The sequence below is a fragment of the Rhinolophus sinicus genome, chromosome 4 (genome assembly GCF_057876585.1).
Source record: "Rhinolophus sinicus isolate RSI-liver-muscle chromosome 4, RSI-T2T, whole genome shotgun sequence".
NCBI lineage: Eukaryota > Metazoa > Chordata > Mammalia > Chiroptera > Rhinolophidae > Rhinolophus > Rhinolophus sinicus.
In genome coordinates this window covers 110,589,527-110,733,705 of record NC_142504.1, presented here as the reverse complement: position 1 = coordinate 110,733,705, position 144,179 = coordinate 110,589,527, and the positions used below count along the sequence as shown (strand labels likewise).

Here is a 144,179-nt window from a genome sequence, read left to right as displayed (position 1 = left end):
TAAATATTCTAGTTTCACAGAAGAGTGGGGCCATCCTTACTACTGAAGAAAACACATTGCTGAAATGAGTGAAGTATGATTGCACATCACTCCACATCTAACAGTACATTCATGTATTTCATCCTTATCACCTGCTAGGGACAGTATTTTAGGCACTGGCCATATGAAGCTAACCACAATAAATTGCATTTTAATTAGGGAAACAAAAAATGTGCATGTACGTTTTTAGACACAGACATGGATATAAAGACATAGTGATAGATACAGAAATAAGTTTCAGAATAGATACAGAAATAGACATAAAATAGAGATATGACTATAGGTAATGTTGAGTATAAAGAGCAATATATCAGTCTGGGAGTCCGGAGAAACGTGGGAGCTAGTTCTATTATATTGCTAATTTTCCTTTTCCTAGAAATCTTTTCTTTATTATTAAGTTAGGTGTTATCAAGGTGAATTACTAAAGATAATTCCTTAAAAAATTATAAAATCTTAAAGAATAAATGAATTATTCATATATACATTTGTCATCTTTTCTCAAATTGTGCAAAGAAGATATATCCCTGCTTTCTACAAGTAGTTATGTGTACTTTTGCCTTTCAATTATTTAGGCTTTATTATACATTGTATTTCTTATGTCTTCTGCCTGCCCCCAAGCCATAGGGATTTGTTTTTTGGTTTTGGAGGTGCAATTGACGTCTAACATTACATTAGTGATAGGAACTTTTTGACGTTTAGATTTCACTTGATTTTAATCCTATCTTACACCTAGTTTAGCACTGACCATGAGTTTTATACTCAAGAAATATCTGATATTCAGTCTAAATGATTTTAATTACATGCAAAAATCTCATTACTTGAAATAATGAGGAAAACACACTAAACTTGGAAAATGCCGCATATAAAATTGAAGATTTTTTTTTTAGTCAGTTATGTAAAATACTACTTTATGGAAGTATTAAGGGGGCTGTAAATTAAGAATGAATTTTAAGCTATCAATTCATTGAAGCCCCCAAATTTATTTCTGTAACGATGCAGACAGATTAGGCAGTGTCCTGGCCATTCTACAAGTAATTGGAGAAGTTTGCCCTTTAACTGCGTGTTTATCAATTTGGGACACACAGCCTGGATCTCTCAGCAGGAAGAGAGTTGGGTTCCTTCTTGGTTAGTCTTTACGATGTGCTGGCACTGCTGTGGCAAACCAGAGAGGTCAACAAAGTGAGGAACCATGAAATATTAGCGACAATCATGTCATTGAAGGTGAAAACAATGGAATCGTATGTTGTTGATGTGTTTACTATTCAGGATTTAAACAGTAGTGCACAGTACTTTACATAACACCCATCAAAGACTGGCAATGGAGAGTTAGAATGTCCAGAAAATAAAAACCTGTTTATTACTGGAAATCAAAAAGAGTGAACAACATCCATCAAAAGCAGAGAGAAGCAGGATAAACCAGAGTTGTCAGAAACAAATAGCTGCACAGATTGTTAATATGGGTTCTATAATATGTTAGCACCACTATTTATTTTGCTTAATGTGTATTTTTCATGTATTTGAGAACAGCAGATATAAACAGATAGAAATGTTCATTGAAACTTTATAATTTAAATATTCTTTTTTGAAGAATAAATTGTTTATAATACGTGTCTTGGCCACAAAAAGGAAGAAAATGTGTGCCATTAAATAGATACTGCTATTTCAGAAAATCATGGAAGAGATAACTGTCTCTTTTTCATTTTCAAAAATTGATCTTTCTTTTACTAGACTTAAATTTATACTTAGTGTTGCTTTTATTTTGAGAACTATGACAATAGTATTGATACAACATCTTGCTCAAGAGGTCAGCATTCCCCCGTAAGAGGAGGTGATAGAGCAAAGTGGACTGTAGTAATTTAAAACTAGGGAGTTTGGGAAGAAGGACGGAAAAGTTTGCAAATTGGAAGATGAAGGACTTGAGAAAGCTGAACATACACCACAGCTGGTCACTTTCACTTTTATTTTCATCATAGATTTTGCCTTTCATGTCTCTAAAGTCAGTTGAGTAATGCATTCTAAAATAAAAATCCTAATTTTAAAAAATGAGCAAAAAAATTGAAACAAAACCTCCACACATCTTTAATTTGCCTAACAGAAATCCTGCTTTTCTTTAGGAAGTTTATAAGTTGCCACTAAGCTCTAAAAGGCAGAATTTACACAGATGGATCCATAAATTACAAATTTGACCTAACCATGATTTTCATATAAATAAGTTGCTAATGCGCTACTGATAGTTTTTGAAGTATGTCTTACATATGAACAAGTTTATAACATGATTGTATGAACATATAAATGATTCTATAGCAGAATTATAAGTGGCATCAATAGACCTTCGTATCTATCACTGACCTGTATATTGCACTGTTTAAAATTGTTTCAAAATGTTTGCCATGTAGTTGGGAACATGAAGCATAAGGCAGATCTCCAGTAAGAAAAAAACAAATCTGTAATAGAAAACAAACAAACAAACAAACAAACAAACAGTATTTTGAAAGATCCCTTTGAAGGAAAATTGCAGGTGTTCGGTTGAAAGACAATTAAAGCATTTATCTAGGGTGATCTCTCTGCATAGGACAGATAAGGTATCCCCTTTTAGGAAGTAATTCAATGTCAACATCGAGTACTAAATCACAATCATTTCCATGCATATACTGAATACTTCACACAATTATTTAAGGTAATAGGATAAGCAGCAGCATTATTTCCGATTAATTATTTGAAGTGGAATGTGGAAGATAAATAATACTTTCCAAATAGCTGGGAAAGAATACTATACTCTCTGACTGAAAAATTTTGCAAACTACCTACATTGCTTGATGCGTACTGGAAGCTTAACAAGTGTTATTCCCTTCATATTGCTTGCTCAATTTAGCATGAAGCTCAAACTTGATAATGTGTCTCCTTCAGACTTATTCCCTTATGCTTCATTCCCCTAGTCCTAAACACTGAGCGTCTCTCATCTATTCCTTCATGCATTGATTCAATAAAAATCATGGACAAATGCATGTGTCTGCAACCATACAAGGTTCAGAATGTAATAGACAATAAGCTGACCTCTTTGTCTTTAAGCTCTCAGATCTGATAAAAATCGGAGGCAAATATGTCAGTAGTGTTAAATTATTGATTTTGTTTGTTATTATCATTTTATTATTTAAAAATGGAGAAGCCTGGATAGTACGTGGTAATTAGAGAGGCAGCAGTTGAATGCGAGCACTGAGAGTGATGAAAGTGTGTAGTGGTATTTGTAAGGAGTGGGATGGACTCAAACATAAACATGTAAAACCAATGAGAAAGGACAAAATACAGTTTCATCAATGTAGTAATTTGCATTAATTGGATTCCTAGTGTCAGATTGGTATGAATCAATTAGTTTACATGTGATTGGTAAATATGGAATTATATCAGAATAGCAATGCAGCATGTTGATTTTCCAATGATTGTCCCCAGACAGAATTAGCCAGCCTTGGGCAATAGAATTATAATGTTCAGCAGGACAGAACCTACACAGGCAGCAAACACACTTTTAGAACTATTTTATCAAAAATAATACCAAGTACCTGCCAATGAACTTGCTTCCCAAAATCGGGCAGCCAAGTCGTGTAGGTCTAGTGGGTGCTTCCTTCAGTATCCTACTTAAATTAGAGCTTTATTGGATTTGCCTGTTTCAGGGCTCTAAGAAAGTGTTGCCTAGTTTTCCATTTTATTGTTTTGTTTGGGAATATCTGCTCTAGTATTTGGCAGGAAGTACCGGTTACTTCCCCACATACCAATTGTTTTGGGTAGTGTTTTTGTATACAATTTTCTTAATTGTTGAGAGTTGCAGGTTTTCCACTCCAATTCCATTTCCTCCATAAGCTTTGTGGCCTCATAACAAATAGCACTGTGTGTGTGACATGCCACTGAGTTGGCTCCAACTCCTGGTGACCCTCTGAGTGAGTGACACCCACAGTGTTCTGTCCCCAACAGCCCTGCTTAACTCCTGTAGACTCATGCCTGTGGCCTCTTTTCTGGAATCAATCTGTCTCATATTTGGTCTTCCTTTTTCCTGGATACCTTCGAAGGTTCCCGGCTTTACTGTCTTTCCCAAAGAACCGTGCCTTCTCGCGATGGGCCAACATCCGACAGCTTCAGTTTTGTCAGTTTTGCCTCCAGCAGATTTTCAAGCTTAATTTGCTCTAAGACCTTCTTGTTCATCTTTCTGGCCATGCAAAATATTCATAGTGCTCTCCTCCAGCAGCATATTTCAAGTAAATCCAGTTTTTCCCTCAGAGTTTCTCACTGTCCAGCTTTCTCCTCCATATATTGTAACTGGGAATATGATGGTGTGGACCATCTTAGCCTTGGCCTCTAATGACATGTCCTTGCTGTTGGTGATTTTCCTAATTTTTCCATTGCTGCCCTTCCGAGTCTCAGCCTTGTTTGGATTTCTTTGCTGTAGCCTCCATTTGAATTGCTGACTGAACCAAGGTTAGCAAACTCTGTAACAATTTGAATTGCATACAGTGGTGACTCAGTCAATGCATGTGGGCTTTTTCATTCACACCCAAACATGATTTGGAAGTATTTGCAGCTCGTACTTATGCAGATTCGAGCTTATGACAAAAGCCCCACGAGTGTCACCACTCAGTGGAGATACTTCGGATTTCAGAACAGGAAATGTCCAGGCCCAGTGGGATGGTCCAGGCCATTTGAGAGGCGGTTATTAAACTGCTGCTCATCATTAATTTGAAACTGTTCCTATGACTGAAAGACCTGAAATAATTTTGAAACCTGAAGTATGTATAGAATCTTGGGTAATGTTACAGAAACACTCTAATAAAGAAGCTGGTGCCCAGAGAGCTCTAGAATGAGGTGGAAATGGTGGGTGCCCGATTGTGCTAAGGGGGGCAGGCGTGAGGTGCAAACTGTCTGTCAGCAGGCAGAGGGGTGGCAACCACCCTAGAAGCTGCCTGATCCTATTGCCACAGTGGTTTTTAGTTCTCAATTTTTCACTCTGAGAGGTTATTTTTTTTGTTTTGTTTTTCCGTTTTCAGGAATTTATTTAACAACAGAAATGCCAACATCCTTAATGTGGAATTTTTTAAAAAAATAGATAAAAATCTTTTAAAAAATAATCGCACTGACTTGACATGATATTGTTCTTTATTGTATTTCAGAAATATGCTTCTCTAAAAACCATCTCTCTTATTATCTTTATCATCTCCATGTTAGCTCTCATGTCCTTTATTATGGTCACAGTTACATTTCTCTTTAATTATTAATACTGATGAGATGCTGGATGGAGAGAGACATTAAGTTTAGTGTATCCCAATGGAGCTTATAATACTGCTGGCAGCAGTTGATATTCACTGGAAACATATTTTGTTCCATCTCCAATAGCCCAGTACACTCATTGTACTTGGAATCTGCTCCACTGTGTCACGATTCTCCACCCACCATACTCGCCAGTCGATAAATTGTTTCATGTGCATTTAGGGCTCTCAGATACGTGAAAGATCAAGCCATCTATTAAGTCCTTTATTCGCTAAACCATTCCTGTGTTAAGCATCAGGGATACTAAGATGGAGGAGGAAGAGGAGGAGGAGGAGGAATGTGAATTTTAGGCAGAAAATATCAGTTTCACCTGCTTTTGTCATCTAGATTTCTATGAGATGAACAAGCTTATAAATAAGCCATTTATTTTCCTCAAGCTGCCACAGGCACACTATTTGCTATTTGCTAAATATGCTATTCATATCTCCTAAGATTCTTTCTTTCACTTTTTAAAAATTTCTTGGCACACAAGATGTCAAAAGAGAAAATAAAGAGATCGTTCACCAAGAGATCGTTTTTTTTTTCTTTCTTTCAAAAGGCTAAGACAAAGTAAATGAAGGTGTTTTTTTTTTTTTTTTTTTTTTTTTTTTTTTTTTTTTATAGCTAATGTAATTATAGCTCTAACTGCTTTGATATAGAATTGGGCAGAGTAACAATGATCAGACCAGAATCGTAAGAACGTTAAAAAGGATGTTGTATCGCAGTGGTAGTCCAATATATCCTGCCCACGGAAGAGAGGTGCATTTGGCGGAATTCTTCAACTCTTAGATAAACTCATTTAGTTGGCAAAAAATAAACTCATTCTTTTATATAACATTCATGAGCTTTTCCATTAAAGTTAATGAAATGCATCAATATGTTTTCCATTTTGACTCAAATTTTTAAAAATTGATAATTTTACCTGCAAAAGAAGTATATATCCTTTGTTAGGATTCATTTGGCATAGGAATCTTCCAAACGTGGTGCCGTTTGAAAGTCACTTTATGCGGAGACCTAGATTTCAGGACACTAGCCTAGTCCCTCACCTGCATGCTGTTCACGGCACCTGGGAGGTGATCTGTGAGACGTTCTGTTTTTATGATATATGAAAATGTTGCATCAAAACATGCATCTTTAAATCAACCACAATTTGTCCCCCTGTTCACTGCTCTTTTATTGGAGTATGTCTAATATATTTCAGGAAGTATAATCAATAAAATGGAAAAGAGCATTTTAATGAATTGTCCAAAATATTGTGCTCATATTACACAGAATTTATAGAAGATAGCTAACACACCTAGTTAAGTCCTGTAACTCATAAAAATAAATAAATAAATAAAAATAATGTTCTTTACACACTGAATCAGCCACACAAATGTAATAGAATTTAATATTGTGCTAACTCTTCTTCAGAGCCCTCTTCCTTTGTAAGAAGGTAAACAAACACTTTGCTCATTCTAAATTAACTGTAAGATGTTTGAAAGCTAGAGCAATATTTTATAATCAGTATCATTCATAACATATCAATAAAAGCAAAGAGATTATTGAGAGGTTAGTTTGACTGAAATCTGACATTCTCTCTATCAAAACAATCACTATTGTTACTTTGCCCAATGAGGACATATATTGTATGTCTCCCTGTGTGTTGATATTAGATGTATTGATACGTTAATTTGAAGATTGACATATTGTTACAACATGGCGTATCCTTGTATCTATATTAGATATGTAAACATATACCTTACCATACATACATATCTAAAGAGATTAAATCATTATAGTTTATATGTTAGCAAGTAGAAAATATATATAGTTATTTGTATTTTTTGTGATAGTAAGAGATATCACACTTGGAAAAGGATAGTAATGCCTCCTTAATCTAGGCCAAATTTTTATTTATTTAATTATTTTAATCTAAGTCTATCTTAGTACTAAATTGTATCACTTCTCAACCATCACAAGTCACATGAGAGTGACAGAAATACCTAGAGCATGCTACAACAGACAAAGTGAAAGAAGAGATTAAAGATATTAAAGGGTCAAAAGGGTTTCCCCCTAAAATAAATAAACAAACAAACAAACTAACTAACTAAAAACCCTAAACTCCTATACTGTGTGTTGTCATACTATGTTCACATTTAGTGCTACATATGTCTTAAGCATAGTTGAAAAATAGATTGTAACACATCAAATTATACCAATTCTCAAACTGTATGGATGGCTACTGAACAACTGACTCTATATTTTTTGTTGTTTTCATCAATAACTTTCCTTTGACTATCTAGTCTTTTTTTTTTTTTTTTTTTCCCCTGTGTTCGGACTGGTAGAGATTTATCAGCATTTCAAAATGAAAATTGTACTGAAACTTTAATTAAAGCCATCTGCTACTAGCAAGGAAAAGACAGATGGAAGGTTGAGACAAAGTGGCCCTGAAAAACACTATTATATAGAAAAATTTCGTTTGACAAAAAGGGGTAAAATAAAATTATTAAGATAATGAAGGGTTATTCAATAAACAGGGTTTTGATGTTTGGTTGAAATTAGGGAAATGATACATTTAGTGCATACCCTTAATCATATTACAAAATAAAATACAGACTAATTAATTAAAGTAAAAACTAAGCATCTTATACCATAAAATGATAAAATGGCCAAATATGCTGAACGTAAGTACTAAGGAAAAAAAAATGATCACTTTGTAATCTTAAATACAAGAAATTTAAAGACAGTGGATTCAAAATGTCTGTGTTCAGAAAAACAACCATTCTATTCTTTCTTTAAATATTCCATAACAATAGCAATGACAAAACAGGAAATATTTATTTCAAATGTACTCATTTTTCAATGAGCTAACAATAAGAGAAGGAAAATAAAGTAAGACTAGTTAACAGATGTGACAAAAACAAAATTATTTGGTTCACAAAAGGAAATTTGGAAATGAAAATAAGTATTTAAAATAATTTTGACTAGAAAATATTTCAAGAAATGGAAATGTAATCAGATGAAATTCCATGCCTTTGTTTTCTTAACTAAGCAATTATATACAATATAGTAAAATAATAATTATTATGCCCAGTACTAATAGTCTCTTTTACAGTATTATAAAATTACGGAATATTTTACAATACAAATACAGGGACATGCATCAAGATTTATTAAAAAACAACAACACATTTTATAGAGGAATTGATAGCATGAAAAGAACTCAAAAGAAGGAAATTCTTCTGAATGTTATCATTGCAATCTTCAATAATGAAAAAAGCAATCATAAAATAAGCATCCAGACATTCAAACGAAAATTCTGAATACCTACTAATCATATAATGACAATGAAAATGATGATTAAATACTGGCATTAAAAAATATAAAAACCTAAAAAAGAAATAAATGAAAGTGTGGGTCTTGGAAATATTTTTAAAATACCTGTTAAATATAGTGGGTCTTGAAAATCTTATTACGTTTAGCAAGTCAAATCCATAAAATATTAAAATATAGTATTATAATATATCGTGATCTAATGTGGTATACATTAAATAGTAAAATAACAAAGTAAAGTTAGGTGCATTTCTTTTTCAAAGATTGGTTTCAATATACAAATGTTAACATTTATCTACTATAAGTTGATAAATTCTACAGTAAATTTAGATAAAATCTACTTAAATTGTCTTAACTGGATAAAATAATCTAAATTTCACATAATGATAAAACATTAAATGGGGAGGCCGGATGGCTCAATTGGTTAGAGTGCAAGCTCTTCGCAATAAGGTTGCCGGTTCAATTCCTGCATGGGATGGTGGGCTGCGCCCCCTGCAACTAAGATTGAAAACAGCCACTGGACTTGGAGCTGAGCTGCGCCCTCCACAAGTAGATTGAAGGACAACGACTTGGAGCTGATGGGTCCTGGGAAAACACACTGTCCCCCAGTATTCCCCAATAAAAAACATTAAAAAAATTGTATGAAATATTTGAAAAATTGATGGAAAGATAGGATCATTTTTACAATGTAAAGCATGATTTTTTTTCCCTACATAACTGAATATATTTCTTTTTCTGGGGCAGTAACTTTTCATTATATTTGTGGACTATGTGGAGCAATTATAAAAGGATACATGAGGAATTTTCCATCTTCCTGCTATCTTAGACCCAACTAGTCAAGCATTTTATAGACAGACACAAACAACCAAAGGAGACAAAATGATCCTTTAAAACCATCAGAAACAAATGGACTCTGGGAAGACAGTCAAAGCCTTCAATCACTGTGCACACATCTCAGCACTGTCCAATACAGTCACCCATGAGAGTCACAATAAATGTAGTAACCGGACTATTTATCATTTATCTACACTGTAGAAATCATTCTGCATTAAGCTAAGAAATCGGCCATGTGACATTAAAAGTGTATAAAGTAAAATTTTAAAAAATAATGAACAAAAATTGGTAAGGCATTCAACCCTCTCTACCTTTAGTGTCATGAGGCTTTTCCTTAGGCATACGAATAGTGTCAGTATTGAAATTCCTACTTACAAATTTAAAAAGAGTATCTTAATAGTCCCTGGATATACCATGGAGTTTGTATTAAGTAAGCATAGCTGATCATAGCATTTGAGTAGACAAGACAGATAATTTGTCATTTAATATTTAATGAATTCCCATCTTACATAGAATAGAAATATGAAAAATATGATGTCAAAAGTTTATATAAATAACATAAATCAATATGTAATGAAGAACAGAGGGAAGAAAAAAGCTGCATAGGAAAGAAGTGGAAATTGTAATAAGTGAGGAATATGTATATGGGTTTATGTATGTCTATATATCAATATGTATAAATGTATCTTGTATATGCAAAATCAATAATGAAAAAATAAAGTTCTGAGAATACATTTTATTCTGTCCACTGAATAGTTCAAAATTCATTCTTATGGTTTAAAATATAATTTAAAAATACTCAACTATTATTATTACCTTAAATATTTTAAAAATAAATCATAAAATCATTTTATGAGACATTACTCCATCTTAAGCCACTATGTAGTGCCTCAGAATTTTGATTTGCATATTCAATATCAAGAGATTTGAGATGAAAACCTAGCCTGGTCACTTGAGTGAGTTACCCAGAAGTTTAATTTCCATATTCTGTTTAAACAGTGTTGCCATCTTCTTTCCTGTGTGTAACACTGTAGAAGAGTTAGGGTTTTGTTGTTGTTGTTGTTGTTGTTTTAATAAATACAATTTTTAAAAGGATGCTAAATATTATTATCAACAGGGAAAAACAAATATTAATAGAGTTGAACTTCTTCCAGTGAGATTTCTAGGCATGAAAAATCCAAAGGATACATTTGGGAACACAGCCAAAATATGTGATTAAAATAAAAAAAAATAAGAATAATTGTATAGAAGAAAGACCTAGTGAATCGATGAGGTTTATGAATGACCTGCAGGATTCCATTGTAGCATTCTAACAGCATGAGTTAAATTGTTGGGTTTTATAATATTTCTGATGACTGATTGTCTTCTCTCATGATAAACAAAACAAAACAAACAAAAGCTTGATTATGCAATTATGTTTCACATTACAGTAAGATGAAAACTTAACGCAAACTAATCGGTATAATTGTGACTCTGATAGAATCCATCTTCTCCTTAATTACACTTCCCACAGGCTATGCTGTAAGTCTGCAAAGCAAGTGTCACAGATCTGTTTCTATGGCTGCCTTGTTTTCAGCCTGAGTTCCTGTGTTCGCGTGGATGAGTGTGCTGTGTGAGAACAGGAAGTTCTTCCCCGCAGCCTCTGCTTGGAATAGCTCTCATTTGTTCTGCTAATGGGTGCCAGATGTCAGAGTACAAGAGGAAGCTGGACCCGGCAAAAAGATTGCCATGCTGACCTTCTATTGAATTCCAGAGCTCTTCTCCTGTTTGTCTTCTGTGAAAATCACATATTCACAAACATACCGAACAAAGTGGGACAAGCAGATTCCCTCCTGTGGAAGCCAAGCCACACAGCAGAAAGACGTGGCTGCTTGTCACTACCCTGGAAAGGTCACATATGCCACAGTTATCTAAAATGTCTTTTTTTTTGGGGGGGAGACAGAAAGAAAAATAAATCATATAGATAGATAGATAGATAGATATGATCTCTATATGTCTATATCTATCTATCTATCTATCTATATCTATATCTATATCTATATCTATATCTATATCTATATCTATATCTATATCTATATCTATATCTATATCACATATATAGAGATTATTCTCCCCAGCTTGGTCTTTGGTATCCGCCTCTTAGTAAAGATGAAGAATAGGTCTGAGGTTTTGTTTTCCTTTGCCTTTGATTTTTTTTCAGTAACTATAGGGCTAAAATGCCTTTGCTTGTATAATGCATACCTAATATATTACATTTCTCACTCCATCTGTCTTGGCAAAATAGGTTTAAATCTGAAAAAGTCTCCACAGAGTAAATCGGAGTGATTATACTCTGATGCTCTCTGCCATTGATTGATAAGAGTGCAAACTGGTGATAAGGTTGATCACCTAGTACGGGATTTACATGTCTGAGCAGTTACATCTCATTTTCCTTAACTGATTTCCTACAGGTTCACAGGGTTCCATGCAACTCATTTTCTATTTGTAATGACGTTTATATTCCGGACATTTCCAAATGGCTATTTTCTTGGTGTAAAAGGGAGATTTCTGTTTTTCAGTATTGTCTCTACAGCAGGTACCTTTGTTTTCTTTTGTAAAAGTTTAGTTGGAGGATAGAAATACTCTTTTAGAGATATCTAAAAAGATATCGCTAAAAAGAGATAGACATTTATTTTACTGAGGGCAAAAATGGATTTTGTTCTTCTCAGAAAAAAAATATGGAATGATAGAAACTAAAAATCAACTACTTATTCTGTTTATCAACTGTGTCATCCAAAAGCATTTAATAAAGTTTGAAAATTCAGGTAAAGATCTAAAATTATTTTTTAAAATTGCCATTATACACTATTTGCTCAACAATGAATGCTGGGAATGGTAGAATTTGACATTAGTAGAATGTGAGGCTTATTCAAGCATTGTTGTCTGTATAAAATACTAGCACTACACGCTTCCTTATAATTAACCTCATCACAGTTTCTATTTTTTTCCACCTTTTCCATCCCCAAATGTCCTAAGATTTAAGTATATCTTCGTTTTTCTTGAGCTATTCAACAATTGTATAATATGATTTTACCTTTTTTCTATAGTAATCTGTTCTATTTAGGATGTCTTTGAGAATGCTAAATACTCAAGAAATAAGCTGTTGATTAAGTTACTAAAAGCCTCTAGAAAACCCAATTACCCTTGCTGGAATCCCTAATTCTATTCATTGACAATGTGCAGGTAAATGTTCACTTCTGTAGTCAGTGTGCCCCATGGTATCGAACGGTACCTTCTTCAGTTTGTTCAGCAGTATTTTTGTAAGAATGTGGCCCGTGTACATACAGGACGGCATGGCAGAGGGACAGCACCCTGGTAGGACAGGACAGAAACAGAAATGGTTCCCAACGCTGGTGGCTCTTCCTGGGCCAGCGTAGCTTTCTGGACCTCTTTGACAGGCAGGTCTTCTCATTTGTAAAACTGGATTAATATTTCCTGTATTGTAAATAGTCACTATGATAGTTTTAAGAGAGTATTCAGAGTCGAGGAGACATTCTAATCAATTTTATGGGAAAATATATTGTTGCATTTCACTGCATTAGATGAGCAATCTCAGACCGTTATCTGGATTTATACTATTAATTTTGCAACCTTTATAAATGTTTTACTGGCTGTAAATGTGATGAGTACAATTACTTATTAATAATTACATAGTGTTATACCATTTTTTCAGGTCTCTTAAGGCATGTTTAATAGACTGCATTTCAATGTCCACACCCAGAGGCCACATTGCCTCCTTGGAGTGCAATCGGGGAATAACTGTGATAGTCCTTCAAATGTAATAGCAGACAGAAGCTTTTCAGATGCAGATATTTTGAGTCATTCTAGCAATAAGGGAAAACCATCTGGAATAGAGTAACCCTATAGCATATATTTAGACTCTCATTTGGACTGTTTCTCTCTCCCTGACTCACCCACATACCACACACCTTTCCTTTCTAACACCACAGCAAAAATGGGACTGACCATTCTCCGTCCCGTGGTTTTCAGTCATTGACAGTACTGGCTACCGATAGCAAAAGTGGTGCTTCATCATGCTGTATTTTAGATTCATTTTTTAACTTTACTCTCAGATAATGATTACTGTAATCACCCTGCCCCGTGAGAGGCCTGGATGTTCTAGGGTTCTCCAACAACAACAGATAAGCCACCGTCAAGTGGCCTTAATGTTTCTTTTTATAAAGAGAATATCCATATATTGGATATGCTGTTACTGTTTCTTTCATGTTTTCTTCCCATTAATATTGACTTCTGCTGGGAACTAGAGTCAAGAGGAAAAGAACCGAGTCAATGAAATGAGTTTATTAGAAATTAATAAATATATATGGAGAGAAGCCGTGGCTCTTTAGGGCTGGCATAAACATAATACAATGTATAGATTTACATAAATGCCAAAGATAGGAATTTAATTTGATAGTATCTTGGGTAAGCTTTAAAATGGCATAAGGTCATTATGCTAAGGAAGCACTTGGGAGATGGCAACACGTCTTTCATTTAGAAAAGAGTACATTTATTTATTGCCTGCCTTTCGCTCCAGGTACTATTTAGCTTAAACAGCAATCATGAAATGAAAATTTTGACTTAAAAATATTAACCGTTCTTTCTCTTTCCTGTCTCCTAACTAGTCCTTTCCTCTGTTAATTGAAAAACAGACCAAATACGGAACATGATTAGTGAAAAAGGCTGATATGTGGAATTACATCTGTACAACACTGACAAAACACAGCAATTTCTTCTGCTTTACCTTCCTCTGGTTAACCACAGAAAGATCAACCATTGATTCCTGGGATCTGAAAAATGATGAGAATACTTCTAAAAATATAACGCCTCATTAAAATGGAAAAACACACCCTATTTTATGTCTAGGAGCAGTCTGATTCAGGAATTTTCTCTTATAAATAATGTACCTACCGGAACACATTGGTACAGATAAACAATGCGATTGAAATTAACAGTGTGTACACAAAATCCTGAGTAGTGGCCTGAGCAGTGAGCTGTGGATCGTGAGTTCGACTAAAAACCACTAAGTATAGGCTCGTGAACACATTACTTGAAATCTCTGGTGAAAGTTTTTTCATATGAAAATTGAGACTGCTAATAAAAATGCCACCTTTTTCACAGAATTTGTTAGTATTAATTACATAATTTATGCTGAAGCTTAAGAATATTTTTTATACATTGTTTGGTTCCTATAGCAATACTAGTTTTATATAAGAGGATATTTTATTAGTAGATGAGATTGAGATAATGCAGCTAATTATCAACTAATATACAATTTTAAGTGTCAGAGGGAAAACATGTCAGATGATCCGTAGATAATGAAAATAGTTTTCATTATTTTCAGTAGCAAAATTGTTGCCCATGTAACCTGCACTTAGCAGTTACATAGAATTTTTTACATAATTCTTTGTAAAAACCTTGTTTCCCATTGTCCTTGAATGTGTTTCTTCCATCTTTTCTTTTCTGAAAGCAGAAGTAGCTTTGTTATGTGAGGGCTTTCTCCAAACAAACACACGTACAGAACTCTCTTCCACCGCAGCGTGATGATGAAGGAAATTACCACCACTGAATGAGCCCCCCGTCTCAGAAGGCTTCCTTATAATGCATTTTTATCATAGGAAGAGTTTCAATCATCTGTGAACATTTTACTAATAATAGTTTTATAGACAACTTGGATAAGACAGCGTACACAATCGGAAATAATTTAGTACTGCATTTTGGCAACATTTTGACTAAAACAAATGCATAGTTTTGTTGGGAGATGCAAATCATAGACTTATATGTATTACCACAAGGTAGACACGTGACACAGGGTAGGCTAACAATAATTGCTCTCCCACACATCACCACGGAAGTCAGTCCAGGAGTGGGTATGTAAGCGTTGCATTCCCTTTTCAGGATTTTCTGGCTTGAGTTCCCTGAAAAGAAGTCATTTTAACTTGCTTGTAAGGTTAACATCAAAATTGTTTGTGGCAAGATTTACTATCTCATACACCCCTATGCATAGAAGTTGACATAAGTGTACTTGCAGCAAAAGAAAATGGGGCCACTGTCCCCAGAAACAGAGATAAAATAGAGTTCTAACTTTGTTTTGCAAAATAAAGTTACCGTTACCTCTGTCCTTTCCTTATACACAAATTACTTAATCTTGCCTAGGCGGCTTTCAGTTATGAGCAAAGGAAGTCCTAATAGTACATTTCTATATAAGGAACTCTCTTGAATGCGTGGATAAAAAAATATATAAACAAATGTAAAATATAAGGTCTGACTTCTAGGTATTATGTGCTAATTAATGACATTGTTTTACAACGATTGATTGTGAGCATGTATGTCCTCTTGTAAGAGATAAAAGGGATAATTTCTATGGTAGTTCAGGAGCCTCCATAGAAGAAGTGGAGTTTGACTTAAGCTGAGATGATGGGAAATTAGTGAGATTGCATAAACAGTAGAGAATAATACATATGTTAGTTGTGTAAATATTTATACAACATCTGGGAGTCTTTATAAAAATATTAAAATTATGTGTGCTGGGATTATGGGTTATTAGCACTGTATTCTCCGTACAGTAGTTCCCTCTTATCCGAAATTTTGCTTTCTCTAATTTCAGTTACCTTCAGTCAATCACAATCTAAAAATATTAAATGGAAATAAACAATTCATACATTTTTAATTGTGCGCCTTTCTGAGTAGCATGATGAAATCTTGTGCTGTTCCACCTGTGCCATGAACCATTCATTTGTCCAGCATCTCCACACTGGACGTTAGTCACTTAGTAGCCTTAGTTATCAGATCAACTGTCCTGGTATCTCAGTGATTGTGTGCAGATCACCCTTATTTTACTGAATAATGGCCCCCAAAGCACAGGAGTAGTGATGCTGGCAGTTCAGCTATGCCAAAGAGAAGCCTTGAAGTTCTTCATTTAAGCGAAAAGGTGAAAGCTCTCCAATAAATAAGGAAAGGAAAAAATCGTATGCTGAGGTTAGTAAGATCTACAGTAAGAAGGAAACTTCTATCTCTGAAATTATGAAAAAGGAAACAGAAATTCATGCTAGTTTTCATCCTTCTTTGGACGTATCTCAGAAAGTCAGTAGTAGCCTAACACTATGTCACAATGCCCACGTCATTCACCTCATTTCATCTTGTTGCACAGGCACTGCATCATCTCATATCATCACAAGGAAAAGGATCAATTCTGTGCAATCAGATGTTTTGAGAGAGACCAGGCATATAACTTTTACTACAGTGTATTTTTATAATTGTTCTACTTTATTATTAGTTATTGTTAATTTCTCATTGTGCCTAATTCATAAAGTATATTTATCACTGGTGTATATGCGTAGGAAAAAATGTAGTATATATAGGATTCAGTAGTATTTACAATTTTCAGGCATCCATTGGGGGTCTTAGAATGTATTCCCTACAGATAAAGGGTAAATACCATATTTTTCTGTATAAGGTAAGTGTTTATTGTTAATATATATACCATGCTTATAATCAGAAAATATGTTTTCCCCAAATCTAGAAACAAAATTAACCTTTTGATCAATGTAACTATAACTGGTGCTGTGCACTTGGCCATCCTGGCTTTGCATTTATCCATAGCTGTTTCTTCCCACATGTTTAGAGTGGGGCTCTCCAGCAACTCACAATAACAATATACCTAAAACTCTAGGGTGTTTTCTAGTACTTAGTAGGTTCTCAATAAAAGTTGAATGTAATTCCAAATCAAACTATATTTTCAGTTATATCAAGTTGCTTTTTTCCCAACTTCAGGTCCACAGATTGAAATTGCAAAATCAAAATTGGTATGTCCAAAATACATGGAATTCATTTGTCTTTCTATGTTACTTCACACAAAATTATCACTCCCAGTCTTCTCTGCAGCAGTGACTAACATCTGGAACAGGCTTTCTGTATCTTTCTGCGTTATTGAAGCTGCCATTTCAAATCCCATCTAAAACCATGTCTTTTTCTTTCTACTTCTATTATTGCATTTCATAATTGCATTATTTAACTTGGTCAAATGTACCGGGATACAGTTTTCTATGAAAATGACTTACACATGAATACAATGCAGTAGCATACTATTTTGAAATTAATTTCCTAGAAATGACTGCCTCCAGGTTAGAAATAGTCTTGCATTTATTGGATTTCAGCACATCAGCTATATACAAGAAAGCAAAATATTTCAAAAGATGGACAGATCTTGAAAATGCTGAAAGGTTGAAAACAAAAGAGACTTTCCATAATTCTTAAGTGCTCTTAATATAGTATTATGTTGATATATCTGTTCTCTCTCTGGTCACATACATAAAAAAATATATTTCACACTTAAAGATAGATAAAATAAATTTTGACTGAGAGCTCTTCATTTTGAGAGAAAAGGAGAATAATAGAATCTCCTTGTAATTCTCTTATTATTATTTGTACCACATCATATGAATTTCACCCAAGATAAAGAAATTATTTTTCAAATCATTAAGTTAGTAATGTGGAAATAAACACAAATGATCCAAATGAGAATAAAGAAAAACAAAGGCTGTTTATTCAGCACTTGCAAGAAGTCAGCGACCATTACTTGCTTTTGGCAGAGACTCAAAGGCAGACAGGTCAATGGATAAGCTTTACGAGAATAAAGAGCAGGTTCTAGGTGCACCCTGATTGGCAGTTGCAGAGGGAGCTGTAGGTGATCTAACTAGAAGCAGGATGTATTCTGTGATTTTTTGGGGAAAAGCATAACTGGCTTTCTCTGGTTGGTCCTGAGTTGGGAGCAGCGAGAAACATTAGCAAGCTGTCAGTGACTGATGAAATGCTGACCTTCTGGGCCAATTGCTGCTAAAGTGGTTTGGCTTCCCCACTGATTGCTGCAGAGATTGTGGGCAAAGTTTTATCATCATGCATGATCTGGATATTGTCCCCTAGTATATTCAGTTTCTCATTTAAAAAATAATATCATTTAGGATCATATCAACTTTTAAAATAAAAATGTCAAGTGATAAATGATGTTTAAAGAAGTTTCTCTTGAAGAAGATATATTTGAGTTCACATTTGAAGGAAAAATAAGAACTAGCAAAATTAAGGAACTTGGGTCAGGGGATGGAAAAGCACTGGCGAGATGAAGGGAACAGAACTTACAATACTATGAAGTAAGAAATAGCATGGTAGGTGGATAAACAGAAAAGCCTCAATGTCATTATTCACAGCAATTCAGATTTGCCGACAATGAGTTGGCTGTGGTGTGCTGGGACGGGGTCGCGTGGGGCCTCTGGGTAAGAGAAAAGGTCATGTACAGTTAGGGTTGTGAGGGTTTTCCTAAGAGTACTAATATGCCATCGAAGGGATCAAGCAAATTAGATTGTTTTCTTTTAAACAGATAATTATTTCTACTTTTTGAAGGAGTGGGTTGAAGGGTAGCAGGAACAGAAAGCACTTAAACTCTTGCAGAACCCTTAATAAAACATACAGGACTAAACCATCAGCAGCAGAAAAGGAGGCAAATAGATGGATTAAAATAGTGTTTCTCAAATACCAATGTGAATATGAACGCATTGCAGATATTAACATTCAGACTCTAATTGGACAGGTCGGGGGAGGGTCTGGAGAGTACGAACTTCTAACAAGATCCCAAATTATGCTGTTTCTGTTGGTCCAACAACTGAACATTGACATTTGAGCAGCAAAGGATAAGAGAAATACTTCTCTCTGTGATGCTCAATCATTGAAACAAAAGTTTGCAATACCATTTTGTATCCTGAAACAAAATGTATTGATATAATAATCTATCAAAATGTGTAAAAAAAAAACTGAAATGAGTCAGCAAAGCATGCTAATAGTAATTACTAAAAGGAGAAATAAAAGGGAAGTTAATTATAATGCAATAATATTTTCAATATGAAAGTATTCAGATATGACCGTACTGGAAGACACAATCATTTTGTACTAGTATTTAAACTCCATGTGACTATCAGCTACAAATTCAGACAGAAATATGCATGCTGTTTTGCAATAATATAACATGCAGTTGTCATTGTTAACATCTCAGCAAAATGTTTTTGAAAATGAAAATGTTCTACATAGAATAACTTATCATCTTCCCTCAGTTTACACAGGATTGGGATTTCTGAAATATACACGTGTATAGTCAGCGTCTTGAAACCATGGAAAAATGTAGTTGTTTTTATATGCAAAATTGAGTAATCTGCAAGATTCAAAAATTATAAATGCATGTGTCTTGTGGGACATTGTATACATTCACAAAGAATTCTTCATGTGGTGCATTGCAAAAAAAGGGAATATCCATGGTCCTAGCTAACTATTCCATTATTTCATATTCCATCCATGGCTTAATTTGTGGATACTCAGAGTTTTTCTTTTTCTTTTCCCCTAACAAAAAGAATGCTTCAAGGAAAATTGTAAGCACATATTTGCTTGTAGCAAAAATTGCTCTGTGTGTGTGTTTGTGTGTGTGTGAGTATGTGTGTGTGTGTGTGTGTGACAGAAATTGGCAAATTACACCGCAAAATGGTACCAATTTACAATTCCATTATCAAGTACTTTATATTTCAGGGAAAGCCTTTATTGTGGCTTCTGCTATGCTTCCTGCTCCTGTAGCAACCATGATGATCAGGCAAGTGGACTGAGGAAAGACTTGGGACAGCTGAGAGACTGAACTATGTGAATATCCAGAGAAAAAACATTGCAACAGTTTTGTCAAAAGCAAAGGCTCTAAGGCAGACACGTTTGTCTTCTCTTGAGGAGGCAAGGAGTGGGGCTAGCGTGATGAGACAAGTGGGAGGGAGCTTGGTAGGGACAGCGGTGTAAATGAGGCAGGGGCCAGCTGTCTAAGGTCTTTGTGGGGTTCGAAAAGGACTTTGGAGTATATTCTTCCTGTAACGGGAACTCATTGAAGGCTTGAGGATTCACTTTGAATTTATTGTCAAGCCTCAGTATCTGAGTGTATCTGCTTGAGCTCACAGGCCAAAAAGAAACACACAAGCAGGAGTTTGCAGTGAAGAAAGGAGGTATTTTATTATATGATAGGCCAATCCAGAGTGAGGGTTTGCTCTTGCTCTAAAAGATCCAACACCCTGAGAGCATGGAGGTTACTGATTCTACACAGATTCTACAGGGCAAAATCACAAGACACCGTGGATTAGGTGTTTGGTGTTATACTAGGAGGTGGTTGGTTGGAAGTGAGGTAAGGGTAATCGTTTCTTCAGTCCTGAGGACAGCTCTGAGGTCTGCTCCAGAGTCTCTCTGCCGGTTTCATAGAAGAGTCACCAGGGGGTCCTTCCACCTTAGGACTCGGGAGCTGACACCTAACTTAGGACAAGACGTATCTTTATCTGCCAGAGGTCCAGACCATGAGACCATTAGTCGTGTCTGTGCTACTGTCTTCTGCTGCCACAGGGGTTGACAGTTATCAAGGTGAAAGGCTATGCGTATGAGGTGTGTAAAGAGAGAGGAATGAAATGATTTCTAAAGCTATAATCACAAATCAAATGAAAATCATGGGAACCCTCAGTTTCAAATTGTCATCACTGATCGAAAAACCTAGTAACACTCTTATTTTTTTCCTAAAGTTATAGAGTCTCTTCAGAATTTTTTCCTCCAATTATAAGTTATGTATCTTTTCAAATTAATTGTTCCTTTATACTTACAAAATCTCTTAAGTGTATTAATAAAACTAAATACATCTTGAGGAAAAGTATAGTCAACTACAGATAACCTATATTTCACCCAGAAAATGTTAAAATGCCTTTTGATGATTTTTTAAAAGATTTTTGTTAAAAATATAGCTAGCATACAATATTATATTAGTTTCAGCAGTACATCATAATTATTCAACATTTATATACCTAAGAAGTGATCACCATAAATCCAGCAACCATCTGACACCATCCCACGCTATCACAATATTATTAACTATATTTTGTATGCTGTACCTTACATCCCCATAACTTATTTGTTTTATACCTGGAAATTTGGACCTCCCATTCCTCTTCACCTTCCCCTCCCCTTTAAAGTTTTTCAATTACACTTGATATTTACTATTATTTTATATTAATTTCAGGTGTACACCACAGTGATTAGACATTTATATAATTTAAGAAGTGAGCCCCTTGACTAGTCTAGTACCCACCTGGCACTATACATAGTTATTATCAATTATTCACTATATTCCCTAGACTTTATATTACAATAGTCACATTACCTGTGACTATTTTGTAGCTACCAATTTGTACTTCTTAATCTTTTAACCATTTTTACCCTGCCCCCCCCCAAATGCCTCCCATCTATCACACCAACAAATCTAGTACCTATCTGACACCATACATAGCTGTAACAATACTATTGACTATATTCCTTATGCTATACCCTATATCCCCATAACTACTTTGTAACAACCAATATATACTTCTTAATTCTTTCCTCTTTTTTCACCCACCCCCCCAACCCAACTCCCATGAGTCAGTGATAAAAATGTTCTCTGTATCTATGAGTTTCTTTCTGTTTTTATTGTTGTTGTTTATTTTGTTCTTTAGTTTCCACATGTAAGAGAAATCACATTGCATTTGTCTTTCTCTGTCTGACATACTCCACTCAGCACAATACCCTCCAGGTCCATCCATGCTGCCACAGATGGCGAGAAGCCATTCCCTTCCCTGACTGAGGAATATTCCATTGTGTATATGTACCACCTCCTCTTTATCCATTCTTCCATCAGTGGACGCCCAGGCTGCCTCCATGTCTTGGCCATTGTAAACAATGGATGCAGATATCCCCTCGAAGAAGTGTTTTGGGTTTCTTCAGATAAATACCCAGAATTGGGATTATTGGGTCCTTCTTTGTCTCTTATTATAGCCTTTGTTTTAAAGTCTATTTTGTCTGGTATAAGCATTGCTACCCAAGTTTTTGTTTGTTTGTTTGTTTCCATTTTCATGTAACAGCTTTTTCCATCCTTTTACTTTCCATCTGTGTGTGTCTTTCAATCTGAAGTGATTCTCTTGTAGGCATCATATGTAAGTGTTTTGTTTTCATATCCATTCAGCCCTGCTATGTCATTTGATTGGAACATTTAAGCCATTTAAATTTAAAGTAATTGTTGATAAATATGTAGCTATTGCCGTTTTATTATTCATGATTTTTATCTTTTTCTTTTTTTCATCTTAAAGAAGTCCCTCTAACATTCCTTGTAATACTGGTTTGGTGGTGATGAACTCCTTTAGCTTTTTCTTGTCTGGGAAGTGCTTTATTTCTCCTTCAATTTTAAATGACAGCCTTGCTGGATAGAGTACCTTGGTTGTAGGAACTTGCTTTTTATCACGTTGAATATCTTGTGCCAATCCCTTCTGACCTGCAAAATATCTGTTGACAATCATATGGAAGTCCTCTTGTAAGGTACTAATTTCTTTTCTTTTGCTTCTTTTAGGATGCTCTCTTTGTCCTTAAACTTTGCATGTCTAATTATAATGTGTATTATTGTGGGCCTGTTTAGTTTCATCTTGGTTGGGACTCTCTGTGCTTGCTGGACTTGTATGTCTATTTCTTTTACCAGATTAGGAAACTTTTCAGTAATTATTTCTTCAAATAGATTTTCAATCCCTTGTTTTCTCTCGTCTCCTTCTGGTAGTCCTATGACATGAATGTTGTTATGCTTGATGCTGTCCCAGAGGTCTTTTAAAATAGCCTTTCTTTTGGATTCGTTTTTTCTTCTTGCTATTCTGACTGGATGTTTTCAGCTACCTTGTCTCCCAAATCATTGATTTGACCCACTGCTTCATCTACTCTGCTGGTGATTCCTTCTAGTGCATTCTTCATTTCAGTTATTGTATTCTTCACTTTTGACTGGTTATTTTTAATGGTTTCTATGTCCTTTTTTATGCTTGCTATCTCTGTGTTAAAATTCTCACTAAGTTCCTTGAGCATCTTTATAAACATTGTTTTGAACTCTGTCCATGGTAGGTTGCTTGCCTCCATTTCGTTTAATTATTTTTCTGGAGTTTTCTCCTGTTTTTATTTGTGACATATGTCTGTTTCCTCATTTTGGCTGCCTCTCTGTGCTTGTTCCTATTTATTAGTTAGTTCTGCTGTATCTCCCAGTCTTCACTGGGTGGCCTTATGTACTAGGTTCCCTGTGGGGCTCGAGAACAGTCTCCTTGGACACTTGATGCAGGTGCTCCAGGAGTGTCCCTTGTGTGGATGTGTGCATTCCTGTTATAGCTGAGCCTTGATCACTACTAGCATGTCACCGGGTGGAATTGCCCCTTAGGCTTATGGGATGTGGGGTTTGGCAATGTGTATGGGGGGCTTACACCACTGAATGGGATTCGCCCCAGTGGGCTCTAGTGCCTGTTGAGACAGCCCTTTGTGTGTGACGCTTGTGAGGCTAATTGGGCAGTGCTCTGCTATGGTCTGAGTCAAACCTCCAAGTATGTTGGTTCTGCAGACTCTTGGTAGGGGCTCCGGTGTAGGCCCAGGACACCCACTGCCTGTAATTGGCTGGGGACTACCTGGTAGGAGCTGCAAAGCAATTCATGGTTGTTCTCTGCCTGTGCTAAACCTGGAGGCATGTGGGAGAGACCATGCTTGTGAATTAACGACATCTGCCACCAGTATCAGGCTTGGGGTAGCTCTGCAAATAGCCTGGACAACCTAAGATCTGCTGCCACCTGCCAGCTTCCTTAAGGTTCAGCCACTGATAAAGGCTCATGCAGCACCCAAGTTGGCAGTCTCGGGGAGTCACTAGAGTAGGAAGAGTTGTGGTCACCAGGTTAATGTAGACTCTGGTTTTCTGCAAGTGCTGAGTCTGGAGCTGCTCAGCAAAAGTCTCAGAGCACACAGAGTTTAGTTCCCACCCACCTGGAGCCCCGTGAACTCCCATAGTTTTCCAAGAAAGAGTGCCATGTGGGCGGAGCTGGCTGCTGGTAGAGAAAGTACATCTGGTATTGGGGGAGGTGGGTGCGTCTGGGTTCCTTTAAGTCAGCAGGGTAGAGCAATGGAGCTCACCAGACCAATTTAGATTCAGACTTGGCCATGGGAATTGGGGGAGGTTTCAACACAAGAAAGTGTTTTATTTACAATAAATATACATCTTATTACATAGTTATATTGATCTTTTTGGATATGTTATCATACTGCATCTTGCCTTTTCAATTAAATATTAAAAATCTAAGATTCAGTAAACTTAATATGGATTAGCAATGAATCTGTGGACTCAGTACAGTAAATTGCCCTCCCCATTGTGGTGGGCATAATCCAATTCCCTGAGGGGCTAACTAGAACAAAAGGCAGAAGAAGTGAGAATTCACCCCTATTTCATTCTATCTGCCTGTTACCCCTTTTTCGTTCTATCTGCCTGTAGAACCAGGACATTGGTCTTCCCCTGCCCTTGTCCTGGGATTTATACCATTGTCTCCTCTGGTTCCCAGGCCTTTGCACTCTGACTGAATCACACCACCGGATATCCCGAGTTTCTAGCTTGCAGATGGTGGATTATGGAACTCCTCAGCCTAAATATCAACAGGTGGGTAAATGGATGGATAGATAGATAGATAATAGATGACAGATAGATATCTATCTCTATAGATACGGATATAGATATAAAGTTTAAGGTGTGTGTCTCTGGAGAATCCTGACTAATTGTCTTTAATTTTAAAAACAAAAACAAACAAACAAAAACAAGTGGAGAGCATACTTATTTAACAATAATAATGATAAAGCATCAGTGTGAGCAAGACAGCTAAGGAGCTGTGAGCATTCCCTACACCACACAGGCTTCATTGCCAAAGGAGAATCTTCTTCCCACCTCCCCCTCTAGGAGTCCATTTAAATTCATGACAAATATTTTCCATCCTGACCTACCTATTTCACACTTGTTTTTTTTTTTTTTTTTTTAATTTCCCACCCTGTTTGCTGTCCATGCTTGAAAGTCTATATTTTCTTCCTCACACATTGATATTTTTCTTCTGCTGTGACAAATCCATTTTTGTCCATCTAAGTTCTCAACTTCAATTATTGTATTTTCCTATTACATAAAGTTTAATTGATTCTTTTATATATGTGTGTGTGTCTGTGTGTGTATGTGTGTGTGTGTGTTCCAGTTTTTGTTGAAATTCTGCAACCAGCCATAAATTTTATTCAATTTATTGACACAACTTTTTAAAGTCTATGTCTGATAAATGCATATGTTAGTTCTGGGTTTGTTTCTGTTGCATTTTTTTTTAAATCTTGCTTATGTATTTATGGAGTATTGTATTTAATGTGAGACTTATAGGAAAAAAATTGTAAAGTATCTAGATGCAGTTTTCTATCTTCCTTTAGGGTAGATTGGACTGACAGGGAACTAGAGTGGGGATGTGATATTGTGATTTATAACAAGAAATGTATATTAGATCTTTGTCCCATTTCTGGCACAAAGCTCCAAATTCCCTTGGAATTTCCTAAGTGAGGAGAGCTAAAATGTTGTCCTTTGTTATGTAATAAGGTGGCTTTTGGACTGTTCCTAAGGATGGAGGCTTGTTGCCAGTGGAGCCAACCATGTGATTACAGGTTGGAACTTTCAGTCCCACCCCTCTCCCACCCCTGGCCTGCAGGGAGGGGAGAGGGGTGTGAGATTCAGTTCAATAACCAGTAGCCAACAATTCAGTCAATTATGTCTATGTAATGAAGTCTCCATAAACCCCCAAAGGACAGGCAGGCATTCAAATAGCTTCTGGGTTGGTGACAAAGTAGAGAGAGTAATGTGCTCAGAAAAGCATGGAAACTCTGTGCCTTTTCACATTACCTTGCATCCCTTCCATCGAGCTGTTCCTAAATTCTATCCTTTTGTAATAAATTGGTAAACATAAGTATACTGTTTACCTGAGTTCTGTGAGCCATCTAGCAATTTAATCAAACCCGAAGAAGGGGTCTTGGAAACCTGTGAGTTATAGCCAGTCAGCCGGATGTATGAGGTGACAACCTGTAGTTGACTGGCATTTGAAGTCTAAGAAGGAGGTCATGGGATCCTCCAATTTGCAGTTGGTACATCACAAGTTCAGGTGAGAACATGGACTTACCACTGGTGTCTAAGTGGAGAATAGTGTTGTAAACTAAACCCTTAACACGTGGGATCTATTGTGATCTCCCTGGGTAGATCTTGTCAGACTTGAGTTGAATTGTAGGGCACCCAGCTCATCTCCTGAGAACTGCTTGGTGGTGGAATTTGAACACCCCCACCCCTCAATTCACACAGGTTAGAATTGGGTCCTGAATCCAAATAGAGACAAGTTTTCTCAATCCGCTTGTGGTTTGAATTTATTCCAGGACAGTATGAAGTTTTTGAATATTTAAACATGCCTCTGATTCATATTCACTCCAAAGGAAAAAGCCCTTTCAGAGTATTCACTGAGACTCTAGAATAATTATTAGTGTCCATCTTCCCTAGAAGGTTCTGGATTCAAGTGTGATTTATTTTCCTGCACTGTGGCATTAAGGACACTTCTCCATTGCTTCTCAGTTGTTCCTTTTCCACTTGACATCTTAGTCTCTCCCTACACAACTTAACAATTCCAAATGCCTCAAGGATGCTAAACGTCCAGATCAATTTTCTGAGCCTCTCTCTTCTCCACATTCTTGCACTTTCAAGCCCTACTTGTCTCGGGATCCAGCATTTATCACTACGTATTGCCAAGAGCTCTGCTGGTTTCTCCTTTGCATGGAAATCACCATCTAACTGACTTTGCAAACTCTCTCCCTATGCCTAGTATTAGAAAATGCTTCAAGGAGGAAGAGGTGGACAGAGCGCTGGGCTCACCTCAGGAAGCTTAGCTTCTCCCCAGAATCTTGATCCTTCATGTTCTAGATACCTTTTCATCCCATTCATTTTTATTTCATGTATTTTTCTAGTTTCTATAATGGTTATCAGAGGAGCATGAGTAGGGGACAAGCTACTCCATCATAACTATTGTTACATTAAACAAAAGAATTATTGCCTGTGGTTTTATTAAGTGAGGTAGTAGCAACATTCCTATCCTTCAATTGCATTTCCAAGCAAAATTATGTAGAAATACAAAATCAAATGATAGGAATTGAAAATGCTCTTTAACATTAACTAACATCCATATGTGAACACATTATCAATACCTGATTCTCAGAATTTTTAGGATTGATAGATTTTTTTTTTTAAATGCAGGCTGTTTGCATCCTTCCCAACAAAGTTTACAAACAAATGATATGCAGTTCGTTGACACATTGTCAGTTTGGTTTCCACCAATACAAAAAGTTCTGTATGTGCATCAGTGAATATAACTTATGAAAAGTTAGTCAGACCACTTTCAATAAGTTTTCTGCAACTTTTGTCTGGTTTAGATGGTCCATAAATACCAAACACTTATCAATGAGAAAGCTCCTTTGTAATGCATTCTTAAAATGAAAGAAGCCACATTGACATATGTAGGGGGTGGGGGTGCAATTTTAACTTTCATTCGGTGTCAATTTACTTTCAATATTCATCCCATACCCAGTTTATGGTTTGTACAAATTGCAGCATTGATGTGTTTTCTAGGGTAATGGTGATGATATGTCATTAATTCCCCGGAGCGTATCATATTTTCTGAACACATGGTGTAAGGAAGGTGACATTGAATTCATCCATTTTACACAAAAAATAATCCATCACCACTAAGCTACTGGGATCAAGGAAGGACTCAGAGGATAATTGTGAACATACTGTCATGATGAATGTAGTCAGCATGGTCTTCTATAACATCTCAATTAGTTTGCACTTAGATGATATGTTAATGAAATGTGGTTCTATTACATTTTGGGAGATAAGAAAGTGGGAGATAGAACAAAGAATATTGACTAATTTTTTTTTTTTCTCAGTGTGTGGGGTTATCTCTATACTTTGGTAAGAAAAAGTTGTAGTGACTACTTTTCATGTGGGGTTTCAGTCCTAACAGTAACAGGCTTCCTGTTATTTCCCTGGGACTGCTGAGATTCCCTACTGGTCTGAGTCCAAATGGCATATGCATTAGAAATATCTGATATATTGCAACTCAGGAATTTAGGAGGTCCTTGTTAGATTAAATGTACATGTGGTATAAGCTTAATAGAGATAATTTTTAATGGAATATTTACCGTAAGATGTCCTAAGGACATCGGTCAACGTACTTTTTGCTAGGGGTCATAAATGTACCCCTGCTTCCCTAGAGATTAAGTAGTACAACCCTTGTTTGGATTCTCTGCTCAGGAATGATGTGTGTGACTTTGGAATTATACTGTTTCTCACATCAGAAATGTCAGTCTTGGCCTCCAAGTTACTCCTTATTCACTCAACCTCAGACTTCAAGGGTTGTTGTTGTTGTTGTTGTTTTTTCTTAAGTGACAATTAATTCCAGCCCCAATTATTGAGAAAATAGAGCTTATAAGATGGAAGCTGGAAGCAAATGAGCATACAGCAGGGACCTATTTTAGGTATGAGTGATGTTGCTTAAAGCTATATTTCTCCATGGCAGTGCTGTGAAGAAGTTGGTGTCAGTGTGGTGGTAGTGGCCACCAGTATTCTTGGTGAAGTTGTACATCTTCACTCATTATTATTTGTTCTGGTCTTCCTTAATAAGAGAACACAGATAGTTAAATCAATTCAGCCCTCTTCTGCTGTTATCCATTCAGTGTCACCATTGTACTGGTTTTTGAGGGTGTTAAGGCTTTTGCTGGGTCGTGCGTGCAGCAGACATGAATGATCCTCAGGCTTCTGTTTTGTGGAGGGCAAATTTTACTTTTGTCCTTAGGTTGCCCTGTCTGGGCATCACTATTTGTTTTGATGCTCAACCAAGGAAAGCCTCCCCCTTACAGATAGAGAGGCCTGTGCTGATGTCTCTTTCAGCACCAAGGAGAGCTCCAAAGTGACTCGGAATGAAAGTGGTAAGTTGAACCACATAAGCCATCAGGGACCGGGTAGGAAAAAAAGGAGAAGGAAAAGGAGAAAAAACAAGATTGAAATGGTGCCTGGTGTTTTGGGGAGAAAATAGAGTGATTCAGGTAGAAATACGGTTTATCGCAGAAGAGGTAAGGTTATTTGTCCCCTCGGTCCTAGTTTTGAGTCTGTGGTCAGGTACGGAGGATCAAGCTCAAGAGAGCATGGTTAGAGTAAGTCATGCTTGTTTTCTGTATACATATCATCAAAGGAGCCCTTAGTAAAGAGCTAAGTACAAAAAATGAGGGTATTCCTTTCTGGGTACTCTATAGTTGAAAGGGAACAAATCCTTGAATAACACAAACTACAAAAGTCACCTAAAAAGGAATAATTGAAATAGTTCTATATATATTGATTCAATCTTTAGTTAAACTACTTCCAAGAATGAAAATTCTAGTACCATGTAATCTCACAGGCAAATTCTGATAATCAATTAACACAGAAGTAAGCTCATACTATGCGATCTTTTGCTGAATTTTAAAAAGGTAGAGGACACTTCTCTACTCATTTAATTTGATATTCTACCATTACTATAATTCAGTTGCATTTTTTGACATTTTATCCACATTTTTAAAAATTCACCTTTGAATTTATTTTTTAAGTAGAGAGCAGTCTCAATCTTTTAAAAAAATATGTGGCTCCTACTTAATCATTGGAAAATGTCTAGGTACAAGTTTTCAGTGAATCAAATAATATTACCTGCCAAGCTTAAACTCACAATTTAATCAACCTAAAATAATATCATAAAACTAAACATATTTAAGTGAATATGTTTTATATAATCAATATTTTTACCACATTTATTCTCATGTGTTTATGTATATGGTATAGTTTCAGCATCTGGCTTAATTTGCACTATAATTCTTGTGAGAAAAACATGGTAAAAATTGCTCTACCGCTCCGATTTTTATAATAATTGGCAGCAATAATGTTAAAGATAAAACACTGAAATACAGAACTATAAATCACTTGTTTCAGATCAAATAGCTAATGGAAGAAAATTCAATACTAGAGACTTATTTCCTTGCATAACCTGAAACAAAAAATCTTGACGATATTAATAAAATACAAACAAGATCAACACTTCAGTGTTTCTAGTCGGAGAACATTTTCATATTCTTGGCTACATTTGGAAAAATCTAAGTAATCTTCAGACTATTGTATTGTTTTTTGATAATAGAGAAAGTCTGCTCTTAACTGCCCGTTTATATAAAGTGATTTGATGTCATCCAATGCAACTATTTCCATATACATTCAATTTTAATCATTGTCTGAAAAAAATATTTTTAGAATTCTGCCTACCACGTACCCCATCATGGTTGGTGTGGGAATGAGAAAATACAGTATATAGCAAATACAGGAAGTAGATTTAAGAAAGAACATGAATACATCTTGGCATGTGGATCTGACTAGAATCAAACAGAGCAGAGGCCAAATCATTTCAGAGAGGTATAATGCCAGAACATCCATCACCACTGCTCCCAGACCAACATAAACTGTGACCATTTAAGACTTACAATGTTCCTTTGGTCCAGGTGACTAGCGGCAGGAAATAAGCTGAGAAACTTGCTTAAACCCCATTAAGGTATAGTTTCCAATCCAACTGAGACATGGTCGGTGAGAACAATGGGTAAAAAGAAACGCCAGAATATGACACCAACATCTACAGAGAAAGCTTGATTAGGGAACCTCTCCTAAAGAGCAGAATTAAGGCCTAACCCTGGAGCGATTTCCACCTCTAAAGTACGGGCCCTGGCCTTGCTTGCAGGAAGGAGTTCAGAGTTGCTACATGTCTGGGACTGCTTTGTGTACTTAGTATTCCTTCCAAATGCAAGAGTTTATTGTGGACTATATACCTGTTTTGTCATTGCATGCTGTTTGAGTTTTGAGAAAACATGTTTTCCTAATCTGTAGGTCTCTAGATCAGAAGGACTTACATCTGGGCATGAAAAAAAAAAGATATCACTAGAGTTCATGGAATTTGAGTTGGAACACAGTGACTGCATGCAAATTTTGCATTATTCTCTAGAGGAAAGAGTATGTCTGCTTATAGTAAGGAGAGGAACCTGTTCTCCGAGGTACCGTTAGCCTGTGGTATCATTAGGGCCGCCTCTCCTGTGTTACTGGACCCCTTCTGAGAATCTAATATGATTTCACTGCCCTGCCCCATTGAACACCCGTAAAATGTGAGCAGAAGTGACATTTGTCAGGTCCAGTTGTAAAATTAAAGAACCAGTACACAACCCATCAGTCTTTCTTTACAGGACTCTGACACCCAGCATCAATTCCGTGTCTGCCCTGATAATGTGAGTTCTGGAGAGAGGAGACACAAGCAGAGTCCCAGCTAACCTTTATAAAATGTAGTTTGAGGAGAAAGAATCATTTGTTTTTATGCCACTAAGGTTTACTTTTTTTTTTTTTTAACTGCAGCATGATTTAGTCTGTCTTGATAGATAAAACCGTTTATTGAACATTACTCAAAACTTGGGAAAATATGCCGACATATTTTAAACATATTTTTATCCAGCATTGTTTTCCATGTTAATTAATTTTTGCATTAGTCATAGTCTAATATGTTTTAACCCACACATATCTCTTTAATTATCATTACATGGAGAAGACACTATTAACATAGGCCCATTTTTGGGGGGGAAGGCGGGGTTTGCCCACATTAAGGAAAATAAAGGGAAAGGAAAATTTTGTTACAAAAACACAAAGCACGTTGTACTTGAACGCAAGTGTAAACCAGCAGCCATAATCTCCAGGATGACAACACAACTTTACAAAAATGTTGAATACATTTTGTGTACTTTTTCTCCCAGAGACAATGTTGTTTTTGGCCACAGAAACATAGATAGTGCCTTTTCCATTTAAGTCTGTTTCCAATGAGAAGTGATCAGTGAAGCAATTGTTATCTTGTTGCAAAAATACCTACCAAGACAGTATTGAACAGACAAATATAGCTTTGTTGTAGCTATCGATTTTATTGGTGAAAAAAACTATTATTTATTGGTTAAGGTTAGAAATACATTTGCTACAGACTTTCTTATTAGGAAAATGTTCTTGTGATTTACTAAAAAATGTATTGAAATGGAAAAAAGTAAGAGCTTGGACATAAATTAGTCTCCATAAGTAAGTTTCTTCCTAGGAACTTACTTTATTATTTATAATATTTAGTGAAAGCAAAAATATACTAAGATCAAAATAGTTTTGAGCTGTGAAGTTAAATTTAGTTAATCAAGTGACTACCATATTTTTAATTAGAATGGTGTTTTGTTTCTCCAGGAAAATCATATGCCAAATAATATTTGAATTAACTAGATATTTAAAATTAAAAACTCTTTAAATGCCCTTTGATTTATTCTGTATTTATAATAGTTACATGTAAATGAGGTTGAGATTCAGTAGCATTACATAAATCCCCTCATATGAATGGAATTGTATCTGAAATTTCAGTTTTTGCATGAACTAAACATCAATTTTATTTGAACATGAATGAAAAATGTACTTCAGTACGTTTTTGTCCACATTATTGAAATAATTTTCTGGGAAATAATTTTATTTTTGATCTTGCCAATTTACACTGGATATAATTTTAATATGGAAAATACTTGAAAACAAACCCAGAATGTTATAAAGCCTCAGAGTTCATTATCTTGTATGATCCTACGGTTTCCCGTAGGTGAGGCTCTCTTAGCCAACCTTTTAAAGAGGAGTGTCATAGCTTATTATACAGAACTGTCTTTATCATGTCTTATAAGCTTTCATGTTTTTGATACTTTAGTGAATATTCTGGATGCCATTAGCGCAATTTAATTCTTTGTGCCATCCAACTCAGTCAAGTGCCTCTTATTTAGTTGTAGAGTTCAAGTGCAAACATCCAAACGAATGAAAGAAGACATTTATTCTCAATACAGAAACTGGTTTGTACACCTTTGTGAAGTGCACTGTAATCATTTTAATATGACGTGCAAGTTAAATTGATAAAAGTGTTATTGGCTGTAGAAATAGTGCTTCACAATACTCACTCTTAAACAAAATTACAATAAATATACAATTGCAACATAGGCAAAAACTTGGAAATTGAAAGAGTTAGATCTCAAGTGGAAGAAGCAGAGGAGGGACGATTTAGGAAAAACTAAGTGCTCGTCTTCATAAAGTTCAAAGGAAATTCCAAATGGTTTAGATCTTTAAGTTTATCACTCCCAAATGTTAATCCCACAGTACAATTTCCCTTTAAATAAGACATACTCTTAGTTTATGCATCTTTTGTTTTAGTCTTAAAGCAGGCTTAAGAGGAAACAGCCTTTACTGCTTATTCCCCTTATGCTTCTGTAGAAAAGGCTTGTTACCTCCATTGATTCACTAGAGTTTGGGATGGGAATTATTGATCAGCAATGGCTGAGGGTCAAGACCACAATTTTCGGAAGACTCAGTCTCTTGGCAGAGCTTTTAGGTGAAGATATATGCAAGAGAGACAATGATGAGAATACATTCCGATTACCCTTTCTTCATTCATGAGGCTCATATGATAAGTCAAATTATGATCAAGTAAATACCTTGACATTATAATGTCTACCAAAAATAGTACTTGATATTTAATATTTAATTTATAAGTCTCTATGTGATTTTGATAAGCAAACTCTACATATGGTCATGATGGTGGCCACAGGAACCCCCATATGATTTCCCTCTGTGGTGAACCAGGCGATTGGCAATCCCCACGATTACCGCTCTGGAGTCTGGGTCCACCACCACACCCCCTCGTTGGTGCCAAATTCCTGATGCCTGAGGTTGCTCCCAGCCAACGATTGACCATGGTGGAGATGCTGAAGAGTTATTATGTGGCTTCAAAAGGGGGAAGGCACTCTGTGATTATGAAACAGCAAATTCACATACTCTGAGGAGCAGAGTGCCTGCCTTTGGGATGAACAGCAAGACTGTAGTGGGGTCGGAGTGGCGAGAACAAACAAGAGTGTCGTGGATGAAGGGAAAATCTGTGTTTAAGGAATCATGGGTCCCTCTGTGGTCAATGACTGTTGTAATCAGGTGATGGAGAGTTGTGAGATGAAAACATACACTGTGAAGCTTGGGTGATGTAAAGTTTGAAAAGAAGGTCGTTAAATAGGTAACAGTTATTGGTAATGGCAAATCCTAGGGTATGGTAAAAGGCTGACATGTAGCAGAGAAGACGATTTCAAACTACTGAGTTTGTCTACTGTGTTTCCCCGAAAATAACACCTAGCTGGACCATCAGATTTAATGCGTCTTTTGGAGCAAAATTTAATATAAAACCCGGTCTTATTTTAATATAATATCAGACCAGGTATAATATAATATAATATAATATAATATAATATAATATAATATAATATAATATAATGTAGTGTAGTGTAGTGTAGTGTAGTGTAGTGTAGTGTAGTGTAATATAATATAATATAATATAATATAATATAATATAATATAATATAATACTGATGTAATATAATATAACATAATACCGGGTCTTATATTAATTTTTGCTCCAAAAGACACATTACAGCTGATGGTCCAGCTAGGTCTTATTTTCGGGGAAACGCCGTCTGTAGAGATTATTACGAATTATGACAAGAGTCTTTTTGGAGAAACCTGGGAAATCTATTAGAGAGTATAATGAGTTAAAATCTTCAAACTATGAGAAAAATGTGATTCCGGTTCTGTCGATGAGTGTATCGAGAAGCATTGTGCATGTGATAGCTGAGATCCTGCCCATCTCTACAGGAGGCTGTCACTTTTAGAGGGGTAAGAGGAAAAAGAAACTTCAAAGGTGCTTAGGAAGCAGGGTGCTCAGGCAGAGCTAAGTTTGATTAGAGAAGACTCGGAATGCAATGCTTATAAATAATATTTGGAAGAATTTTGCTGATGATTACCATTTCCATGGAGAACAATGGATGGGTACAGCTTTATGGTGATGAAAGTCAGGGGATAGGAAGGTCTGGGAGTCAGGGTGCTTGCGCTATAGACAGTGTTAAATAGCAGTCAGGATTAGACCCTGTGACCCCCAGGCAGATATGGTGCTGAGGCTTTCAGTGTGCTGGAAGGAAAATGCAGGGTTGAGGTCTTTCCAGGCCATGCAGATATCTGGAATGCCCTCTTCTCTCCTGCCAGGGGTGCTGTGGAGTTGGAAGGGAGGGAAGCTCATTCAGAACATGAGGTGTTCCGGGCTTTCTCCTCAGGTCTGTTATATAGAGTCCAGGGTGGGAGTGGTCTCACCCATGCAGCCCATCTTCCTCCTCTCATTGAAGGATGCCTCAAAGAAAAGAACCTCACAAAGTTTCTAAGCTGACTGGTTTGAATCAATGTGCAGCACTATCTAATCTTCCTTAGTATTAACAGGCAAAATATTTGCTTTTAGAAGAGGAAAATGGTACAACCTGTAAGCATGAGCAAGGTTCCTATAACAACTTTATTTATATTATGTATTTGAATATTCATGACACTCCTATCCATTTTACAGGTACCATAAGCAATGAGTTGCCCTTAATCACATACCTTACGTGTGGAAGAGTCAGAGTTGAAATCTATAACAATGTTTTTGCCTGCATACATTTCTGAGATTGGTTAACCTACCATTAGTCAATTCTTTTGCTGTAGTTCTGTATACTGACTTAGTCTCTAAATAGGCAAAGAGCTGGTTTCATGAGCTCCATTGTCAAAAAAAAGGCATGAAAATATGCTGGAGGTCCTTCACCTATGTTAGCTACTTGATGGCAGCGGCTGCTATATATGAAAACTGTTACTGACCCTCTTCCTTCACAAATATGGCAGTGATAAATGACTTGATGTTTTTTAAACTAGAAAATATTTTAAAGAGAATGATCAAAAGGAGAAAATGATAGGAGGTCATAATGAGGTTTCCTGAAACACTTTAATATGTGATCAACTTTTACAGAATGACCAAAAATGATACCTAGGAAATATTTGTTGTAGGAAGCATTGATTTGTCAACTGCTATTCGGTGCCCTGAGGACAGAAAGGTCCTTTGGCAAGTTATCTTGCATAGTTGTCTTTGAAGATTTACATTTTACAATATCATGGGAAAGTTAAAGTTTTAACTTTAAAACTGAACTTAAATGTTTCAACTAAAATAACCTTTGTTGCACTTAACATTTTCCTTTAGAACCTAAACCCTGATTCCACTCTCTCCATTTTTTTTCTTTAGTGTTTTTTTTTTTTTGAGAAGCACTATGAAAATTTCAAATTAAGAACTACTTTAAAGCACAATCTTGCCTCCAAAACACTCTCAGATATTTTAATGTCTGACCTTTAGCACAGACTCTTTCAGTTCCCATCACTGACTCACCGTTAACCATGGCACTATGACTTAGTCACAGGATAGGGAACCAAGAGACAAAAGACTTCAGGAAGAGGAACAATATGCATTAAAAATACAGTTTTAATCAGTGTTTAAAACCAAAACAATATATAGGACCACTGACATTTACAATGTTAACTCAAGGTTTGAATAATCGGTAGAATAAGGATACATTTGAGATGAATTAGGAATGCATTTTTTCACAGGTTTATCTTATATGCTTTAGTAGCAGTGTAGATAATACATCTGTAAATGGCACAGGTGCAGCAAATTCTGTGTATTAAACTTAATGTTTCATGTGCTCTCTTGATAAAGCAGGAGATACGGGATTCCTAGATTGTGATTGCCTTGGTTGTCTTTACTGCACAATGCATTACACCAAAATTTGATGGCTTAAAATACCCCCCAAACATTATCTCACATTTCTGTGGGTTGGGAATCCAAATGTGATTTAGCTGGATGCCCTACTTTAGAATCTCTCACAAGGCTGAGATTGAGGTGTTGGCTGGAGCTGTGGTCTAATCTGAAGGCTTGATTAGGGAAGAGGCCTCTTCCAAGATGACTCATGTGATGTGTTTAGGTGGCATTGCAACTAAAGGTAATGCATATCAATACAAACTACTCACAATTCTCAGAGAAAGAACAGTATTTGTTGGTAAGAAATTCTTTGATAAGTCACTAGGCATAAAAGATGTGTCCATCAAAGCCAGTGTCTAACATGAATGTTTACAACTGGTGCAAAAAGGATTTCTGGTTCACACATGCATGTCCTCCCTAAAGTGGGGGGAATCCATGGCTTTCATATAAGGAAAGAAAGAAAACACATATCACTGTGTTTTGACTTGGCATTGAATTACTCATTGATAAACTGACTACTGAAATTCATTTCACTACTGGTTCCCATGACTGTATCAACTGTGTTCTAGTTAACTGGACATTCTATAGCATTTGTAAGCAGGTCAAAATTGGTGAGAAGAGTTAGTTTGATATTCTGAGATGTCCTAAAGGTAATCCTTTGAGGCTTACCTCAAAGGATTAATGGATAAAAGCTTCCATTATTATCCCAGTGGGGATGTATCAGTGGGGCTAGTCTTCCTAGCAGAAAAAAATTTACCTCCACAAAGAAAACAAAGTATTGAGACATTAATATACATATCTTTAAGAGTTTCTTTTGTGCTTTACACGAGAATACTTTATGCATTGTTTCTTTTGATATTATTATGCCAAATTGTATTATGTGTGACTAATGCAAGATCATAAAAATATAACTTGAGGTAAAGTAAACATAGAGTTCCTCCGTATGTCCTCAATCAATCACAAAACTAATATAAGGTTGATTATATAAATTGTTAAATGAACAAGTCAGTTCAGAGGAAACAAGTTTGGGGCAGAGAAAATCATTGTAAATATTAACGTTGGTTATTGCCATATTGAAAAGTCTTATGTTTACATATGGTCTCTTCTTACATTTTAATGCAAAATATACTTACAGTAATTTTTGTGTTTGGCTGTTATGACATATTTCATTTCTGTCTCAATCACTGATACCTCTCCTCCTTTGAAAGTGTCATGACAGAATGCAGATTAAAAAAAAAAAAATACAGAAGCTGAAGGGCAAAATGATTTCCCTGTTTTTTTCCCCAATACAACATTTTATGACATGTATAAATTAATGCCCCAGAAGCCTTTAATATTATTAGAATAGATTTGAAGGAACAGCAGTGACATTTTTTTCCCTAGCATCTTGCAACATTTCTAAGTATAACTTGATAAAATTGCCATAATAGACAAAATGGTAGCATTTTTAGTCTTTTTATTCTTAAATGCAAGTTGACTTACATGCAAAAGCACTTCTAGTGATAGAGGGTTATCTGCACTCCCACAACCTCAGACACAGCACACTTATGACGTCAAGATGAGCGGCCTAGTGTAATGTCTGGTCATTGATGTTGAGACTTGTTTGCTTTCTTCTCCTTCCCTTTCGTCTTCTCCCCCTGCTTTTCTTCATCCTCCTCCTTCTTCTCCTTCTTTCTCCTTCTTCTTCCTTCCTGTTCCTTCCTGTTCCTTCCTCTCCTTTCCTCTTCCTTCTTCCTGATTCTGATTCTGCCTTTAACTCTGTTTTTAGAGCAGTATTAGGTTCACGGCAAAATTGGGAGGAAGGTACAGAGATTTCCACTGTCCTCCCTGCTCCTAGTCATAGATCGAGTTCCTCATTATGACTGTCCCGCCAGTGGTACATTGGGCACAGTGACCTACACTGACACATCGTAATCCCCCAGGGCCCACAGATTACACCAGGGTTCACTTGGTGGTGCACGTTGTATGGGTTTGTGCAAATGTATAATTATGTATATCTGTCGTTGCAGTGTTACACTGAGCGTTTCCACGTCCTTAAAAGTTTGTTTGCTTTCTTAATGTGAATTAGAAGAAATTCTGAGAGATCTATTTCTTCCTTTTTGAGGGATTTCATTTCTTTTATATTTATGAGAATATTCAGTATAATGCTTTCAAAGTTATTAGGAAAAAAACAGATGTTGGTTTGTGTTCATCCTCCACTCGGCTTTATATTTAAACTTTTAGGACATTGTTTTCTCACTTTTTTTTTAACCGATATTTGCAATTATTTACAGCAGTATGTTATCTTTTGCTCTATACAAATATCCTGTCTTATTTGGAAGAAACGAGTGCACTCTTAAATCAGTATAGCCTCTCCACTTTTAGTGTCCTATTTTTTGTAGTTTAGTGTAAAGATACAGATGTGCCAGAGGGTTTAATAAAAAGTGAATGAGTTTATCCATTTTAAAAAAAAAGAACTTTTTGTTCTCTTTGAAAGAAGAGAATATACAAATATCAACTGAGCTGGGTGAGGTACTTTACATTAAAACCCAAGGAAATACTCCAAAAGGAAATTAGAAAGAGGACCAATGTCACCTGCTAACTGGACAAAGCTTGGGCCAGATGGTATGCTCACAATCTAAGTCAGATAGATCTAAGATTTACATTGTCAGAGTATAAAAACCCATCCACACTTAGAGCAGAAGAGACTTTATTCAGAAGTAAGACTGCTGTTATAAGGAGCATGCTCTGATTTTAGGAATATGCCACTGTCTCAGAATCAAACAGAAAAGGGCCTTTCAAAGCAAAACAAAATGAGTAAGAAGGAATAAGCCTATATTAACAGATATTTTTCAGCGGAAGCAAGCCAGCCAGCGGGTGACGATCAGTGACCTCTGACAGGAAATGCGTCTTCCTGTGGTCAGCTGGTATTCAGGAGAAGCTGACCAGTGGGTGGGCTCCACATTTTAGGTTTAGAGGCAGGTAGAGTCAGGGACCCTGAGGTAGGAGAGAAATCCTGCTAAAGTTTGGTCAAGACCAGGTGAGGGCAAGGAATAGACAATTGTGAGCAAATTCTTGGTCAATGCTGTTTCATTATTTTAACAGAATCATTGATTTTGAGAAGGGAAGATAAAAATAATATGAGTTGAAGAGCTGTCACTGCACTGGCACCGTCACACCGTCCCTACCCTTAGCCATCTGCCTAGGCCTTTTCATGTCTAGGCCCCAGAAAGGAGACTGTGGTTCTGAGTCTCTTTGGAAATATTTTACATACTATGATTATGGTGTGTTCATCTACTCGTCTTTCTTTTCTGATTGTGGTTTGGTACATAATCTAATCTTCAAAAATAACCACACATGAAGTGTTTTTTAGAGGAAAGTATTAAAAAATAATTTGAGCCATGTTTTGATATTTATAATAAGGGCTGGCAGTGGAATTCGACAGCACAGTGCTACGCAGAGCCACAGAGCTACTGTGACACACAGCTCAGGGGACACATTAATATGAAAGTGCCCCAAAGTATTGCTTACGCACCCTTAGCTCTAACCATAGTAACATTAGACAGAGCCTGTGTTTAAAGCAACAAAAGTAGTTTCAGGTCTAGGTAAATGGAGCTTAAATGGTAGTTAGTATCATTACTGATACACTTATTTCACAATTTACATAGATTATTGGTATCTGTATCCAGATTTATTTTCTATCCGATAATTTAGTAAAGAGGATCATTTGAAAGCAAACCACCTGAGTCTTTTCCGGTCACTCTTGCCTACTCATGCACATTTCCAACTCTTTAATTGCCCTCTACAAAATCTCCAAAGGTGGTAGATTAAGATGACAAGTACTGGTCTCAGACTTCCTTAAGCTTGAGTTTAGAGTCTGTCATTCACGTTCTGTGAACTTTGAGGCGATTACTTGACCTCTCTAACCTGCAGTCTTCTCATGCCAAACATGGGAAATATATCTACCGAATGGGGCTTTTGTGAGGATTAATTAAAATAATTACAGAGAAAGAATGTATACGAGTAGCTGAGGTGAAATTATTATTTGTTTATATCTTCTCTATCCGTAGGTTTATATCATTAATACAAAGATATAAGCAGGTTTCAAGTGTCGGGCTTCTAATCTAAGGTTAATTTAATCCAAGATTAAATGGTTGGGCAAAATATCCTGCAAATAACAATTATAAATTCTAAAATTAGAATATACATAGAATATAAAACTATAATAAATGTATATGTCTAATTTGTTGTCATTTATGCATTAGCTATTTAAATCATATGAGTGTGAGTGTGTATGTGTATATTGATTTAAAGCTTTAAACATTATTAAGACATTGCATACAACATGTTAGAAAATATTTTAGAAGAATGGTAATGAAAACTCATCCAAATGTGTGTGAAACACCTAAAGCGGAGCTTACAGAAAATTTATATAGCTTTGAATGTTCATTCATGATAAAAACTCTCAGCACACTAGGAACTGAAGGGAACATTTTCCAGGTAATCATGAAAACTGAATGTTTTCCCCTTAGACAGTAACATGACAAGAATACCCAGTTTCAAAATTTGTATTACACATTGTACTGAATGTCTGACCCAGCACAATAAGGTATATAAAGGAAATAAAGTATTCAAAGATTTGAAAGGAAAAAAAATCAAAATTCTCTTTACTTACAAATTAATCATTTACATAGAAAATCCTAAGAAACCTACAAAAAAAGCTACTATGTCTAATAAGTGAACTTAAAAGGTTCCAAGATAAAATGTCAAGACTATGTAACCATTATAGATACATTTAACGTAGTATAATCAAGACCAAATTACAAAACATTGCTGATATAAATTAGAAAGAAGTACAAACAAATGGAGACTGTATCGTGTTCCCAGGCTGGAAGAATCAATGGTGTTTTATTTTCAATTACTCCCACATTGATTGTAAATTCAATGACATCAATTCCTTAAACATTATTCCCTTCCCTCCCTGTCTCTTCCATTCTTTTTTTTTTTTTTTCTCTCCATGCCCAAACCAAATTACCCCTAACTCCTCCACATCATTCCATTTCCTTCGTTTCTTCTCACATTTGGCAATCTAGAAACCTGTAGAAAAAATATTCTACTTCTCCCTCTCATTTACCTACAATTAGCAAGTCTTGAAGAGCCTAAATAATAATATCCTGACAAGTCATTTTCTTCTCATTTTCATCACCTTTACGTATTATTCATTTTGTGTGAGATTTACTATAATAGACTCATTTGTGTATCTTGCGTTCGCTGTTGAACATCACTCTTTCTTACCATTGCCAAAATTCCTTTCCAAAACTTCAGCTCTAGTCAAATTATCCTTTCCCCAGATATTGCAATGTATTCAGAACTAGGTCAGACACCTCCATATGTATTCTTGTTCTGCTGACATTGTCAGCTTAACTCCTAACATTTCCTTACATCCACCTAAAATCCAACAGTGCCAATTTGGGGCATTGCATTAAGATGGCCTTCTTGATCGTGGTACTGAACATATGCTTACCTTTCTTGACGTAAGTGGACCTGCTATTCAGCAAGCACAACGTGAGAGCCATCTCTTTTGGGACTGGTTTCCGGACTGTCTTTTACACTTTCCATGTGCAAAACATCGATAGATGCAGCCACATCCTCCTGTGTTCTTGTAGGACCTTGTGCCAAATATACCATAGCACTTATCAGAGTATAAAAAGAGCAGGAACCTTTAACTAATAGCAGGCTTCATTCTTGTGGGGAAAGGCCACTGCGGAATTATTTGATTTGTTTGTTTTTTTTAATCTACTTACAGCACAGGACACCGCACAGAACCACACTCAATAAACACTCTTTGAATAAATGAATATTGTACATTCCCTTGCACTCCTAAACATAACACAGCCTGATAAGTGGAAACTGTATCATTCCTGGCATCATATTGACAGAAACTTGAAATCTGGCTGCAGAAAATCCGAACTGCATGACATTCTCTGAGTTTTAGTTCCCCTGTGCCTTCTATGAGGATGAAAATAATTGCAACCAACATATATCCTGATGCCTGACATTGTGGTATCACTTAAAAGGGTCACAGCATCCTTCATCCTACTGCTGCTGGAAGGGATGCCCTGGGGAATTACCACTTACTGCATACACTGCCCTCTACTCCCTTTGCTACGGAAAATTGGACAAGAGATGTGATTCCAAAAGCTAGTGATTGTAGGATCATTGCTTATGTACATAAATGTGTTGTCCCTTTAAAAATTTTAACAGGAAAATAAGAAGAGAATAAGCATTGCTTAGTAGAAGTTGAAAATCTGTGACAAAGAATTTATAGGTGTCACAATCAGCCATAAATAAGGTAAATTATACATAAGCAAAAACTCTGAGGGAAAGAAACGCCATACAGAGAAAAAGAAAAGAAATGACAAAATTTTGTATTAAGTGGAAAAGGAGGAGAGAGAGAGAGAGAGAGAGAGAGAGAGAGAGAGAGAGAGAGAGAGAGAGAGGCCAAATCACTTCTGGAAACCTAAAGTGAAAACTGTGAACCCCCACCGCAGACATCACTATTCTAACCCTGCATGGCTCTTCCTTTATTTCCACGAAACTCTGCTTAAGCGTAACTACAATGAAAGCTCTTGGATTTCTGTGTAACCCAAATTACCTGATGGATCAATACCTGCTTCATAAATTTGCTGAAATCAAAAAGATGGATGTTGATTTTTACAGGAGCTGTTACCATGTTTTAACCCTTTTGCCATCATGGCCACTGGCATTCTAATCTTAAGACACAAGCTTGGTCGGTTGTTTATAATGTAAGTTAGTTCGCATCCACCTTTGTTTAAAACTCTCCAACAGCTTTCCACGTCACTCCCTATAAAGGCCAAATGACCTCCAGCAAGGCCTGATAAAATGTGTCCCGGTGTGCATAAGTGAGTACACACACACAGGCATGCACACGCCCACCCCTCGTCTGGCTCTCTCCACCCCGGTCATAGAGGCCTCCTTGATGTTTCTTGAACGTTTTCTGCTAATGGTTTCATGTGCCCTGAGCTGTTCTTCGGCTAGAGAACTTCAAAGCACGTGCCCTCATCTCATGAATGTTTCTACTCACTATCTCTTCAGTGGAACCTTTCCATACAAAATTCTGTGCTTCCTACCCCATGGCAATACTAACTACCCGTCTCTAATGTGTTATTTTTTCTCTAATGGGTTATTTTGTTTATCTAGTATACTGTGTATTTAACTAATTTGTCTCACCCTTTGCCTGTGCCCCTTCACTAGAACATGCGCTCTGTTTAGATGGGGCTTTCGTCGGTAGTACCCAGGAGTGTACCTCCAGCGCGAAGACAGGTGCCTGGAAAATAGTAGATGCTCAAGAATTTCTTGGGAAGGACAAAAAAGGAAACCAGGGAAGGAAGGAAAGGCTTTAGTGTAAGGGCTTTCATACTTGGTTTTATTGCTCTACGAGTGGTGATTACTATAATGCTACTACATTAAATTGGTGATTACGTTTTTTAAAGATGTGTTTCTTTGACAAATTGTAAGTTTTATTCAGTAAAGAGGGAGGATGTTAGAAAGAGTACAACATGGATTTTGGCATAACAATGTCCCACTGATTATTCAAGAACTGCTGTGCTATTTGTCTCTTATTTACTCAAATGTAAAGTGGGTGTCAACAGTTGTTGGAAGAAATGTTGCAGGATTAAATAAGAGTATGTAGGTATAACTTATGTCCTAATCCAGTCGTTCCATATGTACTATAAAAAAGAGTAACTGAAGATTTCCTTTTTTTTTCTTTCTTGCTAAACAAACCACTCTTAACCTGCCACAACACTCTATAGTTCACGACCACACATTTGCTGTAAACCATGCAAATATATGCCTCCCAAGGGCAAGCTATGCTGCAACACCACCTATGCCAGGATTCCTTATTATTGAAAACATGGATTTACACAATATAACAAATGAAATAATTCTGAAAGGATAAGCTGTTATTATTATTTTTTTAACAAAACCAAGATTAATTTTCTAGAAATGCTTATTGAAAGCAAGGAGTTTAAACGCTGTTGGAGAGTACGAATGAAAACACTTTAAAAAATAGATATTAAAAAAATCCTTAAAACCAAATAGGAAAAGTTTGTGTCCACACAAAAACCTGAACCACTTTATTCATAATTGCTAAAGCTACTGCAGTAAGAATTTAAATGATAAATCTTCCAAGACTATACAAACTGTTGGCATATTCAGTAGAATGTTTCTTTGCAGGGAACCAAGTTTGACAAAATAGGACTTGGCATTGTTTGAAGTATATGGATTAGCTAGTGTTTTATTGTTGTTTTTGTTATCAGTATTCATTTTATTTTCTCCTCTTTATCGTTGTGAAACAGGCTCACTCTTAAAGAAATAAAAGAAACTACCACAAATTGGACTAATAGAAAAGAAAAACATCTAAAGATTATCCATTGAGAAAATCATTTCTATCTATTTTCAGCTTTTTTAAAAGCTATTTTATACATGTTGTTAGTAAATACTGTTGGGTGACAAGTTGATACAGCTACCTCACCCTGATTTAAAGAAATTAGTCTGTTTTCTCACCAAGTAGTTCATACTCCCAGGTGCAGGAATAGCTTAATGGTTCTTAGTTTTTCTCTTTGGTATAATTCGTTCATATGTGTAATTCTGGCTTGAAGGCTTCTGACTCTTCAAGTTTTCTTTCTTAGCCTGTTGGCAGATGACATTTGCAGAATTCCCCCAGATTGCATGTGAAAGCCAACATTTGTTTACCAGAATGTTTCTGTGTAGTTATGAAACAGCATCTGTGTCTCAGTAACTGTCCGCCCTCCCACACATCAATCTATGGTGTGGTGACTCTCGTGTAGATAGTGGTGTACTTCATTCTGAGATTCTCCATTCACGTACAGTCATGTTCCACACACTATTCCAAATTTCTTTCTCCTCCTATACTTGGAAAAGACTTCATGGACTTTTCATCCGATAGGAGGACGATGCAATAAAAGTAATCCCTAAGCTTATTTGCTGCCTAGACCCATCAGTGCCGTGAAGTCTATGTTTTTGGCTGTGGCTTAGGTGGAGAGACGTGCTGGCATCCAGGCCTCCCGTGGTGAGTCACCTCTCATCCTCCAGGGAAGAGAAACATGTTTTAAGTTATGAAGTACTTTGTGCCTAAGTTAAAATCACACCTAGTCAGTCACTTTACGTAGGTGTTTTATAACAGACCTTCCATGAAATGAAATCACAAATTGCTGTTAAAGGTATTCTACATAAAGTTCCCAACTGTACATTATTTAGAAAATGTAATCCTGTCTCACTGTAGTTTTTACAATCCTGATTATCTCTTTAGTAGTATTATAACAGTCAGCATAGCAAACGCTGACCCACGCTTGCTCCGTTAGGCCCTAAAATAAACCCTCAGGACATCAGGTTAAACACACACTCTCAGGGTGGAAAAGTGTGATTCCCATCCGAAGTGGGCTGCACAGTATGTCTCAGCAGGAAACAATTTCCCATAAAATGTTAGATTCTTACATGAACACCAGAACATGGATGCATCTTGAGGGCATTGTGCTAAGTGAAATAAATCAGTCACAGAAGAACAAATACTACATGATTCCACTTATCTGAGGCATCGCAAGTAGTCAATTTCATAGAAGCAGAGAGTGGAATGGTGGGTCCAGGACTGGGGGCAGGGGACAGACGGGGAGTCACTTTTCAATGGGTATAAAGTTTCAGTTACGCAAGATGAGTAAGTCCTAGATATCTGCTGTACAACATTGTACCTATAATTAACAATTCTGTAGTATACATTTTAAAATTTGTGAAGAGGGTAGATAGCATGTTTAGTGTTCTGAACAAAATTTAAAAAAATGAAAAAGCTTATAGGACAAAACTTATTTTTGTTCGGGTTGCCGCATGTTCCAGAAACATCTAACATTTATTTAGCAAATGGTAACTAGTAAAATTTGTTTTTTATGAATTAAAAGATGAAGTAAGCATCACTCAGGCATCACATGATCTATTTAGTTCTCACAGCATTAGTTATAATCTTTTTTCTACTCTCCTTCCCTTGCTATGATAGAAAAGCAATGACCATGCATATAGACCATGCGATATTGAAGGACTTAAGTATGTTTCTGAAATTTGAGGGTGTCTCCTTATAATAATTACATATGTAACCCTTAACAGATTAAGTTTTATAGACATCAATTATAGTTTTAAACATTGTTCATATTTGTCAACATCTCTCTGATTTGCTTCAAAATTTATTTTTAATGAAAAGTAGCTTAAAAAAAGCATAGAACTTAATATTGTGTATTTCACAGTAAATAACAAGTATTTATAATAAAATCTAATTATAAAGTTAATAAAATAAGTATATTTAGGTAGCAAATAAATCCAGGGAAAGAGGAGGATTCTAATTTAGACCTTGCCTTTTCTTTCTGTCATTGCCTTGACTCCTGAACAGAAAGACTAAATTGAAGCAGCCAGAAGGCATAGACACACCACGGAAAAGCTCTTCTCTTTTTAGTAACTTTTGTGCCTACTTTAAATTGATCATTTGTTTCATCAGCTAATCCCCAAGCAGAGGGCATGTCCTTGCCACTTGTAGAATTCTCTTACATAAGTTGAATTCCCTCCTTATCACCTCAAGCCAATAAGTACTTTATTTTCTTTTTGCTTGTTGTTAGGAAAAAGGGGGAAAAAACAAAAAAAGATAATCAGCTCATGCTGTTTGCTGGTGCTGTGTGCATTTTAATCCCAGACTATGCGCGGACATCAGAGTGACCTTATGATATTTTGCACAAAAGGCTCAGTGTTCATAGCTTTACTCAGAGAACCCAAAATAGCATTCAGTAAGCAGTGACATACTGAGTGTCCTGGTACTGAGAGCAGAAGCGTCTGTGACTGAGAGGCGTGTGGCTCCTGGAGGTCTGAGGAGAAGCCGGTGAAGAAAAATAGGAACACTCTCTCCTACTATCTACTGTCCCTCAGGTGTTTAGTGCAAATTTTGAATTTCAGAACTAGAACTTGAAGATCCACAGGTAAGAATGTGAGAATCAGGCATATGTTAAATGAGATAAATGATCTTTCAATGAATATAGGGCCAACAAATACTTGAGGAGCTCTTTGCTAGTTCATAAGGACAAAAAAAAAATCCTAAAAGTTTTATAGCGATGACATGTATATTGAATTTTTTCTAAAACAAATATTCGTGAGAACAAATCGCCATCTCTACAATTCAGGTTGAGGAAAACAAAAGTTGCTCATAACTAGCCATTTAAAATGTTAAGTTTCTTGGGAGGATTTTATCACTACTGCATCTTTTTCTTTCTCCAGAATTTTGTTTTTTGATTTACTATGCATTTACTTTGGTATTATCAGATGCTAGGAACAATAAAGTCATCAACTTTAAAGATATGAGAAAATTGTTTATTTATAGGGTAAATATTTTCATATAACAAATAATTTATTTTTTAGAAAATGATATTCAGTGTGGAGCTTTCCGCACATCTGGATAAAACTAAATGTTTCTTTGAGGGACAATATATTATCAAAGCTGATATATAATTACTTTATTTTCTATCTCTTTTGTCTATCAAATTTTCTATCGATATTCAAAAATTTTTCAAACAAAAAAGTTTAATTCAGGATGTTATAATAATAACAAATAAAAGTAAAATATTGAACATGTTATGAACACAAACACATTCATATTCAAACACGTACACACATGAATTTACAATATATTATATCTATTACATGTAATAAAAAGGCTAATTCATCAAGTCTGAAAGACATAAAAGTGTAAGTTAAGAAAATGCAAAATGTGAAAGACATTTAATATTGTTTCAATTTAAATTCATTACAAGTAATTTAGGTTACTAATTTCAATGAAATATTTCAATGTAATTTTGCCATAGGAATTTAGTAAATCTGTAACTACCATATAAAAAATGCATACACATGAAGATGTGAACAAAAATTTCTAAATTGATGGCAAATGTTTTCTTTAGATTATGTAAATTTATACTTAGCTCTACTAATGCATTTTTTGAATTACTATATCTATAAAGAAGACATTATTTATATAGACATTTGCAAATTTAGTAATGTATATTTTGAATGTATTTGCAATAGTAAATAATAAAACAATATACATCCATATAATATATTTTATTAAAAATTCTAAGTACTTCAGATGTTTAAGTGTTGTAAGTATGCAAATATACATGCTTAAAAATGTTTATTTGAAAAAGCTGAAAGGAATTAAGAAGTACAAACTTTCACAAACAACATGTCACAAGGATGTAATGTACAGCACAGAGAATATAGTCAATAATATAGTAACTTAGTAATATATATCAACTATAATTTTAAAAATAAATTGAAAAAAGATTTAAATAAATAAAATATTAAATTTCAATGTAATGTGAATATTTCTGATTCCCAAATTTTGCAACTAATAAAAATATTTTGAAAAATAAATAAATATCACAGAATTCAGTCTAGAATTATTCCATTTTAAAAATAACCAACTTATGAAATCTAGAAATTATCAGATCTGTGATTCTTTAAATGTGTTTCCTACTTTACTAAGTCTTTAACAATGGCTGAAATGTATCAGTTTATTATTTAAATTATATCTGTGTTTTATAGTTTCAATTTTAGTAAAGTCATTTACTTGTGCCTTAATGAAATATTGATACTTTTCACTCTGTCTCTCTGTCTCTCTATCTCTCTGTCTCTCTCTCTCAGACACACACACACACACACACACACACACACACACACACACACACATCACACACAATTTGTAAGTCTTAAAACATATATTATCTATTTATATTCTTTGTTTTGTTTTGCTTTCCCCTTTGGAATGTTTCCAAAGTCCTTGTCTCCAGGGTATATCTTTTTTATTAATTCAATTAAATCACTGTAAATTGAAGATGCTTTAAAATGCTGTGCACAAATGCATTCTTAAGAATTGTTAATATTATTTTAGAAATTTGTCATAATATATCTACATATAATTTGATAATGGCATACTATGATTATTTATAAATGGATATTGAATTTTTTGCCACTCATGGTCTTAACTTGTGCCACTTAAATATTACGTTATATTTCAAATATAATAGAGTAGCACTTAACATGTTATTGAGCAGTAATACAATAATAATACGTGTGTTTTTATATAGTTTATAAGGACCTATTGTTTTTTCCACATAACTTTCTTTAGATTGCTGCTGACAGCTCACAGATTTGAGAAATGATTTACTTTTATCAAAGTGACCTGAAAGATGTTTGACACATTTTTAAAAAAATCAAAACCGTAAGAGTTTGTTACCAACTCACATCAAGACTCAATAAAAAAAATCCAGCTGAAATCTAAAGCCTGACTTTTCACAACTCAGAACAAATCAATTTCTTTTTCAAACGATGCATGCCCTCTTGCAGATTCTGATATGATCCAGTAAGAGAATTCTTAACTCACTTTCAAAACTGCTCTAGATTAGTAAAACAAATGTTTTGTCAGAAATTTGTTGAATTAGTTAATGACATTCAGAATCATCAAAGAATGACGTAATATTAATTAAATCAAAATGTATCCGTTTTTATAGACTCTGCTTTGGCATGCAAAGTCAAACAAAAACAAACCCACAGAGGCAGACAACTAGTTGGGGGTTACCAGAGAGGGAGATGGGCGGGAGGTGGACAAAACAGGCCATGGGGCTCCACTGTATGGTGATGGATGAAAACTGCACTTTCGGTTTTGAGCACAATGTAGTGTATACAGATATTGCATTAGAATGCTGCACACCTCAAACTTACATAATGTTATAAACCAACATTACTTCAATAAAATCAAAATTAGAAATGTTATTTAGGACAGTGACTTATCAACATATAGGATCAGTACATCCACACTTTTTCTATTCATTCTAAGAACTTACATGGTAAATGAACTTTGATAATTTGCAGGGTAGTATATTAAAGTGGAAATAATTTTGGCACATCAGTTATGGCTTAAAATAACCTAGGTAATTTTCTGTAAGTGCAAAATTTAGAACTGTCATTCCTATGGAAATGAGCAAATTATACATAAATCATAGGAAAGAGAAGCACCACCATTTTTTCTTTAAATTGGGTTATAGCTAAATTGTATCCAAGAGTTTGCCATCTATTTTATTCTTAAAAATCTCTGGCGGAGAGTCTAAGAGTCCTTTGATAAAGAGATAGTAGAACCAAATTCAGAGACAAACATGAAATGATACTAGAACATTAAAATACATAGAAAATAATATAGACACATCTTTTTTAAATTTTTAATGGTATTGTTTTTTGTCATTCAGCACATTTTTCTTGATGGTGCTTGAAACTGCTCTTGAATTAGTAAAGCAAAATATAACCCATTTCCCATAGGGTTAGAAAAAACATACAGAGGCCATAACATCACTTTTCAGTTGGGCATAAATCCACCTCTTGTAAATAAGATGTTTTTTCTTAGGGGTTGTATGAGATTTTGGTTTCTCTTTGCTTATGTATTTTCTCTCTTTCATCAAATGTCTATAGGATATGCCAGTTCTATAGGCATTTCAGAATTTGATTACAAATGTATTGGTTATTAATAAATAAGCAAATGCCTTTGCATAAACAATACATGCATACACATATTTGTGTCTATATATTTTGTCTATTGACAAATTACAAATTTATATATATGCTCATTTGATAATTTTATGACAACACAAATTATTTGTTAAAATGCTGTGCCATTTTATCACGTGTGTATTTAATGAAGTCATTTATATGAAATTTAATGTAAACTATTTTAAAGAAATGAAGTAATATTGTCATTTTGTGTGTGTGTGTTTAAACTAATGCTTAAAACACACAGCTCTTAACTCATGAGTTTAATTTTTGTGAGATTATGTGAAATTTCATTCTAAAGGTGCCATTGAGACTTTGTTTTATAGGGAAAAAAAGAATAAGCAGAACATGTTTAAGGCTGTACCAGTATATGTATGTAATAGTTAAATATTACAAATCATAGTAAGATATTAATTAACTGATTTCTGCATATTATGGGGGGGAAATGGTGATAGGGTTGCCAGATTTAAAAAGACAAAATGTTATGTGAGGAATTACTTCATAGAGGACATGATTCCTTTGTACAGAATATAGTAATTCTCCCCTATCCTTCAACAAATTGAAGTTGTTCATAGTCCATATAACTAAAATTTTTAAGAAAAAAGAGATACATTTATTTGCTCAATGATTCATTCATTCATGCATCCAGATTATACTGAATACTGCTACATTTAAGCACTTAAAAAAAGGCATATTTACCCTCTCTGGCATCAATTACAAAGGAATCAAAAACTTATAGGAGATAACCTATCTCTTAAAATCCATTTTGTATCTCAAGTTAACTATATTCATGATAGTTTTCCTTCCTTCAATTTGCATGTATTTTTAACCCACCCTGTCTCTTGGACATATGCTTTTACTGTTTTCTAGATTTAAAAACATACCTGTTTTAATTTTTTTTCTATATGCATTTTATTTGGAATTTTAATGATACTCAAAATTCTTAGTTTGGGAATTATAGTATAGGAATTTATTTACTATAAAAGCATGCCATTCATCTTAAAGGGATTTAAAGTGTTCATATATTTGTGCAGTTAATATACTTTATTCAGACTATTAGACCTGCTACTAATACGTTATTCTGTGTGAATGTAGACTCATTGTCAGTTGTAGATCTCTCTTTGTATTTACTGTTCTTAACTGCCTTTCATCTTTATAATCACATATAAAATAAAACACTTTTTATTTACTCTAAAAATTTAACATCTGCTTTTCTTGTTTTTAAATATTAACTGCTATTATTGTTAATTAATGTCACAAACTAAAAACAGCTAATAAAAAAAATTATATGTTGCCTGCCATTTCATAGGAATGCTACTTGAACTAATGTCTGTACATCTATATCTATCTATCTATCTATCTATCTATCTATCTATCTATCTAGTACAAGTCCAAAATAATATAATAATAATAATAATACCTCTACTAATTACTTAAGAAAGAAAACCGATAAGCTGTGCACCTCAAGGAAAAAAAATCTAAAATTGGTTATTTTGCAGAAAATGTATTTTCCTTATATCTAACAAATCTTGATTTAAAAGTTGTACATCATAACTCTAAAGATGTGAAGATTTTTTTCAAGTTTTAGTTTTTTTTAAATGGCATACCCAAAATTGATTTCAATATTTCATATATTGTGGGCATACATGTAAATTATGCTGGTATTAAATGCTTAAGGAATGCCTCTGAATCTGTATGCTCCAGACACATGGTGAAATCGCACAAAAAATACAACTCAAGATAAAAAATTGTGCGCGTTTACTTTAAACATAGTGAAGAAATGGCAGTATAATTCCTTTGCTACCTAAAATTGAAGATAAAAATATCCTTGGAAAAAACAGGACTCAGTTGAACTAGAGAAACCAAGACTTGACATGTACACAAGAAGGACTTAGCTGAATTTTCCAGGCTATGGAGATTTGTAGTCTATTTAGCTACCCTTAATGTCTTACCTTGGAAATGGCTTAACTTGGGCTGCTGTCTGATCATGTTTTTGAAATTAATATGCAAATGTACCTGTCCCTGGGCATGGAATATTTCTTCCTTACTCTGACCCTATTCACCTTCTCACATTCTTTCAGGTTAGGCATTTTTATCTCTTCTATTAGTTTGACAACTCTTTATTCCAGCTATTATCTGTAGCTGGCCTCTGTGACTCCCTTTCTCTCATGAGTTTATATAAGCTCACTTTGATCTTCTTTCTTATCTCTTTAAATGGAGGTTAATAATTAATAGCTCATTGAGTTACAAGAAAGATTAACATGAGAATGTATGAAGTACCTATTTTGGTGTCAGGTATATAGTTGGTGATTTTAATAGGGTGCCAAGCTATGTAATCAAGTAGCTGCCATATTCTCATCAATGACATACTACAACAATTTACTCAGAGTCAGTGAGAGTGCAGCGCTCAGCTCCACACAGTGACTCAGTGACCCAAGCTTGATTGAGGCTCCACCATCTCATAAGTACAGCCTCTGGCTGCCAAGGAAGGGAGAGATAAGACAAAAGAATTATTCAACTGTAAGGTGATAGATATCACTCTTATAATTCATTAGCAAAACTAGTTATACAAGTCAGCCCAATGTAAAAGCGGTGTTGATAAACAATAGTATGTCTACCACAGTTACAAAAATATATTATTTTATTTTTTTATTATTTTTTAATTCTCTTATTTCATATCCTAGTTTCATTCATTTATGCTTACTAATCATCCAAAGTTTAGGGATAGCTTATGAAATCATACAGAATTAAAGCCAAGCTTTCCTTAGAGCATTGGGGTGGAAAGGTATAATTGTGGTAACAATTACAGATCTCTCTGAATTTGGAATGACAAAAATGCCCACTTAGAATCTTTGCCTATAATTTTTACAGGTATCTTAACCTCAGTATTTCTAAACCTACTTTGATACTCCCTACACAGGCAATCTCACTTGAAATCCAATTGGTCATAGAGTTTTGTGAATTCTGTTTCCATGTTATTCATTGAGTTTCTTACTTGCATTACCCTTTCTGGGGGCCATGATTAGCTGAGTGTTGGGATGCATTTGCACTTTCAAGTAGATGATAAACTGCCATGGATCCAGAATCATAGATGGTAGAAATGGAATGACAATTCCAACATCCTGGAATCACAGATGCTTTTAAGCACAGATTAGAAGATCCAGATCATTTCACTGAAAACTAAACCATATTGCAACTAATGATTAAAATTAAAATAAATATAAATGAAATATAAAGGTAGACATTGAGATGGGAAATAAGACAATAGGTGATATGGATTCCCTAAGATATTTCTGCTGAAACAGTTCAAATACCTAACATTTTTCCATTATTAATACCCTTTCTTCTCTGTTTTAGTTAAGATTTTAAATTGAATCACACAAGAAAAAGTACCTTCTTTGAAATAAATATTGAGGCAGTATCTATAACATTAAAAATAAAGGAAAGACTTCTAGGTATACTGTATAACTTGCCACTAAACATCCATTTTCCTGCTCTATAAGGAATTATAAAGAAGCTTATGTAATAAAGAGGGATTGTTAAAAGACATTTGCAGGCCTTCTTTTTTATTTTTATTTATTTATTTTTTTGCTTTATAAATAATCCCTCAAATTAAAATAGAAGAAGAGTCTCTAACTACTTTCTCTGTAATAATATTACCACTTACAGTCGCAAGAGCCACATTCTACTATTTGTTTCACACTGAATTTGCTTTCTTCAGACCCTGATATAAGACGTTAGACAAGAAGTATTTTTAAGTAACATTTTAGAAACCATGAATTTAAGAGTTTTCCTTTTTCTTTTTAAGCTTTGGAACTTTCTGACCATCACAAAGTATAAATCTTTTGAAATATTAGTTTGGTCAGCCCACTAAATTGTTTTCTAAAGATGGAGACATTATATTAATTGCCATCTGCTTTTCTTTATGAGAAGCTGGCTTAGTTGAACTTCGTTCAGCTTGCACAAGCCTTCCAGAATACATTATATTTTTATAAGTTTTCACAGATGGAATAATTATCTTTATGTAACCAAGAAGAGGTCATAGAAGACAATTTCTAATTAGATCCAGTTACAAATGTTATAAGTGCATAGATTATAATATTTTCATCCCTTAAGTCATAATTAGTCGTCTTTGAAAACATAATTGTTCTGAGTCACCCTGGGATCATTTTCATCCTATCTATGCCCATGCACTATCACATATTGTTTCAAGCATGACAAAGTGTATTTTTCATAGCCACTTATCCATGCTTGGTGGTGGTGGTGGGGGAGACATCCAAATCATTTGAAAATACGTGTAGAACACAACGTATTTTACACTGTTTTTGCAAGAGTCATCTATAAAGTTTTATATATGTGTGTATTGTTTGCAGAAATAGCAGTAGTTGAACATTTCAAAGTTTAGAAATAAAGAAATTATTAGATCTCCACCCCCCCCTTATAGGTTGCTATTTTTATGTATCTAGTTTAAAACACATAACAATATGTGTCAGTCGGTATTCTGTCTGCATCAACTCATTTAACCAAGATAACAACCCTTTGGGATAGGCACTATTGCTATCCTCCTTTTTCACGTGAGACAGCTGAGACACCCAGAAGTTACGCCTTGTGTCCAAAGTCATGCAGCCAGTGTGGGTGGCCGTCTCGTCTAGTCATTCAGCCATCTTTGCTCCCTGGGTGGCTCTTCATTCCAGCAAGCTGACTTTAGAATATTCAGCTCAACATATTTGGGAGAATTACCCCAGAATCTTTATTCACTGTGGTGCTAAATGACCTTTATTTATGTAAAATAGTTTTATAATTCATTACAAAATTATGTCTGTATATGTATGAGCTGAATAAATAGTAAAACATAGAAATACACATGAGGGAAAATTTAAACCATTTATAATTACTCAATTCAGAGATATTTTCTGTTTGCATATGAGAGCATGATCTCCTACACCTTCTCTGCGTTCATCGACATTTTTTCCTTAAATGAATGGAATTCATTTCCGTAATTTAAAAAATTCCATTCCTTAAATGAATGGAATCATTGCGTGTGATTTAATTTCTGTTTTTTTTTTCCACCTAACAAAGTGCTATAGCTATATTTTCATATCATGTGGTGACTTTACAGAACCACTATTAATGGCTGAATAACAGTTATTAATAATAGCAATTTTGAAATTATTTTTTATTCACCTGTTTCCGTCTTGACTGTGAAATCAGTTTTATGTATCTTCTCCAAATGAATAGATTGAAGGTATTCAGGGGATTTTTAGTGTTTTTAAATTGTACAATGAAAATAAAAATATAGACAAATATACATGTGTTTAACTCCTTAAATAATATAAGTGATAATAGAAGAATTGGGGGGATATTAGAAATAAAGTATTGCTTTATTCATCCGTGTTACACATTTTTAGAAGAACATTAAGAGAAAAAGGGATTTCAGAAAAGAAAATACTTTCTAATCTTGACTGCAGTCACACAGGAAATCAAATGTAAGAAATAGCTTATGGGCAGGTAATAGCTAAATTAAAATCAGATTACAAAACAGCAAAGAGATAATTAAGTTCTATACAGATTACTTGCATTGGCAACATATAACTAGGAATATGATCCAAAAGGAGTTTTAGACGAATCCTCAGTACAGAGCCATACAAAGATTTAACCTTGAAATAATAAGGAGAAATCATGTTTTGGTAGCTGTGGAAGGGGGGAAAAAGTGGGATACCAGATTTTTAAAAAATGAGATTTTTGCCAGTGTGTATTTCGTCAACTGGAATCTGTGTTTCATTCTAGAATATTCTGCATGCTCAGGTTCAATCGATGTTTAGCAATCCGAGTATGGTGCTCATTTAAGGGGCACGCCTCACTGCTTAAACATAAGCAATCACATTCGCAGGCCTAGGAATGGGATGAACTTGTCGCTCCAAACCCTAGGACACCACACCAATGATGCATGGAGAAGGCTGTGATGTCAGAGATAGCCCCAGAGGCTGCTATGCGGGTGCTCTGACTTTACATTGCTTTATCTGCAGCACACGGCTTTTATTTGTGACAGTAAATATGTACAATATGCTTAATGATAGTTCATAAATGGGCCAAAGAAAGATCTTTTATATTCTAGGTCTATGGAGAAAGAGTTGGCACATGGTTAATCATAATTTTTGGTCCAGAAATACTGTTCCCTTCTCACTTGTGTACACCAGCTCTATCCACTCACATCCCTTTCCATATTTCCTATTAGTGGTTCTGAGAAAGCCATTTAAAAATCTTTATGGATAGTGTCACTCTACGAGGCTGCCAAGTTTCCTTTGATTTTTAAGAGATTACAAATAGGATTAAGTTTCTATATTTATCTTGTCGACATTTCCCCAGCTTCAATTTTTATATTCCCCCTCACAACCACCAGATCCATCATTCTGACTTCCTTTTTTTTTCCACCTCACAAATCTTTAGAATAAGGGAGGGTTGTCCTAAAAGGGGAATAACAGAAAACATTATATAATGTCTGGTTTCAGTTATAGGTCTTTATTCAATTTAAGTAAGGTGAATTATCAGTGCCAGATGTCATGCACGATGTTAGATATCTATGCATTTTCTTTCTTCCATGCAGTTAAGCGAGGTATATATTATGCACCCTATTCTCTTAATGTTATGTTTCCAATCCTACCTTTACTGATTAGTAACTATTTGGTACTGGGCAGGTCACTTAAATTTTCTTGCTATAAATTCCTTCATATGTGAATGTAGCACATTAGATGAAATGTGCTTTTTAATGCTAAAATCAGATGATTCTACTTGAACATAATACATTGATGCTTATGAAAATAGTACAAATAAAATATTAATATAATTATTTTATTATGTAATATTATGTTAATACCACTGCCATTTTATTTTTATTCATTATGTATTTTGAAATGTACTGTATACTACATTTTATTTAATATATATTTATAACTATGCCTAGAACCGGCAGAGATTAAATCTAAATACACTAACATGAGACAGTATGAGCATTTTTTTCCCCCCATATTGAAATAATATGCAGTTTTTACCCAGGTGTTCACCTGATTGGAAAATATATCCAGGACTGCTGATGTAAGGTGAAGGTATCACTGCTTGTTTCTCTGGAGAACATTTCAGAATACTAATTGATAGCATTTTTCCTTATTAGCTTGGACTCAGTCCTGTGTATTTCTCAGTCTGGCACTGCTGACAGCTGCCAACACTCTTCAATCACAAATGGACCATTATTTGAAATGTTTTCTCTTCCCCTGAAACATATGACCATTATAGAAAATTCAGAATGTGGAAGAATATAAACAAAGCCACAATATCTCATCATTCAGGCATATTTACTACGACCATTTCATTCTTGTGTTTTTATACAAAAAGCTTCAAATGATAGGGTAACTCATATCTGTTTTATTATAATTTATGATTATAAAGTATTTTAACTTTTTAAAATTTAATTGTGAAATATTTCAATCACACACTTAACCAGAAAAATACAACATATGGTAGAAAAATAACCTAGATTTAATGAATATTGTTGTTTGACATATATACTTTAACTTGTTTTAGAGGGAGACAAATGTAACAGGTATTTCTAAACCTCAAACTTTAAACCATGTTTCTCTTTGCTATCATGGTAATTATCATAGTTTTTATCATAATTATCAAAATTATCATAATTTTGCATACCATTTTTCATTTCCTAGACTTATATACAAAAATCTATTTATGACAATAGTCTCATAAGGTATCATCTTATAATTTTGAAGCACTTCTATAGTTGGTATCGTATAGTACCCTCATTTGAAATTTCTTATTTTCACATATTTTTTCCAACTAATCTGATTTATATGTGCCTGCCAGTGGACAAATTTGAAAGTTTCTTCATGTATAAAGGAGTAAAAAATAGCTACTAGTTTATAGATTAAATATATTTATACTCCTGTGAGACCACCATCTCAATCAAGATGATGAACACAACCATCATCCTGAAAAGGTCCCTCATGACCCTGGCAGTCTTTCCTTGCTATTCCTTCATCATCTGTATTCTCTTATAACTAATCTGTTTTCTGTCCACTGTATGAGTTTAGATTTTTTTTGGAATTATTATATATAAGTGGAAACATACAATATGAGTTTTTTTTGTCAAGTTACTTTCACTCAGCACAATTGTTTCAAGATGCTATTGTGTGTATCGATAGTTCATTTTGATGTACATCGGTCTCTCGTCAACAGCAGTCTACTTGAATTAGTTATATCACTACTTATAGGAAGTTGACTACCAGATATTTTCATTTTCCACAGCTCACTATTTGTGTCATTATGATCATGAATTTTACTTCTATATATGTTCAATATCTTATAACACATTGTTATTAATGCACAAATAGTAAATTATTTAAAAATATTAAAGAAGCAGAAGGATAGCCTTTTATATGTATTTGTATATTTAGTGTTTCCATCTCATTTCATTACTTTATGTACATTTACACGCCCTTCATTGTGAATATTTTCTCCTCAATATTATTATAGTGCAGCTATGCTGTTAATTTCCCTACTTTGCTTTATATTACCCTTGTTTTGAAGGATATATAATTATAAGTTAAAAGTTTTTCTCTCAGAACTTAAAGTATGTTGTATTGCCATCAGTCTTACGTTATTTCTGATGAACATTTATTGGGTATTCTTATTGTTTACTTTTTTCTGGTGAGATTTTAATATTTTCTGTTTACATTTTATTTGTAGTAATTTTACAATAAATCCTTAGTTTTTTGTGTGTTCTGCTTAGTGTTTGTTGAGAGTCTTTTTGGGTGTGATTTTGTTTTGGAAATCTGAAAAACCATTGGCCATTGTTATTATTTTTTAACCCAATTTTTTTCTTCTTCCTTTTTGGGAATCCAATTGTACTTTTATTATGTCACTTGAAATGGGTCCACAGTTACTGAAATTATCTTTATTTTTAAAATTATTTTTGCTTCTGTATTTTATCTCTGTACTTTAAGTTGTATAATTTCTGTAAAAAATTTTCAAAACCAATATATTTTCTTCTATAGCATTCAATCTTTTGATAAAGCTATCCTGTGATTTTGTTTTTTATTTCAGATATTAAATTTTCAATTGTAGCAGTTTCATTTGGTTATTTTGAATTTCTGTTTGCTGTTTTTCACCATGTGGTCACTGAAATAGTCAACTTAGGCAATGACCATCAATAACTGATAAAACTTTAAAAAAAAGATTGACTAGGAAATTTAAAATAAAATATCCAACTGACAATATATGAAACTATTAATAAATCTTAGAAGAAAAAAAAAACTTCAATACTGAAAACAAAATGTGAAAAAATGCTAGGTATTTTATACATTCAGAAATCATGCAATAGGCATTACAGAGGATCAGCTATGGGAATTTTTGACAAATATTTAAAACTGCATCTAATTAAGTCTATTAATTTACAGAAATAAAGAATCATATTAAATCACACTGTGGGATACAGTTAGCAAAATCGATAATGTGGGAAACTGTATAGGATAAATGACTTTGTCCAACACATAAATGAAGAGGAAAATTAGAATCATGAAACTTATAGACTAAATGAGACTTAAGGAATGTATCAACAACCTGCTTTGTGTGGATATAGTTAAATCCTGAATCAAAGATGTTTAAAAAATTTTAATTTGAACACTATTGAATATTTGATTATATTAAAATTTATTCCTAATTTTTTTAATATTCAATCTTGATCTTTAGAAGGTTGCATACACATAGATATATAGCATTTGTGCAGAAGTGTGTGTATTTGTGTAATGAATGCTTTCAAATGACATGACATTTGAAATTTGTTTTAATATCAGAAAGTGGGTATGTATATAGATGAAACAAGAATGTCCAAGCTTTGATAATTTTGAAGTTGAGTAATGGTGCATAGATGTTCATGATACTATTTTCTCTATTTCTAGATATATGAAAATATCATAATATAAAATTAACAAGAATGCTATTTGCCCAACATGCAGTATACTTGTCACTGTTAGTGAGATTATCAAATTTATACAAAATATTTTCTCATAAAGGAAACTGTATTTGTTCCAAATGTTTTCATTACACTAGGTATCAAAATATATATTTAACAATTTCTAAACAACAGCCATTATTTTAATTTGAAGTATTAAACCTAAGGATGAAATTTTTCTTTAATTTTAATCTCAGCTGAATTTCTTCATAACCTTCATTAAATAAACTTGCAACAAAACATACACATGCTTGAAAGAACTACAGAGGGATGACACCCATTTACAATAAAGTGTTCTTTCTTAATTAGATGTTTTTAACACACTTCCTAATGAGAGCCAAAGACTTAAAAAAGCAATCAGGGGGCATTCAAAAATATGTGAAGATTCAAAACAAGGTCATATAGAAAACTCATCATAGGAACAGGAACTCTGTGGCTTTTCTGTTGATTATGTTGTTCAACTCCATTGTAGATCTCACAAAACTGTTTTCCTTCATGAGTCCCAAACACAATGCAAATCTATTCAATTAAATACTAAGGGTAAGATTGACCAGTCATTTCAGAGAACTTTGGTATGATCAGTCTCAGTTAAATGGAAAGCTTTAACTAGAAAACTCAGTAGTTTGAGTTGTTTGTTATAATGTTTAAATAATAGAAGATTTCTTTCATCTGTCTTACATATTTTGACTCAGGCACTATAATTTTGTATTTATTTTCTAAAGATGGCATAATTTCTTTGTTAAGGTGAAAAGCATTTCATTTCATATCTTTCATAGTATAAAATGGTAAATATCTTGCACAGACTTTCTTTTCACAGAGTGTTTTATAACATCAGTATAACTGATTAGTAAATCCCCCAGGTTTGAAGCTTAATTGCCATTTTGTTTATTTAATACTACATAAAATGATACTTTGGAAAATTGTATGAGAAAACATATTTCTATTGAAAAAGAGGAGAAATTACACATTTGCCCCTCTTGCCTGACTCTTGTTTTAATGGGATAGTGTTTTTTTTTTTTTTTTACTGAGATAAAGTGGAAGAAGTAAGCAGTTTAAAAAAAAAAAAAAAAGTCTGTCTCAATGTCAGCTATCAATCAAGGAGATTGCCAGAGCAACTTTCCAACCTTCAGGCAGATTTGACTACCGCTTAAAATGAACAGTGTGCCTCAGCAGAAATTTATAATTATTCCATTCAAATATTGCTGAACTACCAAATATAATTAACTAGCATAATTGAAAGTAAGTTAAATATATATTTTTGTTTCATGTTTTATGGATGCAAATGTCGTATTATTTCGTTAGCAATTAAGTGAGAAAATGTTGTTTTTAAAATGTCAAATTTTGTGTATTTTTTGTCCTTTAGGCATATGAAAGACACTTAAGAGTCAAAAGGATTGTAGAGAAACATAAGGTTTATTTTGCAACATATCGTTTCCTCTGAAGAGCAACCGCTGAAATCAAAAGAGCAGAATGAATTGTTGTTTATTGCTACCTTTTATGCTGGGAATCCCTCTCCTATGGCCTTGTCTTAGGACGACAGAAAGCTCTAAAACGGAGGAAGTTAAACACCCAGCGGGATCTCATTGGAGAGTGAAGCGTGGCTGGATGTGGAACCACTTTTTTGTACCTGAGGAAATGAATAAGATTCCTTATCACATTGGCCAGGTACTGATTTTCTGGAAGTGTTACAGGAAATAACGTTGACAAATCTAAATGAGGAAGTTTTGGTCTTTGATGAGTTCTACATTTTCTCAGTAGAATCATCAGAAAGCTTCAAATACCAGAGCAATTAATTGTATCAGCTTTGAAAGCACCTAAAATAGCCTCAGAAACTTAAGGAAGAGGAAAAGCTCTGATATTCACATTTCACTTGAGCCTTCCCTATAAAAATGCAGCCCTCCTGATGGACATCTGGATATTTGAAGGCGTTATTTCTGGTGATGGATCAAACCAACCATACTCAGCATAACCATGTTACCAACAGTATTTAGCCTCATTTTCTATTATGCTAAGTAGGTGTTGATTTACCCCTCATTACTTATTAATGAAGCAGACTAATACCAAATCCTTTTACAGTTAAGTAGCTTCAAGAACCTCCATACTTCAGCTGATTAGTGAAGCTGAAGTACAAAGCATATTTTCACTTTCTTATAATTATTATATATTAGGTATATAATAATTATTGTCAGTTTCATTAGTGAGAAAGACAATTTCCTATTTGTGTTTCTGGTCTTTATTATTATTATTATTTGATTTTCTTTAAACAGCAGTAATTACGATGGCACGTCCTTTTCTGTAAAGCTTTTTCTCTAGATGAATGAAGTGAAGTAAGTTTAAATGCTCATTAACTGACACTAAAATTTAATTGGGCCCAAAGGGTGAAGCACTCAAAATTCATTAACCCTTTTTTTCTAGCCCTTTCAGGAGAGCTGCAGTGTTAGCTTGATGTCCGGAGTCCATATGAGTTCATCTATCTTATCATCCAAATATATATGAGAACAGTGAACCAAAGACTTAGATTAGGATCTCAGGCAAACAGATTGAGAGAGAGAGAGAGAGAGAGAGAGAGAGAGAGAGAGAGAGAGAGAGAGAGACCTGCTACAAATAATATTTCTCATCCCTTTTTGTTTTCAAAGATGACCTGCAGGGAAGTCATAGGCAGAATGCCATGAGGTCCATAGCTTAATGATGCTACTTGAGTATTTCTTCCACATGCACAGTGGACTTTATAGAGCACCATATGCTCTCCCATCATTGAATGGGGTGACTTGCTAACATGGGCTGGAGACTTTTCCTGAATAAGGCTCTGCAGGGAAGTACATCAGTACAGTCAGCACAGGGACTTGCTCCTGGGCTGTCATATTTTCTAGTTTTTGTTTGTCTGCTTCCTACACAAATCTCCTGTTTCTTCCCTTCACAAAGCAATTAATTGGTTTGCCTATTTTCTTCATTCTGTAAAAATACTTATGAAAATATTTGACTAGCTATTTTCACTCTAAACAATCTCATTAGGCTTAAATAACACAGGTAACTGGTTTAAAAGAGACTGAAATGAATATGAGTGAATGAGCTATTACAAATGAATATTTAGGTGCTTATAATTAAATCACAGGTAAAATTAAAGGTAGCTGATGTGTCCAAGATAACTTTCTTTTTGATCTATTGGTTAAAAGAGGTTGAGTTTAGAGAGCACAGTTAAGTAAAAATTTAAAGTCATATTGATTTGCCGAATTCATAACTACCTGAAAAATATTTTTGAATAAAAATATAGAAATTTTTATAATACTAGAATTCATGAAATTGAAATGTGTTTAACTTAAGCATTCTGTGTTATTAAGAAGCAAATGTTCAAAACATATTTTTTCCTTTTTTTATTGAAATCTGGATACTTAAAAAAATCCAGCTCATTGATCGATGAAGATTACACTGCGAACATTTTTGAAATACATGTATTCATTAGTAAATTTGACTTACCTTCATTCTAATATTGAATCCAATTTTCAACCTATATTGAAATGATACTTGGTAAAATCTTGGCCCATACTTTGCTTCGTTTGATATATTTATTTGAGAGGATATTTGTTTTCCTTAACTTATCATTGGACATGGAGACTTCATTTTTTATTTTATGAGTAATAAAGGATTATCAAATTAAAAGAGCTAAAACTCACCATCATTTTTATTACTAGTCCCAATTTTATTGCACAGCCGTGATATTCACCATATTATTAGAATTTGTTGTTTTAGATATCTTCAGATATTCTCCTCAATCACATAGAAAAATGTATTAATTAGTCTAGAATAACACACTGCACCTTGAGCTGTTACAAAAGTTATGAATTTAAGATTGTAGTTCTTTGTTAACTTTGTAAAATTTCAGAGAAGTTCTTACTTTGAAGAAGGGCATAATCATAAGTGATGAATAAAGAAAACCATGCATTCACAATAATTAGGAGCTTATGGCATGCTTCCTTTCTTTATGTAAAAACAATTTAGATATAAAAAAACACAACCAATGTTACCTATATCATAATAACCCTTGTTTTTATGTAAAATTCAAAATTATGTTAATACTATGAATGATGAGCTGATTTACTTTGCTTTTAGAAAATAAAAATAATGAGAGCACGGGAAAATTGGTATTTGAGAATTGAGTAAGATATGCCTAGTGTTGGATTTTAATCTTAAAATTAATAGTATACCTTGTTTAACACAATATGGGAATTATATGGAATTAGTACCTTGGGAAATCATGAACAGATATGAAAATGAAATCACTAAAATTGACGTGCCCATTTGGACATGTCTGGAAACTAAATTATTTCTCTTTGCACTTGCAGTTGAAATCCGATATAGATAATGGAAACAACTCTTTCCAGTACAAGCTTTTGGGATTTGGGGCTGGAAGCATTTTTGTCATTGATGAAAGGACAGGTGACATATATGCCATCCAGAAGCTTGACAGAGAAGAACGGTCCCTCTACACTCTTAGAGCCCAGGTAATAGACACCACCACTGGAAGGGCTGTGGAACCTGAGTCTGAGTTTGTCATCAGAGTTGCGGATATCAATGACAATGCACCACAATTCCTAGATGAACCTTATGAGGCCATTGTACCAGAGATGTCTCCAGAAGGTATTGCATATTAATTTACATCAAACATATATTAACAATGAAAACAGATTTAAGGTTTCTAGCATATGTTTTGGAAGTGAATTATTTCAAGTTCTACATTTGCACTTCCTCCTACAAATGTGTTAAGTAAACTATTTGAAAAATTAAACTATTCCTTAAACTTTTGTAAGCAATGGTACTATGTATCAATAAATTAGTTGTCTTGTTAAAATATAATTTCAGCCTTCAAAGCAATAGAAAAAAAGGTTAAACATGTTTATTTGCGTGATCTATAAAATTCTTCAGTTTGTTCACTGACTGGTTTCTTCACTATAATAATTTATTTTCTAAGATAAAATATATTTTCTATCCTAAAAAAGCACATAAGGCCATCCTAAACGATACGCATATAAAGGTAGGAAAAGCCAATTTATAAGACAAAAATACCCTATGCATCAAAATGATGGAACACAAAGAATTGAAACAGAATAAATTGGTTGAGTACCTCTATGTAGCTGTATGCATTTTCAAGTTGCTTTTCAAGCTCAATATTATTTTTATAAATATTTTAAATCTAGCAGATGTAGAAGAGAGTGCTTTCCACATGATATAAGAATTGACTACCTTGGGAATCAGAATTGTCTTTCTAGTAGGGGGGAAATTATAGTATGGTATGCAAAATGTGTCCACTCACTCACTGAGTCAGAAAATTTTGATACCACATATATAGCAAAATTTAATTTATGAAATTTACTTATGTGTGATAAACTTAAATGTGATTCATTATGGTAACTTTAAATTTTGCTTACATGCTTAAAAACTGTTTTACTTAAATATGTGATTCATTAGCCTTTGAGTCTAAAAATGCATATTCCATTGTGTATTTTACTGATTCTTTGTTATTTAACATTCCAGGTAGCAATTTAAAGCCCTCTTTCTACATGTGTTCAGAACATAGGTCTTCAACTAGAGCATGAACAAATGTATCTGTGTGATACGTATCAAGACCAATTATCATTCGATTTAAACGACACATTAATATTTTTCTATTTGGTAGCTAGGCAATGAGACAGTTTTTCTTCCCCCCAATCCTCCTCCATCTCTTTATTTTCCTCTCCTCCTTCTTCAACAAGCATATATTATGGCTCTAACCAGCATGTTCTAGTAACTTTTCTTTGAAACTGGGGATTCTGTTGCAAAGGAGATATATGAGGTGACTGATAGTATGGAACTTATATTTTATTTTTAACACAATAAATAACTTTCATTAACAAGGGGATACTTGATACTGTATGTTATGAAAATGTTAAGTATGATGATGGCTAATTGACTGGAGGAAGTGGGGACATTTTAAGAAGTGATATTTGAAGGGAATGATACAAAGAGGCCAGTCATGTCACATTCTAGGAAAGGATTCCTATAGGATGACTAGGGTTCCATTATCAATAATGGGAGTTATTTGCCTGCAGTGAGCATGGGGGGGGAGGGGTGGGCATGGTAATGGGTGAGATGCCCTTGGAAGAGAATGTGGGTAAAGACTAGAAAAGCATGTGCGCTGACTTGACTATTAAGCAAATGGGGGTTGCCTGGTATACTGGTATGAATGGGAATGGCCAGTGATGCAGGAAGAAGAGAAAGACATGAGAATAAAGGTTGCAAAAGATCTTCCAACTGTGTGGAAAGCTACTGTGAGGTTGAATGGCATCAAGACCCAGCAGTGACTTTTGATGTAGAAGGTTGACGGCTCCTAGTGATTTTGGTAAGAGCAATTTGGTGGCAGTATGCTGGAGATTGTTCTATTGCACGAATGGTAGGAGAAGAGGAGGTAACAATTAATTTAGCCAACTTTAAAAGATGTTATGCAACAGAGAGAAAATAGAGATGAGAGGCACTAGGCAGAGGGCAATGGAGGTAAAGGGGATTTTTTCTTAAATCATCATTTAATCATTGATTATGATGGGAAATTTAATAGCACAGTTATATACTGTAGGAAATGATGCAATAGAAGTGTGTTTTGGGGGCAAAATGAGAGGGATATAAGTGTTAGAAAACTGTTCTTGAGAAGAGAAAGAGCCATGACATCTAAGGCAATAGTAAAGTGGTCAGATTCAGGTAGGTTGATTGATAATAAACCAATTAATAAGTGATTGTTTCCGTTTTATCAGTGAAATATGAGACAAAGTCAGTAACTGAGAGCAGAGGGGTAGAACTTTAGCTAGAGAAGACCAGGTACAAAACCACCATTGTGCAAAGTTGGAGAGTGAGCCCACTGGGGGATTACAGTGTGTACAACACAGCATTTGTATCATGGCACCAAGTGTAGTCACACTGTGGTCAATTTGGTAGAGGTCACAAAACACTGGTTTGGTCTATAGAATATCTGGCTACCACAGATGTCTTGGTGCTTTGCAGTTGGAGGTTTCTGTACATATTCACCTAGTCAATCTGTGTGATTTAATACATCCTGTGGAAGTGCCAGTCAAGGTTCAGGCTTTGTGTGGAATCATACTAAAATCAATGAGCATTTTTTATACCTGTCCAGGGGAGGAAGGGGTCAACAGAATGATGGTCAGCTGCTGTCACAAATGTTATCTAATATGGAAATAGTGGGATATCCCTATTACTCTGTCAACCATTTTATAGACAGCTCCCCTCTGAAAAGTTCTTACAAGTATTAGCTTAGCTTCAAAGAAACCAATTAATATTATTATATGTGATTTCTCTGTTTCCCTCCATATTTAATTAATAAATAATGTGGATGCTTTTGCCTGAATCTATCTTTAATTCTTCATCTTCTTTCTATTAAATTGCCATTTAATAGGCTCTTAAGTGTTATTCTCACTTCTAAATTCCCTACCACCTATTTTATGTTTTACAAAGCAGTCAGTGCAAACATTTTATTCTCTGTTGTGTTTCTTAAATATATTTGTCTTGCCTTGGAGTCTGCTACCAACGACTGTGTTACAACCTGTAATTGAGCTTAGACTTCGTTGGACAACTGAAAGGAATCTACATTTGAGGATAATCAGAAGAGAAACACCAAGAAAACTACAAACTACATGTTGCTTATTTAACAAATAATATTTATTTACAAATAATGATGGGCTTTTACTAATTATATTTATTTTTGAAATGCAGTTACTTTCACATTAGAACTGTCAAGTCGAATTGAGATAAAACATCATGTTTTCCCACTTGTCAGTCTGGATTTGCAAAGTTATTTTTCTTCCATACAAAATACAAGATCTGATAGGCCAGGAGTCACACAGTTACAAGGTGATTAAGTTCTAGGAATACAACATATAGTACTTTTGCAGTACTGTATCATTTACTTGACAGTTGCTAAGGGAGTAGATCTTAACTGTTCTTACCACAAAATATAAAATTGTGATCATGTTAGGTGTTGGATGTGTTAACTGACCTTATTGTGATTATCATTTCCCAATATACGTGTGTATCAATTATCATGTTTATACCTTAAACTTATGTTATATGTCAATTATCTCAATAAAGCTGGAATTAAAAAGAAAATCCACTTTAAAAATATGTATCAATATGGTACAAATATGTCATAGTGTAAAGCCATTATAAATTTACATAAATTTACATAAACTCAATTTATGTAAAACACATACAGATTTAGACAATTTCAATATTTTATTTCATAAATTGTAATAAGCATTAATATATAGCAGAGATTTCTCAGAAAAATAAAAATCTTTCTTCAGATACATCAAATATGAAAATTGGAGTCTATGAAGCATTCTTTTCCTCACGTGAATTTAAAGTGATGGAGATTGTGATGGATTACTCTTTGTACTCTCTTTGAATATAGTATTGTTTACTTTCTTAATTGCAGCCCAATTTATTTCATTTAAATTTTCTCATATTACTGAAAGTAGAGGTGTCAAAACTACAACCTAAGAATAATAAGGATGACCGAATTTTCGGGTGATTGTGGACGATAAAACAAAAATATTTGAAGAATACTTTGCACATTTCAGGTGACAAGTGGGGCAATATCTGTTTTTTGAGTTTTATGTGGAGGTTCTAGGTTGTAAAGTAATTGCATTTCAAATATAAACACAGTAAGGATAGGCCAATCAATGCTTGTAAATAAATAATAATCCTTGTACGAATAAAATAAGTTTCAGTGTGAAGGATTAAGCAGATGCACTGGTTATAAACCATTATTTCCATCATGAATTTGATTTCTGAAAATTATACTTTTACTAGATCATTGAGTATCTTATATCTGTTTTTGTTGTTACCGAAATCATAGATTCAGACTGTAGGTCCAAGTAATATTTTTAAATTTGTGCTACTTTGAATCTGACCATTATACAAGTTAACATCCTCTCAATAAATTCGTTTCAGATTAATCAAAGTATACTTGTACTAAAATGGCATGTAAAAATAGCTTTGTTATTAGGCAATTTATATCTTAATCCTCAGAAAAGCCTGTTAATATTTTCACCACTGAGTTTAAAACAAAATTTTACGTAGTAAAATAAATGAGTTATTTTGAAATCTACAGTTCAAATCGTGGCATTCAAATACTGTATTAAACTATAGCTAGCACATTGTTTATTTAGTATTCTATAATAAATATAAACTTTACATAAAAAAAATATTATTGCCACAGGTTGTTGACTTTTGGATTTCTTATATGATATTTAAATTAGTCTCCTTATCAAGATTTATCACTGTTTTACATTTTTACCTAAAAATGTAATCACTGGAAGATAAAGCATTTTGTGTGAAACATGAAACATCATCTAATACAATTTTGTTACTAATATTAAACAACATTTGGATGAGAATCATCAGTCCTCTGTGATACTCTGGTTAACACTAAAATCCATATAAATCAACATCGACAGAGTGACATTATTTTTACATTATGTTTTAGTCTTAATGGGCAAACAGGTCTAATGTGTTGCAAAATTATGTTGATGCTGTCGACAATGCTTTCAGTCTTCAAAAATTTTGTGCATTTGTATGAGTTTTAGCAGTCATTAATGTCACAGAAAGCATAATTTATATGTAATTCCTCATATGCAATGAATACTTTATATTAATATACCATTATTTTATTATAATATTCTATCTGTGTCATAACAAATGAAAAAGTATATCAGCAAATACAGATTATGATACAATAAACTATGATTTTTCTCTAAAGCACCTGCGTCAAGTTTACATCTTGCATCACCAGAATAACAATACATTTTTGCAATGCAATGTCTCTCATAAAATATGCAGTCAAATATCTTAAATTTAATGGCATAAAGGCCTTTTGAAAAAGAAAGCTTTAAAGTTTCAGAAGCTGGCTAAACAGACAAAACTGATTTTAAATTTGCATTTATGTAAAAGACTCTCAAGGATAATATAGGCAAATTATATTAACTATCAATGTACTAATAGAACCCAGAATTATTAGATTGGGTATTATATTTGCTTATTATTGGAACAAGTAAGCCAAGAAATTATCTTATAAAAATATGATTCTAAGAGAATGTTTTTGTTCACTTAACAGAATAGATACAAATAGGTTTAAGAGGCTCTTTAGACAGCAAGTGCACTTATTTGCACTTACAAACAATATGGCCATCTCTGACCAAGCTAGAGTGACGCAACTCAGAGACGTACACCGATATTTGGACCCTTCAGTTCTCAAGTGAAGGTTTTTCCCACTTTCTGGTTTGCCTTGCTTGCTAACTAAATTTCAAGGATCTAGCCAATTTAAAATTTTAAAAGTTTCCATCAATTACCCAATTCTGATTACAGGATGGTGTTTTAATGGTGGAATCATAGGATTAAGAGTGAGGCAAATCAACATACACATAATTGAGGTATTGCTGCTTTTTTCCACAGATAATCCTGGGTGTCATTTTGCATTGTCACAGTTGTTCTAACGTAGGGTGTTCCGATCTCTAGTTTCACCCACAGCAGCCCTGCTTAACCCTGTTTTATTTCTGGCATCTTGTCCTGGGAGCATTTGTCCCTGATGTTTTATTATTTTTAAATATCATTGGTATGTATATTACAATAAACCAGAGTGAATTTGGAGGATACCTGCTTTTTACTTGTACCTTCTTCCAAGGGGTGTATGTGTATTAGAAAGTCTGAAGTTTTAACACTAAGAATTCCTTTTGATCCAACAACTAACCACACAATGATTTTGACTATAATTTCTGAAGCTAAATACAGAGTCTAGTTTTGGAAACTAGTAATGGGAAACCTTTATGGAAAGAAATGAAAAGGAGACATAAGGGTGAATTGTAGGGGAAGTAATTGGATGTGTACTCAGAAAAGCAGTTAAAAGAATGTCTAGCCTACTACAAACTGATTGAACAGAGATCCTTAAGAAGGCTTTTCTTGGAATAACTCTTCACAATGACTACAGGGCTATATTAATTAATTAACTAATTAATTAATCAAGATAATTTGCATATCACATGTGTAAGTTTAACGTATACAATGTGTTAATTAGATAAATTTACATATTGCCATATGATTACCGCCATAGCATTAGCTAAGCATCTCCATCATGTCACATAATTATCATTTCTTTTCTGTGCTAAGACCTTTAAGATCTAGTCTCTTAAAAACTTTGAAGTTCATAATACAATATATTTGACTATAATCACTGTGTTGTGCATTAGCTCTCCAGAACTTACTCATCTTCTTACTGAAAGTTTATATCCTTTGATCAATATCTCCCCAAATCAAAATTTTTATTACTGAAGAATCAAAGAGCTCCCTATTAGAGTATCTCGGTTTATAACATTAGATTGTAATGAAATAAATCACGATGCTAGTGGTAAAGAAAATCACAACGGCTATTCGATTTTGTGCCATTTATGTTGCTATTGTTAATTGAAATAGAACGTCCTGTTTTAATAAGTGCAGATTTTCAACAAGACCCACAATGCTAGATTCCATACAGATAATTCAAAAGCTTAATATTTTTAAAGAAACATTTTTAATTTGAGCATTAACTTTAATTGTCAAGTGCTTGTTTATTGATTGTTACTGAATTCTGAGAATGCTTACCTTATCAGTATCTGGTAGATTTTGTTTTTCACTTAAAAGAGAAAAAATCTTTAAACAGTAGGTATTTTCAGAAGGGAATTAAACAGGACAAAATAGTTATGCCCGTACTCAACTTGATACTATTTCAAGCTCATTTAAATAATCTTTATTAATATTTTATCAACATTCTGCAATTTGAGGGGGTACTCACAATATGGTTTTTGAAGAAAAGTGTTTCCAATTAACTTTTGATTCCTCAGCTAATAACACACCTTGGAAAAATCCTGAATTACACATAGGAATGCATGGTTTAATAGTTTCATTTCATTATGTCATAGATCTACATGTTTAAAAGTCTAAATTGCAAATGGGAATTAGAGCTATTTTGTATGAGGTTATAGTCTCTTGTCTATACAGAAAGATATTACATAGTTGTCTAATTTAGAACGAGGTAGGCTAGTCTTCCATTGTATGTCATCATTCTACTTGCTGAAGAAAGAATGCTTTACAGAACTGAATTCTTTGTTCAATCAGTCCACACTCTTAATTTCTCGCAACTATTTCTTCTTTATTCAGGAACATTCGTCATCCAGGTGACAGCACGTGATGCTGATGACCCTTCAAGTGGCAATAATGCCCGTCTTCTGTACAGCTTACTGCAAGGCCAACCATATTTCTCCATTGAACCAACAACAGGTATTTCAGAACGAAACCAAGTGCAATTCAACCTGATTCTAAGTAGGCGAATGTGAGAGCAAAAATTCTCAGCTTACAAACATGTTGTACAGCAGACCTGGTGTTATATAAATAAATAAATGGGATTCAATGTTAAATACTTAATTATTTTTAGTTTTTTAGCTGAGTTTTCTAAGATTGAAAGATGGAATTTTACACACTGCAAATAGTTTGTGGATGGGGTATAAAACATAGGTAAAGATTCTTACGAATTAATTAGAAAAAGAGAGGCAACCCAATTAAAAAATATGTGGAAAATACATTTCAAAGCAATTGAGTGAAAGTTCACATATAAAAGTCCTGCTAGCATATTAAAAATGTTCTCCTCATTAATCATCACAGAAATACTAACTAAATACAAGGAGATACACCTGCACACCCAAACAGAATGACTGAGATTAAGCAAGAATTGATGGCTCAGTATAGGCACTTGTATGAGATATTCACTTTCAAAAAAATGTAGTTGTGTATTTGATGTATTTTTTAGACAAAAAAATTGAATTTTCTAAACTTGCTTCTGCAATTTTCATTAATCAATACTTTATAAAATAAGTAGGACACACATTTTTCTCTTATTTTAAATGTGTCAATTGAATACATAAGAATTATATGACACTAATTCATTGTACAAATATTGATTGTCATGTTCAAAACAAAGATGAAGCCCATATAAATCCTGACTTTAAGAGCTCATAGACTCTATAAGTGGAAAAAGAAAACCCACCTAAGTACTTACCTAGCCATTAAGAATGTGGCAAGTGTCCAAAGAAGGGAAATTCTATGCTTGCTCATGAAGCAAATTATTATTTTCATCTTGGTGACATGAAAGCTTAAAAGAATAGAGCATTTTGTTGGACTTTTAAACATTTCTTATTGATTCATTCATTTTGCAAATATTAAGTGTCTCAGCCTTCTCAATCATGGTTTCCTGAGAGAATCAAATTCTGAAAAATATTACTTGAATGACTATATTGTTAATTCTTCCAAGGATGGTACCTAGCTTCTATTATTCTGGATGCACAGGACAAAAGCTATTTTAATGCACGCAATGGATTCCTTTAGACAGTAGGTTTTAATTAATTCCCTCATGCAATCTTGGTTAAGAATAGTTGATTATGTAACAGACTTTGTACAACATACTAAGTTTACAGTGTTAGCACATTGCAAGTTTTAAAAAAAAATAATAATAACAAAAACAACAACAAAAACATGAACTCTTTTCTCTTGGAACTTATAAATATATATTCAACATCAAATATTAATGAATACATACTCATATACTCATTTTGTGAGTATTATTGAGTGAAACAGACAAGGTTCCCTGAGAGAAAGAAAGAAAGGACTACTTCAGAGTGCATGGTCAAGGTAGAATACACGGACACCAGAAAGGAAAACTGAGCTTGTAGCCAATGTGAAGAGAGAATGGAAGAGCATTCCAGGTTATGGGAAGGGTGTATGAGAAATTCCTGCATGGGAGAGCGTTGAAGCTCTTTAACTAGAGGTCAGTGTGGAAAAGCAAAAAGGAGGATGGTAGAAAAGTGGGGTATCTAAGGAACAGACACGTAGTGGGCCATATTGGATCTCCCTGACAATTTTTAGCACTGTCTTTCCCTCCCCTCAACTCTCACTGCTTTTTATAATAAATATATTGAGCAAGTTAGCTAAAGCTGTTAATTGCATTAATGGGGGACAGGTGGAATGGGCAGAAAAAACAAAAATGAGAGCTAGAACACAGAAGTGGTGAGTTTTGGGGTGTATAAGAGGACCTAGGAATATACAGAGGGTGCCAACAAAATGTATACACATGACTTGTATTCAGTTTTGGTTATCAGTATATATTATTACGATTTTAATGCAGTTTTTTTCCTTTCTTAAAATGTGTATACATTTTTTTTGGCACCCTCTATATCTCCTTTGTTCAGTCTGAATGTGAGAGGAAAAGTTGTAAATAATGTAAGTAGATTTTATGGAAGCCCATACCCATGAGGAGCTAAGGCCTATATGTTTCCCCTACTCTCTACTTGACTGATCTCTATACCTTTGGATGTATCATTCCGAAAGCTCCAATACTGTTCTCATTTGCTAATATGAAGCACATTTCCCTCTTGAGTCAAACATAGGGAAATACTACCAGCATCTGTTTAACGTATTCAATTGTTTCCATACTGATTAATGCAATAAATTATAATTGTGAAACACTCTAGTCCTCAGTTAAAATCTTTTCACAATGTGGTCCAATTTATCCATTTTGTTTTACTGATATCACAATTTTTTACATAAACACTTTTTCCTGGACACATTTGAGAGTTGGACATTCTCTTTCGTATGTTTTTGTTATGTGTTCCCCAAATCTTTAGGACTGCATCCCCCTGTCCTATGAACCGTCTGAAAATTTTCCTAGGTTTTTGTTGTTGTCTGTTTTTCTTTGTTTTTTAGTGATGAATAATTTTTTAACTAAACGCTTTTACAGAAAGTGAGCATGTATTACCATATTTGTCATTGTTCATCTTGAGTTTAAATATCTATGTATATGTGTATTTAATTGCTACATTATGAATAACTGTAGGTAAAAAACTAACCTTGTTTGTATATCATGACTCAAAATACGCAAAATAGACATCTCAGGTGGACAATATATTTTGCGTAAAGTTGGTATTGTAATTTACACATTTACCCATAATGAACTACCTTCTTCGAAGTTAAGGGGAAAGTTAATTGTAGCACACTAATGATATGTTAGAGAAGACAGCAGAAAATAGATTGAGGCAAAAATAAGGCATTTGCAATCTGTACTCGTGGGTTATCTTAACATGGTATTTTATTAAGGGTCTAGTCGTGTCCTTAATTTTGTGATGACACACTAAATTCTAGGCAGAGTTGTTGTTTAATTCATTATTATTATACTTTTTTTCTCTCTAGAGCAGTGCCTGGAATCTTGTAGTAGTTCAAAATGTGTCAAAAGAATGATTATAGGGTTGAATTCTTAAGAAATTAACTGAGAGCATGCCGTGCTTAATAATGAAATAATAACTGGAGTTACCACATTTTTAAAGGTGTCATAAGAATATCTTCTCAGATGGATCGAGAACTCCAAGACGAGTATTGGGTAATTATTCAAGCCAAAGACATGATCGGTCTTCCTGGAGCACTGTCTGGAACAACGAGTGTATTAATTAAACTTTCTGATGTTAATGACAATAAACCTGTATTTAAAGAAAGTAAGTAGAAAGCATCTCGAATGTTTAGTATAGCATAATTCCGAGTATTTCAAATGTGTGCATATGTTAGTTTGCATTCTTAAAGCACTACAGCAGTACTAAAATTATGTAAAATAAATCTGTCAATTTTTCTAAGGTGTGATTTTTTTCACTAGGGTGAAAAGTCAAATACCAGTGAAAAAATAAAGTGTTGTTTTTTAATTGCTTCTGTAACAAATCACCACAATCTTCATGCCTTAACACAAATTTAGTCCTCTGAAAGAACTCTGTGCCGGTGTCAGCAGGCCAAGCAAGGTCATGCTAGTGTGTCTGCAGGGCTGCATTCCTTTCTGTGGACTCTAGGGGAGAATCCATTTCCCTAGATCTGGGTGTTGGCAGAACTTACTTGATTGTGTTTGTAGGTTGAAGGTCTCTGTTTCCTTGATGGCTGTGAACTGGGGGACATGGTTAGACCCTAGAGGCCTCTTCTGGCTCTCATACTCGTACATAACCCACACATCTCCGAAGCAATAAAGGACATCATAACCTTTTCTCACTGCCATCTCTCTGACCCATATTTTTGCCTCTTCTTCCACTTTTGACCACCCATGTGACTAGATGGGCCCACTTGGATAGACAATCTCCACACTTCAAGGTCAGCTGAGTAGCAATCTTAATTCCACCTGCAACCTTAATTCCCTTTTGCCATTTTAGTAACATATACATGTGTTCTGGGGTACTAGGACACAGACATCTTTTGAGATCATTCTTCTACCTACTACAAGTAATGATTTAAAATGAATCTAGTTTATTTTATTTTTTGTAGCAAGGATAGGTCACACCTGCTCTGAAAATTTAAGTAGTAAGTACAAGTTAAAGCACATGGTATGCTTCAGAAGGAATTTCTTATTAAATTCCTAGGAGGAGTTTCTTTTCTAAGGAGTTTCTTTTCTAAGGAGTTTCTTTTTCAGGGGCTTCTGTCTTAGCTACAGAAACACATCTGCAAGCATTTCCGGAAATCATGGACAATTATCATGAGAGAAGGAAAATTTGATACACATGGATTAAAGAAAGAAGTAGATCACAAACACACACACACACTCCTAAATAATGCAGACACTATTCCGTTCAGTCAGTTTGTGCCAGCTGCAGAGTCATTAAATCTCTAACTTTTCTAGAAATATTAGAAATCTGAATTTTTATTTCTGTGCTCTCATCCAATGTGCCTTTCTCATCTGCTTTTTCTGCTATTTCACTGGTCACTTTATTTCAGTCTTCTTTCCTTCTCATTGGCATATTTCTGGTATCAAGACTTTTTTTCTTCTACCTGGACTCTTTGGTGTTCTTATCGAGCCATATGACTTTAAATACCTCCTTAGTGCTGCTGAAAGTTTACAAATATATGCTTCCAGTCTGAACCTCTCCCAAGAGCTCCACACATGTATATACAACTCTCTACCCAATATATTCATTTATATATGTATCACATACACTTAAAACTTAACATACAATTAATTGTGTTCCCGATCCTGCCTCCCCCTTCTTCTAAACCTCCTCTTCCTACAGATGTTCGCTTCTCACAAACAAATCCAGGTTTTATACTGTTCAGGTCAACAATCTCAGTTTAATTCAATTCAATTCAATTCAATTCAGTTCAAGCAATCTACTCAGGTAGCACTAGGCCAAATCAAAGTCAATTTCAATTTCTAATTCTAATCCAGACTGGATTACTAATTAGTTATGCACAATTCCTGCTAGTTCCTGATTTTCTATATTCTATGAGCAAACACACACACACACACGTGCACACACACCCTTCTGATAATAGAAAATCATTATATTTAAAGGTTTAAGGTCACCTTTCCCTCTGTTCTTTCTCTCATATCCAAAATTCAGAATCTGCAGATTCTGTTGGTTGGGCCTTTTAAAAATATCCATAATCTGAACATTTCTCACCAACTCCATTCTACAACCTTGGATCATGCTACCCTCTTAATTTGCCTCTATTATTGCAATAGGCTCTCTTCTAGTCTCTCTGCTTCCATCATTGTTCTCCCTTGATCTATTTCCAACATATCTTTAGTGATCTTGTTAATATTAAAGTCAGATCATATCACTTAAACCTCTTACCATATCACTGAGAGAAAAAGTCAAAGGCCTAAGTATAACATACATGGTTCTAAATGATTTGCCGTCATCCAGCCCTGTCCCATTACCTCCCGGCCCTCATGTACTAGCATTCTACCCTTTGACCTCTCTCTCTCTCTCGCTCTCTGTCTCTCTCTCTCTCTCTCTCTCTCTCTCTCTATATATATATATATATATATATATATATATAGTTATATATATATATACATATATATAGTTATATATATATATATACATATATATAGTTATATATGTACACATTTATGTTATATATAACTATATAATAATAGATAATATTATAGATAGATAGATTGATGATATAGATATATATGTAATATATACAGAGATAGATTTAGAACAAGTACCTGGTGGAAAGGGTGGGTATGGATTTTCCTACAACTCATAAAGTGTGCTCTAATAGGGGACTCTTAATTATATATGCAACGTATCTTGAATTTTGTTTTTAAAGGTTTATACCGAATGACTGTCTCTGAATCTGCACCCACTGGCACTTCTATAGGAAGAATCAAGGCACACGATAAAGACATTGGAGAGAATGCAGAAATGGATTACAGCATTGAAGAAGATGATTCACAAACATTTGACATCATTACTAATAATGAGAACCAAGAAGGAATAGTTATATTAAAAAAGGCAAATATATTAAAATTATTTGTTTTGCAAAATAATGCAAAATCAAATCAGAAATACATACAGTTATTTTGTGTAGCCAGTTAGTTTTTGCTTCATTAAGCAATTGACATGAGAACTTGTCATTTATGATTTAGGGAAACAAAGAGTTTAGAGATGAGAGATAGTTATTGCAGAGCTTCTTGAATTATATGTTTGAACAGTTTTTTTAAAAAAGATTTCAAATAGAGGACTGGCTTTTTGAAAAGATCTTAAATGACAAGAAATTTATTCATATGATTAGTATGATACTTATGATACTTTCATAAGATACTTTTGCCCAGAAAAATATCATTTTAAACTGAAATTAAAAAATATAGTTATTAACTCCAAACCTTTTATAATACACACAAATAGCAAAATACACATAGGGATTTGCTGTGCTGCTTAATGCCAGTATCAAAGGAATCCCAGTACATAAAAAGTAAAACCTAACTGAAACAGATAATTTGACAACTAAAACTTCCTCTTTCTAAGGAGTGCCTTGGGTTACTGACGCCATGTCTTCTGTGCACACTGTATTTCTTTGCAGAGAGTGGATTTTGAGCACCAGAACCAGTATCGTATTCGAGCAAGAGTTCAAAACCGCCATGTTGATGAGCAACTCAGGAAATACCACGCTGAAGCCTCCACCACCATGATTAAGGTCCAGGTGGAAGACGACGACGAACCTCCCGTCTTCCTCCTCCCGTATTACGTATTTGAAATCTTTGAAGGACGCCCCCATGGTTCTTTGGTGGGCATGGTTTCTGCCACAGATCCAGATCAGAGGAAATCTCCTATCTGGTACGTCTGGAAAGCCAGCTGTGCAGGAATGAATAGATGGACCCCAATCAATTTTCATATAAAATTTCAAGCAAGTGTAACTACAATATATCTATATTTCTTTATATGGCATGTATCAAATTTGCAACAATTTAGACAAGTTAAAATAGGGGGCCTCCCCATTGGTTACAAAGCAGTGAAATAAGCAATTGCAAATGTCCAAGAACTAGGTAACCACTAATTAAAATGCAATGCAACCGACTATTAATTGGGGTAAGGAGGTGAAGGAAAAAAACACCTTGATTATGCCAAGTCAGAGAAGTAACAAAGCTGGTCAAAATGTGGTTCATTGAATTATTCTTTAATTAAAATGGTATTCAACAATTGAGAAAGCTTTTTATAGGATACCACTTAAAGGAGTGAAAATAAGTCTAATTGTTTAGAAATAAATTTCTCTGATAAAATGAAACAATAATTGCCACTATTAAACTAGTCTATTAGACTCATGTACTATATTTTCTTCTGTCTTTAAATATTCAAATTATAGGTCTGGTTAGATATAAAAACAAAATCTGTTCATTTATTTCCCAATTACCTTCCCTTACTCATCTATTTTCTACACTTCCGAGTTCAGAGAATTACACAAACCTCCATGTGTTTATTAAGATGCTGGCTCTTCTGTACAAAGAGGGGCTACAGATACAAAGAAGGAGCTGCTTTAAATTTTTGACACAGAAGAATACTCGCACTTTTCCACTGTTAATTCTTAACCATAAAATACTGCTTCCTGATATATACATATAATATGTATTATATGTATAATACATATATATATATATATATATATTTCTTATTTAGTTATAGTCATTTTAATAATAAATATAAGTGTATATGTGATATATGTATATAATTATAACCCAGTAAATCAATTGTTTAGAGTTTTAAAGTATGTCTATTAACCTATTTATTGTTCTTTTTAGAATATAATGAATACAAAATTTTTAAAGACACTGTGATAAGTAAGCGATTCACTATATTATCACGTATAATAGTAAAGCATTGGAAACAATTTTAATATTAAATCTTAGTGGTATAAATAAGGCAATGAACATTGAATGATTTACAATGATGCCTATGGACATAGATTAAAACATGGCATGATTTTAAAAAATAATACAAAATTATTACAGTTTTATGTTTACTAAAGGTAAGACTATTATGTATATGAGAGACAAATAAGTGAACCATGCCCTACTATTCACAGAGGTTGTGTTTTATAGCTTCACTTCTGGCGGTTACTTAATATTCTACCAAAAATATTTGTACTAGCAATTTACATCTTTATACTAAAATTAATTACTTTTAAAAGTAGTTTGTGAGCACCTGTCAAAAGAATATATTTTAATGCTTTTTCTAGATATTCTTTCATTTAGGAGTGTTTTTTAAATAAAATTGCTTTTCATATATTAAGATCACAAAATTTTTTCCACGTGGTAAAGTTTGAGTTAGCAGATGTTCAACATATATAATGAAAATAGAATTATATGTATATAGATATGGCTTTTCTGTGTCTTGGTTTCTTCTTCTTTAAAGTGGGAAATACTTTTGTAGTCATACAAGAATTAAGAACAAGATATAAAGGCATCTGGAGATACATACCTGGAAGAATCCCTTGTTTATTTCATTCTGGCAAGAGCTGTTAGCAATGAGAAACATCGCAGAGTCACATTTCATTCATTCAGAATTTTTAGAGGAATGAAGAGTCCCTAAAAGGAACTTTGAAGTGAACTAAAGATTAATCTTCTAAGCATCAAAACTTCACATTCTAAGCTTTTTAGTTCAAGGTCCTTCTAAAATGTTTGCGAACACATTTGCTTTCTTAAATGGTGTGTATTAATTATTATTTAAAATGTCTCTGGTGGCTCAAGATCATAATTATTTAAAAAATATATTTGGAAATAATCTCTTTTGATTGGTTTTATTTGGAATAGTGTATTATAGAAACTGGATATTCTAGAAGTTTAATACAAAATATTAACTGTTAAACTACTGTTTCTTTTTGTCAAGAAATCACTTAAGTAGGAAATATGACCACTTTTGGATTTGTAAGTAAATTGCTTATAAAAGTTTAAAAATGAGTACAGTTAAAACTGAATTCCTCCATAGTTTAATTCTTTGTAATTTCTATTTTAATTGTCCCCAGAGCACCAAGCTACAAATTAGTGATATTTTTAGAGGCCTGTCAATTCAAGTTTAAAATAGTCTCATCTTTTGTCACATAATTGTGGGAAACCTCACAGATGTCTCACCAGAGCCTTCCAGAACATCCCTGCAATGAGAAGCCATCACTGAACCCTAGTTATTACTCTTCTTTATTTTTTATTATTAATCATTTGCAAGAAGATAAGACATGCTGACTACTTCAAAGGCTTCTTTCATTGTGGAGCGGGAGATCATTTTCCAGGCTTTTGCATGAGAGACTTTTATTATCTGACTTCTTTCCATGAATGATCTAACAGCGCATTTGATCTATTTTCCTTACTTTTGGGATATATAGACAGGTAGATAGAGAGATAGATAGCAGAGGGATAGATAGATATAAATATAGATATAGATATAAAGTATATATATTAAGTATATACTTTATTAAATAGTATCGAATTGTTTCCTTTACACAAACAAAAACAAGCATATTTCAATCATTAGCAATCAATGAATTATAATATGATGCACACATTTAGCAAACCTCTATGTGGTGCAGGAAAGAGACTCAGAGCATCTAGTCCAATGATGTTTTATGTCGCTTCAAATGAAATAAAAAACAACAAAAAAACCCAGGTTCTCAAGTATTAGTTTTTATCTCCATTTATTTGCACTTTTACTCATTTTACAAATGACACTTTACCATTTCTTTTTAACCAAGTTATTCAGTTATTAAAATTCTTTCTTGGGAATGAGAATGAGTCACATGTGTTTAGATTTCTCATGCATCAACTTAAATTTGAGGCCGTTTTAGTTTTTTTATTTTATTTTATTTTTTTCTTTACTAGCTCCACTGAGTTGAATCTTCAATATAGGAGTGTGCTTTTTTGAAAGTTGTTCAGCATTAAATTAGCTATATGGATCATGCATTTAATCATCTGTCATTGTTTTCAAAGGCTGTGATGTATCAGTGTTATACATAGAAAAAATAAAAGTAAGATATTTTATTTATTTATTTATTTATTTTTTGGGTGCAGGTATTCTATTACCAGAAGCAAAGTGTTCCATATTGATGAGAATGGCACAATCATCACAACTAACCCCCTTGACAGAGAGATTAGTGCTTGGCACAACCTAAGTATTACAGCCACAGAAGAATGTAAGTACTCATTCGGGAACTTCACATTGGTTCACCAAACTTTTTAAACCATTCAGTAATTTCTGAATATAGGGACAAATACGAGCTTAAAATATTGTTGGGATTAGAGTTAAATGATATTTTATGTAAATGCATGCATATGTATTTTATTTTATTATTTTAAAATAATATCTGCTCATTTCTATTACAGCTTATTAATATACTTACTACTAAATACCTTTAACTTTTTAAAAACAATATGTAATGATTAATGCAAGAAATAAATCATGGAAAAACATAAATAATAAAACAAAAAATCCCCTGTATTTCTAAAACATTATAATATTTTTCATGGATACATTTTTGTATCAATTTATAACAATTGAATATAAATTTTGCAAGTTATGTTTTCCAAACTCGACAATATTCTATATGGGTTCCTTTTGAAGTTGAGTTTAATGAAAAAAAGAAATTATTTTGCACATTTCAGAAACATATGATAATTATTTCATAGGACTCTCTTGCTTAGAGCAGATATTTTAATTTAGAGAACTGATTAGTTAATGTTACATATTGTTTTACTACTATACAAGTAGTAATAAAACTATTGATTTGGAATTAAATGTTTTAATTTAAAATAATTTAAAGTTGACTACTAATATTCTACCATTTAACCATAATCAGGTTAGATTGACTCAATACACGAGGAGACTGGTCTGGCATCAAACACAGAATTCCTGTGTCTTGTTCTATTGCTAGGATAAAATATTAGCAATATTCTTAGACATTAGGGACGGTGACATTTCAGGGCAGTTTTCTTAAAACTTAGGAATTTAAAAACAATCATATTTCAGTGAAATAATGGGAAATTATATGAAGAATTCAAACAAGAATCATTTATTGAGAGTCTGTGCATCACAAAAGGTAGTACATTTTCAAATTAAAATGTTGTCTGTTGTGCTGATAATCACATTTTCAATAATCAGTAGTAACCAGACCAGTGTTGTTTTCAGTTTGTTTGTTTTTTTCAGAAATAGACAGATGATTCCATTTTAAGGTTGTAAAAAGTAGATAAAATTATCCCGATTTATCACTTGGATAGTGCCTTCAAAATTATAAATTAATCAGGTATTAAATCAATCATTTTAATTCAAGTTCAAAGGAACAGATATAACCATATATAAGATTTTCAAATCATTCTCTCATTTAGCCAATGGATTTAATATACTACAGTAAAGGATTAAAATTTTAAATACAAAATATTCTAGAATGCATCCTTTCATACCTGATTTTGCATAAAGTTTTAATAATTTGTTTCCTTTCTTGGCTTGATTTTTGAAAGCCTTTGCACATATATATTGTTCCTCACTTATTGAGCAGTTGGCCATTGAAATGGTGGAGTGGAAAACATGTCTTTAATATATACTAGAATATATATAAATATATATATATATATACACACACATACACATATATGTGTATATGTACAAATGTATATATACACATATATATGCACATATATATGTGTATGTCTTTAATATATACTAGATGTCTATATACTAGATGTGTTAGATATATATACACATATATATGTATATGTATATATATATATTCTAGTATATATTAAATACATGCTTTCTGATATCTATATCTCTATATCTATCTATCTAAATATATAGATAGATAGATAGATAGATAGATAGATAGATAGATAGATAGATAGAGATATATATCAAATATCTCTATGGAAATCCTGCAGGAGGACTGAGTCTGGGCTTTGTATTTTCCCATGAACTAAACAATAAAGGACGGGGAGCCAATGTTACAAGGAAATAAACGTCTGCTGCCACAGAAGAAATGTCAAGGATTTTGGTGTCAGAAAACACAAAGATGTTTATTCTAAAAGCAAGAAGCTTGTACATATTGGGCATTTCTGAGAACAGATTATTTGTAATGTCACTATTTACAAAAATATTGAGAGAAGGAATTCAAATAAGTTTAAGAAGACTGGATATCTCTAAAAAGAGTCTTTCAGCTAAGAGTTTAATGGCTTTCAGCTATTGAAGGAGCATACTTTATTGAGTTTATATAATTGTCCACCATAAGCTTATTTAATATTCAAGGAGGGGGTGTTTCATAAGAATATATCGTTTTGTTTTGTTAAATTACAAGTACTAAAACTTGAGTTATTAGAAATAAGAATCTTTAAAATTTATTATGTATATTCTGCAATGTCAAACATTGATCTTTTATGAATGAATAGGAAAAAAATGATGAATAAATGGTATGAAAACTTTGCAAGATAATTTAATTATATCTGATCCCATTAGCTACTTGATGACTTTGTATTAGAGGGATGTCAGGAAGATTTCTGGAGAAAGGTTGAAGTATTTATTCCGTTGCCTTCTTTTAATATGGTGGGAATACATTATAGCATTACAAAATGAAAGAAAAACAGCCCAAATATTTTTGTTGCAAGATAGCTGCTCTCCATAAAAATTACAATGTATGTATGTATATTTACATATATAGCATAAACAAAGTATATGGTGTAATAAATATTATAATTATGTCATTGTATATTGTGTGCAAATGTGATATCCAAAGACAGAGGGTACCAAAAAAAAAATGTATACACATTTTAAGAAAGGAAAAGTGTATTAAAATTGTAATACTCAATGTATACCAATAACAAAAGTAGAATATAAGTCACGTTTGACTTCTGCAATTACAAGAGGTGCTCAAAGTGGTTGTGTCCAGACACTTCTAATTACGGAGAACTACTGCTTGAGCAACATTGACCAAAGTGTTGTGTACATTTCAGAAACACTTGTATGTATGTTTTTCTATATATATTTTGTATATATGTTTCCACTTGTATATATGTTTTTGGCACTCCCCGTATTTAGTGACCAGCACAACATGAGTAACGAGAGGAGACTTCAGCTCTTTAGATGTACTGCTGCTTATCAGCTGATCAGCAGACCTCACCGTACTCACAGCATTACAGTCTGTGTGTCTGTCTGTTTGTAGACATATACTATTCAGGAAATGGAACTGTTTCCATTCATAGCTTACAAGATTACTTATTACATAGGTAGGTTTATCCTAAAGATCATGGATATTATAATGGTGTATATGTTGGAGAAAATAACAAACAATAACAGCAATGACAATAAAAACTAAGTATTATTTGTGATTCACCAGAAGAAAAAAAAAAAATCCTTGCTTTGTCACTTCTTAAATGTTTTTTCATATGTTTATTTGTAAAATGCCTATTTTGCAAGGTGGTATGAGTGTTGGTGAGTTTTGAGGATTTATATTTTGTTAAATATTTTACTTTTATTGAATATAAAAGGTCATATGTACATATATGTGAATATAAAAGTATATATATATATATATATATATATATATATATATATATATGCTGTGGAAAACTGTGCATATAATGGCATTTTAAAGTATTAATAACAATTTGAAGGAAAATGTCATTCCTATTTCACAGAAGATAAGTCTAAAACTTCTGAAATTTATTTGCCCAACTCATAGGTGCTGATGCTTGGGACCAATTACAATCAATGATATCTGATTGTAAAGTGTATGTCTTAACCCTATGCCACACTATGTCTTACTGAGACTATGAAAAATTGTCGTGCTGTCACTTAGTGTCTTCTGACTTATATATGCATAATAATCTTGACAGGTGTCATTTCCCCCCATTTTGCTCCTTCATGACAATAGACTTTAGCTACAAAGTTATTTCAATTAATGACTCATATGTAAGCTTTCAATCAGTTCAGGTGACTTCCTCACAGCCAGTCAGTAATCTCTGTCATTATGTTAGGTGAATTCCTCTTTGATGCTTATTATGTATCACTCTGCTCTGAGGTGTGTCCAACTCATTCTGAAGCTATTGCTTCATCCACATGTGTATGTCCGTGACAACATGTGTGGCTAGTAATGCCATACTTGTTTAAGGGGAGTTCAAGAGATGATTAAATTTTCAAGTAGATTTTAAAGATTGTGGTCCTATTGGGCTGAAGTACATTAAAAACATATAGGTTTTCTTTTTTAAAATTAATTTTCTCTTGAAACAGTAAGCCATGATGTGTTTCTATTGCAGTTATAATTTTATATTTGAGGACAGCAAAACAAGATTCATGTCACATTTAAAAAAATAAATTAATGGACTTAAAAATATTTTAATTCTCTTGAGGAAAAGCATGTAAATAAGCCTTCAAAGTGAATTCAGAGGGAAAAATGGAATAAAACATGAGATTTAATAAAAGTAGATATGTAAATTTAGATACAGAATTTCATTAAATGTGATTAGATCAATGTTGAAATTAATAAATTGAAACAAAAGTAACTAATACAATTTCAAACTTAACATTTTGTGAACTATAAAATATTGTACTGTAATAAATAATTTATAAGTAAAAGATGCTTTCAATTGCAGTCGACGGAAACATTTCAAATGCTTGTCAAAGGCAGACTGAATATAAGCTGAATATATTTCTGTTACATAGAATTTAATCCTTAGAAGTTAATCACTATTTCAGAAATAAATGCTTAGGAATGTTATTAAGTACAGGAATTATACAATTCATGCTGATCCGCTCCTGAAGCTATAAAATAGTTTTCTTAGAATTAAAAAAAAGAAAAGAAAAACTTTTAGACCAAGTAGTTTTCTGTGAACCTAAAAATCCAGGTGCCAATAATTGAACTAAAAGTGTTTATTTGGGATCAAAGGAATTGCAATTCTTTAAGTACAGATTCTGGCATAAGCCAAAAGTATATCCCCCCTACTGCCTCCCTGCAGGAGAGGGACTCAAGGGCTTTGTGGGGAAAATGCAGGAAGATGAGGTAAATGCATTAAGGAGATCATTGGTACTAGGTGAGGTACAGTTAGATTTGTACTTTATAAACTGGCTTGAGATTCAGTCATTAGGCAAAAGGCTAGATTTGTACTTTATTGTTTGGTTAGCATTTGGGGAATTGGCAAAGTCCAATTTCATCAGCCCTTGTAAACAGGATATTCTCATCCTTGCTGTTTTCATGGAAGATTGGTGGCTCAGTCCAGTTTAGAAGATCCAGCAAACAAGACGTACAGGGCAGTTTCTGGGAAATGACTACTCAGCTCTATTTTAATATGGTTCCCCTCATGTCATCTTCCACATTCCCATTATTATTATCATCATATATCTGAAATGTTACAGGATGCAAAATGCAATTCTAAAATGAAATAATTAGATACATATTCTCAGAAATTCACATAGTTAATGTTCATTTGATTCACCTATGAAGACATATTTTCGAAAAAAAATGTTTCATTTTAAGGGAAACTGGTTAGAAAAACTTCTGTAACACTGAATAACCAATTTTCATGTATGTTTCCTCTCTCGATTTTTTTAAGTGCATATAATTAAACTTATTTTAGAACAATTTTGGAGAAAATATTTATAAGTGCCTATTTTTTATTACTGTAAGCAATAGCAAAAAATAATTGTTTGACCATGTAAGTCTCAGCAGTAATATAAACAAACCACCTAAATAGTGGAAAATGGTGTGATGGAAAATTCTTTTAAAAAACACTTGCTGCATGCGTTAGTTACCTAGAAACTTTCAACATAACAGTTATGCTGATTATAGAAAAGAGACGTTCCATGGAAACATTTGTTTTTCCAGCAAACGCAGTGACTGGCTTAGTCTCTTTCCTGGAAAACTTGCCAAATTAAGCAACAAGCTATTTATTTGCATGCCAGCTAAGTGAATGAAACTACTAACTGCTCTAAAACGTAGCTGTGAAGATATATGTATGTTTTATATAGTCATGCCAATGGTTTAATATCGGTTGAGTTGAATGTGTTGAGCACATGTTTTTTCTAGGATGTATTGTTGATAAATACATGAATTATATAGTGATCCTGTCCTCAGATATCTTCTGTTCAGGTAAAATAAAAATACACCTCATAGCCTCTAACACAATTTTTGTGATGCTTCCCCCCTACTGGCAGCATTAACATTCTTTTAATTCTGTTTATTCAATTTGCAGACAATAAACAACAGAGTTCTGCAGTTCCTGTGTATGTGCAAGTTCTTAATATCAATGATCATGCTCCTGAGTTCTCTGAATATTATGAGACTTATGTTTGTGAAAATGCAGGCTCTGGTCAGGTAAGAACTCGTAATAAATTGCTGATATCTAAACAATGTTATATTATTTATAATAATTTTTGCTGTGTATTCCTCCCACTTCGAAATGATGAAAATAAGTTTTATTAACTATATTAATTCCATGCTTTTATATTGTGAGGACTGTCTAACTTAAATTTCTTTTTAAAAAATAACAAGTCAGTACATATTGACAGTGTTGTTTCTAGGCAATGGTCAAGTGTACACAGATCCAGTATGGCTCATTCAGAATCTCTTAAGACGGGGATGGACCCCAAGTTAAGAATTTGTAATGTACGAGTTCTGACAATTAGGTTCGTGAACTCATCCTAGACAAAGTGCTACATACCTCATTGCTAAATATCACTATGGTTACCTTCAAAATACTCCCCTTGGGAAGCTATGCACTGATACCAGTGCCTAGTCTACCCTTCAAAGCAATTTTGGAACTCTTTCTGGAATGGCCATCAGAGCTGCCATCATATTACCCTTGATGTCCTGAATGTCATCAAAATGTCTTCCTTTCAATATTTCCTTTATCTACGGGTAAAGAAGTCATTGGGGGCCAGAGCAGGTGAGTAGGGAAGGTGTTCTAATACAGTTATTTGTTTAGTGACTACCTTCACAGACAGTGAGTGCTGTGTGAGCTGGTACACTGTTGTGATGCAAGAGCAATGAATTGCTGGCAAAAAAGTTCAGGTAGTCTGTTTCATGCAGCCTTTTCAGCACTTCCAAATAGTGAACGTGGTTAAGTATCTGTCTAGTTGGTACAAATCCATAATGAATAATTCCTCTGATATCAAAAAAGGTTAGCAACATTAGTGCAACAAGTTCACAAACTTAATTGTCAGAACTTTGTATGACATTACTTTTAACTGTTACTGTTACTAACAAAATTGCCTTAAAGAAAGGCCAATTCAGCCTATTTACTCATTTAATTGTTTGTTATCTGTAATGGATCTTTAGCTAGGAATTATAGAATGAAAATTAAATCACTCTTTTTCAAGTGACTCATAACAAAAAATGTCAAAATTAAATACCTACATATAAACTGAAAAAACAAAAAAGTTATTAAGCATATAGCTGTAAACATTTTATGTAAATTAAAATTAAAACCAATTTATGAGAGTGTCAAAAGGTGATAATCCCAAAATAGGGTGCTTAGCAGTATAACAAAACAGCATTTTAAAAGCTATTAATATATTTTGACAAATTGATATAATATACATATAATTTAAAGATAGGCATGAACTTTTCATTTCATACTGAGAGGCCATTTGACAAAATTAAACTTAAATTCTGGGTTACAAATAAAACAAGTCAAAAGGCACACAATAAATAAAGAATAAATCATAGAAGTCGTATATGAATCAATAGTCAAAATCTCACTTAATACTGATACTTTAAAACATCATACTTTAAAACAGTATTGAGAAAGAAATTCTCTTTCACACTATCATTTCATAGTGTTTTGAAGCTTAGGTTCATACAATAATGTATAAAAGACATATGAAATAAAGTTACTGAAAAGAAGGAAATTTACTTAAGATTATCTAGTGTACTGCTGCCAAATTAATATGATCAAATTTTAAATTTTTTGAAGCCATGTTTAAACAGACAGTAAAATGGGGATTGCTAATTCAACCGATATACCATTTCAGTTCAGCAAGATGAGTAAGTTTTATAGATCTGCTGTTCAATATTGAACTTATAGTTAACAATGCTGAATTGTATACTTAGAATTTTGTTAGGAGTCTAGATCTCATGTTAAGTGCTGTTACTACAATTAAAGTTTTTAAAAGATGAGATCCATGTTAATGTTTATTTGAAACAATATCTATGGATATTATGATTTTTTTACATGTAATAAATTAAAAACCATCAAGGAAATATTTTATGTATTTTCTCATACTATGAAGATTTTTCTTGTCTCATTTGCCAGAAGCTCAAACAGCTGGACAAAATGATAAGTTAGAAATGTGTCCTATATCTATTTGCTTCGGACAGGTGATACCTTCATTATAGAAAATCAAAATACCAGAATAGTTGCACTCTATTCTGAAGGAAACCAGAGATTTCCTTAATGATCTATGTGGGTAAACAGAAGTTTTAGGTTTGTGTTTTTTGTTTTTTGTTTTGTTTTGTTTTGTTTTTTATTCTTAATGTGTAAATGATAGGGTGAGAAGAGAAGAGGGAGAGAGGTTTTCAGTGGTTTGCAAAATATGAATATAATAAATAAGCTGACATTAGAGCAATTTGCCTCTTCTGTTTGGTGGAAATAGTTATCATTTTTCAAGTTAATGATTTCTATTATCTTGACTGAGACCAAATATCTTTTCCAGAATGAAGGTATAATATTGGTGATTTTTAGATTCTTTTATACCATTATTTGGTTTAATGTAAAGACATTCACATTGTCTCCATGTAAAAATATTATCTGTAATATGCCCTCTTAGAACAGTCACCGTGCACATTCTCACCCATGCAGTGTCAGCTTCCAGGGTCCATGCAATTCTCTGACCCCCAAAAGTTTATTTTAGTTGTTATATACTTTATGTATTTTATTATGTGTTTTTGTTCTGGACGTTAGGTGTTATATACCTTCTCGACACTCTTTAAGTTTGCAATTCTGCTTGTCTCTCTACCCAGCTAGAATGTAAACAAGTGACAGACACTGCTGGCCCCAAGCACCACCGGCCACCCAGGGCCTGAGATAGCTTGGCATGTTCTAAAATGCTAATGGGATATTTGTTAGATGGATACATTTGGGATATTAATCAGATATTTTATATTTTAATCTTTTTATATGATTTTTTATAAAATGTATTTTTAAAATTAATTTAACAAACAAAAATAAAGTATATATGAGGATAAAAATCTGAGGTGTGATTTTTAGCTAAATATAAGTAGATTTGTACAAGTTAGTGGCAAAACAATACAATGTGTATGACATTTAAATACATCTTCTGTAATTTTATGAAAAGATTTTTAAGGAAATTTAGAGTACATCTGCCTCTGTTCCAGGATCAAAATATCAGGCTGTCATGAGTTTTCTTTTAATAACTTGCTAAACAAAAGAAAAGAACTAGAGATTATGGATTAGATTTTCTTGTTGGCTCTAACTGTATTATTTTATTAATTAGTACTTTGATCTATTGAACAGATATTGAACAACCTTTTTGAATCGTGTAATTTCACTTTGTCAAAACTGGCCTTATATGGAATTATTTTCTCTGTGGAGTGGTATAAAAAGCAATAGTTTTGTTCAGATGTGTTAACAATAATTTCTTGACAATGAGAGAGAGAAGTTGCATGTACATCTTGATACAAGGTTCAAATACCTAGAATAACTAGATTAGCAAGCAATTTAGGTGAGATTGTCAAAAATTCCTTCCATATATTTGTTTATTGCAACTCCCACTTTTTGTTTATCATTTTTGTATTGAGGGAAATTGTTTATTAAGCATGTTTCAAGGAATTGATAATTTCTGTCAATTAATATTCAGTACCTATGTATTAATTTCTAGTTTATTTTTCAATTTATACTTTATAATCTTATTAAAAATGTATTCCTCCACAAACCTGGAAGTAGTTTTATTGATATTTGCTATTCAGGTAAAGAAACGGATTCAAATGTGTTGTTTCCTCCAAATCGGTATATAACAGTTGCCTCTTTGACTAGCTATCAAAAAATGCATGTTTAACAGAGTTTATAACTCTAGTTGGTGGAGAAATGAATACAAGCTGATTTTTTAAATCAGGATAATTAATCTGGGGAGGATATTTTAGTAAGCTGGCTCATGTGCACTTCCTTTTTTTAGGAAAAAAAAGTCAGTGCGAAGTTATTGATAGAGAGAGAGGATTATATTTCTTCCCTTGATCATCTTTAAAGTTAAATACTATTTTTCCTTTAATAAATGAGTCTGCTATGTACATCAGTGGCTTCCTAGTTTTGTAAAGCGGTGGAACCCAATAAAATAGATGGAAGCCCAATTTACAAAGCAAATGTAAGTCGTGGTATGTTCATTGAAAAGGGGACAGAGTGTTGAAACCTATGCATATTCAGTTTACCTATACATACGTGTAGGGTAGTTTGATTAATTAATAGTAATATATATATATATATATATATATATATATATATATATATATATATATATATATAATAAAATCTCTCCAATGTCCTTAAGCCTTCATACATGAAAGGGAGACATTTTCAATATTTAGTCAAATGTATGTGTTTAAAATAGGAAGTCTGGTAGCAAGATTTAAAACTATTCCTTGTCTAAAAATCAAGACTGCGCATACCAACAAGATAAATTTGAATTTTTTTTTTTACAATTTGCTATCAATCTTAATTGAACAAATGTGCCTTTATTTGATTATTCATAATATTCAAGGAACCATCCTATGAAAATTCAGCATGACAATATTTTCATGAAGAAAATACATAGTAAACATGTACTATCAACAAGCACTTTGGCAAGCTAAGACATATAATCCTAAAAATGAACCCTAAAAGTTAAGTATTAGTGTCTCTATTTTTTAAGCTCAGAAAACTGGTAAGAGGCACCTGCCGTTACCCCAGCTACACAAAGTCTTCTGGTAAGGAGACTAAAAGCATTACCTTGAAGCGTTACACATTTATTATTGTTGGCATGCATTGAATGAAAATACGTTTTCTCTTATTCGATTATTTAATTAACACTATATGATTATGTTTTAATTAGAAATGTTATGAAGAGAAAGAATCGATACAGATAAATAATGTGTAAATTGCATGAATTTCATGGGCTCTTTATGCACGGAGCGAGATAGCTATTCTTTGAAGTATAACATTACAAATTTTAGGTCTTTCATCTTGCAACTAAGGATATTTTTGTTTGACACACTGTTAAAAGCTCTTTAATTCTAGAAAATTCGAAACGATAACTTGTATAATCAATTTACTTTAATTTCCAGAATTAATCACCATCTCACTATGTAATTTTGACAGCATATCCCCTTTTTGACAATAATGAACTAGTTGACTGACAGATACATTCATGTCTTGAAAGAAAATAATTAATTGAGAACTGATTCGTGCATAACTGCATTGCTTCACTTTTTTTTATGATTGGAGATAGAGAAAGGAACTTATTTGATGTGGGACACTTTTCCTATAATCTTTGTGTCAAAGGAAATCTAGTACATTGCCCTAAACTTTAAATGTGTTATTTTCTTTAATCAACTTAAAAACTCATTACTTTAGCAAATACTTTAGTAACATAATAACTTTACTACATCTATGCTCTCAATATAAGCAATAAATATGCAATGTCAGCAAATCATAATGGTTGGCCCTAAGATAAGGAAGGGAGAAAAGAAGGAAGGAAGAAAGCTAAGCGGGAAGGATGGGGATGAGTCTTAATATAGCAGCAGTACTTTGAGAACTCTAACAAACTCAGCTTATGGAAACCATCTGGTCCATCCACAAAAATCTATTTATTCTGTAATACAAAACACTCTTTTGAAAGGGGTAAGTAAAGGTATTTTAACCTGAAAAATATGTTAATATTTAGATAGTTATCCTCTGAAGTGTCTATAAAGATTTTGGTAAAGCTAACAGTAATAATAATAACAGTGATCTTTTTCTTGAATCAAAGAAAAAATCACTTTTTCTATTTTTCTTCTAGATAATCCAGACCATCAGTGCAGTGGATAGAGATGAATCCATAGAAGCTCACCATTTTTACTTTAATTTGTCTGTGGAAGACTCAAAGAATGCTAGTTTTGCAATCATTGATAATCAAGGTAATTCCATTGACTCATGATGGCTTTTGCTCCATTCTCTTAGAATCATGCTTGCTTTGAAGGGAACTTATAGTGTTGCTATTTATACTGTTATTACAATGTGATAATGTTGAGATACAGAGCAAGAAATGAAAAAGAAAAACAAAACCCAAAGTCAAGCTCTGAAAACACTAGCCCCATTTTCCACTGGATTGCTTTAAATTAGAAACATTTTTTCAAGTAATCAGTGGCTGCAAGTTCTTGTAAAATCTGAATGACCCTACAAATATAATTGCGGTTCTGGAACAATGTTTCCTTCATGTTATGGAACTCAAACTCCAATCTATGTCTGGGGAAGAAAATGATATAGACGTGTAGTCATGTTAGCTCAATTGATTCAAAGATATTTGGAGTCATTAATTATGGCTATAAATATATAAAATTGATTTTATATTCTTCATTTTTCCTTCAAAATAAAATGATTATGTCAATCTAAGGACAAAGTGTTCTAAAGGATTTTGTATGGAGAGAGAATTGCTTTTCCTTCCATGCAGAAGAAGACTGACTTTTATAGAAAGCCACTCATTTTTCTCTTTCACTTCAGTAAAATATTTTTATCATCATATGGATTTCTGTTTTAATTTTCTTTATATCCTAAAGATATGAATCACCATTGGACTTATTACTCAAGCATCTGTAACCAAAAGCTGTAGCTGTCATTCATGACAACCGAGTTAAATTTTGTTCTGGGGTAGATCATCTGCTGGGAGAATAAATGCAGACATGTTATGTCCTTTTTGTCCTCATCAAATTCCCCAGTGAAGGAAACTCAGATAGACTCAGGATAAGCACTCAAATATCAATATAAGACATGAGATATAGCTTAGATTTATTTATGTTAATATAAAAATAAGGTACTGATGCAAAATAAATATATACTGAAACAGAAAAATAAAATAATTGGCCAGGTTTAATGTTTGTGGTTATAAATACGCTATCTTATTGAAAAAAATGTAAACTCCCCAATCTGTCTAGCAACTAAAATCAAAAAAGTTTTATAGACTTCAAGAGCAAGATGGAGAGTTGGTTTAAAAAGACAATTTGGGAAAAATCATAACTGACATACATTTTGAAGTTCTTCCATTTTGTTTGCATTTTCTAGTTTGTGTCTTCTAGTGTTTGTCCTAATTCTACAGGAAATATTTTGGGGGAGAGAAATATAAAAAAAAAAAAAAAAGAAAAGAAAGAAAGAAAGAAAGAAAGAAAGAAAAAGGAAAACACAGTACTGAGGCAGAAGAAATTACACTGAAAAAAGTTATTTAGATATCTATGCTATTACCTCTTGTACCTATGCCTGGTACGAATGTATTTTATATTGTTGAAAAAATGATGCACATGGATTTTTGTTTTAGATAACACAGCTGTAATTTTGACTAATAGAACCGGTTTTAGCCTTCAAGAAGAGCCTGTCTTCTACATATACATCTTAATTGCTGACAATGGAATCCCATCACTGACGAGTACAAACACCCTCAGCATTCACGTCTGTGACTGTGATGAAGATGGCAGTACACACAGCTGCAGTAATAAGGATTTTATGCTTTCCATCGGGTTCAGGACAAAGATCATAATCGCTGTTCTGATATGCGTCGTGGTAATATTTGGTAAGCAGTACTGAACTGTATATATTTTCATTGATTGAAAATTACATGAAAAACATAGAGAAGAATTAATTCCGTTATAGCAGCATACATAACACTTAGAAGAAGGAAGTGACGTCAACCAATAGTCAGTAGTTTTTCAGAAAGTTTTATGAGTGTCCACTCCAATTCATAGATTTAAAAGTTATTTATTAGACCCCTTTCTATTTCAACCATAAATCTCAGATGAGTTTTAGAATAAGCACTTGAATTTAAATGTGGTCTTTATTTAATTCAAGAGCACTGTTTCAGTGTTTTAAATGTAAGTTTTATATAAATTATTACATAATATATTTATCTTTGTGATACATTGCGTCAAATTTGGCTTAAGTCCTGTATATGAAATTCTGAACAGCCACATATGAACCAAGGTTGAGTAAGAATTAACTATCCTTGATACACACAAACACACTCACACAAACACACACATTTTCTTTAAAATAAAAACAAAGTGTTCTAAAATTGTTCTGTTTCTACTTGATGTTAAAATTACCTTATTAGTAAATATTTATTGTGGACATACCAATCTTATGATTATAAACTTGATAGTTTGGAATTTCTGAAAATAATGTGTTATCACAGAGCACAGATTCTGAACCAATTACCTGATTTTGAATGCCAGTTTTCAGTTTCCTTGCTGTGTGACTCTGGGTATATGATTTAACACCTGTGCTTCAGTTTGTCCATCTTCAATAGGGAAGGATAATCATATGTGGATAACATAATTAAACCTATGAATAAATGTAAAGTTTTTAGAAAAATGCCTGATACACACTATATAGTCAGTAATTATTAACTTAGAAAATAATTATGCCACAAAATTTCCCTCAATGGGGACCATCGAACTGCTCCATTATGCTTAACTTCTATGAAACAGTATCATTGAATGCTAAATTGACAAATACGTGTAGATTGGAACCTTTTCCCTTATTTTGCTTTGTTCTATTTCCAATGGATAAGAAAAAATAAAATTGTAAGTTTTAAATGGATCATCATCAAAAGCATTGCACTGTATTTTCATGATATTTTACTACTCTCAGTCATCAACCGGAATGATTGTTATGCTTCCCTATGTTATTTTGCAAGCCCCTTTTGCAAATTTTCCACAGCAAACGTATCTTTTTGTCTTGGAATCATAAAATCTAAGCTTATGTCTTGAGCATGTAACAAAAGCAAGGATTGTAAAGTTTATTATAAATAATGCAATACTTAATATATATCATCTATCATATCATCATATATCATATCATGTCATGTCATGTCATGTCATGTCATATGTGTTAATCTTCTGGTGTGCTTCTTTTGTCAGGGTTTATTTTTCTGATCCTAGGTCTGAAACATCGAAGAAAGCAGTCTCTGTTTCCTGAGAAAGGTGAAGATTTCAGAGAGAATATATTCAGATATGATGATGAAGGGGGCGGAGAAGAAGACACAGAGGCCTTTGACATTGCAGAGCTGAGGAGCAGCGCCACCATGCGGGAGCGGAAGGCTCGGAAAACCACCCCTGCGGACATCCGGAGCCTGTACAGGCAGTCGTTGCAGGTTGGCCCAGACAGCGCCATATTCAGGAAATTCATCCAAGAAAAGCTCGAAGAAGCTGACACCGACCCTTGTGCCCCTCCTTTTGATTCCCTCCAGACCTATGCTTTTGAGGGAACAGGGTCATTGGCTGGCTCCCTGAGCTCCGTAGGCTCTGCAAGCTCCGATCAGGATGAAAATTATGATTACCTTAATGAGCTGGGACCTCGCTTTAAAAGATTAGCATGCATGTTTGGTTCTGCTATGCCACCAAATAATTAGGGCTTTTCAATTTAAAAAATAAGTAAATAAACGCTAATGTGTTGTGGGGCAAGCTGGCAGTGTCTTGGTAAAGAGTTGTATGCCCCAGTTCTCTGGGGAGAAAAAGAAAAAAAAAAAAAGAAAATGACCTGATTTATAGTGTTTTCTATAAATGAAAACACTATTTACTCTTGGGGTAAATACCCCGTGGTTATTTCAATCCACCCATAATATTGTCAGTGACTGCAGATGTGGGAAGAAATGCTGACAATCAGCTCTTGGATGCCAGTGCAAGCCAACTCTAGCATACCACTGACATAGTCTTCTAGTATTTTCTTCAGCACCACCCAATACAGATTCTCAAAGTTTGTGAATGTTTAATGTGAGAAAGGCACTGAACCTAGAGTATCTCAGTATAATTTCACTTAAATGTTTATTAAATCTTACCAAGTAAGAGAACAGTGTTTATGTGTGTTAAGTTCCTGATATTATACAGAGATAAACACCCAGGAAAACATGGATAATTATGTAAAACTTGAAAAAGCTATTCAGTTTACATGACTAAGCAAGTTTCTTACTAGGATTCTATAATTCATTCGACTTTGATGTTTTAAAATCTTTGTCAAGACCACACTTTAAAACTGATTCCAAATTTAGACAGATAATTGGTATAATTTAATTAATATATAATATGTTGTATTATTTTTTATATTACAGCTGTGTATGAAAAGGGGCATAAAATATGTTTAGGAGTATTTCATAATTGTTTTCATGTGTAACCAAAACATATATTTATGATGTCATAATACAATGACAAAATACATGTCAACATTTATTCAGCGTTAAATTTAAACTTTATGAAAATGGTGGAAAGTGTGAAAAAAATTTTATTGCTACTAGAAATGATAGAGGTAAATGAAAGGAGTGTTAAACAGAAACTTGAATTAATATCCATTCTAAATATTATGACCAATTGCACTGACTCTTACCATGCATAGGATAAAAAATGACAAAATTCTCAGCATTTCTTTTTTATTAAGAGCTTAGACTATGACTTATTCCTCAGTGTCGTTTTTATTACGGAATATGAAATTAGGCACAGTAGTTACTTTTATTGTAACATTATGAAGCAAGAATGATAAGCTGCTGGACATAAAACTTTATAGTAATATTAGATAATAAGATAAAACACTTTAATTTTAGCCAACTTTTTAAGAATGATCCTTATTCTATTCTCAAGCCAGATGGGATTCAAAATTCATAGTTTGAACAGAAAGATAGTAGTGAATACAGTGTCCCAATAATCGGCTTATATGTTCATTTTTTATTCATAGCATGTGAAACTAAGCTGAACCAAACTGGCCATATATGTTTAAATCAAATATTTTGAATAATTGTGAGCTAAAGGTAGAGTAGTTGAATGGTTACAATATTTTTGTTCTGTACTTTCACATGTAAATATCCATATCATATAATAGAAGAGAGGTTTTTCACCAATATCAGTTAGGTACCATTAAGTTGGTGACACAGATATCATAAGTTAAGAAAAGCCTAAGAATGTCAGAGTTGAAATGCAGCAATTTAGAAAGATATTAAAAGTAGATGAGAGGACCTAAGCTGTAGTAAATCCTTATGCATTCATATTCATATCCATGTCATATTTACTTTAGGAAGAGTAAGAAAACAAAAGAAAATTTAGAAAAAGTGAAAACTTGCAAGCAAAATAGAAATGTATGAGTTGAGAGAACATTTACATTTCTATCATATTCATGTAAAAATTGAAAGAATATAGTTAAGTTTTTATTAATTATTCCATGAAGAAATTTTCGCTGAATTTAAAAAAGAATGCGAGACAATCTTGGCCGAAGAACCGGAAAGTATGATAAACAACAGATGAAACAATCCATGGAAAATAGATTTTAAAAGTAAATAAATAGATAGGGTGTTCTGGGGATGCAGAAGATTCTGTCATGGATGCAAACCTTATAAACAACTTTTCAGTTTGGCTGAACACCTTATAAAAATGCACATTAATGCAGTATATGCATCAACAGGGCTTGATGTTTGTGTCCAGTGTCATTAAGCAGATGTGTTAAAGTACTGGTTTAGTTAATGATAACATTGTCAATCATAGGATATACAGCAGAATTGCATGCCTGGTTGCATATCAACTAGTCTGAATAGTGTCCTTTGAAACTATATCATAAAGTGCTATATAATTCTATTACAGAAGTTACAATATCCTAGATATTATACTTAGTGATTTTTCAATAACCATTTTAATCTTTTTCCAGTCACATGGGTGTTGCCAGAACACAGCTATATCCTACGCTGAAGACCTGGCATTACAATCTCATTTTTGTAAAACTAATAAAGGCTCAGTCAATGCAGATGTTCATGAAAATAGCACAGCTTCACATTAATACCTGAAGTACTTAAGTCACAGGGTTTTGCGTAAGTCTTAAATAACTAATGGTTGGAACAGGAAAATATTTAGTCCTTTAAAGAATCAGACAAAGTTAGCAATAATAGTTGTGCACTCAGGGCACGTGCTTGAGCCTCACAGATCTGAGTTTGAAGTAGTTCACTTTTATCTAAAGAACAGTGTGAATTGTGTCAAACTGCCTAATCTATCTGGGTCTGACTCTGTATGTAATCTGTGAAACGAGACCCGATCTCCCTATGTCACATGACAGCTGTGAAGAGGTTGTAAAACATGCAACACAAACGTTTGTACATGACAAACGATAAGGGTTCGGTTTAACAGCATCGTTCTGATGGCAGATGCTCTTCTGCAGGAAAACACAGATTCCTTTTTTTCCTTGCACTGATTGATCCCAACAGCACACTTGAGATATAAATCAGTATCCTGACCTGACCCATGAAGGCATATATTATCCTGTCCCTGTTTATGTCTGCAGCTTCTTAACTCTTCCAATAACATCTTCTAGGGTTTAATAAACTTCCTCCAAAACTTTCTATTGTTCAATCCCTCATTTCATTCATGTCTGTGATCATCTGTGGTTTTCTCAGAAAAGCCTCGCTGATCACTGTCGCCCACTGTGACTCTTGCTCTGCCTTGCTCTTTATCAAATCGCTTAGCCACCTGGAATTATTACATGATGTATATTTTACTTTTTATTGTCTTTATCCTTATTAGAATGTAAACTATAAGTGGGCAAGGAATTGTCTGTTCTTCTTGTCTAAAATTGTTTCTAGCACATAGTAAGTGACCAATAAATATGTCTTCAATGAATGTAATAATGAATCCCAATCAATACTTGGTCATTATTAGAAGCCATATTGACTTTTGTTGAATATTAATATGGAATTAATGTATTTTCAAAATATAATAGGTTAGCAATGGGTAGTAATTGGATAAAGAACTAAGAAATTATAAGAATTTGGCATACAGTTTCTAGAAATTATATGAGTTTGGCATTTTAGCTTATTTGAATTTATTGATATTGTATCTGGAATAATAATAAAAAATTAGTTAGAATCTTCAGTCAGAACAGGTCCTTTGATGATTGTGGTAGAAAATCTCATAGGAGTAAGTTCCCAGGAGGTGTGACGAACATGAAAACATGTGCAATGCCTGAGATTTTTCAGAGTACAACTTAGTAACCAACACATTGCTAAGTTACAGGGCCACTGAGACCCTACAAGGTAAGCTTCATGTTTTTCTATGTGATGGGAAGGGACATTGACTATCGCATACATTAAAGACCGGGAGACTAAGCTGAGAGTTAAATGGAGGAAAGGTATATGTGGCTTATTACACTTCTAATTATATCTGTCTGTTCTATCTATCATCTATATCTGTCTTTCATCTATTGAGAGGAACTGTGATTTCGTGGAGGAGGGGAGACAAGCATCTCAATCACAGAGTAGATTGGGACCTATTAGAATGTGTTGCCACCTTTTGTACCTTTGAGCTCTGAGGATGGGAGGCTGACTGACTGGTCCAAAATGTCAGAGAAAGCAAGGGCCACAGCTGGGCACAAAGCACTTCCTAGCCTGTGACAGGCAAAGCTGCATGAGTCCCCCATAGGTTAAGTGACTGCAGCTGTAGAAATTTTTGCACAGAAGGTAGGAGCTGAGAGGGAGCTTAAATCAGTCATCTAAACAATATGTCACACAGGCTACGGAGCAATGGGGACCTCAAGTGCTTAAAATGTGTGCGGATGCCCCAAGCAGGGGCCCCAGGATAGAGTGGCAGCGGTTGAATAGCCAGATACCTGTCCTCACACAACTCTGACTGTGAAAATGTGATAGCAACAGCCGTGCTCACCATCTCCCACGTCCTCTCTCCAGCCCTATCTGCACAGCTAAGGCCCCAAAGCAGCAGAGAAAATGGGAGCTGGTGAGAGAGGGAACCTTACGTTGGATGTGAATTTAAAGTCTTCTGGTACCTGAAAGGGGGAGTTAAAACAAGGAACAAACAAACTTGTTTGGCAATGACCAGAAACTGTGCAAACTGAGATTTGGCTAAGGCGCACATTAGAAAGGTCAATGCAAATGTGTCTAACAACTGAATAAAATAAAACATTTTCATGATGTCCTCTTCAAGTTACAAACTAATCAATAAACTGGATATATTAGCATATCAACTAAATTTGGCATTCCATAGAGTTCAAATAATTTAAATTTGATTTTCTAATATAAACCATAAGCAAAATATGAAAAAGTATATATAATTTATCGTGTTCTTAAAACATTTGAGAGCATATTAAAATAGTTTACACAACTTTATTTCATGCCATTCCATTGTGCTTACTCATTTTAATATTTAAATTGTGATATCTTCTAGTGAGTTCTGCAGTGCAAAGTGATTTATCTCAGCTATAAGTAAAGTTGGACATGGAAAATACCATTTATTCACAATAAATAGTGGTAAAAATCCCTAGAATGTTTTTTCTACAAAAGGCAGTGGAGATGATGGATGATATTCACATAATTTCAGTATATTACCTCATTGCATGCTAGTGAGAGTAAGCAGTCAATGAAGTACATTTTTAATTATTTGCCAGTTAATATTCCTTTGTTGTGTAAACTTTCGCAAGTTATTTAAAAGTTTATTTTTTGGTAGCTTCATCTGTATAATGTGGATATCAAGAATATATAACTCATCGCACTATTTTAGGAATTAACTGAATAATGCATGTAAAGAATGAACTTTGCCAAATGCATGGCAAACACAATGTTTGTACCTGTTACTATTGCTAATATAATAATTGTTATTATATTATAAGGTTTATCTTTAAAATGCTTAGACAATTCCTACTCTAGAATTAATTGGACAAAAAGAAAACAAGTTAATTTAAGACAATAATTATCTTCTTGTTACTGCCCCCTCCATTTGACCCTTCCAGAGTAATATTGCATGATTACCAAAAGAAAAAAAAATTGCTCAAGTTTAATGTTATGCATGAGATGTTCTGATTGAAAGTCACTCCTCTATGACATTTGTTTGTGAAAAAAAAAGAAACTGCTAAATTAAGTAGAAACCAAGTTTTGTGGCAGCTTTTTATAGGTATACATATTTTAGGGGGAAAAAAACAACTATCAAAAAAGAAAGGGTTAGTTTTGCTCAATTTGTATCTAATGAAGAAATGAAATTATTTCTATGTTCTATTAGAACTACATGGAAGAATTAAAAGAAACATGTTATTGGCTCCAAGAAGAAGCTTTCAATCCTCTTGTTAATATCAAACATCTGATAACCATAGTTCTAATTTTATATTAAGAATTTAAAATTAAATTACAAAGCAGATTGTTCTCATTACCTCTGACAATACAGAATGAAGTGCTGCACCTTTGGCTCCCATCTATATTCTCCTGTCCTATCTCTTTTTAAAAACAAAATGTAAGCACACATTGCCATATGTTCTTTAATGACTAAGTTTGTAATCATCTCTGCTTCTTTTATCCAATCTTAGGGCTCAGGTAAGTTCTCGGCAACTGTTCCAGCTCATATGACACCTCAGATTTAGAAACTTCTTGCTTATCCCAAGTGACCTCCACATTATTTTGGAAACTTCCACTGCAGAGCCAATGATCTAATTTTAGCTCTTTTTAAAAGTTAACACATATGTATCTGCACCGGACATATTAATTTACGTAGAGAGAATTTCACCCAGTTGTTTGAAAATGTTCTAAGTTTTACTAATTGTATCAATAAAATTACAAGTTGATAAATCATATAGTAGATTCATAGTAACTTATCATTTTCCCCCGTTGTTAAAATAATTTGTCTCAATAACACAGTTTTTGAGTACAAAATTTTCTCTTTTAAAAAAATATTACCTGTAGTCACGTTACTTTATTTATTTATTTATTTTTTACATAAATACTTGAAAAGGAAATCTGTACCAAAGAACATGCTAGGAAAATTTTTGAATTGTGAAAATTCTATTTCTCTCACTTGTGTTCACTCCCCCTCAGTAAGTAAATAACTAACATGGAAGATTTTATCTAGCAGTATCTACTGAGCATCTCCAAGTTGAGTGCTGTGTAATAGACCCTTAATAAAATCGTAACAATAAACCCTTAATAAAATCATAACAAATGAGATCTCTGCATCATAACCTGAAAAAATAACGGCGAGGAACTCTTGGAGGTGAAGTGAGAACATGTGACCAGGCTGACAGGTTGGTGCTCAGGTGAGACCAGGTGCCGGGCTCAGCTTCCCTCCACAGAAATCACTGCTTCTTAGTTGGGCTCACTGAATTATGCTACTGGCCACAAAAAGGTAAATATTTATAATGAGAGGATTTGTATTATTTCCTTTTTTTTTCTGAATAAACCAACAAAGCTGTTACGCTAAATCTCTCTAGCTCTTTTTACGTTTTCAGCAGGTATGTTTCCAGGACCCATTCTAAGTGTTCTTTTTTTTTTCCCCCAAAGTGTTTTCTCATTTAATCCTCTATTATATGAGAAGGAACTGATGTGATTCTCGGGATACTAATAAGGAAACTGGGACAAAGAGAGACTGTTCGTATGCCTGAAGTCATATTCCTGATAAGTGGTAATAATATAAACCCAGGCATGCTAATTTTGGATTCCTAGCTTTTACCCATTACACCACACCGCCCCCCTCCACCCCATTTACATCACTTCCTTAGGTTATTAACTCAGGCTTTAACAGTATTTGTTCCCTAATAATTTTTTGTTACTGTAGATGTTATGGCTACATATTAATGTTATGTACACATAGACAGGATAAAGTTGATTAGCATTTACTTTTCAAAACATATGTACCCATTTTTATATTATTATTACCTAGACAGTTTCTATCAAAATGAAATGCCAGCATTTTTTATTTTACCATTATTATTATATATCATTCATATTGCTACTAATCAACCATAGAAATGACACACTGAAAACATATGTGGGCACAGATGAAATATTGATTATTGAAGGACATTTATTCTTAAATTATTCTCATATTAGGTAATAATATACCAACTCAGTATATTAATTTACTTAATATGTCTTATATTTTTTCTTGTCCATACTAACAAAGAGCAAAGAAATGTGTGTGTGTGTGTGTGTGTGTGTGTGTGTGTGTGTGTGATTTTTATATTGTTATGAACAGCAAATAAAAGACGAGCAAAAGAAAGAAAGAGCATTAAGGCAAGAGTGTGGTCAAAACATTAAACTCACATTGGAGAATTCAGAGCAACTACCATTCACTTGCATTGCTTCTGCAACAACCCCTGCTTCGTCCTTTGCTCTCCCATTTTGGCATTTTCTGTATGATATATCACTTACAATAAATGTGCTTGATTTTTGTGTCTTTTATTCATTACTTAATCCTCAACCAAAGATAGAGATTAGGGGCTTTTAAGCAATGTGCTTTGAAATTCATTAGAGACTGAGAACTGAGTACTCACGATTTCTGAATGATTCTGATGTGGCTGGGTAACACAAAGTAAGCTTACAGAAATAAACAGATCTGATTATCTGACTTATTTTAGCAGTTATCTGTGCTCCAGTAACAAGAACAAAATGAGAAGCTTGACACGTTCCTTTGACTTTCCCCTTCTGATATCAGACTGCATGGTCTCTGTCATATCAAAGAGTGTAGTCCTCCCTGATTAAAGGAGACAGAAACTGACCATAAGATGACCCCAAATGCCAATATAAAAGGCACCATCCCTAATAAGCCCCAGGTCAAGTTTATCGATTGCCCTAACACATATCCACTTCATGCAGGCTGAAAACAGAGACGTTTCCATTTTGTTCACAGTATGGTCATGGTACAAAATCGACACACTGACAAGCAAGCACATCAATCACCCAATCTTTTGCACATCTGAATTGTAATTGATTTTATTTTTGAGCTTCCAAAATATATATTTAAACGTGCTATTGGTTTTTAAGGTGGCCAACATAGAATGATACAAGTCCACTTAATTTGAAGTTTTCTCTTGAAATTCTATATTTAAAAACGTTTTCTGATAAAATTTAGGGCAAAAAAAGACATGCAAATCTTTATAATAATAAACCTGGAAAGAGTGAAAACAAGGAAGAGAGAAAATAAATCAGGAGTGACACATCTAAACACATTTTCAAAGGGCAAATGTGCTCAGGTGACGCTTCTCCATTTCTACTCTCCTTGGTGGAAAGCACATGATCTAAAATCCTCCCTCTCTAGTATTTTTATAGAAAATATTAGAAATGACAGGAAGCAATTATTAGCATGGATTCAGTACTGCATTCCTACCCAGGTAATTAAAATGCCTTGTGCCTTGTTACTCTTGCTGAAATGAAGCTTGACCCTGATCTGCCCAAAGCAAAGCATACAAGTCATGGCCACGTGTGGCCCAGCAGGGGGTGTATTCTCCTGGCTTGTACTTAGATGGAAGACTATGGGCCATGCTGCATTTTGCATCATGGGAAATATTACCGTTATCGGCTCAGAGAAGGAGAATGTAGTTAAATATGTATAAGGAAGTAGCAACACTGACAGAAGTTTCTATCACATTAAAATCAAAATTTCTTATGATTTCCAGGTTTTTACATTATTGGTTTACAACACTAGTAGAAAATAATAGATTTACTAGAATATATAGAGAGAACTAGAACTGAAAGTTATATTTCAGGCCTTTATGAGTGAATCATCTTAGAGTATTTAACATTCCAGATGGCAGAAGGGTTTCTGCCATTGTAAATCATTTGTCAGCATACAATGTGTTCTCTTTCTAATTAAATCAGTTGCACAAAGCTTTTGGAACCTTGGGAATGGAACTCAAAGAGCATTATGGGGGCAGTGCTATTCATTTCCAATCTGAGTCTTGTTTAGCTGCCTGCCTTACAATTCTGCAAACAAAATGCCGCTTTCTATGGCACACACACTACTCCCTGAGGCAGATTTGAACCCAAATTGTCCCGTCCCTAATCACTTCTACTTATTTTCCTACTGTAGATAACATTACCAAATCAGGGTACTTCATTATGACCTCTAATTGCTTTTCTGAAAGGTCGGATGCTTAAACATATTAAATGTGTTCAACAGAGCAACAGTCCCACGGAGAGACATAGGGATCCCAACAGCGTCATCACCTTCATAAAGCAATTCAAGATGCTTTTCTTCCAGGCAGCTTCTTAATTCAAATAGAAATGATCTGATGTGTAACTTTTACAATTAGCCTTTGTCTTAAGACATCGCCCCCAATGTGAGAAAATCAGAAAAATAATGAATTTTGAAATAACATACCTATAGTGCTTTGCATTATTAATACAAGAGTTAAGAGCTACCGGTTTGGAATTCTCAAGTCTTGGTACATATTCTTTAGGGAAGTACAGTGTGTCATTAACATTGTTAATCTTTCCAAAAGATTAAATCTTATACAGTTACACCAATGAAACTACTTGTAAGACAATATGTCCCTGACGTGTCCTTCAACTAAAATGTGGCAAGAGGTAAAACTGCAAATTTTCGAAGTTTTTTGGTTACTTAAGCAATTATTTTCTTCAGAAGATGCATTTGAATAAAATGTTAAATATCACTAAAATGGGATGTCTACGTGATCCCTGTAATGCTCCACTTTGAGGATGATTTGGCTCAGGTAACTAAGTGATACATGAGTATATGTAGACACCCACTCACTCTCTAAGCACCTCACAGAATTGTGCAAAGGAAAATGCTGTCATGTATAGCCTACATATAAATGCCATTGTCTCTGGGTGGGTATGTCTCTGATAAGGTCTTTTCCCCTGGAGAGTAGGCCATGGCCATATGCTGTACTCTAGACTCTCCAAGAACACTCTGGGTGTATTTTCACAATGGTTACCTTTCCTTTCCCACTGCCAGAAACACAAGGAAACGTTACTTCTTTCTTTTCTTCCTTCCTCCCTTTCTTCTCCTTTTCCTTCTTTTTTTTTGTCTCTTTACTATGAGAACCTGCTGGAATTCAGAGGGGAAATCCACAAAACACTGCAGCTCCCAGAAATTTCTCACTCTCCTGATATCCACGCTCAGTCTCCTGCAATTCACCCCCATAGCCGGCTGCAGGGCCCAGGAGCTGATGGTCCAGGGCAGCCAATTAAGCTGGGACCCGCTTCACCTGTGTGTATAAGGTCCCACCTGGTGCCTGCCAGCAGGAGCAAGGTGAGGGGGAGCCAAGGATTCTCTGGCTGAGAGGATGCAGTGATGGCAGCCTATGGTCTTCATTCCTGGAGCAGACCCCAGCAGGACCCCGACCCCAGGGCTGGCGCTTTAAGGTTAGCAAATGAGCTTTTATCACATGAAGTCTGGGTGCTTTTGAAAGGGCTCCTTCTGCACTGGGGCCTGGGGAGAGCCTTCTAAAAACTATTTCCTGGTTTGCTGCAGGCGTGTGGGTTTCCTGGTCCTGAGCTCCATTGGTTTTCAAAGCTACATGTTTGGGGAGCTCATCTGTCAGTTGCCGGTCTTACAGGTTGGTTGCTCAACACAGCGTTCAAACCTGTCGCTGCTCAGGAGAAGCTCTGGGTTCTGAGTTCCCTCTGATGGGGGATTGCCTCTTCTCATTACTGTGGTGTTGAAATTTGAAATTCTTTGTGGCGCTGGTGAACTCCAGACAGTGGTCTTTAAATCTTTCTGACAGAATCAGATAGGAAATATCTTCAGCTTGCTTTGCATAGAATCTCTACTGCAACTTTTCAACGTTTGCTTTCATGGTATAGAACACCATAGAAAACACACACATTAGCAGGATTGGCTACGTTCCCTTAAAGCATAGTTTGTAAAAACAGGCAGCTTGCCTACGGGTTGTAGTTTTCTAATCCTTGTTCTAGGATATTCTTTGGAAATCCAATACATACCTATCTATATTTCTGTACTTTAGTGTTTTAAATAATGATTTCTTGTCGATGTCTTAAGAGTTAAACAAATGATGTGACATTTGCCGGCATTATGTTTACAAAACGTGCCCTATGGGATGTTGGAAAGTAATTGAAATTCCCTGCTTCAGTTTATCCATGGGCAACATCAGGCATGGTAATATCTTTCTGAAAGGAGGACAGAACTGAGGAAAACAATTTAAAGAGTCGTAACTTCCCTAAGCCTATTGCAGTTCTTTGTGGGAGTACACACCTGCTTTTTATATTTGGCCTATTTTTAAAGATCAAATATAAAATGTATTATAAATGATAAGATACTAGGTACTTAAGATTTGTTATAATTACACTGGTAAACATATTCTTTCCTTCACAGTCAGGGAAATCTGATCTAAGCTTCTAGTTAAATATGTCCCAGTGTATTGAAGCAATATTCAATCCATGAATTAATTGATCAGCAATTACCTTTTTATCCCTGGTTCTCTGGCATTTTCACTCCTTGAAAGAGTAGATGGTTTTGTCTGTTGGCTCGGCTTTAACTCGGCTTGGTTCAAAGAGGATTATATGACTTTGAAATAACCTAGATTTTCAGCATATAACTCCACATTTCATCTGTAATCTCCCCCAAAGCAGCCATTCCTTTGAATGGACACTTCTGGTAGAGTGATTATCATATACAGTACTTCTCATAAAATACAGATCTTCTTTAAGTAGTAGCCATCCCTGTCATTTCTTTAAAACAAAAGCTTGTAGATCTTTTTTTTTTTCATATGTAATTTAACAGGGAAGTAGGTTTAATGCTTTGCTAAAGAATTATGGAAACATTTCTACAACATGAATTTGTCAGGATGGAACTACAGTATCTTTATGGGCCGTTTTATTTGAAACACAGTCCGGGGTGAATCAGCCTCCTAGATTTCAAAATTAACACCAGTGGAGCATATTCTGAAATAGTTTTAAAGCACTGTCTCCATCCACATTCACTTTTGGAGACACTTGTAAATGCCTTGAGAAGTACATTTAGAAAAGGGATTAAGTGCAAGTCACTTAATTTGCAAAGTCCCATAGTGACACTTTACAGGACATAGGAAGATATAGTTGTTACTCATCTTTTTTATCTCTAGTTAGCTTAGATTTTTTAAAATTCATATCTGTTAGTCCTTTCTGAATTGATCCTAATTTATCATGCCAAAAAGTTATCTCTTTAATAATCTCAGAGCGTAGTACAGAGCTGGGCACTGAATAGGTCATCAATGAAATAATAAATTCATCTCTTCAGATAGGTATAAATTATCCTTACAAAATTAACTTATCCGAAAAGAGAAATGCTTAAAACTGTGCTGAGAGAGCTGATCGGTCTTTTTGGGTCATAGATGCCTCCTTTTTCAAGTTAATAAGAATTAAATAAATGGCTGCAGACTGAATACTATCATGCATTTATATTGCATGGACTTATACCAATATTAATTTTTGTATAGTGTTATGTCTAACATGGGGAAAAAAGCCAAGCAGGTGAAAGATATACTGTGATTTCTTGTAAATTAAATATTTGGATTTGACAAGTGTCAAAATAAACTTAAGTGGTAAACTGGCCACAAAGAGAAATTTTAATGGTACACAATTTATTTTTTCAATTTCTCATCTTTATTGCACCTGATAATATGGTACCATGTTTCCTACTTTTTAATTGAAGTCATGGACAAACATTTTGAAAGCTTAAGGTTCAACAGCAATTTTCTATGAAAGATAATTAGTGTTGAATCTTAATGTATCACTGGTGAACTCCAGTTAGATAATCTTATCAGCATATATCCATCTTCCAAAACACTGTCACAGAACCAGTATTATTCAAAGGTATCCATAAAAATGTAAGAAACATTGTCAAGTTTGGTGTTAAAATCTAGATGCATTATTTTCTGACTCCATGTCCTGATCTATAATTACTAAACATGATTTACAGGACTGGACGATGTGCCTTTTGAAGTTTGATTTTTATCACGCTAGGTGAGTCGAAGAGATAAAATATAATTGAAACAATTAAGTGCATGAAGATTATTGAAATATTTGATTTACGAAAGTCTAGGAGAAACTTTCCTTGACAGTTTCTTCTTAATTTTCAGGAAATCAAGAAGTTATCAAATTAGCAGGAAATTGCCAATGACCATAGATGCCTATAGCACTGCACAGGAAATTTGCAGGAAAAAAAGAGAGTAAAGCCGAAGGAGCTGCAATATGGTACTTCCTCCGAAGCCTGTGGGTCTGCCCACCACTACTGAAATAGTTGCCTCTCTTTTTCTCCATCACTTTCCAGATCTTACACTTCTTATCAGTAGAGTTTAAATTCAAATAATGCAGGTTGGAGGGAAGTTCAACCTCCTTCTGACATGGAGTGCAGTCTAGCCAGAGTTAGACAGCCATTCTTTCCTGCAAATAGTTTTCAATATACATGGAATGATAATCCTTAAAATTCTTTGAGAATGCTAAAGAAGTCAAGGCCCAGGCAGCCATTACTAGCTCTCAATTTTAGAAAATCAGTAATTTGCAGAAGTACAGGAAAACTTCAGCAATGATAATACTGACTATAACAACAGACAGGGAAATTGTCAGGGGGACCACAGAGCTGCACAGCTTCTAGCCTATCAAGGCTTACACTGGAGACCATTGGAGGAAAAGCAATGGTTTCTACTCCTCGTCTGCCTTCTAACTTGGCTTTGCTTCTCTGTCTTTCCAAGTCGCTCACTGGCAAAACCTCAACCAGAAATGTGCTGTCAGTGCTTATTCAGGGAGTGGCAGATGATGAAGGTGATCATTAGTTGTGATATATCTTTTTCCCCCACTTCTTATTCACCCGCATCGAGTCCATCATCAAGTTCTGCTGACTCTATTTTTTAAACAGATCTCAGAAATATTCACTTTTCTCCACCTTTATCATTAACTATTTCATGGCTTCCTTTGCATTTCAAATAAAATCAAACTCCTTAAAATAGTGCCAGTGATAATAGCTAACATTTATTAAGTATTTACTATATGCAACATTGACTATTGACAGCGGCAAGAAAAATGTGACTCTTGACCATATGAAATGAAGTGGATTTGGATTGAGGTGTTATATAAGTGTAAAATACACCTAGGCTTTCAAAGATTTAACGGGAGAACAAGGAGTAGATCATATCACACTGATAATATATTGATTGCATTATTGAAATGATACTGTAGATGTATTGGGTTTAAGTAAAATATGATATTACAATTAATTTTGCCTGTTCATTTTTACTTTTTAAAATATATCTACTAGAAAATTAAAGTTTTCATGTAAGCCTGTCATTTTTCACTGGCAATATTGATTCTGGTCAGTGCTGGACCAACCTGTCCCAAAGGATGTCAGTTCAGTTAGGTTCTTTCTTTGCACTTACTTCTAAATCAGACATTTGCTGGAGTCAGTTACCCAGGGCAAGTAAACCCTAGTGGGCCACGAGACAGTCTACTTTGTGACTCCGAAAATCTGTGTGTGGCCTCAAGAACTACCTCAGCCATGCCACAGTCAAGCCCCATTTAACTGTTAAGGAAAAAAAAAAATCAGAGTTCTGTTCATATCTTTTCACATCAGAGTTTAATTGCTTACCTCCTATCAAATGAATTCTCAAGGTCAGAAATAATTTTGTGTCAGGGTGCATCATATCTATATATATATGTATCAATGAAGGATACAAAAATAAGTTAAACTGGATAACAGAAGAAAAACTTGACTGATTTATTCCATATTGACAATGCTTTATTTCAACATGAAAATATATAACTAAAAATGCCCTGTAGTTAGTTCTCCACCCCAAATACATGTTTTTTTCCTCTTTAAACCAGATTGCGACTACTACACTTCTACTTTTTGATAAATTTTAGAGAAATGATTATTTTTTTTTAAGTTTTGAAAACAAAACTGGATTTCCTCTTTGGCCCTAAAAGCACATTTTTGGGGGTTTTATCTGAAAGAAGTAAATGTACCAGTATTAACACATATGAATGTTGAACAGATGTATGTTGAGATTATTTTCAGATTAGGTTAAGTTAACCTAAATATTAATGGAGACTAAGAACTTGGAAGAACACTCAGTTTTAATCATCTGTAATGGTTACAACAATATATAAGTCCACACTAAAACTAATAAAAAAGAATCACTTTTCTAGTGAAAATTATATTGAATGAGGGATGTGCAAATAAATAGGGGAAGAAGGAACTAGAAAAACATGGGGATTAAATATTAATATTTCTCTTTTAGATTGTAAACTTATTTATTTCTGTCATATAAAATATTTAATATAAAACTTTCTTGAAAACAATTTTGTAGAAAACTCATGAAATGACAACAAAGAATAACATTTTAAAGAATGGTATTTAATGTCTATTTTATATAAAAAATTTAATTGAGCTCTCCTGTGAAAATAAGTGTAAATAAGCCCAAATCCCCTTCCTCAGTGATAAATTTTGGCAGTGTCATTCAAGTATTTCTGATAAAATTTAATAAATAATTCATGATATAAACACTGCCAACTTGCAGTAATTGTTCTTTATCTCAAATTTGTTTTCCAAGATGCTGAAAAATTTGAAAGTTTTAACTGTGCCAAATATAAATTCAAGAAACAACATATTAATGATTATCTATCTAATAATTATGAAGAATAGAGTCAAAACATTGTTACCAGGACCAACCTGTAAAGTTGGGTTTAGGATTTTTCAGTAGCAAAACAGGAAAGGGCCAAAAGGCATCATGTTAATACTTTGAAGGCAGGTGAATTAATGAAACTCAATACCATGTGATTTACTCAAAAATGTATTAAACTACAGAGGCGGGATGGGGGCACATTTTTTCATGTTAAACCCTATACATATTTAGAAGCCACTATTAGCTATTATATGCAAGATTTCTTTTCATATCAAATTTTCTCTTCTGTAAACTAAGCAGCTTCAATCATTTCTCACATACCAGTGTTACATATCCCCGACTCTCTATAAAATGAATAACAATTATCTTTCTCTAATTTGTACTGTAAAACTAAAAACATAATACATGTTTAATTTTACGTGAGTGGAAAGAAAAATTACAATAGCCTCGTTCCAATGCAAAGATGAGTGCAAATAAAATCATTTCATGTTTCGAGTCACATCTTAATGTCCGTTTTCTTTGAACATAATATCAAGTAAAAGCATGTGTGATACTATTGGTATCACACCTAAGGCACATGCCATATTTAGTTTAGGGCAATGATTAGAGAGAGTTAGACTCATTTCTATTAATATTCTTAATTTCTTTAAACATAAACTTTATCATTTTGCTTAACATATTTTTAATCTCTCTAGACAGCTTGCCCTCTGGAAAATTTCAAAGTTTTCTCTTTTCAAGTATATATATATATATATGTATATATGCATATATATACGTATATATACATATATATTAAAGTTAAAATGAGGGTAGTCATAGTAAAGCTGAATTTATTTGCAAGTGGTATGATAGTTTCTGTAACAAAATCTTATGAAATTTGCAAAGGAAAGTAGTGGAACTAATAAATAAGTTTAGGAAAACTACAGAACACAAGATTAATTCACAAAAATCAACTATATTTTACATGTAGCCAGGAAGAAACAGAAATTGAAGTTAAAAGAAAATAAGTTATGATGTATCAAAAAATAAAACAGGAAAAATTCTAACAAGTGTGAACACCTCTACACTGAAAACTACAAATAATGTTGAGAAAAATGAAACATGACTTCTAAAATGTAAAGAAATTTATCTTGTTAATGGGTCAAAAGATCAGTACTATTAAGGACCACATGTGCAATAATTAAAATTAGACATATGGTGGTGTCTTACTCTGTTCAGACTGCTATAATAAAATATCATAGACTGTGTAGCTTACATATGACAGAAATTAATTTCTCACAGTTCTGGAGACTGGGAAGTCCAAGGTCAAGATGCCAGCAGATTCAGCTTCTGGAGAGGGCCCATTTCCTCCTAAGATGGCCTTCTTTTCACTGCAACCTCACATGACAGAAGGGGCAAGCTTCTCTGGGCTGCTTTTAGAAAGGCACAAATCCCATTCATGACGGCTCTCCCCTCATGACCTAATCTTCTCCCAAATGTTCCATCTCCTAATAACGTCACCTTGAGTGTTATATGATCTTCACATATGAATTTTGGACAGGACACAAATATTCAGTCACAGAAGATGGCAATCTATGCCATTACTTCAGTCTTGTACCCAGGGACCAAATTGCCTTATCATTATTTATGAATAAGAAAATTAATTCTGATACAAATTAGTGATGTAAAAATATATGGCTCAACAAATAGTAAAGAACAGAATTTGGAATTCTAGACTTTGAAGATGAATCCATTGCATCCAATGTTCTTTGCCTTCATGGTACATTCTTGCTTGACATTATTATTATTATTATTATTATTATTAATTTTTAGGTAAAAATAGGTTTGGTGAATCTTGAAAGACTTGATCTCATATTATTGTGTAATCTAACAAGACACTATACTTTCAATTGACATGGTATATGTAATTTCTTCTCTAATTCCTTCCTCCTTTCCTCTCTTCCATCTTTTTTCCTCTAATGTTGTATCCTACTTTGTCTCTCTTTGAAAAATATACAGAAAATGGCATTTCTTCCTCCCAAAGGAGTAATATGTTTTGTGTTTGTGGTTTATTCACATTGTTGCAGGCTTTACAAAAATCCTCTTAACCAGTGCTGAGGAACTAATTACACACTAAGAGACAGCCTCCCAATAGAACAATTTTCCCTGTGAAATGTTACAAATAGATATCATTATGTGAAAAGTGGGATGAGCTAGCTGCAGAATTGAGCAACTAGAGAGACAGTTATCAATATTCAAGTTATATTCAGGACTAAAAAATTACTGAGCTTTTAAATTAACATAATATTTCCTTCAAATCACAACCTATTATAAATAACTGTTTTGAAAAAGCATGGTGTTTTGTGTAGCAGTCAGAAATCATTGGGAAATATTAAAGAAAATAGTTTTTTTCTTGTTTATTGTTGTCATTGCTTGTATTTTAACTGCAGATTTAAGTCTTCATGTGGAAAGACTAATTTATTGTCCCATAAAAACATTATTTAGTGACTTCATTTTTTTTTCATTCTAAGTTTTTTCTCATTAAGCACCATTCTTGTCTATAATTGGTCTTCGTCATTGATTATCTTGTGGGAGATAGGAGCAGGAGTTAAAACCAGAAGAATATCTCATTCTAAATTAATAAACTCATCTTCTATGAAATAAATCAATGTCTTGGGATTTGGGTTCAATATGTCAGTCGCATGGGCTTCCTTAATGTTGCCTAACTTGGTAAAATGGAATAAATGAAACTGCATACATGTGGATCACACTTGATTTGGGATTACCCCAATAAATGTATTTCTAATTTTTGAAATTTGCATAAGAGACCAAATGTTTCTCTAGATTGATATTCCTTTAGTTTGAACAACATCCATTGTAAAGTGAGGAAATCTAGAGACCACTCCTCTTTCTCTGTGCCATATTTCATTTTCCATTCTCCTGACTTTGTGTTTGAGCTTTTTATCTCCCTCAAACTTAAACTCATTATGTATTTTTATGTTAATCTGTTCTGATCCATTATATTTTTGAAAAATATTCATAAAGTTTTACTTTTCTTCTCAAGCTGGGTGACTGCATTCCAGTGACATAAACAGAGGCTACACTTGCCTCGAGTAGCAACACAGGTTTTCCAGTTTCTGCAGGTCATGGAACAGATATTTTGATTCATTATTTCATGGTGTAAGGAGGTGAAATAATCATGCTTTTGTGTATACTTGGTTAATTTATTGTACCCGGAACTCTAATGCTGACTTCAGTGATTCTTAGTTCAATATTTATATCCTTCTCTTTTCTCCCGTATTATCTTCCCTCCTCCAGAGTAACAAAAATCTTTTGCTAATTGCAAGAAAATTACCAGGCAATTACTAACATCAGTTTCTCAATACACCTACTTGATTGCATCCCACACAGTAAACAAATGGAAAGCTGAAGAAATGTTTGTGTAAAAAATTGTCTATATTTTAGTCACAAAGTTTATTATTTATAAGAAAAGTTTAACATTATTCAGTAAGATAAATATTTCCAAATGATAAAATTTACATTGGCTTACAGTATTGAATTATAACATTACTGAAAGAACATATTTGCCTCTTGAAAGTTCAATTTTACACTTCCCCTTATAAAAAAAAATGTATGGAAAAAAACAACTTAAAAATGTTATCTTAAACACAGCAAGTCAATTTCAATGTATTTGAGACATGCCAGAAAATTGTAATTAGGTTTGTTTAGTGCATATCTGTCTGGGACACCTGTACTGATGCTTCTTTGAGCAGCTAACATGTAGTGAAGAGAAAATTGGCAATATTGGGAGTACCAGGTGATTAGCATAGCATAAATATTTTGGGCTTTTTTGTTGCTCTATTTTTCTTTTTTTTTTTGCTTTTATAGCATGTTTGGATTGAGCTAAAAGTTACTTTATCATCTCCATATGTGTGACTAAGAATATGACTGGCGGAGCAACTAGCTTTCAAAGAAATCTCTTCTTCAAGCAGTGTACTGTCACCTAGGTTGTATTTGAAACGTGGCCATAGACTTTCTAGCAGTATTCCGATTCTCTCCCCACATTCATTATTTCCCTTTCACGTTTCCTCTTTTAGTGTTAAACACCTCAAGGATATATAGACAGATTATGAATAGACGATAGTATAAAAACGTTATTTTCAAAAGTCTGTGATCATTTCACATAGAATCACTAGGCTGAATATATGCATTTACCTTCCTTGCCTCACAAAATCCCCCTAAAATGACAATAGTATCATTTTCAAAGATAAGAAAATGAGAAAAAGAGAAAAAATGGAGAATATTAAAGGAAGGAAACAACAATAAAATATAAAAAGCTAGAAAACAAATGTAAAAGTAACTGACCTAACAGATGCAAGAAAGTAGAATCCAAAACTGATGGACAAAGTCAAGATGGACCTGATTTGCATAATAAACTTTACAAAAGGCTTAGAATTTAGCGGTCTCAGATGTTCCAAAAAGAGAGCTGGAAGTGTGGTAGAACTCAGCAATATAAGGTGAATATATCCCCTGCCCCATTTTGTATCCTGATGTCACTTCTGTGCCGCTTATCTGAGATTTTTCTTTTTTTATGTGCAAAATGGGTGTCATTGTGCCTAGCTCAGGTTTTTGTTGTAGAAGTTCAGCTAAAAAAAACTGTGCTAGTGTATTTACGGAAATTATGATATTACTTCCCAGTTCTATAAATATAATGCATTATATTAAAGGATTTCTTAATTTACATAATCACTGAATTTCAAAAATAAGCTTCAATTGGTCATAATGTATTATTTTTCATAATACATTATGAGATTGTTTGAAAATAATTTTCATTGATATTCAGAAGTGATGTTGACCTGTAGTATTGTTTTATCATTATGTCCCTCACATTTCAGTATACTCACATAAATATTGGAAAATTTCTGTCCTTTACTATTCTCTGAAACAGTTTAAGTATTTTAATTTCTGTCCTTTAAAGATTTGGTAAAATTTCCCTCAGGGGAAAAAATATATATATGAGTCTTGTGACTTTTACTGGGAAGTTCTTTTAAATCGTGTTCTATTAAATATATATATATATATATATATATATATATATATATATATATACATATATTCCTACTTTTTATGTCTTCTGGTTGTGATGTTTATATATTTCACTCTAAAACACACGTGTTATCTGGGTTTTCACATTTATAAACAGAGAGCTATTTTGTTACTTTTTTAAAAAATTTCTCTATTCTGTGATATTTCCTTGCCCTTTCTTAATTTTATATTTGTACTTTAAACCACCTTGTTGAATATTAGATTAGCTAGGGTTTCGTCCAGTTTATTCATTTTTATTTTATTTTTTAAAATAATTATTTTCAGCATAAATGCAAATATTTTAATGTTGTAGGTTTCTTTCATTCACTTTTTTCAGAATTATTTATTTTTTATACTTTATATTTTTGTGAATTAATGACATCTGTAAATATTTCACATTTTAAAATTTCTAAATACTTATTTTTAATAATTTCCAAGTTTTCCAGTTCTAAAAATTTAGAAATCATAAAAATTGACTTTAAGAGATACATTGTTATAGATGGTCCAATATATTTCTAAGCAAGTTTTAGAGGCCTATGAAAATACAGTGATGAAAATTACATACTTTTGTCAATAAACATATCATAAAATCATATAATTTTATTATGATATTTGCAATCTTTCTCGATTCGTTATTCATTCATATAGTCAGCCATTCAAAAAACTTTTTTGAGAATTTACAATTGTTAGTTATTAGTTTCTATTGTCTTTACAACATAAAAAACCTGGCACAGTAACATAAAATTCATAAAGCAAATTGAAAAGTTTTACAATACTGACTGAGACATTACACAGTATGCAGCCTTACTCATCTTCTCGAATATGCAATTTGTTTTGCACAAAAATTGATTTGTGGCTAGATTATCCACCATCTGAAATATGTACTTTTGAAGCAAATTTTGCTAAGCACAAAACAAATCTGAGCCCTAGACTTCAAATTACATTGAAAAAGAACTCACTCTCTTAGCCTTGAATATTTTTTGAAAATCTGAGTATGCTATTGTAAGAATGTTGTCTGACTTTTTATAGAGTATTTCTTTGAAACTATCTCAATATATTATTACAGAATCAAATTACTGCATTGGGAATGAAGGTTATTCTTCCTTCTTGTTTGTGATTACTTTCTTCAATAAAGGAGAAACAAATAATAAAATGGCACTTCATCTAACATTTCAGTAATTAATTTAAATTTAAATGGTCTATTACACCAAATGATAGGTATTAACAGAATTGATTAAAAAATGAAAACAAACAAATAAACAACAACAAACAGCTCAACTATGTGTAACCATGTGCTGTCTACAGGAAGGATAGAAAGTGATAAAGTTAAGGAGAAAGGAACAGAAGTAGAATAGAAAGCATCAATGTTGGGGGGAGAAGGTCATTGCCATTTGCAGTAAGATGAGCAGGGGAAAATGTGACATTTGATTACAGACCTAAACGAGATGAGTCAATGAGACCTGAATATAAGGGGAAGGAAAGCATTCCAGGCAGAGAGAAGATGTGCAAAAGTCTTAAAGTGATTTGTGTTTAAAATATTTAAAACAACCAAGAGATCACTGTGGTTGGGTGGGACAGTGTGTCGACAGTAGGAGATTTGCTCAGAGCTGTGATGGACCACAGGACAGATGGTCTTCTAAGTCATTGTGATGGTTTTTGCTGCTGCTCTGAGTAAATGGGAGCAGAATGAGGAACGTCATATCCCTTCCAGTGATAAATTATTGTATGGCTGCTGTGTTATGAATACACTGAAAGACAGAGGCAGGGACAACTGTTAGTCTGCAGCAATGACAGAACAAGAGATGCTGGTGTTTGGACCAGATTGCTAAGGGTGGTGGTGAAATGTGACTAGGCTCTGTGCAGATGAGGAAGATAAAACCCCAGGATTTACTATGATAATGTAAGATGATATGAGGTGAGTGGGACTGCAAGATTTTGGTCTGAGCAACTGGAAGAATGGAGAAGAGAGGAAGATGAGGAAGAACCAACCAGGATTCTGAGAAGGAAAAGAAAACAACAAAAAAACACACAATAAAATGAAAAAGAATGATCCACTGCATCAACACTCCTGGTATGGACTGAGAATTGCCCTTCGGATTCAGCAGTGTGGCCATCACTGGAACTTTTACAAGAGCAGTATCCATGGATTGGTGGAGGTGAACACCTATCTGAACTGAGTATAAGAGAAAATGGGAGGGGAAAAGTTGAGACTGTGTTAGAGACCTCTTTCAAGAATATTTCCTATAAAAATATAGAAATGTGGAACTTCCTGGAGGGGAATTGAGATGACAAAATTTATTTTTCTTTTAATTGGAAAAATCACAACTTGATGAGAATGAGCACATAGGGGAAGATTAATGATGCTAGAAAGTAAGGGAGATATTACGAGGGTAATGTCCTTGGGTAAGTGACAGAAGATGGGATCTGATGGTCAAACGGAAAAGCTGGTTTTAGTGAGGAGAGCTGAATTGGTCATTCATAGTTAAGAGAGCTAAATTCAAAGATCTGTGCTCTAATACAGGGAGGTGGGTGGATATGGTGAAAGGAGCTTATGGAATTTCTCTGCAGATAGATCCTATTTCCTTAGTGGAAAGCAAGACATTAGCTAAGAGTAATAATGGAGGAGAATGTTTTGGAGGCTGAAGGAAAAAGAAGGTGGAAAATGAGAGAATGAATGTGCTATGAACATACACTGTTAGTCAATCCTACATGAGGTTAATAATCATAAATTAAAGTGACATTACGCTGTATCATAGTATGCTTTCCTGCAACACGGATGTTAATAAGGAGTACTAAAAGATTTGGATTTGAGGACTATAACAGTAAAAAAAATAAAGGCAAAAGAAATGAGAGTGTATGCTAGGGAATGATTATAATGATTGACTGTGGAACTGAGGCTAGGTAAGGAGTAAGTAAAGAGAACTGAGGATAAAGGGAAGTGAGAACATAATAGGGTCATTGAACCCAGTTCTGTCAGCGGAAAGCTTGTTGGAGATGCAGCACTAGAAAAATTAACTGCAGATACAGGAGACTGTATCCCACTGGTGAGAGTGGGATGCATAAATTTGAAATTATGAGGGTCTACTAAAATTTGGATTGAGGGTAAGGTGGGAGACAAGGTTACTAAGGGAAAATAGGTCAGGCTATGGAAAGGTTCATATACGTGAATATTGACATCATTAAAAATTATGACAGGAAGAATGCTGACGAGTTTCTCTGAACAAGCACCCAAGGTGAAGATATTTGTATCTTGTGTGTATGTCCACAAAAGGGGGGTCTGGGCAGAGGAGGATTTTAAAAATTAAAGAGATAGGATAAACTAATAAGGAAATACCACTCAGCTTATATACCGAGATACTCTTGTCATTCTCTGTTGGGCTCATGTGTTGATGATGTCAAGTATGGAGGTTGTATTATTATGGTATTGATGACCATAACAAATTATTATAGACCAGGTGGCTTAAACAGTCAGAATGTATTTCTCATAGTTCTGGAGGTTGAGAAGTCCCAGGTCAAGGTGCCAACCAATTTGGTTACCCAGTGAAGGCTCTCTTTCTGGCTTCCAAATGGCCACCTTCTCGCTATGTCCGAGAGAGAGAGAGAGAGAGAGAGAGAGAGAGAGAGAGAGAGAGAGAGAGAGAGAGAGAGAGAGAGAGCCCTTGTGTCTCTTGTTACAGTTGCACTGATCTCACCATGAGGGCATCATCCTTATGACCTTATCTAAACCTAATTACCTCCCAGAGCCCTATCTTCAAAGACCATCCAATTAAGGGTTAGAGCTTCAACATATGAATTTGGTGGTGGTGGTGGTGGGGGGTTCATGTTTTAGTCACAGCATTTACTATCCAGGAACTTGCAGAATTCCTTATACACTGTCATGGTACTTGAGATAGCATCCTTGCTGAACCAGGAACTAATTTCAAAATAAATAAAGTACATCAGTGCAACCACGTAGAATTCACCTGTCCATCTGGCTTGACAGAGGGGCCAAATGGCCTTTTTAAGCCTCTTGGTGCCAGCTAAATAATCATGCCTTGTGGGTCCAGGGAAATGTTCTTCAAGATTCTGTACATGCTCTAAATCAGTATCAAAATATGAGTGATTCTCCCATAACCGTGATTCATAAGTTCAGGAGTCAAGTGATGGAAATGGGAATAGCGTCACTCACTCTGATGCCTAGGGATCCACTGGGAAACATTTGCTTCCTACCCCCATGACCTTAGACTCTTTTGGTTGAGAGACTTCCAAAGGGAGGAGTGTTTCTCCCAAGAGACAAAACGATTCCATTGACTGGAAGTTACAACTGTTACTGTCCACTTTGTGCCTCTAAATTAGGCAAAGGGGGAGGTTAATGTGCTAGGTAAGATGCTAATCCTTATTATCAAGGGGAAATTGTACTGCTACTCCACAATGGAAGTAAGGAAGAGTATGTCTGGAGTACAGGAGATTCCTCATGGTATCTCTTAGCGCTACCATGCGTTGTGATGACTGTCAATGGAAAACTACAACCCAATTCAGGCAAAACTGCACACACACACACACACACACACACACACACACACACACACAGGTTGATTGACCAATTTTAAGTAACTGGCTCATAAGATTGGGGAGGTTGGCAAGTTCACATTTTACAGGGTCGGCCAGCACACTGGAGACCCCGGGAAAAGTGGATGCTGCTGTAGCAGTCCAAAGTCAGTTTGCCAGGAGAATTTCTCTTCCTCAGGGAAGATCACTTTGACTGGAGGAGGCCCACTTACGTTATGAAAGGGAATCTGCTTTACTCAGTGTCCACATGATTTAAATGTTAATCTCATTTTAAAATATCTAGAATCATTTTTTTTTTGTTTTTTTTTAATCACATATCTGGGTACCATGGCCTAGCAAAGTTGACATAAAACTAACCGTCAGGTAGGGTAACAGTTTCGTTTTCAGTGTTGTTAATTTCATACATTTGTCTGGAGTTGTTAAAGACATTCTTTTTAAAAGCAAAGTCCTTAAAAATAAAGGAAAGCAAGATATAAATATTTAGAGAGATAATTGTTTTAGATTTCTAGTAGTTGTGTAACCAGTATGTTCCAGACCTCTTAAAGATAAGTATACTTTGAAATTAGTGAAATTTATATTCACCAAGGTAAATTTAATATACTTACCAAATGACAATAAACTTGCAGAATTAAAGTTGATGAAAACATTTTGGGTGCAAATTTATTTAGAAAATTTGAAATAAATATTGAAAATCTTCATTTTTTTCTTGGCATTTTATAAATGGTACTTTGTGCAAAACTTCAATGACAATTGTGCCTCACAAAGCCAAGTTTCATAAAAACAGAACAAAAAATAACACTGTTATTTAAATTATGTTAACATTGATTAATAGCAGTAGAAAAATAAATCTATAATAAATAAAAGGTAAAATTAGGAAAAACATCAATATATCTTAGCTATGACATTCAGCAATACTGAACAGGAAAAAATACTGTGACATTTTATATTTATTTTTATAAATGTATTCATACCTCTAGGCTGTTTTGCATTTGTCAGTAATTCTTTATTTTTTTCCTAAATTAAAGTGTTATATGTATTATGGTAAGAATAATTTTAATAAAGAAATGCATATTAAGTATATTAATATTTCCTATACCTGAATATATCATTAAATGTAATCATTAATTAATTATAATATAATGCGGCTAGGTACAATACTAGAATCTCATGTTCAAAAAACGTTAATTGTTCAACGTCTTAGTCCAGGCCCTCACGAGGTGCATAAATTTGTTCAACACATTTGGGAAACTCCCATCCCACCTCTGCTTATACACACCCATATAGATGAGAATGAACCTATTCCAGAGAAATTTTAGTCAATTATTTTTTTCTGAAGTTGATTTTAGAATATCGTGATATTGATACAGAATCTTCTGCACCATTATTTCTATACATTAATTCTCTCATGTGAAGTTTTATTCTACACATACAATTACTCTTATAAAAACAGTATCCCTTTGATTATTAAAAGATAATCTTCATAACCCCCCACCACCATTTTTCTCTGCAACAGCCAAAATTAGTTTTTTCACATACAAGCTTTTGTTTTCCTTACAATCCTGTATACGAGGTTGCACAATTAAGTTCACGAACTCATCCTAGAAAAAGTGCTACATACCTCATTGCTGAATATCATTATGGTCACCTTCGAAATACACCCTTTGGGCAGCCATGCACCGATGCCAGGACCTAGTCCACCCTTCAAAGCAATTTTTGGAACTCTTTTTCTGGAATGGTCATCAGAACTGTTGTTGTATTACCCTTGATGTCCTGAATGTCATCCAAATATCTTATTTTCAATATTTCCTTTATCTTCAGGTAAAGAAAGAAGTCATTGGGGGCCAGGTCAGGTGAGTAGGGAGGGTTTTCCAATACAGTTATTTGTTGACGGGCTAAAAACTAACTCACACACAGTGCCGTGTAAGCTGGTGCATTGTCATGATGCAAGAGCCATGAATTGCTGGCAAAAAGTTCATGTCATCTAACTTATTCACATTGCCTTTTCAGCACTTTCAAATAGTACACTTGGTTAACTGTTTGTCCAGTTGGTAGAAATTCATAATGAATAATCCCTCTGATATCAAAGGTTCGCAACATCGGTGCAACAAGTTCATGAACTTAATTATCAGATGTCGTATTCTGCTTGGAGCATATTCTGTTAGCTCATCATTTAGTTTCAAGTCTAACACTCATATTTACAACCTAAAAGTCCAAGAATGATCCAGTTCTCTTTTTTCTCTCTCTCTCTTCCTCTCTCTCTCTTTCTCTTCGTTGTTTTGGTTACCTTTGACTCCTTTCTGTAAGTCACAGGTGATGGTAGGGATACTGTGTGTATGCATTCATGCATATTCTGTACACATATAGTGTATTACATAAATTATGACCTCCAGATTTCTTTTCATATCCAGAAGCCAAGACCTGGAGATGATCTCTAATGTGATCAAAGTTCACATGCTTCCTAAGTGGTAAAACTGGGACTCAGAATTGTGGGTTGACACATAACAGCATTGAGTCCTATCTGAGGTTTCTTCAATGGCCCTATCATTTCTATCTTGAAATTGTGAGACAGATGGCTTGCAAGACAATACTTTTCTCTCCGGATGTTGGACCCCTACATCCTCTCCTGGCCGCAAGTCCAGTAATGAGGTCAAATATCTCTGGCATGACTAGACTACAAAATGTACAAAATGGCATGCACACCAAAGCGACTGTGCTAATTCACTAACATTGATTATTAGAGACTTGGAGAGCATGTTTGTGAGTGGATCAGGGGGTTATGGAACACAAGGACTAATAATTTAAGTCTAGATAAAGTAAACTGTGTCAGTGTGGGTAGGCGGACTCTCTTTTGGTTTAAGATGTAACTTCCTTTCTATAACTCCAGAAACCAATCCTAATACACTCTTAGGATGGTCCTGGAAGCTTGGAAATTCAATGGTTCACTTAAAATACAGTGAAGATGTATGCATTCCCTTGGCAGAGTACAGAGAAAAAGATCACATAACTCAGAATGTGGGCATGCAAGAATGGGTCTATGGTGTAAGAGAAACTAGAAGATAACTTTGTTCCTTGAGAAAGCCAAACAGCCCTCTGTCCACTGAGCTAAAAAGAATTTTGTTGATGAAATGCACACTGACTTCGTTGTTTTGGTTACCTTTGGCTCCTTTCTGTAAGCCACAGGTGATGGTAGGGATACTGTTGTGAAACTGCTCCCTCTTTTCAATGGAATGATAAAATTCTAAAATAGAAGATGTCAAGTTGTATTGTATTAGAAACAGGATGGCTATAACTACTATAAGGATGGAATGGCAACCAGAGGTTAACAAATCATGGGGTTCCAAGGGGTAGAATAGATAAAAAATATTTCAAGGAAATAAATGTTTTTCCTTGAGAACCACTACATAAATATTCTACTCTCTTGAAAAGCTTATATCTATTACATCTGTTATACTGCTACTGCAGTATAGCAGAGTTACTGCCATCCAAATATGAAAACTAAATCTATAGTGAAGACAGAACAAATCTGATAGAAAAAATAAACACAATTTATGGAATTGCTCTGTATTATTATGAGAGTGTCGATTGCTACTGTTAGAGATAAGGTAAGACTATTACAGTACAGTTTATGAAAAATGGGCTAAAGGATTTTAGTGATGCATGCACGGAGTATGCAGGCTCAACTGTTGAGGAAAATGTACTAGAAAGATGAAGAAACTGTACAGCAGAAGGACTGCATCAACATAAGAGTTTTGCCAGAGTAGTAGGACTTGATTTTCTTTTTAAGTGAGGAAGCTTCATGACATTATATTTGCCAGTCGTTTCTTGGCTATGATACCAAAAACACGGGTGACCAGAGGAAAAAAGTAAACAAATGTGACTATCTTAAAATTAAATGTCTTGTGCATCAAAGGACACAATAGAGTGAAAAGGCAACCCTCAGAGTGGAGGAAAATATTTGTAAATCATAAACATATAAAGAAAATAATATCAGGAACATATAAAGAACTCCCATATCTCCATAACACGTGAAAGAACAAACAACCCAATTTTTAAAAAGGAGACAGGACTTGAATAGAAATGTGTCCGATGAAGATAGAGAAATGGGCAATAAACACATGAAAAAATGCTGAATGTCGCTAATAATTAGGGAAAAGCAAATCAACATTGCAAGGAGATAACACCTCACTTTCATAACTATGGCTACTATTGAAAAACAGGAAATAAGAAGTGTTGACAAGGATGTAGAAAAATTGGAAACTTTGTGCTCTGTTGATGAAAACATAAAATGGTATAGTTGTTATGGAAAACAGTATGGCAGTTCTTTAAGAAAGCAAACTTAGAATAACTGTATGATCTGGCATTTCCACTTCTGGATATATACCCCAAAGAATTGAAACCTGGGTCTTAAAGAAGTATTTGTAGACTTACGTTATTGCAGCAGCATTCACAATAGTGGAAAGGTGGAAGTCATCCAAGTATCTATTGATGGATAAACAAAATGTGCTGTATACATATAATTGAATATTATTCATCTTAAAAGGGAGTAAATTCTGACATGTGCTACAGCATGGATTAACCCTGAGGACATTATGCTAAGTGAAATATGAAAGTCACAAAATAATAAACATTGTATGATTCCACTTATATGTTATATAGAGTAATCAGATTCATAGAGACAGATAGTAGAATAATGGCTGCCAGGAGCTGGAGGTTTGGGGAATTGGAAGTATTTTATATTAGGTAGTGTTTCAGTTTTGCAAGATAACAAGACTTCTGTGGATGGATGACGGTGACGGTAGCACAACCATGAGAATGTGCTTAGTGCCACAGAGCTGTACACTTAAAAATGGTTAATTGTAATTTCTATGTTCTGTGTATTTTACTGGTTTTTAAAAAGGTGATTAGTAAAAAGTGATTTATTATTATACTTAACTTATGTTTGGTTCTTATTTTAAAGATTAAAAATTAATTTATATTAAGAATTAATATTTTTTAGGTTACTACATGAACTAATAGAGACATATTTTGCATAGTGAGTTACCCAACTTATATACTGTGTATATATATATATATATATATATATATATATATATATATATATAAACACTTATACATGTTGGATATTCAAAAGTAGTTATCATAATTCAAGAATAGCTTTGTTACTTCAGATATTAATTAGCTAGATAAAGTTACCTAGTTATTTAGATGTAAATATATATCATTTTATAGCTCAACATATACATATATAGAGAGGGTGTGAAAAAAGTATACACATTTTAAGATAGGAAAAATCTGTATTAAAATTGTAATACTCAATATATACTGATAGCAAGAGATGAATACAAGTCATGTGTATACATTTTTTGGCACCCCTGGTGTGTGTGTGTGTGTGTGTGTGTGTATGACAACAAAATACAATGAATGTTTAAATGAAAAAAATTATTGCAGTAAAAGACACATTGCCATTCATCCTCCTCAAAATACTGCCCCCTCGCTTCAAACACACTCATCCCATCACTCTTGCCACTTTCTGAAGCACTTCTGGAAGTTCTCTTTTAGTTGCACTGTCGTGGCTACCTGGATGTCCTGAACCATTTTGACTTTGGGGAAGAGCCAGAAGACGCATGGTGCTAGATCGAGTGAATAAGGGGGATGAGGACACACCGTGATGCTTTCAATTGACAGACATTGCTGTACCAGAAGAGATGCATGACACTGAGCTTTTCCTTTGCGATCAAAACATATGGTGAATGCTGCTGCCAAGTGCCATCCCACGGAAAGGCAGGGATCTTCAGTACAAGAAGTGTGCATTAAACCTTAGTAACAGTGTGTGACAAGTTTCAACTTGTTCAGTGCAGTCAGTCGGCTGTGAGCTATGGTTGAGAGAAGATGTGTTTTAAAGTGTGCTATAAATCATCTTCTATCACGACAACACTGCGTGTCATACACCGCTTCTGGTATACAGCAATTTCTGTCAAATAAAAACATTACGGTGTGTCCTCACGCACCTTATCTACCGGATCTGGCACCGTGTGACTTCTGGCTCTTCCCCAAGATCAAAATGATTCAGGACATGGAGGCAGCCACAACAGAGCAACCAAAGATACTCACGAAAGAGGACTTCCAGAACTGCTTCAGAAAGTGTCAAGAATGATGGGATAAGAATGTTTGAAGTGAGGGTGAGTATTTTGAGGGGGATTAATGGCAATGTGTCTTTTACTGTAATAAGATTTTGTTTGTTTGTTTTTAAACATTCACCGTATTGTTTAATCAGACTATATATATATATATATATATATATATATATATATATATATATATATAAAATCAGACTATATATATACTATATATATATAATCAGACTATATATATATAGTCTCTCTCTATATATATATATAGTCTATATATATATATACACACACATATATATATATATATATATATATATATGCACTGTGGTTTGCACTTTTCATATCAAAACTCAGAAAAAATTTGGACCTACCACTCATGAGACAAAATAAGTGGTTCTGATGGGAGCAGGTAACCTCCAGGGATATTTTTGACGGATAGTGATTTCATACTTATGACAGCTGTGGATGCCATGATGCACTGCCAAGATTTTTCGTCTAAGACTAAGGCATTGTTTTACTAGGTGCTATCAGCAGTGGCATCTCAAACTCTTAACCAAAATGCTCTGAGGGAATTTCTCCCAGCCTTTTCCAAGCTCATGTCCCCTTCTTCTTGGAACAGTGTGTATCAAACAATTAGTCAATAAAGGGAATATAAATGCTCACCCATTTTGCCTTTAGGTGAGACAATTCTGAAAGGCTTTTTCAGTTCTAGAAGATATTGTGGGGTCATCTGAAATCTTGGCTGCATCTTCTGGATTTTTCAACAATTTCTGTTCTACTTCCTTCACTTCCCCACAGGCCTTATTCACAAGTACATTTCCCAATAATGCTCCTGAACATACCTTCTTCAGGTCTTTTTCCTAGGGAACTCAATCAAAACAAAAGTTAATATCATAATTCTCTAGACATTTCTGCTACCATCTCTCCCAACTTTCCAGGAAATGTTCATGAAGATATAGAAAATTATCTGAAATACTAGAATGGACACTGGAAATTGATGAAACATTGACCAGACTTGGGGAAATTTTCATGAACTTCAACTTGAAGTGATTAATTGTGAGATACAAACCCACAAAGCATCGAGCAGAAGGCAATAAGACCAGAAAGATGGACAGATAAGGCTTTGTTTACAAACCACTGTCTGCTCGATTATGGTTCTAAAGAAGAGGCAGATGGCCAGAAAAATAACCAGCTGACTACATCAGAATTGTTTACAGGGAGATAGCTTGTGTTTTCATTTCAGTCACTTTTGAAGGAACTTGTCTTTCCAGTTACCAGTTAGAGATCAACTGTGACAATTGTTGCTGTATAAATAGAGGGAAGTAGTAGAAAGGAAAGGTGGTGATACAATGCATTATTTATTATGAAGTCAGTTTAAGATGAATATTGATGATAGAGATGGACACAGTATCACCATTTCTCTTCCCACAGTCAATTACGACACTCGATAGCTAAAATTAAATAACTTACACTGGGTAAAATAATGATGTAAATATTTTATAGATCTTTATAGTAATTTCAAATATTTTTCAGATATATAATGAACTTCATTTATTTCCACCAAGATTCAGTATAGACCTCTGGGTTTGCAGCTGAGCCATGAACCATTCATTCAAAACGAAAAGAGATGTTTTTATAGCTGTTCCCATATACTTACGTATTTTATGTTATGTTTTTTTGTGTGTGTTTTTGCATTTTATTTATGCTGTTAACAGATGCTTGCCTTTAAATGTGGAGATCATTTAATATACCCAAAAAAGGCATTATTTCCCCATTGCATTGGAGAATGGAAGCTCTTGCAAGAATGGATGTGATACAGTTGTGCATCTTCACTCGTGATTTTCTTAATATTGTCTCTAGTTATAATTTGGAGAATTAAAATTCAAAGCAAGAGTACATAAGATAAAAATGTCTTGTCAATTTAATAGTGATATTAAATTTAACGATGGAGGCTGGATCGTTAAATTTGTTTACAAAAACTACGGGAGTATTTGCAGCATGATTTTTATTTGTTTGTTTGTTTGATTTTACTTTCCCTCTCATTCAGCATACTGAGCACTCTTTGTTGGGTGTCACCTAATATGAGAGAGAATGCCTTGGATTCAGACTAATGTTGAAATATTTTTTGAAGGAAAGTCAGTTCTCTGATTCTGTGAGCTAGTAGGAATGTGTCATAAAAATTAGGTAGCTACAAAATGGACGAAATCAGAGGTTGATGATATCTTTGTGTTGTAGAATAATGTGATTTTATAAGGATAAGTTATACACGGGCCGTTTGTATCTTGAAGACCATAAATGTTATATAGACTGTTCCAAAAGCAGTCAGTGACTGGTTATGAAATACACACAACCACAGTCATCCCTGGGCACCTCTGAGCCAGGCATTGTGGAGTTATTCTAATAGAGATATTATCAGTAATAATATTTGCCTTATTATGAGGTTGACAATTTAAATACGTACATTCAAACATGATTTTATGTGTCTGATTCCCTAAATAAATTTGTGAAGAATGTTGTCTTTATTCCCCAAGTGCTAGATTTTATCATTGTATTTTTGACGAAAAATCTGGGATTAAACTATAACAAGGACAATGTGTGCGTAATAAAACCAGAGTTGTAACAAGTTTTCTATGATTTCATGACTAAGTCCCTCGATCTCTGGAATCATCCACAATATGAAATGCCTTTTTAGGGAATCAGTAAAACATACGTGATTTTATGTCAAACAGTAGATTTATAAGCTGGACCCTGAGACCGATGAGTGAAGTTAACATTAGACAAGAAGACTGCTTAATCACATGCATGCAGCAAGTCTCACATGCATGAGGCAAGAATCACATGCATGCAGCAAGTCTTGTTTCTCCAGCACAGGACTCTAGGCCTGCGTGCACACTCGATCCTATACATACATTTATTTCTGTTTTGTCTATGTGCCCAAAAATGTTCTCTGGGAATATTGTGGGTACTGAAACATAAGAGAGTCTCATTTACTCTAGAATGAACAGTGAAAGCCAGAATTCGGTATGGCAACTCTAAATGAAAATATATAGTATTAGTCTTGTAAATAAACTAAAAATAACAGCCCTGACAATCCTCTGTGGGAAAATAAATGTAGCATGTGGATATCTTTAAAATTCATGCTAGGAAATACATAAACAAAAAACTTTCTTAAGGAGTGTTTGATTACATATATAACATGTTGCTTATCCGTTACTTGTCAGTATATTTTCTTCATGGTTCTTAGATTTTACTGTTAATGCTGTTTGAGGGACTGGTTTCTAAAACCACCGTAAAGTGATTTTACTGTAATTGTTCCCTTTATCTCTCCTGAGATTCAGTCTGATGTTTCATCTGCTTTCCCAATTTCCTGTTGTTGTTAAATAGAGAAATGTGTTCTGATCTTCTAAAAAATGCATGGAAATCGACTTCACCAAATGGATAGTTTTGCAGGATATAGTCCATCTACTAAGGAAAAAAGATAAAGAAGCTAAATATTTTAGTAATGATTTTGTAACTGCAGTGCCTTTATATTACTTTAGAGAAACGTTTTTAGACAGATAGTTGAATAAATAAGTCTATTTTGTATTCTAGATTTCATTTCCTATGTTAAATGCTGAAATGAATTATTGTTAAGTATTTGGTCTGGTACGTGATCTACCAGGTAATTTATCTTAAAATTATAGGGCTAATTATTAGCATAATGATGTATGATAGTAAGTGATATAGAGACATACTTTTAATCCAGGTACAGTCATAAGTATTTAGCACTTAATATTTAAACCTCCGTGCATAAATGTGGTAAAGAGTTTAAATAACTTACCCAAATGCATAGTTATTAAAAAGCAGAGTCAGAATTCAAAACCAAGCAATTTGACTCCTGATCCCATGGTTTAAATAACATCCCTGGTAGTCTTCCCAAATCATACTGATTTAGTACAAAATCATTGTTTTACACAAAAGGACATTAAAGCTGAAATAATAAATATGACAAATCTAAAAATGAGTAACAATGAAATAAGTTTGTTCCTTAGAGCATTTCAGTGGATCTAAGTATCCCATAAAATAAACTTTAATTAAGGATTTCTTTATTTAACAAAATATTTTAACAGTCATCATTTAAACGAAATACTTTTCAACATCTGCTTAGTGAAATGCAGTGTGGAAGACAGGGTTAAACTATAAATATGTCTAATACCACTAATTGCACTAGGAACATATAGTTTACCATAATATATGCAGTGAAATGTATAATAAGTTAAAAGGATTTAAAAAAATGGAAGGTACGAATTCACATTTCACACAGTGAGTCCACAGGAAAGGTTTCATTGGTTGTATTCAACATTATGAATGGCTTGTGTCAATACGTCATGTCCAGACTTGCATGTGTTTGTCTGTTACAGAATATCTTTATTTAGAAATAACCAACACAAGATTTGAAAATAATCAAGCAGAGGAAAATATTATTACCACAAAACTTACATGTTTTTCTCTGGTGTCTGTACGACATTTCTCTCTTTAATGTCTTTTCTACTGGGAAAGTGCAGGGGACATCAGATCCATTGCCTAAACAGACATCTAGCTGGAGATGAGTAGACAATAACCCCCTTAAAAGCACCTCAGTACATACACATGATTCTATTATAATTGGTGTTTTGTTGTTGTTCTTTTGGAACATTCCACATTTATTCAACAGGTGAGCAAGTTGAAAAAGTTGCAGTATTCTCATTTTTGCCAAATTGCATGCCTCCAAATCTAACCATCTATTTATCCAGCCACACCTGTCTGCAAACTAACTTCTCACATGCATGGGTTCAGGGGAAGAGCTCCATGATGGTCCACGTAGCAGAGTTAGTTGGCCTACCTGTTAATAACCCTTGGAGGACATTTTAGCCCCACCTGTTTGCAGCTCTTTTTAGGATGTAAGATTGGAAAATGTATTTCAACTTAGTCGAGTGTCCCTTTTGCCAGTTACCAAAGCCACACAAACATTCACTCTCAAGATCTTGTTATATTTATTTTTATAAGTTATGGTAAAGCATCTTTTTTTGAAATATAATCTGAGATCCATATTGAAGCCACTCTAATTTTGGAGGTTGAAAATATGGCTACTTTTAATGTGGAAAATCTGTATGTTCTTTCCCGTCCATATTCCAGGCATTTGTTATGTACTTGTCCTTGTTACCTGCCCTTGTCATTCTCACCCTGCAAATGCAAATAAATCTTTATGTACAGTTTGATTTGCATGTCGAGACCGATGATGTCACACGAACCCCAATGTGCATGAAAGGTATATTGTGTACATAACCGAGGTCTCTGCAGAGAAGAGGCAAACCCCCAAAGCAGGCCCGAAATGACTGAAAAGGGCAAGGAAAAACACTGGCTGGAGATTTGGTTGTGCTTAGGGAGGAAGGTTGGGCGAGGTTCCCACACACAGAGACTTTCTGTTTGAACTCCCCACCTGCATCAAAGGACTTTCCATCTGCTTGTCCAGATGTGTGGCAGAGGGAAGAGGGAAGGATGAGGCTTAAAATCTGCCAGCAGACAAGCAGTCAAGAAATGGAGTCAGACCCCTTATTACTTCCTTTTATCATTTAAGCAAATATGGAAAGATACAAGTACTCTTTATGGTATCACCACTGGTGGACCCAAGCGTGTAAACAGTAGGTGACAAGTTGGCACTCAGAGCTGTGTTCTGGCAAGAAGGATTGCCCCTAATCTGGACATGCAAAGGAGGCCTGTAGGTCTGGTGCTTAGATAGGTGACCCCCTACAGGAACACTTTGGGGATACCCACCAGAACACCACATGTCCCTGTGTCACAACCACAATCACCTCTCCCCATCAACACACCGCCTGCCTCCTTATTTTAACTTTTGAAAAATAAAACCTTGGCGTTGGGGGGTGGGAAGTGGCAGAAAGAACTCATGAGGTTAAAATTGGTTCCGCCCACTCATTCTCAGAGACATCATCACCACTGATCCCAGCTTGCTTTCTCAATCTTCTTACCTCAGTCACAGTAGCAGTCTGAGCTTCTCGGGGCCATCGTCATCAGATGAATTTGTGTGCCCATGTTGTTAGGCAATACTTGATGGGACCCCATCGCCAATGCCTCGCTGACCCTTCAGAATCTTCCGCTGTTCTCCTTCTCAACTCACAGTCTCTAACTTGCAAAACTCCCTCTATCTTTTGTTCTTTATCTTTCTCAGGGTGAATTATATTCTGCTTCTTTCTCGTATTGAACCTAACTACTCCCTGTGAATATGATATCTCTCTTATAGCTCAATCAAAAATACCCTTTAAATTTCCTCGACGTTACATCCCATGCTCCATGGTCCATTGTCAGGAAGCTCAATGTCTTAGGTGGTCTTCTGTGGTGTTCCAGGTGAATGTATGTATTCCCTGCCACCCCCCAGCACAAACACACACACACACACACACACACACACACACACACACACACCAGCATCTATGCCAATCTGCTAACCCTCCTAGAAAGGATAATGTTCGCTGTACTAAAGATGGTCATTTTTGTGTGGTGGAAAGTAGCTTTATATATATATATATATATATATATATATATATATATATATATATATATATATAAAACTTTCTTCTGCCTTTTCATATACTTCTGATTTCTTAAATTTTCTAATAAACTTTTGTCTCTTAAAAACCAACACATTTATATTATCTTCAAAAATAGACAGTATAAATTAAAACTAACTGATTAATTGCATGGCCCTTGTATGTGCACGTGAAGCACACTTGGCTGTAATATTTTCAGTCTGTCTATTTTGAACAAGTGACTGTTAATAGGCACAGTGAAAATAACGATGAATTGCCTTAAAATTTGCTGAATCTTTAGAGAATTCACAAGTGCTATTGATTTATCCTTTGTGTTTTTCATAAGTTCTAAATGTAAAAGAGCTTAGCTACTTTTGAAAAGTTGTATTCTGCCTTAATCCTTAATTGTGTATATGGCATGTTTCTATGTCACAATGGAAATACGTGCATTGTAAAACAATTTTTAAGTTCTGATGTGCTTTACATAAGGATGTGAATATCCCAAATGTGCTCACTTTGGCAGCACATATACCGACCATTCCAAGCGTGTAACTGACAGCTGTGCTGTGATCACCATATGTGCAGGTTAAATTGTTGAACGTGAGGCTTTTAACCTCTCCTACACTTGGAACATGCGTTAATATATCTACGCCTGCTGGAAGAGACCCTGGCTCGTGTACTAACACTGATTCAGATAAACACACAGTTCCCCACTGCTGTGCCTCAGAAGCCATCCAAGCAATTTTAAAATCAATTTGGTATTTGACAGGGAGCCATTGCAGTTCCCATGGGAAAACAGTGACATGCTGAGGCCATTTAGTGTGAATAAAATTCTGACAGTTGCATTTTGCTAAAGTTGAGATTTTGCAGCATCTTTTTTTCTCAAAGATCATTTAAAAAGGGTCATGATGATAGTCTAACCTGCAGGTTAAAAGAGAAAAATCTATTGTCTCAATATCAGCAGGAGGGAGTTGGTGGATGCTTTCTGACTTAAAGGCAAAATTAAATTCTTACCAGAGAGCTGAAATTATGATACAAAAACAAAGGTGGATTACAGATTATCTGTCAAGTGTTTGACATTAGCCCAGTGACCATTGCCATTAAATTTAGCAAAGACAGGAAGCTTCAGGAAATAACGTATATCAGGCAGCAATTTTAATTTAACCATTCTGGCATCATTGTCTGTAGGATTTAATATGCATTGAATGATAATACTAAATCAATATGTTTCATTCTACCTATATATTTTTAAATCAATATAAATTTTGTTTGAATTTAAATCACCAGCTACATATTCCATAATCAGTATTATCAGTTGTTGCGTTACTCCTACTGAATACTAGAAATTAACATTCCCTCCCTTAATCTCCATGATTCTAGACTATATAGTATGTCCTTCCCTCCTCACTTCCCAGAGAACCATTGCTTTTCCCTGTAATAATGCTACAACATAAAACCTTTTTCTCTATGTTTATGAAAACCTTAACTTCCATTCTACCTGGTCTGAAATATTTTTAGGATGTAATTGTCTTTTGCAGGCAGTTTTTGATTTTGAATATAGATCATCAGTTTTCACTCCATAAACTAATGTTAATCAGTAGAATACAATAAACATAAATGTGTGTGTGTGTGGTGTGTGTGTGTGTGTGTGTGTGTGTGTGTGTGTGTGTAGCTAGCTAGCTAGCTGGATAGATATGAAAGTTATTAGAAAGATCTTTTAGCTTACAAAATTCAAAAAACAAAGAACTTATCAGAATGAATTTAATTTAGCTAATGTAGGTACTGTACACATAAATAATTTTTCCTCACATTTCTCTTCCATGAAGGCAAATAGAACCCAGTGGGAAAAGTTTAAAAGCAGTGCAAGTGACTTTCCTCTTATAACTCAATAACCAAAACACAAGAAACCCAATTTAAAAATTGTCAAAGGGCTTGGCTAGATATGTCTCTCAAAAAGATATACAAATGGCCAGGCAGCACATGATTTGCAAACAGGTGCTCAAACTAGATTTCTTTATATATTCTGGGTACTAGACCCTTATCAGATATATGACTGTCAATATTTTGTCCCATTCAGTAGATTGTTTTCTCACTTTCTTGATAATGTCCATAGATATAGTCATAGTGCTTGTAAATAATAGCCCACAGACAGGTAGAAACAGACAAATGGGATTCTTTGAGAATAAGGTCTACTGTGCTTCCTCCAGACTTGGGACCAGCGTCTCACACAGGGTACAAGGGCTGCTTTCTTCAATACCACTACAAAGCCGGGGAGAGTTTAGGGGAGGGGCAGACAAAACCACCATACACACTCACCTTTTTTTTTCAACTTGCCTTTAAAAAACAATATACACTTGTATGCTGTAAACTTTTGACTATTTGTTATAATTCTGCCAAAGTTGATTCTGACAGCATTGCTCAAATTTGTAATGTTTCTATGGAAGCAGTGGTCTTCGAGCTTCCTTCATATGTTTGATTTTTTTCATGGTGATCAAAACCAGTTAAAATTGGGTAACATTAAATGATTTATATAAAATTAATGGTTAATCAAAGGAAGCATTCTGTGGAAAAACGGATCCCACCAAATCATGAGAGAGAGAGAGAGAGAGAGAGAGAGAGAGAGAGAGAGAGAGAGAGAGAGAACAAGTAGCTTTAGAAATCTTAAAAGCTGACAGCAGCTTCATTAGGAGGGTACTGACACCATAATAATTCAGATCCAACTTCTATACACTTAAGTGTGCCTGTTCAATATTCAAATTCTAAGGACTGAAGATCTTGTTGAACTATAACCCTAGACTTGGTTGAGTAGTGTTGGATAATTGAGTCCTAGCACTAGCAAGGAGCGGAAGAGGGAAAGTTGTCTAAAAGAAAGGGTGCCACTCAGAAGTAAAATTAAATGTGCCCTAAAGCCCAGAGGGCTGAGGATACGGAAATACAGGCTGAGCATAAACCCCCCACTCCCACCCTGGGATCTTCTGAGTATATGTGCACAATAACATATTGTTCCAGTGAGCAGAGCTGCAAATCCATTTCTATTCAATTTTAGAACCTTCCTTGGGTACCCAAATGGCGAAGGCTATTATGGTCCTCAGATTGAGTGAGTGTCTCAAAGCTCATCACAAGCTCACTCAGTGATGGTGCAGGTTTGCAGCATTATCTAGTCTACCCCAAAGACAACATTTTGGTTTTTTTTTGAGTGTGAAATCCACGATGGTAAACCAGACTAGTAGAATCTTGTCTACACGTTCCTTGAAGTGTTATTTTATTTAAATTTTCCTAAATTTTGTTTAAAAACACATATGTTAATCTCAAATGTTTTTGTTATAAATATAAACCCATTCTGCTAGTGTACGGTAGAAAATAAATGAAACTAAAATATACAGTCTTATAAAATGATTGAGGAAGAAGAAAGTGAATTAAGGATGCAGTGTCGATTTTTACTGTTTTCATACATGAGGCCAAGCAGATGTAGTTTTTTTTTCATTTTTAATACATTTCTGTTTACACTTACAATTCCAAGTGAAAATGTGTTTCTTTGTCATAGAGAATAAATCAAGAATTTCAGTTTTTATATGTAAAATCTACAGATTTATTACAGGGAAGGAAGTATATTAGTGTCATAATATGTGGTTTCAATATTTCCTGTGTGTACCTTCCCACTCTGGATATTCATAATCACATAACTCAAAAATAACTGGAGAGAAAAATGATATTATATTTGGTTTTGCTTTGACTGCATATGCCTTACTCTATTCTCTGTATTTAGAAACATACCCACTAGCCTCTGCCCTAGTAATTATTATTGGAAAGAATATAATCAGGATCAGTTATTCAAGAACCAAGCATACATCAGACATATTTAGCTGTTCTAATAAAGAATAAATTGACTATTTCATAAAATAAAATTTATGGTTCTTATTTGTATTTAATTTACTCATATCATAGACATTTTTACCTTCTTAAAACAATTAAGATATAGGTATTTATCTACAGTAATAATTTAACAATATGGTATTAAAAACCAATCAGTTGAAACAAAAGGAAAATCTAGAAGTAAGTTCATTAATGTTCTCTGCAACAGGGAACATAAACGCCACATATCTCATGTGTTACTGCATAAGGGTAGAGTATTAATTGTCCTTGTATTAAAGGAGGAAATGTATTCCGTGTAGTCAACTTTTAATTTAAGTATCTCAGGATGAAGGCGTTTTGTAGAGATTATTTTCGATTCATTTCTTTATTTTGTTTATTTAGTTATACCCACGGAACAAGATTCAGTGATTTAACTGTTTGGCCTGATAGGAAGAGGGTGATCTCTTTAAAAATGATAGAATATTTAAAGTAAGATTCTTCCAAAATTCAGCTTCTTCCATAAATACAACTCTTGAGATGCCTCAGATGTGAAAGAAAGCTTTATATCTGAAAATAAAGGAATACCTGTAAGAGACTCCTGACATAGGCAGATAAGTTAAACTGACTAAAAGACCTAATCCTGTGGAAGGCTCTTCTTTGTTATGCTTTTGTTATTTCCGCCATCTTGGATGATTGCCAGACCCTTCTTCTTGGCACCTGGTCTGTAGTGTAGGCCGGAGGCTTTCCCTACTTGCTGACTCTCCTTTTCCCCTATATCACTCACAATCGTGAATACCAATACATCTATTGCAAGTCTAGCTGTGTTTTGGGACTGGCAATCCAGAGGCTACAGATGACACAGTGAGCGTTAGAGAAGTTCAAGGCCTCAGGACTAAGGGACTTTGAGATTGGTCACTCACTTTCCACCTGGCTAGAAGAATCATCTCAAGTGGAATGTGGAATGCGAATGTCACCCTAAATGACGTTATGTGTGGCAGCCTCCTTGAGTTTGGTGTTTGGACCCCGAAAGGCTGCATTTGGGATAACTGGTATCCTGAATCAAACCAGTTCTCACAGGAACTGACTTAAAACGTTAAGTCATCTCATGGTTCTTAAAATCCTGAATCCTAGATATTGGATTCATATAATTCTATGTATTGTACTTTTTTTTTTCTTTTAAAGAACATATCCTGAAAACCTCAAAGATAACCATAAAATGATAGAGAGGAGATAGGCCACACGTGTTGTATTTCTTGTACTGGGTGGTAAATGCATGGATGTTATTACAGTTTATTAAGCTATATATTTATTTCCTATATTGTGTAATTTTGTGTCATATTTTCTCAACAAAAAGTTTCAAAATAATAATAATAAATTTAAAATGTGGAAGAAAACAAAAAACATCTTTTCAAGTGCTCCTGTATCATTTATAAAAATGGATTATGTATTTGCCTATCAGAAAATTCTCAGTAAACTCCCCAAAGTAGGAGTGACTCACACAAAACTACCTTATATCAATAAAATCAAAATTGAAACCAAAACATAAACGTGGAAGCAATAGTAATTTCATTTTGAAATGTAAAACCTTTGTATAAAACAGACAAAAAAACAACAAAAACTGAAAACCTCAGGTTCATGGGGAAATACAAGCTAAGTAGTGTGATGTCCAAAAAAAATGATAATAATGAAAATGCTTCATAGTATATTCTATGGTTAGAGCTAAAGCAATACTCAGAAATAACTGGCTTTAAACAGTTATGTCATTATGTATGCACATATATATTGATAGCTTTAAAATCTTTTAAAAATAAAAATACATGAATTATTCATCTGAAGCAAGAAAATGTTTAAGAAATATGAATAAACAAGACATAAAAATAAAATATTAATCAATGAATTAGAAAGCAGAAAAACCATAGACCATGTATGTGAATATAAAAATTTGTCAATAGGGCAAAATTGGTAAAAAGAGATATTTCTCAATGACCTAATCCAAAGACACAGGAAGAAAGTACAAACACACAAAATAAGAAATAGTAAGGGGGAAAAACCGTCAAAATAAATGAAACTTTAAGAAAAATAACAAATTTCATCTTTACACAAGTCTATGCAAATGCATATGGAACCTGGGTTAAACTATAACTTACCCAAATGAATCTCAGATGGAATAGAGAAGTCTGTGTAGATCAGTTTCCATCCATGGAATACAGAAAGCTTTCTAACATGTCT

General features: G+C 34.1%; 1 protein-coding gene across 2 annotated transcripts; it reads left to right on the top strand.

Moving 5' to 3' along the window:
• Positions 1-48,048: 48,048 nt before the first annotated feature.
• On the top strand, positions 48,049-99,864 carry CDH19 (cadherin 19). Of its 2 annotated transcripts, none has more exons than XM_019729360.3 (12): positions 48,049-48,223; positions 63,215-63,516; positions 66,192-66,486; positions 74,080-74,199; positions 77,292-77,456; positions 80,053-80,237; positions 80,806-81,059; positions 84,278-84,399; positions 90,437-90,558; positions 96,231-96,348; positions 97,740-97,991; positions 99,358-99,864. In XM_019729360.3, the coding sequence occupies exons 2-12, from the start codon at positions 63,322-63,324 to the stop codon at positions 99,825-99,827; spliced, it is 2,298 nt and encodes a 765-aa protein (XP_019584919.3). In that variant the 5' UTR covers positions 48,049-48,223; positions 63,215-63,321; the 3' UTR covers positions 99,828-99,864. The 2 variants fall into 2 exon arrangements, with proteins under 2 accessions (XP_019584919.3, XP_019584918.3); XM_019729359.3 differs by having other exon boundaries at positions 99,337-99,864.
• The last annotated feature ends 44,315 nt before the right edge of the window (positions 99,865-144,179 follow it).

Excerpts from the sequence above, each read along its gene's own strand:
- CDH19 (XM_019729359.3), top strand. The coding sequence starts at position 63,322 with ATGAATTGTTGTTTATTGCTACCTTTTATGCTGGGAATCCCTCTCCTA. Across the intron at positions 74,200-77,291 it reads CTCCATTGAACCAACAACAG|GTGTCATAAGAATATCTTCT; the intron begins GTATTTCAGAAC and ends ACATTTTTAAAG. Across the intron at positions 84,400-90,436 it reads TATTACAGCCACAGAAGAAT|ACAATAAACAACAGAGTTCT; the intron begins GTAAGTACTCAT and ends TTCAATTTGCAG.